The sequence below is a fragment of the Gastrolobium bilobum genome, unplaced genomic scaffold (genome assembly GCF_033153095.1).
Source record: "Gastrolobium bilobum isolate Gb01-03AN ecotype WA unplaced genomic scaffold, APGP_CSIRO_Gbil_v1 utg10104, whole genome shotgun sequence".
Lineage (NCBI taxonomy): Eukaryota > Viridiplantae > Streptophyta > Magnoliopsida > Fabales > Fabaceae > Gastrolobium > Gastrolobium bilobum.
Window position 1 is genome coordinate 167,211 of NW_026897721.1, and position 119,869 is coordinate 287,079.

General features: G+C 32.6%; 12 protein-coding genes and 1 pseudogene across 20 annotated transcripts; 10 read left to right on the forward strand and 3 right to left on the reverse strand.

Moving 5' to 3' along the window:
* The first annotated feature begins 3,043 nt into the window (after positions 1-3,043).
* Positions 3,044-7,431, forward strand: LOC133309604 (protein neprosin-like). 2 transcript variants are annotated; one of them, XM_061510405.1, is made up of 7 exons: positions 3,044-3,174; positions 3,350-3,436; positions 3,635-3,892; positions 4,949-5,119; positions 6,035-6,088; positions 6,670-6,816; positions 6,936-7,431. In XM_061510405.1, the coding sequence occupies exons 1-7, from the start codon at positions 3,052-3,054 to the stop codon at positions 7,311-7,313; spliced, it is 1,218 nt and encodes a 405-aa protein (XP_061366389.1). In that variant the 5' UTR covers positions 3,044-3,051; the 3' UTR covers positions 7,314-7,431. The 2 variants fall into 2 exon arrangements, with proteins under 2 accessions (XP_061366389.1, XP_061366390.1); XM_061510406.1 differs by having other exon boundaries at positions 3,638-3,892.
* A 2,600-nt stretch (positions 7,432-10,031) lies between these two features.
* On the reverse strand, positions 10,032-13,572 carry LOC133309602 (single-stranded DNA-binding protein WHY2, mitochondrial). The gene is made up of 8 exons (XM_061510402.1): positions 13,470-13,572; positions 13,020-13,141; positions 12,825-12,922; positions 12,636-12,728; positions 12,254-12,348; positions 12,009-12,076; positions 11,825-11,913; positions 10,032-10,501 (listed from the first exon to the last, which is right to left on the reverse strand). The coding sequence occupies exons 1-8, from the start codon at positions 13,505-13,507 to the stop codon at positions 10,373-10,375; spliced, it is 732 nt and encodes a 243-aa protein (XP_061366386.1). The 5' UTR covers positions 13,508-13,572; the 3' UTR covers positions 10,032-10,372.
* Positions 13,573-20,598: 7,026 nt separating this feature from the next.
* On the forward strand, positions 20,599-30,965 carry LOC133309607 (vacuolar protein sorting-associated protein 52 A-like). Its single transcript, XM_061510409.1, has 20 exons — positions 20,599-20,625; positions 20,716-20,810; positions 20,967-21,024; positions 21,115-21,210; positions 21,382-21,483; positions 21,983-22,066; positions 22,403-22,483; positions 23,752-23,895; positions 24,008-24,099; positions 24,910-24,991; positions 25,643-25,825; positions 26,264-26,379; positions 26,490-26,548; positions 27,657-27,757; positions 28,445-28,495; positions 29,309-29,488; positions 29,567-29,701; positions 29,935-30,009; positions 30,478-30,535; positions 30,625-30,965. Exons 1-20 carry the CDS (start codon positions 20,599-20,601, stop codon positions 30,927-30,929), a joined length of 2,124 nt encoding a protein of 707 aa, XP_061366393.1. The 3' UTR covers positions 30,930-30,965.
* A 2,092-nt stretch (positions 30,966-33,057) lies between these two features.
* On the forward strand, positions 33,058-36,641 carry LOC133309605 (uncharacterized). Of its 2 annotated transcripts, XR_009751349.1 has the most exons (6): positions 33,058-33,157; positions 33,246-33,318; positions 33,399-33,447; positions 33,531-33,654; positions 34,801-34,945; positions 36,295-36,641. XR_009751349.1 is itself a non-coding variant. In XM_061510407.1 (5 exons), exons 1-5 carry the CDS (start codon positions 33,137-33,139, stop codon positions 34,885-34,887), a joined length of 354 nt encoding a protein of 117 aa, XP_061366391.1. In that variant the 5' UTR covers positions 33,058-33,136; the 3' UTR covers positions 34,888-35,308. The 2 variants fall into 2 exon arrangements, 1 of the variants encoding a protein (XP_061366391.1); XM_061510407.1 differs by lacking the exon at positions 36,295-36,641 and having other exon boundaries at positions 34,801-35,308.
* Positions 36,642-38,464: 1,823 nt separating this feature from the next.
* On the forward strand, positions 38,465-43,826 carry LOC133309592 (AT-hook motif nuclear-localized protein 14). The gene is made up of 6 exons (XM_061510386.1): positions 38,465-38,952; positions 40,226-40,278; positions 41,294-41,425; positions 42,328-42,480; positions 42,992-43,283; positions 43,374-43,826. Exons 1-6 carry the CDS (start codon positions 38,529-38,531, stop codon positions 43,436-43,438), a joined length of 1,119 nt encoding a protein of 372 aa, XP_061366370.1. The 5' UTR covers positions 38,465-38,528; the 3' UTR covers positions 43,439-43,826.
* Positions 43,827-49,045: 5,219 nt separating this feature from the next.
* LOC133309597 (protein EIN4-like) lies at positions 49,046-53,497 on the forward strand. 2 transcript variants are annotated; one of them, XM_061510397.1, is made up of 3 exons: positions 49,046-51,318; positions 52,414-52,933; positions 53,363-53,497. In XM_061510397.1, the coding sequence occupies exons 1-3, from the start codon at positions 49,555-49,557 to the stop codon at positions 53,380-53,382; spliced, it is 2,304 nt and encodes a 767-aa protein (XP_061366381.1). In that variant the 5' UTR covers positions 49,046-49,554; the 3' UTR covers positions 53,383-53,497. The 2 variants fall into 2 exon arrangements, with proteins under 2 accessions (XP_061366381.1, XP_061366382.1); XM_061510398.1 differs by lacking the exon at positions 53,363-53,497 and having other exon boundaries at positions 52,414-53,220.
* Positions 53,498-60,139: 6,642 nt separating this feature from the next.
* Positions 60,140-60,913, reverse strand: LOC133309601 (AT-hook motif nuclear-localized protein 19-like). The gene has a single exon (XM_061510401.1). The coding sequence runs from the start codon at positions 60,911-60,913 to the stop codon at positions 60,140-60,142; it is 774 nt and encodes a 257-aa protein (XP_061366385.1).
* A 7,958-nt stretch (positions 60,914-68,871) lies between these two features.
* LOC133309611 (peptidyl-prolyl cis-trans isomerase CYP19-3-like) lies at positions 68,872-70,484 on the forward strand (annotated as a pseudogene).
* A 1,479-nt stretch (positions 70,485-71,963) lies between these two features.
* LOC133309595 (uncharacterized) lies at positions 71,964-80,025 on the forward strand. Of its 6 annotated transcripts, XM_061510393.1 has the most exons (7): positions 71,964-75,280; positions 75,730-75,884; positions 76,155-76,526; positions 77,364-77,504; positions 78,449-78,615; positions 78,694-78,968; positions 79,785-80,025. In XM_061510393.1, exon 1 carries the CDS (start codon positions 72,157-72,159, stop codon positions 75,223-75,225), a length of 3,069 nt encoding a protein of 1,022 aa, XP_061366377.1. In that variant the 5' UTR covers positions 71,964-72,156; the 3' UTR covers positions 75,226-75,280; positions 75,730-75,884; positions 76,155-76,526; positions 77,364-77,504; positions 78,449-78,615; positions 78,694-78,968; positions 79,785-80,025. The 6 variants fall into 6 exon arrangements, with proteins under 6 accessions (XP_061366377.1, XP_061366375.1, XP_061366376.1 ...); XM_061510391.1 differs by lacking the exon at positions 79,785-80,025 and having other exon boundaries at positions 75,730-75,898; positions 78,694-79,105; XM_061510392.1 differs by lacking the exon at positions 79,785-80,025 and having other exon boundaries at positions 75,730-75,898; positions 76,160-76,526; positions 78,694-79,105.
* Positions 80,026-82,136: 2,111 nt separating this feature from the next.
* LOC133309596 (uncharacterized) lies at positions 82,137-83,133 on the forward strand. Its single transcript, XM_061510395.1, has 2 exons — positions 82,137-82,170; positions 82,404-83,133. Exons 1-2 carry the CDS (start codon positions 82,156-82,158, stop codon positions 82,764-82,766), a joined length of 378 nt encoding a protein of 125 aa, XP_061366379.1. The 5' UTR covers positions 82,137-82,155; the 3' UTR covers positions 82,767-83,133.
* A 6,078-nt stretch (positions 83,134-89,211) lies between these two features.
* LOC133309608 (ethylene-response factor C3-like) lies at positions 89,212-89,790 on the forward strand. Its single transcript, XM_061510410.1, has one exon. The coding sequence runs from the start codon at positions 89,212-89,214 to the stop codon at positions 89,788-89,790; it is 579 nt and encodes a 192-aa protein (XP_061366394.1).
* Positions 89,791-95,853: 6,063 nt separating this feature from the next.
* LOC133309612 (serine/threonine-protein phosphatase PP1-like) lies at positions 95,854-100,537 on the forward strand. The gene is made up of 4 exons (XM_061510412.1): positions 95,854-96,056; positions 97,051-97,610; positions 97,952-98,173; positions 99,607-100,537. Exons 1-4 carry the CDS (start codon positions 95,882-95,884, stop codon positions 99,628-99,630), a joined length of 981 nt encoding a protein of 326 aa, XP_061366396.1. The 5' UTR covers positions 95,854-95,881; the 3' UTR covers positions 99,631-100,537.
* Positions 100,538-113,176: 12,639 nt separating this feature from the next.
* On the reverse strand, positions 113,177-114,567 carry LOC133309598 (phosphoenolpyruvate carboxylase kinase 1-like). The gene is made up of 2 exons (XM_061510399.1): positions 113,753-114,567; positions 113,177-113,485 (listed from the first exon to the last, which is right to left on the reverse strand). The coding sequence occupies exons 1-2, from the start codon at positions 114,528-114,530 to the stop codon at positions 113,439-113,441; spliced, it is 825 nt and encodes a 274-aa protein (XP_061366383.1). The 5' UTR covers positions 114,531-114,567; the 3' UTR covers positions 113,177-113,438.
* Between the last annotated feature and the right edge of the window lie 5,302 nt (positions 114,568-119,869).

Consider the following 119,869-nt stretch of genomic DNA (forward strand, 5'->3'; position numbering starts at 1 on the left):
ATTAAAAATCGAGTGATTCAGTTCATTTATGAAATGAAACTCAAAACAGTTAAAAGCAACAATCAAACTGTTAAGGATCTATCGGATGGAGGCAGAACATTTAGGGAATTGGTTTTTCAATCTGGCATGACCTGCGTATTCGTGGTTAACTTTCCTTTGCTGTGTCCAAGTATACATAATAGTAATGTATTAAGAAAGACTATGCCAGAGTTGGCCTTCCGAAAGGAGAAATATATAACCTTTCTACATTTTCTTGCGTACTATCGTCCTAAACGCGTTTAGTTAGGTGCTGATGTTCTCAATTCTCACCAAGAATTAATTCACCAGCCGCCACTATTCCTGCAATCCAATATCCTTGCCTTCAAAGTGAGCTCACTTCATAATGACTTGAATACCCTCGCTCCATGTTGACATTAGTGCTCGTATGTTTGATATAAGTTGACTGGAAAATCGTATCAAATACTTACTACATTAATTAAATGAAATGGTATCACTATTTTCTTTCTTACTTTTTTAAAATAAAGAAAAAGTCAAGTATCGATCCAAAGATGTTTTACAGTTAAAGCTCATTTAACCGACATTATTCCATAATCATAGTGCTTCATTGAATTTATTCTTGTTTCATTGCATAAAGGATGAAATTGTTTACTGCTGATTGAAAACCGTGTTTTATTTTAGGTTGAGAGCACACGGCTTGAAAATAATTAGGAAAAGCCTAGTCTAGAAATATTTTTCCATGTGTAGTAGACGAGGAATATCAAGAGTCGTCTGAGACCCTTACGATCCAGAAAATTGACTTTATAAATGTATTTGTCTTTTACCATAACCAATTCGTTTTCTTTTCTTTTTTGATATTCCAATATTCAATAGACATAACATAAGTGTGTAGAAGTCTCGCCGTTATATATATAGAGTTAATGGTTCCTAAATTTAATCACTGTTATTTGATTGATACGCAACTACATAAATAAATATATATGGGATTGTCAAACTATAAATAAATAACTGCTACTGCTGCTGCTGCACATGCGATATTTCGTATATAATCCATAGCTCTGACAACTAAAATTTTGTCTTTCCTTTGTAGAAGAATTCGAGATTCGAGATTGGAAGCTTACCCAATTTAATTATACTTTATTTCTCATATTTATAATTTCCATGTCACATGGATGGCCGTGCGTTTGTAGAACACACCTTCAAAGGGACAACTGGCATAGAAATTACCTCCCCAATACGTTGACTAAATAATTTCTTACTTTGATTTCGATGTCTTAAAGTCCTAACACTAGTTAGATTCTCGTGGAGAGTTTCATTTTTTATATTTTAAATCACCTTTTTTTATACTTTATTAAGTTAGCTAATCCTTCAAAAAATCCAAGTTATCAATTGCAATCAGCTCCACTGAAGAGCAAGTTGGATGGTTCATGAGCCACTTAGAATATTTCCTTTCCCTTGATAAAACGTTCGTTTTTCATTTCCCTTCTTCCATCCATGTCCTGTTTTCCTTAACGAACATTTCTTGGACATCATTCTAGTACTTGGGTTTCTCCTATATATATGTATATCCAAACCCTAATAAGATGCTTGCAAGTTCTCACTAGAAAATTTAATATCGTTTGATGGAACAACCATTTCCTATTTTCTTTCTTCCCACTTGTTTTAGGCATTACTCTGTTGGGATTTTCCTAAATAATAATAATTGCAAAAAAAAAAGGGAGAAAAAATAATTAAACTTTGATTAGTACACGCGTAAATGAGAACCTTGAAAGACGAACAAGCCAGAGAATTTTTTGTAGTCCCATGATTTGGCTATTTCTTTTGCTCACAAAAATAACGACAGAAAAATAATTCTTTAAAAAAAAATGAAACATTATTGTTCTACATATACTACTCTTACAAAAGTAAAATCAAAGTTTTTCTTAACTTATTTTAATTTTTGATACGACGATCCTCAGAAAAAAGAAACAAAGTGAAGATTAATACTTTAATTAATATTAAATTACGATATATACGGATTAATTTATATTTCGGTTAAATAAAAAATAAAAAGGTGAATACGGTTAATACTAGTTCGTTCATTAGAGTCATGATCACATAATTTGGATAACATTTAGGCGATAATATTGAAAAGTCGGTGGAACGTAGCCTGCACCAATTGATCGAGTGCCCACTTTAATTTGTCATTTTTTTTTTTCTTTCAAAAATGAATAAGAAAAAGGACATTGTATTATACTGTGAAGGAAAGGAAGATATAAAGTAAAAAAAAAAAAAAAAAAAAAGAGAGAGAGAAGAAGGTATGGGGTTTGGACTTTGGAGGGAAATATTAATGGCAAAGTGTATAGTGGCAGATACACATTGAAGAAGTGCAATAAAAGGGGTATTGTTTTTCAGTTGGGTAGGTTTGTGTTTTTATAATGCTTTGAATTACTTTCAACTTTTGAAGCCAGCCAGCTAGGTAGCCAGGCCACACAACTCTCTCTTTTTCTCTTCCTCTTAAATTTTCTCTACTTGCTTCAACGTTTGTGCAATCTTTTAACAGCACCAAAAATCTTTGAAATGAATGTGTAGAGCTTCATCATGTACCATTAATATACATGAATCAAATGCAAAGCAATCATGATCTTGATGCTGAAGGTCCAAGAGGGTCTCTGAGCAGCAGCTTAATTAACCTCAACTACCATTCCTTCCTCACCATTAATACTATTAAGACAGGAGAGAAGAAAGAGAGAGAGATAGAAAGAGAGAGAGAGAGAGAGAGAGGTTTACCTTCCTACGTTGTCCTTACTACAAGTCATTTTCCAACTTTCTTTTCTTTGTTAGTGATAGTGTCTGGGTATGGTAAATGGAAATGCCCATGAAAGTCAGATTTACTTTGTGCTATTTGCTTTCCTAGTAATGGTTTTCTAGCTCTCTCTTTTTTTACCCATTTTCTTTGTTGGCACTGAAAGAGAAATGGGTATTGTTGAGAGGAAGAGAAGGTGTTCCTGTTCTGCTCCTCCTCATCATTATCTTCTCCTTCTTGGTTTCTTTTTCACCACCCTCCTTCTACAAATGGTTGCAGTTGAATCAACAACCCTAAATTACACAAGTTATAGGCAAGTCAGTAGCTTGAGACTCCAAAGGATTCAGAGGCATTTGGACAAGATTAACAAGCCCCCTCTCCTCACAATAGAGGTAATTATATAATATTACTAGCTAGTACTACATTTGTGTATGTGTGATTAGAGGTTGAGATTTTTATGACCATACATATAAATATATTGTTTTTTCTTTCTTTCTTTCTTTCTTTATTTTGTATAATCATTATAATTCATGAGTACTTGCTGTTGGATCTTATATATTTCTTCAGAGTCCAGATGGTGATCTCATTGATTGTGTTCACAAAAGAAAGCAACCAGCTTTAGATCACCCTCTTTTAAAGAATCACAAGATCCAGGTACAAATTAACCTCCTTCATTCATTGAGATCGTATGTATAATATATATAGATATGAATCTAATAACTTCACTACTTTTGTCTTTCCCTTTTTGAAGTTGCATCTTCTCCGTGTGATTTTCATATATATTCTACATCAATTTGATTAATTTTATTAGGGTTATAATTTTTTGTATGGTTTGGTTAACATATATAACAGAAGGTGCCACCAAAGATGCCAAGGGGGATGAATGTGAAGAGAGATGAGAAGATGAGTGAGGGTGGTGGTGGTGGTGCATGGCAAATGTGGCACCAAAATGGAACAAGGTGTCCAAAGGGAACCATTCCCATACGGCGGAGCACGGTGCATGACGTGTTAAGATCAAAGTCTTTATATGACTTTGGCAAGAAACAGCGACGGATACCTCTCTCTCGCCGCAGTGATGCCCCCGATGTAGTCAGTGGCAATGGTCATGAGGTGCGTGCCTTCTCTGTCCCTATCATCATCATTTCATATTGTTTTGCAACTCAACTTGCTTTCAAAGTTTCGTTTCAACCAAACAAATTAATGCTCCTTTCTTTGCTCTACATTACTCCAAGCTTTTTTAAGGGAACATCTCTATTTATGGTCACTAGTTAGCTAGCTACTATAATTCAAATTACATGTGACTGTCCATATCACATTTATAGTCTGATTTATTTTCTTTTGAGTATATCTTAATTTTGACAAGATTTTTAATCTGTAAATATCATTTTGGTTTAAGGAATCAAATCTTTCAGTCTTTATATAATTTGAAACATGCATGGATTATGTACTTATAATACTTGATTTAAAAGGATGGTAAATATAATACCCAGAAAATGTGAAATTCAACGATTCTAAATGTGAAAGTGGTACTCCAAGCAGGAAAAATAATTGATAGTTTATTTTTAATGTCCCGCAAGTTACATATATGAAATCATGAGTAGACAATGTAACACGTGCGTAACATGATTTTGACCAGGGCCCGCTAGAATTTATTTAATTTAGATATTATATAAATATTCCGTTTTTATTTTAATTATACAAGTAAATGAGTGACGCGTACGGTACTTGTGCATATTAATTGCTAAATAATTAACATATCAGATGATCCCATCCCATCTTACCTCCCTCGGGCTGCAGCAGCTCTACATATTCTGTACCAATTAATGAGCCATATTACTTTAACATTTTTTTTAATAATATCTTGTTATATAGCAATTTATTATCTGAAACAGGATTCACAGATAGTAAATTTGTGGTCCAAGAATAATAATAATACATTAACTTTGAATACATAATACTAAAAAAAAGTTTATGTATATGATCTAGAAAAAGTTTTTGATAGTTTAATTTCACATAATTTGAATTTGTTCCTCTCTTACTCTTAATAAAAAAAAAATACTATCTACGTGGTTAAAATATTATATTTTGTAATTTTTATTTTGATTCTTAAAAAATGTTTTGATTGAGTGGAAATTTTGCATTATTAATTATTTTCTGTGTGTGTAGCATGCAATTGCATATACAGGGTCATCACAGGAGGTTTATGGGGCAAAGGCAACAATAAATGTGTGGGATCCATCCATCCAAGTAATCAACGAATTTAGTCTCTCTCAAATTTGGATTCTTTCTGGATCATTTGATGGCTCAGATCTCAACAGCATAGAAGCTGGATGGCAGGTATTCTTTCTAAATTCTAATAATCTCCAACTCTACTCTCTCTATTCAAAATTTCATAAAAAAATATATCTTTTTGATGAATTTTTTTTAATAATTTAATCAGTTGGAAAAACAAAACCTTATCGAAATAATGATATATATTTTTTTTTGCTATATGAAATAATGATATTTATACATATATACTTCTTTAAACAACATTGTAATTTTCTTTTTTCTGAATGATCCCAAAAACAAATTTTTGGTACAAGCACATTGATTTAAATTTTTGTGTAGTGTCATATTTTGTTTTATTACATTAAATGAAATGATAGTAGTTCAGTTGGCTTCAGAGAATTGAACAGATGAGGATGAGAATATGTGTTCGATCCTCTCAATTACCATGAAGTTTAAAGTCTTAATCTCGGGATCCGTTCCGAATCGGATTGGCCGCGAAGCGATGAACCGATTGGAATATCTCAACAAAAAAAAAATTTGCTTTATTACATAATTGACATTACAATCATAATCGCTCGTACTTGTTGTTTGCTGTTTCCTTTGAATATTATCCAATCAAAATTGCTACTTTATCTCTTTTTCGTATCCAAACTCCCTCCAGCAAAATGGATGTATCTCTATACTCCCTGCACCTGAATGGATGTGGTTTTTGCTCCATTATTTGGTTCTGTGTTACTTTCTTTCGTAGTTCTAGTGTAGTTATCTGGTTGGTGGTTCTTTCTTTTGTAGTATTCTAGACTTCTAGTGTAGTGGGGCTTTGTCTCTCTTTCAAATACCTTATATTGTAAGTTTGTAATCATTAATTATTTTTTTGTTAGTTGCTTGAAGCAAAGGAACATTAGTTAATTGCATTCAATGTGGAGAAATAGGAAACTAACTTTACCAAATAGTCTCTGAAGCTTTGATTGTTCTACTAGTCAGGTCAGTCCGGAGCTTTATGGTGACAGCAGGCCCAGATTATTCACTTACTGGACGGTCAGCATTCATATATCTCTTTTCTTCATTCTCCTCTCATACATATATCATCTCTCTCACATAAATTATTAAAGTGGAATTTGATAAATTTATATACTTGAACTATATAATATTGGCAAGTGTTGTATAAGGGTCTATAATAATGGTGCTATTATATGTGTTTATAGTCAGGGCACAAATTTAAACTAAGCAATCCAGGTATGCATCACATTATATCACAAGAATTAGTTAAGGCCTAATTAATTTAAACTTACCTGTTATATATGTGTTGTGACCTTTAGAGTGATTCATGACTAAATAAAACAAAGATACATATATAGTTAAAATTAAATGAACCTGCCTACTGTGAGTTGGTACCCTACGTACATTTTATATATGCAGGGAGGATTTGTCATCATAATAATCCCATAACTAATTCTATGGACTAGCAAATCAAGTTAGGAGGTTGGCACTTTCCCATAGAAATAACTTATCAGCTTCAATGTATTTAATTTATTATCCAGAAAACAATTGTCGGAATGTAATTAACTTGTATTGGAGTGCTGCTTTATAAATTTTGCTTAATTTTTTGGGTGATGCAGAGTGACTCATATCAAGCAACCGGATGCTACAACCTTCTTTGTGCTGGTTTTGTGCAAACTAATAACAGGATAGCCATTGGAGCTGCCATTTCTCCTATCTCATCTTATGAAGCCAACCAATATGACATTACCATACTCATTTGGAAGGTTAATATTTTTTCCACGTACAAATTTATTAATACGCATTTGGTTTCTCCAAATGTATGATCCAATATCAATTATATAAAAAAATTTAATTACCTAATTATCTTTTGAATATTAATTAGGATCCAAAAATTGGAAATTGGTGGATGAGTTTTGGTGACAGCACATTGGTAGGATACTGGCCAGCAGAGTTATTCACACACTTAGTGGACCATGCCACCATGGTGGAATGGGGTGGTGAGGTGGTGAATACACGGGCCAACGGCGAACACACCTCCACCCAGATGGGTTCCGGTCACTTCGCCGATGATGGCTTTGGAAAAGCAAGCTACTTCAGGAACCTTGAGATCGTAGACACAGATAATAGTCTAGCTTCGGTGCATAATATATTAACCCTAGCTGAGAACACAAACTGTTATGACATCAAGAGCTCCTACAGCAATGAATGGGGCACATACTTCTACTATGGTGGGCCTGGAAACAATCCAAAGTGTCCATGATGATCACATTTATTTTTCTCCATCATCACGTACACTTATATTTGGAATTAGTTCACGTGGAAGTAATATCTTCTCTTACTGTTACATTCTTTACTTGTACGTAAATATATAATTATTATTCAGCCATTTCATTTTTGTTCATGTCACTTCCTCCTTTTTGTTTGTTTTCATTGAATGGCTTTATGTCACTTTCTCATGTAAAATTTATGCTGAACGACCTTGATCTATGAAATGTCATGCTTAATTTTGCTTTTCCTTTACTTTTAATTTTTCTTAAATGTATTACTGTCATAAGATTTTATCCAGAGATTGTAGGCTAAATATAAAATTATGATTGAAGATTTCTCAATTTTAATCATCAATAATAGAATATTCAACCAATAATTTGCATTGGAATCATAACAATATTTTATGTGGTATCAATTCCTAAATAGAATATACACGTGCAGATGCACAATTTTAAAATTAACAATGAGTGCATCACTTATAAATATGGGTTCGCTTTTTCTACAATTACTGCAGATAAGTTATCTGCAGTAAGCCAAATATGACGTCGTTTTGGGACAAAAATCATGGTGTTTTGGTAATTTTAATTTATTTCAGTGTTATCATAGTCTTTATAATTCTAAATTTTTAATATTTCAATCCCAAAACGACGTCGTTTTGGGAGTAAATGTAAATAACTTATCTGCAGTAACTGCAGAAATATTTTTTTGTATAAATATATAGTCAAATATACGCGCTGAGGTTCATTGGAGTTTTCATCAACCAATCCAAATTGCGGTGACCGAACCAAAAAATCGATAACCGAATTAATTGAAAATCAAAAAAAACCCACATATTTTAATTGAATTGGATCGATTTTCAGTTTGATTGATGAAAACAGATCCAATTCAAATTGATCTAATGTATTATGTATTTATCATTTTTAAAAGATGGTGACTTGAAATATTGTTGTTTTGTAGACTTGGAATTTTGGATGTTATTGATAGCAAGCTATCTTATTTTAGTTTTTTACTTCAATTAATTTATTTTAACTCTTCAAGAGTTCTAAGACTTGTTTTAGTTTGAAGACTTGATTTTTCGTGATTTGTAACTTTGAATGACTTTATTTTGATACAGCTAGTGATTTGTATCGCTGAAATTTTAGACTTTTCAAAAAACCAAAAAACTATCTAATCCAAACCGAATAAAAATAAATTGGATTGGATCAGATTTTAAAAAAATTTAAACCAAATGAGTGATTAAATGATCAAACCGAAGGAATTGGATCAGATAATTTTTGCTTCAAAACCGATATAATCCAGACCGCGAAGACCCGGAGAGGTTCATTATTATTATTTTATTCATTTATTTAGGTAATAAGAGTTTAACCAAGTCTTACAAAGAAGGTAAAAGTAAAACAGTAGAACCTGATGAAGGTAGGAGAAGAATACAATTAGATGTGGCAAAGTGGCCCACCTCGTCTCGCCCCACCCCGCCAAAAAATGAGCCAGCTCGCCCTGCTTTTGAATTTGGGCTGAAAAACTCTGCCCACCCCGCTCTGTTTGACGAGTTGGCCCGCCAGCCCGATCCTATTTTACACTAACCAACCTCGGCCCGCCTATGCCCGCCATCAACCCGCCAAAAAACGAGCCCACCCCGCCCCGTTTAGCTGGTAGGACGAGTTGGCCAACCGAGCCGAGCCCGTTTTGCCGACTCTAAATACAAGGGGTCGATGTTGAAACACTCTTATGAAGTGCTATCAAATATTTATCAATGATTTTTTTATAATAAATTAAGGGAAAAGTGTGTATCCTTTTAAATGACACAAATTTATGTCATTTTAAAAGAGAAATAGACACAGAGATGTGGGTCCAACTAAAAAATATAAAGACAAAAAAATAAAGGTGTAAGTCTCACCTCTATATATCCCTCTCTCTTAAAATGACCTAAATTTGTACCCTTTAAAAAGACATACACTTTTCCCTAAAATTTAAAAAATAAAATATGAAATACAACTCACAAGTAATAAATATTTAACAATATTGAAAAAAAAAATGATATCAGAATAATATGTTGGATAATAAATTTGATTTGGGTCAATCGGACTTTATAGTTATTTGATTTAAAAATATTTAAGTGTTGCTTAACCCATTCTAGAGTAGACTACTCTAGACTATTCTACGAAAATTTTAAACGAAAAAATATAGTCAGAAATTTTTTAAAAACTCGAGATTATAATATTGACCCACTTATTTGAGATTTTTTATTTTATTTTTATACATCACTTATTTGAGAATTAAACAATGGGGTTTTAGTTTGTCATTTAACATGACCAGAAAAACTTTCCTACACACACAACATTTTGTGGGGCCCACACTTTTTAAAGCAAAAAAAAAAACTATGACACGCAAAACGAATCTCTATAACATTACACAATCATTTTTCCTACAACATAACTCTTGTAAAACCCTTATACAATATGATACTAGTAGTATAGTTGTTAATATAATTATATTATCAGATAGTTACTGAGTTTATCTGCATAAATAAACCATACTGAGTGTACTTCATAATTTTTTTACGGTAACAAATAATTTGAAACAATTATTTTAAAATAAATAAAATATTAAGTTCAGGGTCGACTTAATGGAGAGAAAAGCAAATGACGAAGATGTAATCTTCTGGATGCCCTTTATATCCATAGGGAGACAGACAAGAACAAAGACTGCACATAATCACTAATAACAGTTAAACTGCCCTTTTACAGAATAAACTTGCCAGCATATAACCACTGATGTTCTTTATATGTTGCCATGAACATATGACTGATAACGTTTTAACAGCCAATAGTTGACAAATCCAGCAGATGACCAGACCTGCAGACATCAACACAATACAATAACATGACTAATTTGGAAATGGCATTGACATCGAATCAATCATCATCCTTCTCAAATCTCTTGCTTAAAGATTACAAGTTATCTTCCTCAAGCAATCCTTGTCATCGAATTGATAATATACAAAAAGGCATTGCAGCATAAACAAGGATCCATTTCATATTTCTCTGCTGCAATTCACTTTTCCCATTCCAAGTCTAAAACTTGTGGATCCACCTTTGATTGAAAGCCAACTGTGCCTCCAACTGTGCCTCTGGATTGCTGATTTGTCAGACGGTCCCAACCCATAATGTGCGGCAATGCAAACTGCATCAATAAGCAAATTGGCAAGTGACAAAACTCTTAACCAGCAGCAAAAATATATTAAAAGCATGGGGAAAAAAGAAGATTTGCATATATATGACTGGATCCAAATCCACTCAAAACAAAAGCAGGGGCTAGGAACTGGATTCTAAACCAACAACTAACAGCAATTTTGAGCATTGGTAAAAAAATGAAAAACTGGACAGCACCGGCTGGTTTGACCAGAAAAACCATGAAGGTGTCTTGCAGCCCACAGAACTGGCTAAATTAGTTCATACCTTTATTTTATTTTAATTCAACCAAAAAAAATTTTTAAGTCAGATGAAGGCCTAATGCCAAGTTGTAAAGGCCCATGTATAAGCAATGCATGAGATGACTTACCCCTCTCTTAGCTTTTATATATGTTGTATGGATTTTCTATTCACTATCTTATGTGAAACTTGCAAATATAGCCTCCTCTTAGCCTTTATATATGTTGTATGTTTGGATGCTTTACTCATTGATCAATGAAGGACTTTGAAAAACTAAACAACATAATGGTTATCCTTCCTTTGTTTTACTCATTGCAATATTTACTGAATGATTATTATTTAGCCTCTCATTATTGGTTTTTTATATGGTCTAATTTATTACTTAACATATTACACAATATTAAAAAATATATATCTAATTGTCACTGGTTCAACCATGGTTCAACTACGATTGAACTTGTGAGTGACTTTTAAACCAGTGCCTTAACCGGTTCAATAATTGATCTAGATTTAAAAATATTGATTTTGAGTTCTACCTATCTCCAGTATATTATGCATGAAGTCAATGTTATAGGTATGACAGTTTTTTTACAGTAAACAAAATAACATACATTCAACTATATTTCCACCATCACCTGAAAACAAAAACAGTGATTTGCCGACATGACCAAATGTGCAATACCAGTTCAACAATGCTAATAAAAAATGTAAACAGAAAGCTATCTGGCACTCTAAAATTCTAAATTCTGGATCAGAAAGCTGCTAAACATAATGGACCACGAATGCTGAATTAAGATTCAAGGCATTTTTCTATTGTATTAACCAAGGTTTCGAGACAAGAACTGTGTTTCTTAATGGAATAATAGCCACACAAAACGACAGGATAATTATTTTCTTTATCCCCTTTAGGCTAGAAAGAAAATTGTTGATAAAAGGATAATAGATAACCTCTTATTCTTATTTCTTACTTACATATTGCAAGCAGAAACTCAGCAGCCCATAACTTGTGAAAGATATAATGTAATTGGCATAAATGACATAATCTTAAGAGAAACTAAGCGGAAAAAAGGCATACACTGCAAGCTGTTTTCATCACAGCAAATTCAGCAGTTGTGACTGGAACATTAAAGTATTCTTTGGTATTTAACAGGTTGTTGACAACAGCTGCCAAAGAAGGTGACACAATTGGTAAGAATACGGAATACATTATGCAACCTAGAGTAAGTGGCAAAGGAGAAAAATTAACAACAAAATCTTACTCAAAGACACGAAATAGCCATTGTTGTTCGCTTTAATTGATAAGCTCTTCCTTACTTGACCAGCATTACTGCAGCATAAGGTGCTTACTAAACCATCACTAATCAACTTTAAAATGGTATAAACATAAAATAAATTATCATCAATAGTTTATTGCTACATGTATTTATAATTCAATCCCATTACAGTTCTCTCATAAGATAATTAATTGACCATCAAAAATTAATCCAAAAGTCATTAAACCAACCTTGATAACATTGCAGGGTCATGAAAGAATTCACAGGAATCTTGGGGGCCCATGGTTATCAAAGAACCAACTTCAGTTGCCGAGAGAGCAAATCTCTACAAAAATGTAATTACTATAAGAGAGAGAGAGAGAGAGAGAGAGAGAGATAATGGAATGTCAAAGGATTCTATGTTTGTTTCCTCCTACAAGTATCAAACAGAACATCAGAAACAAGATATTAGGGCAACTTGACAACTTGTTGCTCTCTATCGCCCCAAAAAAAAAAAATCTTAAAAACATGTCACAACCTATATATTTCCAAACCATGCAAATGACCTTGCTAGCTGGGCTGATCCCCGGTCAAGAGAGTAAACATAGACAGCGCAGAAGCAAAAATAATTACCTGTTTCTTCTCCCGGTCATATTTGCGCTCCCCAACAGCATGCATGAAAATCATCATCATTGAACCGCGCCGTTCAACTACGACAACCCCAGACTATGACAAGTGGAATTAATTAAATATAAAGTATTGGTTAACACCACAAAAAAGAGTTGTATTCAATAAATCATGAAAAGGAAACAAAAAGCTTACATCCAACTTGGTGAAAGTCGGAAGACAAGGACTCAATGAGAATGCAGCTTTTCCCTTGTAAACACAATAAGGAGCAAATATCCGATCCGAAGTGTATCCTGCAAGTTCATAATTGAACAACAGAATCAAAGCCCGGTTAAACATCAGCCTGAATAAGAAGTAGCAAAATTATAAAACTTATGTATAAAGCAATGCCTTTAGCAGCATAGTTATTTGTAGCAGTAGAAAACCCAGCTGAATAGGTATCATGCCGATGCCGTAGACAGTCTCTAACTTCAACTTTCCTAGACGACAACACTTCCAATAGCTGATGCCTGCTTCACAATAGTAATTTGTGTGTGATGAGTAAGAAAGTGAAAACATCTAATTTTAAGAAATTGCAAAACTTAAATGTACCTTATAATGTTACTAGGTAGATTTTTACATTATTAAAAGCATATGTTGTTTTGCATAAGTATAGTCCACTGAGTGAGATTCTCATTCTATGTGTCATTTATGTTTATGTAACATGGCAACAGTTATATTTTCAATAGAAAATTATTGGGGTGTCTAGAAAGTAAAAAAACCCAGTTGATAATTGAAACGGAACGAAAGGGAAAAAGTAAGTAATGGATGAGTGAGCAAGGTTTGCTTTGTAGTGAGTACCTGCAACTTGAAGGCAGCACGCGAGATAGCTTAAACATTTTGGAACACTCTCTCTTCTCTCTCTCTCTCTCTCTCTCTCACACACACACACACACTTGATGCGTAGGAAACAGCAGAGCGAAAGAAAAGGGTTTTGTTTATATTTGCTGTCTGACCGATGCTCTGTTCAAATCAAAATCAATAGAAATTCAAAATGCTCTTCATTCTATTACTTGCTATACACCACCACCACCACGCCTTTTTTCAAAACGACGCCATGACCTAAATAATATTGTCGTCTATTTGAAAGGACAAAAAACAATCATAACTTGGTCAACTGGCCCAGTCCGAGCCCAAGCCTCAGCCAGAATATGACTTTGGATGGACTTAGTCTTTATTCAAAAAGTGGCCCAACTCAAACCATTTAGGAAGAGTTTGATATGGGAGAAATTTTTTATTATCGAACAAAAAAATATTTCCCGAAATATGGTGGAAAATATTTTTTCTCAAGTAAGTTAGGAAAATGTGTTTGGTAGGTAAAAATATTTTCGAAAAAGTTGAGTTATTTTGATTGTGAAATATTGATGGGAAAGTGTACTTAAATTATGAAATTACTCATTATTCAATTATTTTAAAATATTGAATCACATCATTAAACGTAAGTTTTTTTTTTTTTTTGATAACACATTAAACGTAAGTTTTAGCACTTCATAACCATGTTTAACATTCTCAAAAAAAAAAAATTCACTCTTTCTTCTTCATAAATGGCATTCCTTCCTCAACCTCAAGAAGGTGCCGAAGAAGACACCAACGTCGACGTTCACACAACCCGTGGCACACCCATTCGGTACCTCCAGCTCGATCACCTCTACTCTGCCACCACACCCATTCGCTTTTTGCTCTCTTTGTGGAATATGGAAAATTCATTGACCTGCTTTAATTTTTGTGAGTTTTTTCTGAAGTGTTATTTGTTTGGACTCAAGAAACATAAACTTCGTGAAGTTGAACATTGCTTAAATGTTTAGCTCCGTGATTTTTTTATTTTATTTTTTTGGGTTTATGATTTCTGTGTGGTTGGAAGGAGAAAATCTTATGTGAATGTTAAATGTCACTTATAATTTCTGAAGAGAAAATCTCACTTGTGGAAATGGAAAATTCTGTGTATCTACCTTTATTTTTTGTGGGTTTTCCAACATGTATTGTTTGTTTAGATTATACTGAAGAAACGAAGACGAAGAACAAAATGCATATCGATGTAGTGTTTTTATCTTTATGTGTTGTAAGATTTTTTTATAAATGGGTCTTAGATATGATTGTACGAGGACAATTGTGTCTCGAAATTTGGTTATTGGAATCTGAGTATGTGGGGAAAAAAACCTATGGGATGGGTTGATAAAGTCTTTAGCGATTGTGTAGTTAAAAAAAAAAAGATGGGGAAAAAAATTTGCTGAAAATATTTTCCCTTTACCCGTACTAAACACGGGGAAAATATTTTCCCCCACCCATTTTCCTAGCTAACCCATACCAAACACCCCTGTAGCTTTATGTGTTTTATTGAGGGGAGAGGTTATATTTGTCACTCACTAAGTTTATCATCTTTTACTATTTCTTTTGTAATCGTGGGATGAAATCAAATGAATGAATATCATTTGATGCAAAAAAAAATTATCTCTTTTGACTTCCTCCACTTTTCGTCTCTACTTACTCTTTCCATCATGTTTTGTTGATCACTATACAACAATTATTAATAAGGTAATAAGAGATGATAAATTTAGTTACTGATAAGTATAATCATTCCCAATAAAAAATGTTAAAATTTTGAAAGCCCCACAGTTTTACCCTAGCCCCTATAATTGTGAGATTTTTTATCCATGCAAATTTTTTATTTTTGTGGATTTTTTTTCCCTAACCTACATGGGTTAAGACCTTATAATAAAATGGACTAATCTATTTTGACAGTTCTAGTTGTGCAAGTTACTAAATAACATATTGTTGTCATTGTATTTTTTTTCTTAAGATTGGGTGTATCTTCCTTAGAGATTGTGACTGGTTTATAAAAACCATACTTATGTAGATATAACTAGATAGAAAAATTATAAAATTTATACATAGCTAAATTAAAAATGAAGGGTTATACTTGTAATTTGTTTTATTTACAACTCTCATAACATCAATTATGTATTTTGAGGAGTACAAATACCTTCCTAGAATACATAGTTAAAGTTATAAGAATAGTAAAAAAAAATTGTAAGTATAATCTACCTCAAATCAAAATAATGTTCTAATTTTTGATTGGATCATTTTTATTTTAATATTTGTCGTTATTTTCTTCAATTTTTGTCTCTTGCTTATGCAAGTTCTACGTATCTTTGTGTCTTCACTGAATTTGGGAAAAAGAAAAGGAAAACGAGCTACAAAGTTTTGGTAATGACAACATTATACAGTCATACCATTGAGAGAATTAAATTTAAAATTGTAACAATTTGATTGAGAGGAATCAAGCTACGCCACGTGGATAAAAAAAACCCGGACATCAGCTAAGTTTTGTTGTTTAGCGACATTTTTATCCAATGCTGTTAAAAAAGTGCATTAATTTAAGGGGTCTATTTTTTTTTTAGATATTACAGATAATCGAATCGCACACTTAATACACACTAAACATAAGGGGTCTATTTATCTTGTATGAGATAATTATTTATGCAAAATAGATATAAAATAATGAGGTCGATCATTAAAAAAAAATAATACGAAATATTTCCCATGATTTATTTATTTTTTAATACGAAATATAACTAAGATGCATTTTCCTCTCAGATGAAAACAAATTAATACGGCTAAGCTATTTTAAACTTAAATAAATTCTTACCGCAAAATACAGTTATTATACTCATTGAAACATGACATAGTGAATTCATTCATATAGTTAATATTTCGGTGCAAATAGAATAACTTGATCCAGTGATGAGAGGGTTGGGATAATTTGTATTAAGTCGTGTGTTTAATTTTTACTATTGTGTCAAAAAAACAAATGACGAGATTTAGTATGACATGTAAGTTAATGATAAATGTTTTCTATATATGCAGCTTTTTTTAATAGAACAAAATGAATGATTTTCAAGGATGGATTCATTTCACGGTTGAAACTCCAAGTTTGTAATATTGTGTTTCTTTATCTTGTAATATAAAGGAACTAAAGAAATTTGCTTTTTATATACATAAAAAAAGGGGATGTTATATATTGCGATGCTTCAAGACTCAATCTCACAAGAAACACTTGTGGACTTTTATTTCAAACAACACATAACCATAACATGGCACAACATAAATACATATCAAATATATATAATATAGATATCCAAGACAGGACATAACAAAGCAGCTAGGGTGTGATCAACCCATGAAATTTATTTAGCTATTTGGTATCACTTTAACACAAAGTTATATCTATAACACATAGGCTTTGTCACTGATTATGGAATATTTGGGCCATTACTTGGACTTTAAACTTTTGGACTACCATTGTAAGTTTGGGTGGTTTTGTGATCTTTGCGCCCCCAACAAAGCCCAGGAAATAACAAACAAAAACCCGGAGGAGTATTACTTGGCGGGGTAGGAGAAATTGGCGGGGGGAAAAATGGCAAAGGTGGGAACGTAAAAGTTTGGGGTTTGTACACGTGACCTTCTTTCTCTGGGAGACCTCTCCCTGCAGCCTCAGTACCATTCAAAATTGCCATAACTATGAGAACTAAAAGCAACGAAGTAGTTTTTGTTTTCTCCATAGTAAATGAGTTACTCTTAACTTGTTTTTCTTTGTTTTGTATGAAAAGAATTGGCTCCAATTTATAGAACAAGAAGTCATAGGGATTGTAACATTTAATTATTGAAACGGGAATTGAATTAATTGCCCTTTCCGTGACGAAATTGATTTTAGGAAAATTAAGGTTTTAAATGTTAAGGGGCACGTTTCCTTATGATGTTGTTGTTTAAGGTTTTAAATCGAAATTAAGTTCATTGATTGCATAACTGGCAAATGAATTAATTTGTTCATGATCTGTTTTATTTGTGAATTAGTGAGATATTGTTAAGGTGTCGTTTTCTGAATATAGAGTCAATGGGCTATTCAACCAAACTTCGAAATTTTTGACTTCTGGCGGTGGATGAAAGACCTAATCTTTATTGAGAAGAAAATAGTTGGAAAGTATAAAAGACGGGGGAAGCTATATTTATTGAGGAGAAGATGTACTTATCATAAAAAATATTTATCATATTCACCATTCATCTAATCATTGTTAATTTTCGTCAATTTAACGGTTATAATTTATTAAAAATTAATTAATTAGTACAACCTAATAATTTCCAATAAAATATAATCGTTAGATTGACGGAAATCAATGTGATTAAGTTGGTTGGAAGGGTGACAAATATTGTTGGTAGTAAGTATATCCTTCTCCTATTTATTATCCTTTTTTCTTATTATCAACTTTGTTATAGTTTGATCAAAATCAAATCAACAGTCTTTACTTATGTTGTTTTGTAATCGTTGATTTAATTTTAATTTAATAATAATAAAGTTAATAATAAGAGATAGTAACTTAGTAAGTATAACATATCCCTTTATTGAGATGACCATAAATAAGTTTATTTTCTCTTTGATAGAATATTATGCTTACTTTTTTTCATATTTATTTTACCTACTCATTTTCAACATCGTAAGATCATAATCTCAAGAGGAGAAAGAAACAGTGAATGTTAGTTGATATTTTAATCCAATAATATTGAAAATGAGTAAATAGGATAGACATAAAAAAGTAGACATAATATTTTATCTCGTCTTTTATATACTTATTCTGAAACTTGTATATTTTATTTATGTATTATAAATTTCAATTCTACTATAAATATAATTTTTTATATCTTTTATCTCCTATGTTTTAAAAATTATTCATTTTCACCTCTATTATTTTTTATACATTCCAACGTCATGTCGGAATCAAATTAAAAATTATATTTGACTCTTTTTTTTTTTCAAGATAGGTTCAGTTCAAACTTGACCCTTTATAGGTTGAAGATAAAATTGAGTTTGAACGTGGGAAGGAGGCAAATTTTAAAAATATCTTAAAACAACTCGTGAATTGATAAGAAATTAAGAATTCAAGATAAAATTTTGTTTATTGATAAGTAAATTAGATTTAAATTTTGACATGTTTAACTTATTTATTCGTGAGTTAGTTAATTAATCAATATATATATATATAAATGGTCATATTTTAACAACAATAATAATATGATGTAATTTAACATTTGTTTTCAATTTTTGTATATAAATTATGGGTTCACTTTTCTATAGTCAATGTAGATAATATATCTACATTGAGTCCAAAATGACGTCGTTTTGAGGCAAAAATTAAGGTATTTTTGTAATTATAATTTATTTTAGAGTTATAATAATATTTTTATTATAATATTTTGATTTTTCAACCCAAAACGATGTCGTTTTAAAAGCGAATGTAGATAACTTATCTACATTCACTGTAGAAACATTAAACTCATAAATTATTTTTTACTAAATAAATGTAAGCAAATATACCTAAATGATCAATTTACACATCTGTAATAATTACAAGTCTTACATCATTTATTAGTTATTGATTTATCTAATGGTTCTAATTTATCAGTCATATAAAAATGAGAATAATAATTAAAAATAGGGTTTAATGTTTACCAAAAAAAAAAGTTTAATATGTCTCCAACACACATGTGAGTGAGTGAGACCTTATGAACAGGACGGAGCCCGAAAATAAACTCAGCTAGTGCAAAAAATTCAATCTGTGCTAAGGGTATATCATTTTTTAAAACTCAACCAGTGTTAAGCTACTGTCAAGGCACCAGCTGGTTACCAAATGGCTCCGCCATTGCTTATGAAAAAGAGAGAAAAATAAAAAAAATAAAATTCATTCACTTTTATAAGTCGGCAGTAGGCAAAATTATTTTCTACTTACTTAAGAAACATTAATCTCTTAAAATCAAATAAACTTTTTTTTACATTAATATAAGCTAAATTTCTCTCATAAGTTTTTAAAAAATAAATAAAAAATCTCTCATAAGCTATAAATTTGAATTAACTCGCTAAACTTTAAAACTTATAAACTTGATTACCCCTCATTAAAATTGACAATTTGCAAAGTAAAAACAAACTATAAATGTTTTGTTTGGAGGGGGGACAAATTATTTTTTTAGGAAATAATTAAAGAAAAATAGAGCTATGATATGAATTTGTTGAAATAGTAAACATATTTACGGATCACAACATTGTCACAAGAATATAATTTTTTCCCCATTATGTTGCATTGATTTGTTATAAGGAAGAAGTAATTTCTACTCCTTGAGTGTCACGCTATGATATTATCTTGCACATATAAATGGCGGATTGCTCATTTTCGTGAATGGATGAGAAATACTATGAGTATGAATTTCATGAGAGACCATTATTATTTGATAATGCTTCTGCTGTGTCACCAATGCAACAACATCATACACGTAATGATGAAGTTGGCAAAATTCGGGGATGCCTCCCTCAAATGACATTTCGATTTGTGTCATATCCTGAACTTAAAATAAGCTGAACCCGGATGTCCATTTTAGTCCCTAGCAAATAAAAAGGTCTATCGTAATCCTTAAGAAATTCAAAATGTATTTATTTAGTTGAAATCGTGATACCTCACAAATTCAAAAAAGACTCATATTAGTCTCTTAAAGGATTAAATTGGGTTCATTTTGAATTTTTTAAGGACCACGGACTTTTTTATTTATTAGGGACTAAAACGGGTAGCGTGAACTTTGATGAGGACCAAAAATGATATTTAAATCATTCCATGGAGGGAAATAAAATAAAATTTCATTAATTATTATTACTATTATTATTCAAATTATTATTTAGAATATGACAGAATAAAATGAATAAAAATAGAATTACATTAGTTACTCTTGGTTGCTAATCCGGATCTCATCTCGGCAAAGAGTAACTGTGATGCGTCTCTCAAATTTTAGTGTGCATTTGATGTTGATGATCCTGAAGCTGCGATTATTCTAATCACAGTAATTGGTTGAGACTTATTACATATACTTCACATTCTCTTCAAACAAAGCGACGATGGCTGATGTTGCCGGAACCACAGTGGTACGATCCATCACTGTCTCTTACTTTCTTTCTTTTTTTAAATTATTATCTGCATTTTTTTTTTCTTTTGGTAATTTCGCTGTTGCGCAGAGCCCCTCTATTGGCGAAACCAATGACGCGCAAAAGAATGTGTTCGATTTGGGAGCATTTGTTGAGCACCTAACGTTGGAAGAGGATCCAAGCAGGTCTTCACTTTCTTTCTACTACTCTGCCTTTCAAATTTAAGATTTATTTTATGTTTATTACCTTTCGATTTGGTTTGTCCACTTTTGAGCTTGCACTTTAGATAAAAAATGGTGTTACTACTAGTTTCATATGTTTCGTTTAGCTTAATTTTGCAGTGATGAAATATCGCTGGAAGGACTACAACAGGAACTGGAAGAATGTAAGAACAACGAAGTAAGTTATTTTGCCATTATTGTGTTGAAAACTCTGTTATTGAAATGGATCACCATATATTATGTTGTTGTGTTGCTTTGTTTTGTTTAGGTAGTTGCAAATATACTATCTAAAGGTACTAAACTTAGGGATTATACAAAGGGAGTTGAGAACGATTTGCGCAAAGTTGAATTGGATTCAATTCAGGTTTGTGGTCAATTTTCTGAAATTTTTATTGGCCATTCCGTTTTATTTTGATTTTCTTGGTATGGTGATTAGTATGAATATCTAATCAAAGTGTGGTTGTGGTGGTAATCATCTTTTGCTTTTGCTTTTCTTTGTTTGTTGATTAGTTTTCTAGTGTTCCTATTATTGCAGGATTATATTAAAGAAAGTGATAATCTGGTGTCTCTTCATGACCAAATTCATGATTGTGATTGTATCTTGTCAGAGATGGAAACTCTTCTAAGTGGATTTCAGGTATTTTGGCGCTTTGAGGCATATGCTTTGTTTTGAGATAAGCTATTTTTGTAATTCATTAATTGAAATCTTGATTATTTATATAATTACAAAAATACATATATAAAGCAGAGATGATATTTTAGAAATATTCTAGGAAAATATGCAACTAGCAAGCGGAAACCTTGGTGTTGTAGCACTAGTGCCACACTGGAAGTTTTTAAAGTAAATTTTATCGTAAAGCTTGAATTTGACTCGTCAATTTTTTTTATTTTTTATTTTTGTGTTTTTTATGAAAACTTCTCCCTATGAAAATTATTATATTGACTCTGTAATGCTGAAGTAATTACTTACCTGCTGTCGAGATCTTTAATAGTCATATATCAAAAGAGATGTTACAATTATAGTAATATATTAAATAATATTAAGGACTTACTCAAAATTTTCGAGTACAGTTTTTCTTGTTTTAAAGTCAATATTGAATATTAAATCATGAAATCTTTCTTATATATTTTATCAGGCTGAAATTGGTTCCATTAGTTCAGACATAAAGATTCTCCAGGAGAAGTCTATGGATATGGGTTCGAGACTTAAGAATCGCAAGGTATGAAAGTTTATTTAAACTAAAAAAATTTTCAAAGGTGTTTACAAATTGTAGCACCCTTTGGCCTTAGCTTAATAGTAATACAACAAAAGCAAAATGACCAGTATTATAGAACATACTGTCATTTTTGTTCTGGTAAGCAAACTTCACCTACAGGCTGTTTACACTTTAACAATTGTTTTTTTATTTTTTATTTTTAATGAGCAAAAACTTTGGTTCAATATCACATACTCATTCTGCATGCTTCTCTCTCCTCCTGCCACCTCAAATAAGTTAGGTTTTTCTTTCGTTTCCCATTTCTACTTGTATTATGATTGGTCTTGTTTCATCCAACAGGTGGCTGAATCCAAATTGGCTAAGTTTGTAGAAGACATAATAGTCTCTCCAAGGATGGTGGACATTCTTGTGGATGGAGAGGTATTTAGGCTTTTTCTGTGATCTTCTTCTCCAGTAATATTGCATAAGTTACTTTTGGTGGTATGCAAAATACATTTATTCTTTTCCAATTGTAAACTATTATTGCATTTATCTCTTACATCTCTTTCAGTTTTCATGACTTCAAAGACAACAGTCTGATTGAGGATGTCTTAAATGTTTCATTAGTGGCTTTGGTTCTTCTCATCATTGGTCACTTCTTGTCTATGATGTTATAGTCTCAAGATCTTTATTAGTTTTGATTATTCTATTGATCTTTTCGGGAAAGTGGGTGAGCCTGGAGTATTGGTAAAGCTATTCTTTTGTGACTGAAAAGTCACAGGTTCAAATCCGGGAAACAATCTCTTTGCAATTATGCAAGAGTAAGGTTGTGTACAAGGATTGCCCTCATCCCACCCTCACTGGTCGGGATTTAATGGGGAGTTTTATTGATCTTTTTGGGAAACTTGTAGCTTGATTGGCTTTATTAGTTTTGACATATCTAGACATTGGTAGCTATGTTAACATATAAAAAATGTATAATGATTCGTTTGGATTTGAGAATAGGGCCTAGATTGACAGTTCATTACTTCCGATCAGATGCATCTTCTAGGTCTTTTTTGACATTTTGGCCTAAAGTCAATTTGTTTTAATCATCTAGGTCTATGTTTTGAATTTCATTTAGGTCATCCAGTACTTAATGTGTATGCTGCTCGGTATATATTACATGTTACTATTATATTCTGGTGAGGCTTTAAGGAAGGTTTATGGCAGAAAGAGGAGGAAGCATGGGGCTGGACCGAATGGGCCAAGTCAGGTGGAGCCAGAAGCAGGCCTAGTCGGAAAGGACTCATCCAAGCAGTCCAAAGCAGGCCCAGATGCAGGAGATTCAGCTAAGCTTGGAAGCATAGCAGAATTGCTCGGTACAATAGAAGTGGGGGGAGCGGAGTTAGTTACAGGAGAGAGAGAGAGAGGGGGGACATAATGAATTGGAAAAGAATAATGGTTACAGGAAGGGAAAGGGGACGGGGGGAATGATCATGCCTGTATTAACTTGTTTAGGGAATTGGTGGGAAGGAGGTACTGTGGGAGTCCTCTGGTTATCTTTTTCATTGTAATTCCAAGGTTATATCAGCCAAAGTAGTAGTGTTTTCGTTGATTAGTACCTGTAAGGAGCTTGTCTCCATCTTGACTTTCTTCAATTCCAGTTCAATCTATAGAGGTTCCATCATTTTCCCTTTTAATTAGACTTGTACTCTTTGGATTTTCAGGTCAATGAGGAATATATGAAAACTCTTGAGGTTCTCAGTAAGAAACTTAAGTTTGTAGAAGTGGATCCAATGGTTAAATTTTCAAAAGCTCTAAAAGATGTTCAACCTGAGCTCGAGAAGCTCCGGCAGAAAGTAGTTTCAAAGGTTAGTAACACCTAAAATAATAATTATATTAATTTTCTTGTAGATTTTTCTTTTTATTTGGAAGACCATTTAATAGGTTAAAAATATGTTTATCATGGCTATCCATCTGCAGGTGTTTGACTTTATTGTTCAGAAACTCTATGCACTGAGAAAACCCAAAACTAATATCCAAATACTTCAACAAAGTGTCCTTTTAAAGTACAAGTGAGTTTTTCTTATTGTTTTTTGGAGGATTGCAATTCGCTATGTTGGTCACTTGTGATAAGTGATAATATAATTTTCCATTCTGAAACTCATGTGCTGGGATTCTGTATTTTATGGGTTTTATTGCCATTTGAATGGAATGCTTTTATTCTTTGTATTAGCTTTTAATATCCTGAATTTATTATTTGATAAGTGAACATTTCTTTTGCTCCAAAATCTATAGACAACATTTGCTCATGTCTTTTATTTGGATGAAATGAAACTCGTTGTTAGTTTTTTCATTTCGCTGAATGGCTATTGCATTTTATGCTATGAAGCTGCTTTGCCTTCATTAGCTACTCTTTCTTAGTGCTGTTTTGAAATTCCAATTTATAATTTCTACTAGCTAAAATTGTATCTACTTGATAACATGTGCAAACTTTGATTTAAAATGTCTCTCTCTTGAGCATTATATTGTGTTCTAACAAATCTCTTTATTCTTATGTTGTCGACTGATTATTTTGGTTAAATTTGTTTGTGTTTCAGTCTTGCATGCTCGGTGGTAGCTAAATTATTAGAACTTGTGATTATAAACAGAACTGTTGATCTAGCAGAATATAATTACTAGTTACTAAATATTCAATTAAATATTTTGGTTGCCATCATTTGCATATTTTTATTTAGCCTGCCAACAAGAGCAGGAAATGAAATATACCAATCTCAATCTATGCTTCCCTGCTTTGGCCACCTTTAAATTATGGAATCATTGTGGTCGTTGTTGTGAGCTTTTGGTTCTGTATAAATATAACAAATGGAAGTGTAAAAGTGTAGGTATGTTGTTACCTTCCTCAAGGAGCATAGCAAGGAAATATATAATGAAGTTCGTGCAGCGTACATTGATACAATAAACAAGGTGACTGTTATAATTAGAATCTTGAATCAATATTGCTATTTGGATTAGAAAAGGTTTGGTTTATCGTAATGTAAATTATATTTGTTTATATTCTTGCTTGTAAGCATCTTTTTCAAAGTATAATGAACTTTACATCAACATTGTGGTTCGTATGTCATTTGGAGAATCTTTTTTGTTTGACAAGTTTACTATTCTAAAACCTAGGCCGCCTATAAACTGGGAACCTGTTGACATAAAGCTTGTTTTGTACGATTAATGATGGTACCTAAACATAGGTTCAATATTGAAGGAAGCCCGCACCAAAAATACATAATATATATTTTTTAAATGGAATTTAAAGTGAGATATGAATATGATAGCATTGGAGACTTTAGGTATTTCTGTTTTGGCCTGACACACATATAACTGCTGCATGGAAGGTGCCACTGGTTCTATGTTGATCATCAAGTGTCTCTGATGCTATGCCTGGTTAGTCTATTGCTAACCTTCATAAATTCATAGTTCTAAATCGTCAATACACATAAAAGACTTTGTTTTGGGTTGTTCTATGAGCTGAAATTTGCATGCATGTAGATTAGGATATTTTTAGATAGAAACAGTGAATTTGAAGATATTTTCAAGAAGTACTCTAATACTGCTGTATTTTTGCAGGTTCTTAGTGCTCATTTCCGTGCTTATATACAAGCATTGGAGAAACTACAGATGGATATAGCAACATCTAATGATTTAATTGGTGTAGAGACAAGAAGCAGTGGTCTATTTATAAGAGCCAGGGAACCACTGAAGAATCGATCTGCAGTATTTGCTCTTGGGGATAGGATTAATATATTGAAGGTATAACTCTGTCTAGAAAAGGGGAAATCCATGCAAATGATTCTCTATCTGACTACTAATTAATTGGCCTAGAAACCAATCATTTGTTTATTTAATTAAATCATATTATAATTTATGTCAATAGTTTTCTTCAAGAAGTGAAGGTCAGTTAAAACAAGGATAACGATTGTTCGAAGAGATAGAAACATGTTTTTGTGGCAGGTTATGTTTCAGGCTTTAGGGACCTGTTACTGATTTTATAAAATGATGATGATTAATTATATTTACTTTGATTCAATGAATAAATAAAGTCATTCTAGATATCATGTGTTATTCCTTTGTTGTAATGTCATATTTTTAACTGGAATTGAACTATCATTAGTTGATTCTGCACAGATTTTACATTTTTGGATAACTGCGTTAGATTTGAAAGTAAATTAAATGTTACACTGGTAACAGGGAATTGATGAGCCTGCATTGATTCCTCATATAGCTGAAGCCAACTCCATTAAATATCCATATGAGGTCCTGTTCAGGAGCTTGCACAAGCTGCTTATGGATACTGCTACTTCAGAGTACTCTACAGTTCATGATGCCTCTTCATATTGTCATATAAAATGCTAATGTGCATAAATTCCCTATTGATATTCGTTTTGATTTTAACATTATTTTCTTTCATCTACAGATATAATTTCTGTGAAGATTTCTTTGGAGAAGCATCAATGTTCTATGAACTTTTTTCAGGTATCTGTGATGGAGTTTCATGATTATTTTGAGGAGTCTTTTCACTTAAAATTTAAACAGATAACAAACAGGAGGGGGGCTTCTAGCATTGAAAACATGGAAATGGTAGCCAAATTACGTGTTGGGGCTTTTATTAAAACTGAACAATTTAGCATTGAAAATTTTAGCTGAGTTTTTTTATGGATGAAAAATTAAGCACTGAATTCGTCATGTTTGATAAAAAATTAATTGAGTGCTGAAAATGAATTAAAGGACACTGTTAGAATTTAATAAAATAAGGCTATGCTAACAAAAATATTTGTCATTTAATTATTTAGAGATCATACCATACCACAAGTCACACTGTTTAAGTATCTCGGATCTTCGAACAAAGTGATGGAGAAATAAAGAGAGGTGTAAATCATAGGATTCAAGCTGAGTGGATGATATGGAGAAATGCTTCAGGTAAAATTTGTGATAGAAAGTTGCCTTTTAAGCTAAAAGGAAAATATTACCTCACAACCACAAAACCAATGATTCTTTATGGTACTGAAAGTTGGGTGATAAAGGGCCAACAAAAGCATAAGATAAGGGTTACAAAGATGAGAATGTTGTGTTGCATAAGTGGTCATATGAGAAAAATAAGATCGGGAATGAATGTATTAGAACAAAGTTTGAGCAGCATCTAATGAGGGAAAATGGTAGAATTGTGCCTAAGATGGTTAGGACATATGAGACCAAGACCAATAGGAGCCCTAATTAGAAGAATTGATTAGACAGAGGATAGCCTAATAATTAGAGTTAGATGTAGAAGTAGACCTAGCACGAACTTTAAGTGCAACCATTAAAAATGATTTAGAATTAAATGACCTGTCGGAACAACTGTTTATGGACAGAACACGGTGGTGTTATTTGATTCATGTGGCTAACCCCACCCAATTGGAAAAGTTTTAGCTTCTTGTTGTAATTGTAATGATTTGAATAACAAAAGGATTGCTTTTAAATTCAATTTGGTATGTATTAACTAACACCACCAGATTACATAATTGTTGAATATTTTCATTTTTTTATCTCGGATTTGAGTTTTCAAACAGGCCCCCCCTTAGTATTTACTCTTTTTTATTGTCAGGTCCATTTGGTGTCATTGATGAGCACTTTAATTCAATACTTCCAAATTGTTATGATGCTATAAGCCTCATGCTTATGATTCTCATAATACACCAGCATCAGGTAATGTTCCAATTTGTAAGGCTCTAATTTCGATCTTCAGAAAAGAAGGGCAACATATCAAAGCAAACACCATAGTGATGCTAATTACACAATTCTAGCCTAAGTAGGTGTAATCTCAAGGGCTGATTCTTAACAATTATAACATTTTTGGTACGGATAAGAGTTGTAATTCATGGGGTAAAAGGGTCTGGAAAGTATATTCTGTAGAAAGAAAAATCAGAGTTCGTTAGAAGTCAAGTATCGTTTATTCTGAATACTCATTTTCATATCCTCCAACAGACCAATCCCTATATATACAACCTAACACCCAAAATAACTACTCTGACCAAACGATACTGACTTCTAACTAACTATGTTTTTTCTTTCCACGCGAATATACTTTCCAGACCCTTTTACCCCCTGAATTACAATTCTTCTCCGTAACATTTTTTTTTTTTCAATTTTTTTTCCCAAGGATCTGAATGATCCATGCAACATCGTGAAAATATTGATGAATCTCTGGTCTTATACTTTTGCAATACATAATGCATATGTATATTGAGCAAACAGCAGAATAAATTGCAATTATAATTTAAAGAATTTTCATTTGTATATCTCTGCTGCATCTCTCAGCTAGTGTACCTAGTGCATTTAGAGATGGTTCACTTTTAAAATTAACTTGTAACAGACGTACTTTTTTCATTTCAGATCATCATATCTCGGAGGCGGATTCCATGCTTGGATTCTTATTTTGACAAGGTTAGTTTACTATGCTATCTATATATACTCATTTAGACGAAATAATTCCTTTCTTGAGTGTGCTTATACTGGGAAACCATATAGTTAGCTGATTGGACTTGGATGTTCAGAGTAGATTTAGTACATGCATTGGGTGATGTGTCTAGCTCCATTTTTACTCAGTTGAAAAATTCTCGTTAAAATAATAACATAGGGAAAAGAGGAAAAGGGAAAAGTGATTGACGTTGGGTGATGACAGGAAAACTCAAGTCTGACCAGATTTTCCCCTTGTTATCAGTGAGATCATGTACATTGACACTTTTCATATAATATATAGAATGTCTCCTAACCCTTTCTTTGCACATTTGAAAGAATGACTGAATTTGGTTGATGACAGGAAATCTAGAGTCTGACAAGTTTCTCCAACTTCATTTTCTGATGTATAATGCTGATCACAATTTATATAATATATAGCTAATTTATGTGATTTTTTATTTGGCAAATGTTGTGAAGCAGAGTATCGAGCATGCTCATTTTACGCTTGTCTGAGTCTATGCATCCCCCCCCCCCCCCCCCCCCCCCCCCTCCTTCCTCTCCTTCACCTTCCTTCATAGTCTGTGGTCTTTATTACCTCTTTTATTTATGTACACATTCTTGGTTCTCTTATAACCCTCTCACTTGCTACTTGCTCATAGTTGAAATTCATCTTTGGATTTATATGGACCTGCTATATTGATGGCTTTTAGGGATAATGCCAGTAAGATAATGTACTTGTATATCATATATAGTTTACTACTGTTGATCCTTGATGAGGCTAATTCTTAATTTGGGCAGGTCAATATTTCCCTATGGCCTCGGTTTAAAATGGTATTTGACATGCACCTCAACAGCCTGTTAAACGCAAATGTGAAGACATTATGGGAGGATGATGTTCATCCTCACTATGTCATAAGGCGTTATGCAGAGTTTACTGCTTCGCTTATCCACTTAAACGTTGAGTGTGGAGATGGCCAGGTCAGTATGATAAAAATGAGAGTCATCCAGTTTTCTTTCGTAAATTTCTAATATAATCTATCTTGTGATTAATTGCAGCTTGATTTGAATTTAGAACGACTTAGAATGGCTGTTGATGACGTACTTATCAAGCTTGCGAAGAACTTCCTGAAACCAAAATTACAAACAATGTTTCTTATAAACAATTACGATATGACAATTACTGTTCTGAAGGTAGGAATCTGTAAAATAACTCTAAATTTCAAGTACAGCTATATCTGCATCAATTGAAATGTCAAGGGTGAGACAAGAAAATAACTTTGGACCATGGACAAGACAGCTTTAAATTTGAATGGGGAAACATAATAGGATTTCCCTTAATTAAACGGCAATGTAATTTCCATAAACAGATAGGTTGCTCCCTTTGACTTTTGGCCACTGAAATTTTCCCACTTGCTTGATTCCAGGAAGCAGGTCCTGAAGGTGGGAAAATTATTATGCACTTCGAGGAACTGCTGAAGAGAAATACAACATTATTTGTGGTAACTGCAATCATTTCTTGTATATCTAGTTTCAATGTAAGGATAAGTTTGTGTTTGATAGTTTCAGGAAGGAATTAGTGCATCAATTTTTTTCTGTTGCTCTCTTCACATTCATGTTTCTTTTGCCATGTGATGTTCACATCTAAGACCCACCTTCTTTTAGAAATTGTAGTGTTTTAAGTCCTAATCTAAAGATAATGACTTTCAAATAAGACAAGCTAGCTGAGTGGCTCCTCCGTCCAATACATGCGGACAACTCAATATATTACTTGTGAGAAAAAGTAAGAACCATTTACGCAGGTAAAACTTTAGAAATCATGACTCTGATCTCCTCCGACTTGGGGAAAGATCATTGAGTTTCATATGGGAGAAACGGGGGTATCTATAGATTAAACAAGGCAATTAAATATAACTTTCCCTCTTGTTCTCATTTATGGTTGTCCTTACGGTTCTCTTCTTTCCTTGCAGGAAGAACTGCTTCAAGAGCATTTCAATGATTTAATCATGTTTGTAAGGGCCAAAGCCTGTAAGTATCATAAAAATGAGACTATGGTAAAATATTGTCTGTGTTCTATATTCTGAAAAATATGGGCTTGATTGCATGTAATTTATCAGCCGAGGACCCAACATCGAGTCCGGATAAGCCTATAACTGTGGCCGAAGTTGAGCCACTAGTAAAGGATTTTGCGAGTAGGTGGAAGGCTGCAATAGAGCTGATGCACAAAGATGTCATCACTTCTTTCAGCAACTTCTTGTGTGGCATGGAGATCTTAAGGGCTGCGTTGACTCAATTGTTACTTTATTATACGAGACTCTCGGATTGCATTAAGAGGATCCCTGGTGGGTCTGCATTGAACAAGGATCTTGTTTCCATATCTTCAATCATGTATGAAATTAGGAAATACTCGAGGACTTTCTAATTTATTGAGGATGCCACTGTTATATACTGGATCTGATTCACAATCAATGATATTCGATTTATATTATTGTTAAAAAAACATGTCCTCATTTGGATCCCGAAAATGAAAGATAGTTTTGCTTCTTTCGGGACTCCCTAATAGGTGCTCTCTTTGGTGCAACCTATTTCAGAATTACAAAAATATAGAAGTAAAAAAGACCCTAGGCATAGATGGTAGTGTGTTTCGTGAATGCTGCTTTCATACACCATTGTCGAAGAATGGCGAACTCTTCAGTTGTAGCAGGTGGGTGCAATAATAATAAGGGATATATTTTTCTTATGTTGTAGGAAAAGAATTACCTCATGTTGTAGAAATAAAAGTATAAGTGGGACCCACATGTAAGAGGAGAGAGAAAAAAAAAGTGGTGGGACCCAAACCCTTTTTGTGTGTGTAGGAAAGATGTTTATCTCATGTAAAATGAGATAAACATAACCCTAATAATAAATAGTGAAATCCATGAATTCAGAGAATGTGTATCAATGTGTGACAATATTACTCTGCCTTTCTCACACTTAAAAAACTCTCATTCTGGTATTTTTTTTTCTTTCTTTCTTAGCATTCCAGTGGTCAAAATAGTAATGCAAAAGCATTTGCTTGATTTTGATATGTTGTAAACTTGTAATCCTATTGCAATTAGCCATCTTATAATTTTTGAGAAAAGAACACCGTAAATAAAGTATAAATTTTCTTTTGGCATATTAGATGGAAGAAATAAAGAGGAAAAAATAAACAACAAACTAGTGGCGTGGTAAGGAGAATGATAATATGAAAGTTGTTTATATATTAAAGGGTTATCTTGATGGCCTGATGGGTCACAATTTGAATTTATAATACGAGAAAAATGTTTATTCTTTTAAATGATATAATTTATATCCTTTCACTCTCACAAAGAGGTGGGACCTACACATTTATATTTTTTTGTCCACTCTCTCTTTATCTATCTCTTTCTCTCACTTAAAATGACACATACACACTTTTCCCTTATAATATTCACCTAAATTATTATTATTACTATTTTTCAGCCTAAATTTTTTTAAAAATTTGGGGTGGAAGTGAATCCTTATTTGGTTGACAGAAAATCATTTTCTTTTGCCGCTGATGTTTTGGTTCTTCCTGGTGTTTTGGGGAAATGTTATTCTCTGCATTATTTTATTCTATTTTTAAACTTTGTTATTCTTGAATTTTAAGTGTTAGTATGTATTTGGAGTGATTTATTTTAGGAAAAAGTATAAGGATAAAATATTATGTGCATTTTATGGTGAGAAAAACTTATCCCACTATGAAGATTTGGTGGGAGAATTGGAGGTTATTAATGAAAAAAATTTAATTTAAACATTAAGTAAAACACTATCATAAAATAACATATTTTTTTCTTTATTTTATAGAAACCTAGTATTAGATACCTATTTTTTTTTATATTTACTTTACCTACTTCTCTTTATATTATTAGATTACAATATTAATTTTTTTGTCTTTTTCTCTTTGTTGGTTGAGACTCTAATCTAATGACATGGAGAGAACTAGGTTCATATACATGAAAAAAATAGACATAATATCATATTTTTATTTTATATATAAAATAAAGGAAAATAATTATTTCATGTTGTATGAGATAATTATCTCATGCAACAGAGACAAAATAGTGGAGTTCACTATTTTTTTTTCTTTTTTTTTGAAAAAATAGTGGACCCCACTATCTTGTCTCTGTTGCATAAAATAATTATCTCATGCAACATGAGATTAATAGATCCCTAAAATAAATTAGTTAAAATTTTATTAAAATTAAAAAAATTCCTCTTAATGAATCAAAATCAAACATGCACTTAAATATTATTCTTCTTAGTTCTTTTTTTCTTCTTTTAGTCAAGTAGAAGGGGATAGAGCTAACGGAATAGAAAAGTGGTGTGGGACTAAATATTAAAAAACACTAAATGAAAAAAATATAAAGCTTTAGTAGCAAAAACAACCTAAAGCTAAAATAAAAAACAGGTGTTTACCAAAAAAAAAAAAAAAAACGGTAAATAAAGGCAATCAAGGAAGGTAGATATATGATAGAATAAAATAAAAAATTAAAAGATTAGTTGCCTTGCAGAGACAGATCACCAGACAGACACATATCGGAAACAAAGCAAAGCAAAGAACAGAAACAGAGGTGCGAAGAAGAACAGATGATGATGCGATACAAAGAGGTTATAACTTCTAGTCTCTCTTTCTTTAGTTCATGAATCTGATTGTCCCTCACATATTACAATTTATTTATTTTATTTGAATGTGTAGGAAAAAGAAGCCAAAAAGGAAGCTTTTAGAAAATATCTGGAATCAAGTGGAGCTGTGGACGCTCTCACCAAAGGTATCGCATTTGCTTTATCCTTCTATGCTATTAATTCCTTAATTAATGAATGAATCAAAGTTTGTTTGTTGGTGTTGTAGTTTTTGTTGCTTTATACGAGCAAAACGACAAGCCTTCTTCTGCACTTGAGTATGTTCTGTTCAATTCATATTATTTTACTTGTGATGCGACCATGTGTAACGTGTCACAGACAAGCTTCTTTCTTTTCGCAGGTTCATTCAACAGAAATTAAGCTGTCCCTCCATCTCAGAATATGAAAAATTGCAAGCTGAATTCTCTGATCTACAAATTAAATATAATGAGCTTTTCACAGCGCACCAGAATACCTGCAAAGAGGTTCTTTATTATTATTTGTTGTTGAAATTGAAATTCTTCGGAGTTTATAAAAATAATATTTATCATGATGAAATTATTATGGGTGTTGTATCTGCTAACTATAAGTTAATTCTGATCATATTTTGCTGGGGTTGTAAAAGCTGGGATATTGGGATTCAAGATGGAAGGGACTGTGATAAAAGTGGGATCTTTGATTACCAACAAGAATATGGACTTGTAATGTTGGCTGTGATGGCTTAATGTCTTGTGTGGTTAGGGAACTCGGCTATGTTTAAGGGCATTAGAAGTTAATGAGGGAAAGAAAGATAGGGGGAAATGGGATTAAGAAAGATCTATGAACCGTGAAGTTGAGCTTCGCAGTTAACTTTACTTGCATAGAAAGGAAAGAGATTGGGGACTTAACAGTTCTGTGATCACAAAACCTTTCCACTTTTCATGAAACCTTGACTTGTAAGGGTAGAGATGAGGGAAATTCTTATACGCACTTTTACCTTTCTATTTTTGCCACGAGGCCTTGATTTTCTATATATAAAATTTATTATTCATGGAAGTCTTTAGATACAAGTGGATCAACTACTATGATGGAGAGTATAGCTTGCACTAGTATTAGATGATCCTCCCGGTATAATATATATGGGGTCAGGATTATTTTACATTGGTTTAAGTTTCACTCTCAGTCTTGATCGTTGATGTTATTTATATCCAACTGTTCTGATTTATTAGATATTTGAACTGTTGGATGCAAGCAAATCAATGACTAAGATTTAGTGTAAGATTTTTTATTCTTATACCAATATAAAAATAAGCTGCCTCATATATATATATATATATATATATATATATATATATATATATTACATGCTGGAAAGTTGACATTTATAAGGATTTGAGAAATATGGTAGGTTAATCATTGTGGGTTCCCATATATACCACTGAAATGAATGCAAATGATTCTCCAAAATCTTGCCTGTCTTTGGATATATTCTTAAAATATGTGAACTTTCTAATTGGTTATTTGGTAATTCTGGTCCGTGGTATCTGCAATTCAAATGTTCATTGATTCTGTTGAGTTAGTCGTTTTTTTATTTTTCCTGGTTGACTGATCTTAGGGTTTATCAAATCACTATTTCCTATACTGCTTGACAGTTAGAAGAAATGAAAAGCTCACATGCCTTGGCAATGGCATCTACCAATGAAGCAATTGACAGTGAATCTCCTAAAGATGGTCTCTAAAGCTTCTGCGTCAAAACATACAATTCTTGGGATTCTGGGGTTCCATGCAGCCATGCAGGTGTATTTAACCTGGTTTGCAATTTTTCTGATGCTTTCCTTTTCTTGTTTCTTCTTTTTGGGCGATGACTCTTAATTGATTTTGGTTTATTCATTTTCTTGTCTGTGCTGGGTTATGTTGTAACTTGTAATTTCACAACAAACCAAATTCCACTTTTTTATTAATTAAATGGGGACGGTGATAATCGAACCTGAGACATGAGGCTTTGATATCATGTAAAGAACCATTTTAACCTAAAATTTAAGCTGTTAGGTGAAGGTTAATTAATGATTTATATATTTCTCTAACATTTTTCAACTAGAAAAAAAAAGGTGAAATCAATTGATATTTTAGCTAATTGAAAGCAAGGTTGGGTAGTCCCACAGGCCACAGTCCTCATCTAAATATCTGTTAGTTTTATTATTTATAAAGTTTATTATATTAATTGATTTTCACTCGTTAACCACTTATTCTAAATTTTTTTTTTTTAATTTTATGTGAACTGATAGATTAATTTCAAATAAAATTAATTTAGATCCACACCAAAAAAAAAAAAATTAATTTAGATATCCTTACATCAATGTTAAAAGAGTTGCTACTGCCTCCGTTCTTGCGATTATCGATAATTGTTGCTATTTAGGCGATACCATTCCATTCAAAAGGTCCTTTTTATATAAACTAAGGGGAAGAATTAGTTTACAAATTTCTACAAATTACACTATCTTTTTTCGGGTGTTCTGGGAGAAGATAATATAGTTTGTAAAAAAAAAAATTGTAAATATAATCTGTTCCATAAACTAATATTATTAATATTTAATATTGGCGTTTTCAAATTATGAAGTTAATATTTGTGTGACGGTTAGCTTCAAAGCATGGACACGGCGTTTGAAAAAAAATTTGCATGTCGGACATGTGTCCGACACGGACACACTCTGACACGTTCGGACACGCGGTCAACTTTTTCAGAAACGCGGACAACGTTCAGATACGTTTTTTTTTTTTAATCTTAATTTTATTTTGTTAACTAAATATAAAAGAAAATTTATAAATTAATTTTTGCCTGTTATGAAATTTGATATGAAAATTTAACAAAGTACGAAAAATTATTTATATTTATATTTATGTTATGAAATTTAAATATTTGATTGGTTATATGACTTATTATGGATTCTTATATGTATTACATATAAATTATAGGCTAAAATACAACTTACCCCCTTAAACTTTGGTCATATTTCAAATTATCACCTTATACTTTTAATTGTTTCAATTAACCCCTCATAGTTTATGATGATAACAAATTAACATTTCTGTTAAAATTTTGTCTAACGATGTTATTTTTATTATTTTATTTTTTAACAATTGAACAGATTCTCAAGGAAGCACCCCTTCTCGGGAACAAAATCTCAGGGAATGACAATTGCTGAATTTTCATCATGATCCAATATCCCGCTCCCAATCAAGGGGTGGTCCTCCTCTCCCTCCAGCAAGAAGGCAATGGAATAGAAAACCATACAATAAAGGATGCCAAGTAATTTAGACAATTAAAACAATCATACCAGAGAATAATCTAGAAGAGTTTCTTATCAGATCCACTGCTGGATTCGAGTTTATAACATCAATACACCCCTTCAATTAAGTCTTGTTGCTTGTGCAGCTAACGTTGTCGAACACAGATGCAGAGGTTTCAGTGACAGAGAGCATAAGGAAGCCAAGTAGGAATGCCACAAGCCACTTTTGGGCACTGTCAATCATGATTGTGTTATGCTGCAACATTTTTGCATTACACAAAGAAAATAAATGGTAGCCAAGCATGCAAATATGATTAAAAAAGGGGCAATTAGATATGGTGGAGAATATGAATACGATTAACGTTTATGATTATGAATCAATAAAACAAAACTTGCTTGAGAGCGGGATATTGGACCATAATGAAAAATTTGAATGTAGAAGAGTGGAAGAAAAACTCTACACAAGAGTATGGAATGCAAATAAGGAAAGAGAATAAAATTAAGGATTTAAGATTAACACTCTTAGTCAAATTTTAACAGATATGTTAATTTGTTAATGTAACAAAGTACAAGGTGGTTAATTGAAACAATTGAAAGTTTAAAGTAGTAATTTAAAACATGACCAAAGTTCAAGGGGGTATTTTGCATTTTAACCTAAATTATATATTAAAATTTTTATTTAATATCAAAACGTGTCCTAATGTGTCGAAATATGACATTTTTTAGAATTAATGTGTCGGCGTGTCGTGTTCCGTGTCCGTGTCCGTGCATCATTGACGATTAGTCTCATGTTTCATTTTCCTGAAATGAAAACAAATAATATCCTGGCACTCATTAGGAGTTAATTAATTGGGAAAAATACAAACGAAAAAATGAAATTGAATTTTTGTTTAAAGAGTAAATACTTTTTTTTTTTTACAAAAAAACACGATCTTCACTTTAATCCTTTACAAAAAAAAATTAGTTGGTTGATTCCTAAGAAATTCAAAGTGGATCTATTTTAGTCCTTTTGAGGGATTAATGTGGCTTATTTTTGAATTTGTGAGGGACCATGATTTCAATTAAATGTGTCTACTTTGAATTTTTTAGAGACTTTCAGACTAATTATAACCCTGTTCAAAAACAAAAAGCGGAACGCATCAGCTATCCGCTCTCAGATTGGACAGTAAGGGTCGGAGAAGGGCAATCACTCATTCTTAAGACCAAAGAATCGGGCGGAAAGGGAGGGGGGGGAAGATCCCTGTTCCCGTTTCTCCTGTTTTTTTGTAAAGGACTAAAATGGGAGACCGTGTTTTTTTGTTAATGACAAAAGGGTATTTACTCTTGTTTAAATTTGTAGTAATGTTTTAGAAATAATTTAAACGATTAAAATTTATAGTTAATCCGTAATTGAGCTTCTACGTAGCCCTGTTTGATTTTTTGGAAATATTTTAATCGATTCATCGCTTCGCGACTAGTTTGAGTCGGGGCGAATTCAGGGTTAAGGCTTTAAACCCTTTTAAAGGTGGTACTGGAGAAGATCGAACACATACTCTCACATTTACCTGCTCAGTTCCCATGCGCCAATTGAGCTATCAGTATTTGGTCGTAGCTCTATTGGATAAGATAGAATTTCGGAAATTACTTAGAAAGTTATTTCTTAAAAAGGAAAAAAAGGTATGGAAAATGGAAAAAGCGAAATGCGTGTAAATTGGGCATTGGATATCTATATGGAATCTGAGCCCAACCCAATAAAAACAAAAAGGTAGGCCAAGCGACCATGAAGCGAAGCCCTTATCGGTTTATATCTTTGGCTGTCATTATGTCAATGTCAAAGCGCGTGAATCACCGAGTCAATTTTCACTAATTGCTTGTCACCCATACAAATATCCACGTCTGATAAAGAGAGAAAAAAAAGAAAAAGAAAATTAGAGACTAACTAAAACACTAAATAAAAAAAAAAATTGTTGCAAGATAATACCGATAAAGTCTATTTTGTTGATTAGAAAACAATTTAAAAATAAAATAAAAAATAAAAAATAAAAATAAAAAATAAAAAAAATTGCAGTGCCTGCCCTGGCAGCACACATCTTTCTTCTCCTTTCTACTCAAAAATGGAACCTAACGACAACCAATTCAACTCCTACTTCCACCATCACCATCACCAACACCAACACCAACACCAGCAGCTCCACCAGCAACAGCAGAGCACAGCCACGACCACCAACGTTACTGGCCCGACAACAACCGCGTTGCCAACGAATGGTTTGTTGTCGAACACGGATGGGTCCCACATACTGTACCCTCATTCGGTTGCATCTGCGGTGTCGTCGCAGCTGGAACCGGCGAAGAGGAAGAGAGGGAGACCGAGGAAGTACGGCACACCGGAACAAGCTCTCGCTGCGAAGAAAGCTGCTACGTCGTCGTCTCAGTCGTTCTCCGCTAGCCCCAGGGACAAGAAGCCGCCACAATCTTCCTTCTCTTCCTCTCCTTACAGCACCACCACCACTTCCAAGAAATCTCATTCCTTTGCTATAGGTTTGTTTTCTTCTCCACCCTCTTTTTTTTCTTCCCTATTTCGAGGGTTTCTATTCTCATTTTTTATTTTATTTTTATGCCACTTCTCAACCACTTGGGTCGCTTGCCTTTCTTCTAAATTTTCAATTTTTAGCCCCTTTTTGCTGTCTGTTCAATATTTTATGTACATCTCCAAAAACATTGTTTTCAAGTTTAGAACTTTCTCTTTTTTTCTGTTTATTAATTTAATTGGCGTTGGTCCTTGTTTATCTCTTTGTGCATTTCGTGCTGTGCTATGAATTTTGTTGCTGAAGGTCCCTCTTCTTCTCTGAATACTATCCAATAATTTTTTTTTTTGTTATTACTCTCCAATAAGTTTTAAGTTCTGCTTAAGACTAGTTGGACACTCCACAACGGGCAGAACACACTCTCCAATGGTTTTATGTTTGAGCCACTAGCATAAAATAATATATTCAGTAAAGTAGTGAGAAATGAATAAAAATAATAAATCCTATGTTGGCTTCATCCTTAAGCCGACTCTTTATGATTCATTTTGGTTCTGGGGTGTGTGTTTACTTGCACATAAGTGGTTCATTAACAGGAGTTAATATGCCCGCTAAATAGTGCTAGCTTCAAATTAGGGAAGGAAAACATGAATAGGAGTTGATGAAAGTTGAATGCCGTGTGACTTTTAATTAAGAACATAATGTCATGTCTTACACAGGATCTGTTCGCTGGTTTAATGCTTACTGATGGAATGGAATATAGTGGAATCCATATGTTAGAAAGCTTCTTTGTTTGCAGTGGCATTTATTAGAATTCAGTTCATCATATGTGTTGAGTCTTAGTTTTTCATTTTCATTTGCACAGTCAGATTGTGCCTTTTTCCATTGGCACGGTGGTTTATTAGACTGAATTGATGAACCTATGTTTTTTATCACTTGTGGGAAATTCCAGTTATTTAGTTTCAAGATTTGCTGCTTCTTACTACTTTTATCAACAAAGTACACATGCCATCAATGGTGCAAAATTGATGAAAATTCCAAAACAATTGACATTCACTTGTTTCCCTTAGATATTTTCCCCGAGAATTAGAGGGTGCAAGTATAACATTTCTTAGAAGTCTGAAATTGTTTCTTAGTTATATAAACTATCATGCTTACTTAACCGTTTCTGTTAGCTTGAGTTTATGTTTCTGACGCCATGTTAGAAATTAACAAAACGAAAGGTTTTAAGTGCGTGATAGATTCCTGAATTTTATTTTGATGCTTCTGCTGCCAATGGGGTGATGCAGGCAATGCAGGACAAGGCTTCACTCCACATGTCATTGCTGTTGCTGCTGGTGAGGTATGCATTATTCAGTCCTTGAATATTGTTTGTTGATTTTAAATTTCTGCCTCTGCTTGCAGCAACTGGTGAGTATGGTGACCTGTGTTCACATGCAGACACAATCACAGTCCCAAATGTTTAGCTTATATATATATATATATATATATATATATATATATATATATATCTAGCCATATCTACTAAACCTACTAAACAGCCGGACAGTCCATACTGCAAATAGATACCTACCAAGTCGTGCATATAATTTTCTACTATCCTACAAATATAAATTTGCTGGCCTTCTTTAGAATTGGAAAATTCAACTATTGACTCCTATATGCTCTCCCCCCCCCCCCCCCCCCCCCCCCCCCAAAAAAAAAAAAAATTGTCATATCAGCACTCGTTAGTCCTATATGGGGGTGTAAGGTTTGGAGACTGATTACTCATATGCTCAGCCATGACTCATGAGACAATTGACTTTTTTCATATTGTTTTCAATAGATTTGATAAATAATGTGACAAATTCTCTTGTAATTGAGATGGTGTCTTTGGTTGTTGTGTGTGTTGTTTGTGTTATTTGTTTTGTGGGGGGGGTTGTGGAGGTAGCACTCTACTACAATTCAGGAATAATGTCTTTTAGGGGACACTAGTCACACCTGGTTTCTTGGTGAAGTTCACCAGGCTGCACCTACCTAAGGGTGCCTATAATGGATCGAGATGAGGCATGATGGGTGTGCATAACAAATAGTTATAGCTAACCTGTGAGAGAATGATATGTGAACTGTTAGGGTCGAAGTAATTTCTCTTGATTTATTTTCTGCATCTCCACACATAACATAATTTATTTCAATGAAATATGCTTTTATGTATTTTTCTGAATGGTTTAGGATCTTTATTCTCTTCTTTATCTAATTTGAATTTTCCTCCATCCATGATGTTTGAATATATTATGTTTGTCATTTGCCCAGTTTTATTTTCAGCTTTCTTCAGTGTATGTGTTGCTTCTATAATTATTTTAGCATGCATTCAATAGGATGTTGGCCAGAAAATTATGTTATTTATGCAACAAAGTAGGCGTGAGATGTGCATTTTGTCTGCATCTGGTTCCATCTCTAATGCCTCTCTTCGTCAGCCAGCAACCTCAGGAGGCAACATTACGTATGAGGTAAATATTAATTACTGTTTTTTATCATGTCTTTTATGTTATATTCTGATCCCTGTTCTTCAAACGATCTTCAAAAGGAAATGGAACTGTTGAAAATTGCAACTTTGGATCAAAATCTACTCTATATAAGTACTAAGATAACCAAGGCTCAAAATCTTGTTTATATTATTTTTGATTTTATCATTTTATTTAAGATTTTCTCTTGTCATCAAATAAGGTAATTAAAATTATCAAATTGGAATTTATCTCTACTAGTAATTAAGAGACCAAGGTTTTATCTTTCCCCATAAAGGTCTAAAATAGTCCCTTCTGCATCCACATGTTGCTCAAATATTCTAAGCAAAAAACATTTGATTAGAAATATTAATATCAAAAATATTATTTAATAACAAAAACTAATTTTCTCACTCCATATTTTTTATTTTTCTCTCATCCTATATTCTCTCCATCTCTTTAATTTTATGCATACATGTGTGTGCGTACCTATGTCTAGTTTTTGTAAACTCAACAGTTCGGGACAAATTTATCTGATGGTCAACGTTGGACATATAAGTTGGAGGCTTAAACAAAATAATTTCATTTTCTGTAGATATGTCTTGCACCCACTTATAAGAAAATTGATCTTCACTTTTCCGTCAGAGCACAGATAGTAAGAGGAACCTTTATGAAAACTGTGTCTATATTATATTATGACTGCTCAATTAAAGTTAGTCCCAAGCAGACGTAATGTTATTTTCCTGTTTTATCACTGAATTAATGAAAACGTGGCAAATTAAATTATAAACTTCTATTATTTTTTTTCCTTTAGAGCGAGTCCTACGAATTTGCATTTTCATATTTGACGTAGTCTTGTGCTCATATTGCAGTTGTCACAGATTAACTTTTTCTTGCTTTGGTGTCAGGGTCGATTTGAGATTATTTCACTAACTGGTTCCTATGTCCGTAACGAACTTGGAGGCCGAACTGGTGGTCTCAGTGTATGCCTATCTAATACTGATGGTCAAATCATAGGTGGTGGAGTTGGTGGGCCCCTTAAAGCGGCTGGTCCAGTTCAGGTAATTTCAGAAAGAACTGTGGATGAACTTGTAGGTGGGAGATATCAACCACGTCCTACATCATATTTTTTTTTGTCTTGATCAGTACGAACATTATCAGTGTTGTGAGTTAGCAAACAGATGCTCCAGAACAAAAGGGGTTGGGGAGAAAGTTTTAGATTAAGAACTTACCTTGATGAGCATTAAACGATCCTGTGATTCTATTTTGGCCTTGTCATAGCAGAACAAAAATGTGATTCTACATTTACTACATAAATATTTTCCTATAAAGAAAGAGGGGAGTGGAGGTGGGCATCTAGAGTTGTTCTCGGTAAGAGTAAAATTAAGAGGTGTAAATGGCTGAATGAAAATCAGACATTCATGTAGACTTACTTTATATTCATATGTATGGTTAAATTTCACTATTTTATTTTTATCCTTCCCGAAATCACTCTTACCAAGCGCCCTACCAAGCACAGCCTGATATGAATTACAGCATGAAGTCACTTTGATTAATAGTTAATCCACACAGGTCATCGTTGGTACATTTTTTATTGACACCAAGAAGGATAGTGGTGCTGGTGTAAAAGGTGATGCCTCTGCCAGCAAGTTGCCATCGCCAGTTGGCGAATCACCATCGAGTTTAGGTTTCCGCCAAACAGTTGACTCTTCCAGCGGGAATCCAATCCGGGGCAATGATGAGCATCAAGATATAGGGGGAAGTCATTTCATGATTCAGCAACTTGGTTTGCATGTGACGCCTCCCCGGTCCACAGACTGGGGGAGTCATCAGGATTCAAGAAATGCTGGCTTTGAGCTAACAGGTATGAATATGAACTCCAGTGCTTTTTGGTGAAACCTCTTCTTATCTTATGGTGTAAGAGAGTGACTGAAGTGAGGTTTCCTTTGTGCAGGAAGAACAGGTCATGGGGCACACCATTCTCCTGAGAATGGGGGCTATGAGCAAATTCCTGATTGAGAATTTGAGAGATGGCTTTTGGGTTTGATAGCAACAATGTGTGGTAGACAGATGTATGATATCTCTACATACCAGCAGTTTTTGTTACGTGATCCCGTTTATAGTATGCATCATCCATTAAGGGTCGTGGCTTCTGAAAATTATTACTCATTGTTGTCCTTGAAATATTGTTCTGCCTCATTTACTCATGATGTATTTAAAAATCAGAATTGCTGGCTATTACCTCTTCATTTTTGTTGGTTTTCCTATGCCAGGATAAATAAGGTAGATTATGCTTCTTAGATTAGCTTCTGGGCTATGTTTTCCTTCCATTTTCGAGGTGCAGTCTTAATATTGTTTAAAGTTCTGTCGAGCATAGATTATTATTGTTCTTCATTTAATAAGCCTTTTTGGAAAATAGTAAGTCTTTTTTATAACCTCCTGGTAGCCAAGTGGTTGATATAGACGGTTAAGGCGATTGTGTTTATGAAAGTAAGAGGGCATGTAACTTAAACAATGCTCGCGTGGAGACTTCATATCTTATTTCACATAGGGGTAAACTTAGATAAAGTTATTTACATCAAGTTTTTTTAGGTTTTGGGGTACATTTTGTCTATGACAACATAATGTGTGGATTATGAAGACTTTAATAAAGGAAGATGTGTTACTTAATTTTGTATTTAGTAGCGTAAGTTATATATTATGCCTACTAATCTTATATGCTCAGAAATTGCATAATTTATTTTTATTAACTTTTTCATTAGTGTAATTTATCTCATTATTAAATTTTGTTATCAGTTTTGATGGGGAATTTATTTAAAAGGATACCTATGGTATAGTTTTTCATAAGTTTTTAAGGTTATTATACAAAAAATTAAAACGATATTAAATCTGAAAATAATTAAATTAAGTTACTTAGTTCTTTATTATTTTTATTTCATTTAATGAACATATTTAAAGATAAATTAAACTTTAAAAATAAGATATAGAGTAGTTAATAAATTACTCGTTTTTTGAATCTACACATAAATTGAAATGTATATTGAATTTGACTGCGTATGTACAATATATACGAAATAGCTAAATTTGCAAAAAGAAGTTACATTAGATGGCGTCTTCTTTTTTTCTTTTTTCAAAAAGAAGTTACACTCCATCTATTGCTTTTAAAAATTACATAGCGCCATTCGAAATAAATTTAATTTATTATCTGGTCACTGTATGTCCTCTTTTATAAAATTTTGCCATTTTTTTATAATATTGGAGTTAGCATTGGAAAAAGAATGGAAACAACAATGTCTTCTCATATGTTTATATTTTCACCAATTTAATTGTCTCTACTAAAATAAAAAGCGTCAGTTGAAACCTTATTTCATATTTATAGTTTTTCTGTTACGTTTTTATTTGGGCAATATATAAATCTGATTAATAATATCTGATAAATCACAAAGATTTATAGCTTACGTTAGTTTTCAAGTTAAGCTCAACTAAATAACAAAATTAATTTTGTTAATATATATTTTTTATAACTTTATATATACTATATAAGAAACCCTTGGCTATTTGACCATTTTGTCCTTTTTAATTTAAAAATTACCACTTTGCTCTCGTCCCAAAACTATACATCAATTTGTCCAAATTTGATCGTTGACCGAGTCATATATTGGAGTATATAACTTTATACTCGAGTAAATCAAGTGTCATGAGTTTATACTCGAGTATATGACCTAAATACTCGAGTATTTGATGTTCCACGCAATATACTCGAGTATATGATGGGTACTCAAGTATGTTGCGCGAAAATTTTCTACTAGAATTTTCCAACGCGTAGCTCTCTAAAAGTTATATGGAATAAAAAAATCACTTGATTCAGACACTTGAGTCAAAAGTTATGGTATTCCGAAATTTTACTCTCAAGTTTTCAAAATTTTGTAATGCCAATAGGTTTTGTAATACCCGCAAAACTCCTTCTCACGTTACTCAAGTCAAGTTCAATATTTTGAGTAAATAACTTTAAAAACTTGCTTGATCCAAAAAATCTCGTGAACAAAAATTTAACCATAATTTTTTACTTTTCAACACTAACAAATGAGTTAAAAAAATTGATCAAACAAGTTTTTATAGTCGTATACTCGTAATATTGGATTTGACTTGGATAATCTAATAAGGAGTTTTGTGGATATCACAAAACATATTTGACATTACAAAATTTTGAAAATTGTTGAGTAAAATTTTTGAAGGCCATAACTTTTGGTTTGATTGTCTGAGTAAGGTGTTTTATTTTATTCCATATAACTTTTTGAGAGCTACACACTGAAAATTCTGAAAGAAATTTTTTGCGTAATATCTTCGAGTACATGCCCATATACTTGAGTAAATATTAAAAAAAAAAATCAGATATTGAATATTTATTTAATAAAGACTCGTGTCCTCAAGTATTTATTGTTATACTAGAATATTTGAATATGTACTCAAATATATTTCGTGATCAATAGTCAAATAGGGACAAGTAAATAAAATATTTTGAAACATAAACAAAATGATATTTATTTTGATAAAAAAGGACACAATAGTTAAAAGAGTTTGATTTTCTCATGTTGGATGAGAATTCAATTATTATGGTGTGACTTAACTAATGATAAGCTCCACATTTATTAAAATGAAAAAAAAAATTATAGATAAATTGAAGAATCACAATATAAAATTTGAATTTTCATAAAATATGAAAAATTGTTTTTGCAATAGTCAAATACCCGAAACTCCACATTTATGTTTTTTCATCGATAGAAGAGCTGGTGGTGGTAATGTCACCTGTAATTATGGCATTTATACGTGGACGGTGGTGTTGAATGTGGTCGCCGCAATAATTCACTTTTTGAACGAGATATTTAGATGGAATGTGTCACCATTTTCTTCTTTGTTTTTTTTCTTCATTTTTTTAAATAAAATATAAGGGGAAATTCTATGTTTTAGCATATTAGGTGATAAATATCTTTATTTAAATGCTACATAATGATTTTCTCCAGTATCAGTATATTATTCATCTATACTAATAATAATATTCAAGCAATTTAATTATTTGGTTTTAGTAGCAATTTAAAATATGTTGGAATATTTAAATAAAAGTTTAATATAATATTCTTGTGTTTTTCTGATTAATACAAAATACTGTCATAAAAAAAGTTACTTTTCTGCAAAGGTTTTCTTTTACATCACATGAATAATAATCATTTAAAATCATGAATGTTAATACTAATTTTATAGATCAACGTATGTTTGAATACTAATGTCAATACTAATATTCCCACAGACGACGGTCATATTAGCGCGTTAGGTGACTGATATTTCCATAGCGTTACATTATACAAAATATAAATAACAAAAAACATCTCAAGAAATATATATGTAAGCATAAGTTTCTTTAATTAGATTGAATATGATTTTAAAAGGTCAACTAATATAATTTTATTAATTTTTTTATAATATTATCCCATTGATTTTAATATTCACATCAATATCAACGCACGAGACTTTCATTTCAAATTAATTGGGATATAGGGTGGATGAATCTAAAAAAAATTATTTGACCAATTTTACAGTAAAAATAAATATAATTCAATGTAACCAAAAGTAATTCAAATCATATTAGTTAGATTAATTGTTAAGGTTTTTTTATAGCTTTTTTAATTTAAGGAAGGATTCACTGTTAAGATGAAGTTTAAAAAAAGTCTACAAAGAACTTCACGGGGAATGAGAAATGGGTAGAATGCATAGTGGGTTTGAATACTTATGTTCATATTGAAACTTTTTTTTTTTTTTTTTGTGTAAACATAATGGGAAAAGCCCCGGGACCGACTCAAGTTAAAATAACTTTATGAAAATTATAGACTAAAGAAAAATATGTCAAATACAGTAGCAAAATATTAGGGGGAGGGAAGTTAAAAATATACAGATTATTCTCTATTACATGGTTCAGTGGATACTTAGATAGTCAATCTGCATAGCTATTACTTTCTCTATAGTTATGAATAAGCTGAACATCCCAAATCTTTCTGTAACAATGCTTGAATGCGAGTCATCAATCTGAACTCTCAAGCTGCTCTTCTATTTTTGGTGAGCAAAGTGATAACTGAATTAGAATCACTTTCTAAAATGTAATGTCTCCAACCCCCAATCCAAGCAGCTAGAAGACTCTTGAGAACATATTATAATTCAGCCACAAAAGTTGAACACTGGCCAACATAACATGCCAAACCATGAAGCTAGTAACCAGATTCATCTCTTAAAATAGCCCCACAAGCAGCCCCATCATTACTTTTAGTCGCCTCATCAGTATTTATTTTTATCTAACTAGACTTCGGAGGTTCCCATCTAAGAGGAATAATTTCCATGGATTTTGTAGAATTTATAAAACATATTGCATGTTTTATAAGTATACTAACCGAGTACTTTTTAAGAGAATGTGGAATTTTTTATACAAAATCTCATCAAAATATATCAAATTCAAGTCTTAAATAATCAATCAAAAAATATAACAAATTTAATTTTTCATAAAATCTTGAACTAATTGTGAATTGAATAATATATGTCTAAATATAACAAAAGAAATTAAGTTTGGTTCAAAATATAATAAAAAAATCGCTAAACGAATATAAGTAATACGAGAACTTTGCAGATAAAATAATCTTTTAAAATTACATAAAATTTTGGATTTTCTTTTAGGTTTATATTTAAAAAATTTAAATCAATTATTTTTTTATTTTCTACTTTAATTTTAAATTGGTTGAATAAAAATACTTATGTTCAAGTGGGAGTGAAAGGCAGGACTCTATTCATTTTTATTTTTTTGTTAATTATATTACACTACTACTTTTAAATAATTGATTCTTATATATTACACTACTATTAAAACTTACTCTTTGAGAATAATAAAAATTTTAATATATTTTCTAAGTGATATGTGTAATTTTCAATCTTGAAATTGAAATTTTATATTCTTCTGAATTAATTATTTACAGTTTTTATCATTTTAATTAAGTTATTTATAAATTATATTTTACTAAAATTTAAAATATTTATATAGCACGGAATATACCTGCAAGAAAATAATAAAAGAGATTTTTCGAGTTTTGCAAGCAATTTGATAGTCAGTATTTTTTAAGATTTTCAGCAAATTAAATCTTTCTAAATTTTTAATTTTGAATATTATCGTAAAACTGAATTTTTTTTATCATATTTCTTACGATCAAGATTTCTAGATAATAAATTTTTTTTCTCTCTATCAAATACTCTTAAAATATCATGAATAAACTCATTTAAAGGAAAGAAACTAAAATTGGAGAGTAATATAATATTATAATTATAATGCTATCATAACTTGTAAAAATTTAATTATTATAGAATAGTTGATTGATGGGTTGGGTAGTGAAATTTATTAATTTATTACATGTAAAGGTGTGACAAGTGAGAGAAAGAGAAAGGGGAAGTCCAGGTTCGGTTAATGTGAAGAAGTATGGGTCCCACACCTCTTTCCCTGCTTTGAAGTTTGAAGGCAAAAACCAAACAAAACAAAACGCTTTTCTTCCCACTTTCTTCAAACTTTTTATGCCAAATTGATTTTTTCTATTCAAAATAAAAAAAAAAAAAAATTTTGAATTCTTCTTCTTCTTCTTCTTCTTAGATTGAATCATTCGCCGTTGGGCTTTCGGGTGAGTTCATTCACCAACACCAAGAGCATCAAATCGAAGAAACAAAGCCGTGACTGCAAAGGAAGAAGATTATTGATTGAAACATGGGTTACACTGCATCACTCTCTATCTGATTTCTTCTGCTTTTTCTTATTATTACTACCCTTGAGCTTCCCTTCTTCTTCTTCTTATTGTATTGGATAATAACTGTAACTGCAAATTAGGGAGATTATTTATTTGTTTATTTATTTATTTAAATTTAATTGGGATTAGAAAGGCCAAACTTGAAAGAACAGACTAGTGTAGTAGTTGTGAAGTTTAGTTAGTTTAGATCTAGAGTGTTCAGTTCACCGTGCATAGCTACAGCAGATAGTGTGATGTGAGGTTGAGCTTCTGGGGATTTAAAAGATGATAACTTGGATGGATGGTTTGGGAAACTAGTAACTTTTTGTTATGGAATTGGAAAGAGGTTTCTGGCATCCTCTGTTGTTCTTGCTTTTGATTTATTCTCTGTCGCGCTGTGTTTCTGGCATCGATGCTGAATATGCACAGTGCAACTGTGATGAGGAAGGGCTTTGGAGTATACAGAGCATCCTCGTTTGTCAAAAAGTCAGCGACTTTTTCATTGCCATTGCATATTTTTCCATACCCATTGAACTACTTTACTTCGTTAGCTGCTCCAATGTTCCATTCAAATTGGTCTTCCTCCAGTTTATTGCCTTCATAGTCCTCTGCGGAATGACCCATTTGCTCAATGCCTATACTTACTACGGGCCTCACTCCTTCCACTTGTTGCTCTCCCTCACCGTTGCTAAGTTCTTTACTGCTCTTGTTTCCTGTGCCACTGCAATTACCTTTCCCACCCTGATTCCTCTTCTTCTGAAAATCAAAGTGAGGGAGCTCTACTTGAGGCAGAATGTCTTGGAATTGGGCCAAGAGGTTGGGATCATGAAGAAACAAAAGGAAGCAAGCTGGCATGTTAGGATGCTCACCCGCGAGATTAGAAAGTATCTGGACAAGCACACCATATTGTATACCACCCTTGTTGAGCTTTCCAAGGCTTTGGACTTGCATAATTGTGCGGTTTGGATGCCTGATGAGGACAGGCGAGAAATGCATTTAACTCATGAGTTGAAACAAAGATCAGCAAAGAATTTTCACAGCTCTATTCCTATAAATGATCCGGATGTACTAGAGATAAGAAAGAGCAAGGGGGTGCGGCTTTTGAGGCCTGATTCTGCACTAGGAGCTGCAAGTAGTGGTGGATCTGGGGACTCGGGTGCTGTAGCGGCCATTCGCATGCCGATACTTCATGTTTCGAATTTCAAAGGAGGGACACCAGAGTTGGTTGAAACATCTTATGCTATACTGGTTTTGGTTCTTCCAAATTCAAACTCCAGGGTTTGGACCTCCCATGAGATGGAGATAGTGGAAGTAGTTGCTGACCAGGTGGCTGTAGCCTTGTCTCATGCGTCCGTTCTCGAAGAGTCTCAGCTAATGAGCCAGAAACTCGCAGAGCAAAACCGGGCATTGCAACAGGCTCAAAAGAATGCAATGATGGCCAGCCAGGCAAGGATCTCATTTCAGAAAGTGATGAGTCATGGAATGCGGAGACCTATGCATTCAATCCTCGGTTTACTTTCAATGTTTCAAGAGGACAATTTAAGATCTGAACAGAAGATTGTTATTGACACAATGTTGAAAGTTAGCAATGCACTCTCAAGTTTGATTAATGATGTAATGGAGATTTCTGCAAATGACAAAGGAAACTTCCGGTTAGAGATGAAACCTTTCCATCTACATTCCATGATCAGGGAAGCTTCTTGCATAGCCAAGTGTTTGTGTGTATACAAAGGCTTTGGTCTTGAAATTGATGTCCACAAGTCTTTGCCTGATCTGGTCTTGGGTGATGAGGCAAGGTCTTTTCAAGTAATTCTGCATATGATTGGCTATTTATTGAACATATATGACAGAGGGACTCTCATTTTTCGAGTTTTTCTTGAAAGTGATAATGGAGATAAGGATGATAAAAATTTTGGAATATGGAGATCAAGAATGCAAAATGATTATGTGTATGTAAAATTTAATTTTCAGATAACTGGTATTAGTTCCTACTCAGATGAATCAATTTCAACAAAAAATCAGGTTGGTAGGAGGCACTACAACTATGAAACTAAGGAGGGCCTGAGCTTCAGCATGTGCAAAACGCTGGTGCAGGTACATGCATTGTTATCTTTCTCAAATTTATGGATCATTTTGTCTTAGTCATAGTAGTTATGTAGATAATTCTTATGTTTAGGTTTTAAGTGTTTATTAATAACACCCCCCCCCCCCCCCCCCCCTCTCTTTCTTTTGAGAAATTTTGTGCTACTGCATTAATTTTATAAATTGTTGACAAATTTGGCTGTAAACTTTAGAATTACATTCTATGCTTAGAGGACGGTTCTTGTTTTGACAAAGTTACTGTTACCCTCGATTATTTGAATAAGTGAATGTTCCGATAGGGAATTGTTTATGATGGTGGAAATGTGAGATGAAACTGTCATAAAAAATTAGATTTTAGTGGTATTATTGTCAGATTAGATTTAAGAATAAGAAATAAATGAGAGAAGTGGCCTTCGCTTAGAAAGCCATATTTAATCTATGCTGCAACTAATCCCGTGCGGAGTGTTGTTGAGACCAATATCCATTGTAATATAGTTGCTTGAATGCTACAACTTGCTTACTGTTGAATTCCTTGTTTAGCTTTAGTGGGTAAGGATTCTGGTTCTGTAATGGTTAAAGACATCAACAGTTACAGTCCTATGTATTTTGGTGTCCATGCATTACAAGTCAGTAAATGATTGTCTGCAATATTGGTAGATTTACATAAATGTCTTGTTAAACTTTTTGGTCATCTCCTTGACATTAGGAAGCCATCTTCTTGTTAAACTTTTTATTAATGACATAGACATGTTGTCGTTTTGGTCTAACAAAATTTTACAGTTGCTTCTTTTCCCCTATAATAGAAGGGTCCTATCGTGTTTATCCAACACTTATGATACATTATATACCCTTTTGAGAGCTAAACATAGGTAGTTGGAATTATGGATTCAAACATCATAGGCGTCAGGGAAATAAATAAAGATTGAAATAGGTTCATGCATTTTGTTCTGTATACTTGAATGTTTTGCCTAAAACCAAATTTTGTTCTGCCATTGTCTAATAGCTGATCGTGGTTTGGATGAGATAAACATACTGTAATATGTTTAGTTCTTCATGGTGTGGTTGGCTTTTTGCTATTCTGACCGTACAGTACGGAATAATATGCAGATGATGCAAGGTAATATCTGGATATCACCAAACTCTCTAGGTTTGGCACAAGGGATGACACTTCTTCTCAAGTTTCAGATAGGACCATCACTTGGAAGATTCATTCTTGCTCCTAAAGATTTTTCGAACTCACAGTCACAGTTTAGAGGGCTTAAGGTTGTAGTAGCTGACGACGATGATGTAAACAGGACTGTGACCAAGAAGCTGCTTGAGAAGCTGGGTTGTCAAGTAACTGCTGTTTCATCAGGGTTTGAGTGCCTGGGTGCTATAAGTGCCTCTGGCAACTCATTTAAAATTATCCTGTTGGATCTTCACATGCCTGAAATGGATGGTTTTGAAGTTGCAAGAAGGATTCGGAAATTCCACAGCCGTAATTGGCCCTTGATTATAGCTCTTACAGCAAGTGCAGAAGAAAACTTGAAGGAGAAATGCATACAGGTGGGAATGCATGGATTGATTCAAAAACCTATCCTCCTTCATGAGATAGAAGATGAACTTGGAACGGTCCTGCGACGTACAGGTGAAAAATTGTGAAAACAATTTTAAGTATCTCAAATTTCTTTGGTTCCTCAAAATTCATTACTTCGACATTTTGACAGAGAACCTGGAATTTCTAACATACTAAATATACTAGGTTCATTTTGCTAACCATTTTCCTGTTTAATCCTTTTGCCATATGATGGATGAATTATGGCTTTCTACAAGGTGTATTGTGCCACCATTGAACAGGGAAAGATGAAAATATAAATTTCCGAAAAATGCATATAATTTCTTGCAGATATTTATGTGATAAATGGATCTTTAGAATGTGACAAAACTATGAATTAAAAGTGTTTTTTGAGCATATGTTACACAATTGTGAATGTAGAGTTTTGAAAGTAGTTATTTTTATTGTGTAAAAGTAAAGTCAATAAAGTTGTAGAATTGATACGATGTTTCAATTTTGCAGGCATGTTATCCATGGCATAATGCTATGCATATATCACTTAATATCTGAATAGCTTTTACTATTTGATTACAATTGTTCTTACTTTGCTAAATGCATACTGATTTTCTGATATAGCCACACCACTCTAGTATGAGGTGATGTTTTCTAAGATGTGCAGCAAACATTATTTCACAAGGAAGCGAGAATGCGTGTAAATGTGGAAACCCGTGAGTTTTTTTTTTTTAAAGTTAAATATGAGAATGTGAGCTTCAAAAGGGTGAGGCAGACTTGTCAGCAGATGACCTCTTTCTTAAAGACATAAGCTTGTAAATTTACCAAAAAAAAGAGAGGCGACATAAGCTTGTAGAGTTATGATTTTTGTATGTGTTTCTCTTTCTTTCACATACTTCTTTCAACTCTTTTTGACTTACTTTTTTGGGACACGTCTAATGTGCTACGTTAGTAGATCTCTGTTTTTTGGGAGAAGATTCTGAATAAAATTCCATACCTCTAATCCTTCCGCAAGCTATCTTATGTAAGAACAAATTTTTGGCGCAGGATTTAGGTGCATTCTATCAAAAATAAAATAAAACGTGGAACTTAAATGGAAATATATAAATTAAAAGCTGAATTGAAATGGAAAAAAACTTTCCAAACTGGAAAAGATTTGTTCACTATGGGTTTGTTACAACAGAGTCCCAATTTAACAAATGGGTTGCTACTATGTAGATGTACCCGCTAATGGGTTGCTACTTTGATATACACATATAAACTCAAAAATGGGTTATGTAGATTTTGGATTTACTGCCCTTTAATCAACTAATGGTTGGACGACTTTCGCATCCTAAGATTATGTAAATTACAAGTGGAAGCTTATTAAAAATATTATTACTCAAACTCATTGAATTTTTCAGAATGTTCAGGTTTTAAAGTGGCAAAATATGCAGAAGTCTACCCTGAGTTAGTTGTCATTTGTCAATAATCTCTGCTGATGTGTTATTTGAATTCGGAAGAAATTCTAGGCTTGTTCTTTAGTCGTTGGTTTCAGCTATATAATGAAGATTATTTAGAAAAAAACAGAGGGGCCGGAAAACACCACAAACTATATTTTGTTAACATGAAGGTTACAGTCATATTCGTGCAAAGTGACCCCGTAGATAGGCACTCGCACTCCACTCGTTAAATTAAGAATAAGAGTAAACAGTCGCTAACAAAAAATGCGGTTCTCACTTTAGTCCCTTACAAAAATAAATTAGTCAGTTAGTCCATAACAAATTGACCTATTTTGGTCCTTTTGAGGGACTTTTTTTTTTGAATTTGTGAGGGACTACAATTTCAACTAAATGGGCCTACTTTAAATTTGTTAGGGACTAACTGACTAATTTATTTTTGTAAGAGACTAAAGTGAAGACCGTGTTTTTTTTGTTAGGGACCAAAAAAGATACGAGATTCAAGCATAACTTTGTTAAATGTTGGGTGGATTGAGTGAGGGACGTTATGTAAACGCCTTTTGAGAAGTTGTAACGTTGAATGGGATGAGGGTATTATTCACACTCACTGACTACCAACGTGGGTGAGGTGAGGCACTAACGTGTTCTCATCATCCAACGTCCACATTTTGACTCCCAATCCAGTTTTTGGCTATTGAATAATTTGATATTATATAAATTAATATGTTTGAATACTTTTAAATTTTGAAAATTAATTATAACATCATGTACAAAATAATGTGAAAAAAAATACTTAAAGAAATATATGTATATATATATATATATATATATATATATATATATATATGACTTTTTGACCAAAATAACAAAAATAATAAAAAGTATCCACTAAAAAAAATAAAATTATCCAAACGTAGAGGGGCACCCATTTACTGTAATACATCACACTATTAGGGGCCAGTTTAACTAAATTATCACGTGACAGTATCATTGTCCTCCTTTCACATTTTTTCATTGTCTAATTTATTTTCTCACATCACAAAAATATTAATTAACATCATTAATAATATTTAATATCTCATAATTAGGAATGCAAATAATACAATTATTATTATTCTACAAATTGATATTAAATTTGTTGAATCAAATAACAATTAATATCATCAATAAAATGCCATATTAAAAAAAATTGACATCATTTTCATCATTCGATGATTGATTTTTTTTTTTATAGAAAAAATTCAAATATTTAATACCATTTCAGTTATATAATGCGTAATTAATAATTGTTTAAATTACATAGTTATTTACGAAACACTACAATTTTTTGCTGTTTTAATATATTTGAAGTGAGAAAAACATGAGAAGCTCATATTATGTTTGAAGTGAGAAAAAGGGACTATGTAGGAGTAGTTTGGTCTAGGAGGTGTTCCTAGTTTCTTTTTTTGTTTTTATGTTTCCTGTTTGCTTTTCAAAAAAAAAAAAGAGAAAAAAAATTACCCAAGTGCGGGGGCTTAGTTGGTAGCATGGGAACTGAGTGGTGGGAGAGGTTCGAATCCCACCAACACATAAGTACCGTAATCCTTGAACTCGTACCCAAACTCTGGATTAGTCCCCTAAGTAGCTCAAGTAGTCCAACAAATAGATAAATAATTTTCACTCCACTTTCATGGAGTGATTAAGTCACAAAAATACCCTTTATCCCCAACTCATCTTCATTGTCATTTGCCACCGCTGGCCATCTTCTGTACTTGAACAAGTGCAGGTTCTACTGTAGAATTAATAAGCAAACGACACCGTAGATGCTCTGAAAAGCGGCACATTGTTAATTTAGTTGCTCAAATCGTTGCCTCTAAAAGTAACTTGGGTACACCAAATGGCGGTAACTTAGTGCATGGGAGGTGAGTGAAAAGAAAAAGATTTTGATTTGATGATCTCCACACGTTATGTTTGGAAAAGGGTTTAAAATTTTTATTTTTGACTCATCTCGTAATCAACATTAGTCACATTAAAAAATGAAGTTTACCAAGATATGGAAAAAAATTTACTCGTCTCAAAGAGATAATTGAAATATGTTTAAAAAAATAACTCGCATACTTTTTATAGTTCTTATAATCTCATTCTAGTTAATCAAGGGCTTTTTTAAAGAAAAAAAATTAGCTAAAAATAATAATAAAATATGTTAGTATTTTTTAAGATAAACATTAACTTTTTAATATATATATATATATATATATATATATGCGTGAAAATTATATTTTAAAAATTTTAAAAAACATATTTAAAAGTAGGGATGAATCAAAAGAGGGACGGACGGGCATTGATGGCCGCTCCTCTTTGAAATATTTTTTTTTTGTTTTATATATAAAAAATATTAATTTTAATAGTTATTGGCGATTAATATTAATAGTTTTTTCCTCTCTCAAATTTTCTTATATAATTAATATTTTTATTAGTCTTAATAATACTAAATATAAAGAATCATTTTAACCTAACATCTTAAGGTGTCGGGTGAGTATCTTTTTAACGATTTATATTATTCTCTAATGCACTCTCTCATGAAGAGCTTTTGGGTTTGAAACGTAGATATTATACAGGTCCACTTTTTGTTTACTTTGTGCTTATTTTAATTTCACTAGAAAGTTAGGGACGAGGATCGTGATTGTGATATTGTGGTCATTGAAACTTTAATATCATATAAAAAATTATTTCAACTCAAAATCTTAAATATTGGGTGATAATCTTTTTAAGAATTTATATTATTATCTAATCTTAAAATTTTAAATTTTATTTTCAGTTTCTAGTATAAAGAATTCAGGTTCGCCACGCGACCACTTCAAGGAGTGAATCTTCGGTGGTAAGCTGTGAGTATACATCATTATCTAAAATAGAAAACGATCGGGATATGCAAGAAAATAAACCAAAAAATAAGGATTTAAATGATATGAAAAATTTCTGGTTTTTGAAAAAAAGACCGATATGTAGCATTTAAAATTTTTCCCTGTTCAATTCAAGGACTCTAAAGTTTGGAAGTATATTGAATTTGGACATTGATACGACAGATTGGCAGCTTGACTTGACCCGAACCAAATAAAGCCAAATCAGTAGAGTTGCTACAAAAATGACTCTGATTTTGGACAATTTTACTCCATATGAAGAATGCATCTGTCATTGGCAACTGAACTGAATTACAACTTTTTAGGTGCTCTAGCAAAAGAATATCGCTCTTTTAAAAGCTGCATACCCAGCTGCTTGAGCCGTCTAATCCACGGCAAGTTCATGCGGTTATTAAAAGTATTTTAAGCATAGAGCACTTTGACAATCAAAACGGATGAAAAAGCTCTCATATGCTATTCTTATTTTATGGGTTATCAACTTAAGGAAGGTTATACTTACAACTTTTATTTTATAATCTCTTATAACTATATCTTAATACCGTTGATTTCCGCCAATCAACAGTTATCATTTATTGTGAATTAATAATTAATTAATGAGTTTAATTTGCGAAAATGATAATCGTTGATTGGCGGAAATCAACGATGTAAAGATATGGTTGTAAGAGGTTGTAAAAAAAAGTTGTAAGTATAACATTCCTCTATCAACTTTATATTAAATAACACTCGTCACGCTTGTACTCTATCAAGTATTAGTAATCAATAGTTGTGCTATGCTATGGATTGATTAAAGTATTATCAATTAATAGTTGGGTTATTCGACTTTTAATTAAAGATAAAGGTCACTAGGCCTTGTGACTGTAGGCAAAACTCCACAAATAAAAAAAAAAAGTACTAATAAATAAATTAAATAGGATAAAGGATTCGTTGGTAAGTCAATAAATAAAGTCTTATTTTAATTAAAGCATATATAACTACTTTACGATTGGAATGTTGTATGGGAGTCAGCAGCTGAATAATTAGTGTTTCCAAACATTGACATGTGAATCCCATGTGAATTGGGTCCTCCATGTTCGATTGAATTACTCTTGGATCCTTTGAGTGTCAAGAAAACAATACTTTTATATAAATCAAGTTCACCGATCCTGACCCTAAAGTAATTTTGCGTTCGCACACACACACACACAGTAAGAATGTTTAATGAATTGTACAAAATGCTTCAAAAGTTACTGAACTCAAGTTTGTTTTGAAGAGTTTGCTAGTCATAATACTTGTGACTTATACCAATCACCGTTTAGGGACTAGAAAAATCATGTATAGCGAGGGAATTGCTATGCAAATTCCGTCGCTAATTCCATCCTCGCTACTACTTTTCCTCGCAAATTCCCTCGCAAACGATTTTGCAAGGGAATTTGCGAGGAAAAGTAGTGACGATGACGAAATTAGCGACGAAATTTGTATAGCAATTCCCTCGCTATACAGGATTTTTCTAGTATAGGTCTGGAAAAATCTAGTAATTGACTGTGTTTCACTTTCACCATGCATGAAGAGGAAGTACCACATTGTAATTACCTTAGTGAGAATGTTATAAAACTATGACTTTGCTGATAATAGATTATAGAAAGAAGCAAAAGATTATAGAAAGAAGCGGATACAGTATCAACACAGACAACCTATGCTGTCTTCATTATTTTGATGACATTTGAGGTTCTCTCGAAATCGCTATACAATATGATGTAGTATTGAGACTACACCTAGTTTTACATCATAATCATATATAAACGTAGAAGAGATTGTATTCAGGCTAGTGATTCACATGTTAACATTATTTATATGAGTGTAAAATATCTAAAAATTATAATATGTTTTTGCAGTACTTATCGTTTACTTTTCTATATAAATTTAATTAAAATTATTATTGTTGGTAGTATAAAAAATCTGTGTTATTGGTTTGAGTGATATCAGTGAAAACTCAAAATTATATGTAATCACACAAAATCAGATTGCAACATGTAGGGCATAAAAAATTGAAGAAAATTAAATACGAGTCCAGTATTAGATATTGTGTTCTTAAGAAAATTTTGCTCCCTTAACGGTGTCTAAGATTCGTGGACAAATGTCTCCCAATATATAACGTGTCACTTCTTAAGAAACAATATTGGTATACACAACAAACGAACGTTGACCAATTGCAAACAAAAACAATATGTGGGGATTATTTTTGGCAGAGTTTTGGGAAAGGATTAAGAAAACTTGGTTATTTGGATTTATTGGACATATGTATATATAGAAGATGAACGGTCACAAGGTGAAGAGTCATGATTATTCAGAAACGAAGAGGCACGACTATTTGAGAGTGAACGTGACTGTTCACAAGCGAAGAGATATGACTATTCAAGGCGAGGAGACATGACTCTTCCAATTTCTTATTCGTAATCCATTTATATAACAAAAATCAACATGACATAATCATTTTCAGCTCGTTTACCAGGGAAAATAATACAGCTCCAACAGATACGAAATAAATATATAAATGTACATGGGATATGCTTAAAGCCTTTGTTTTGTAGATAATGTGATACACTTTAACCAGTTAATTTATGAGAACGAGTTAAAATACTCATACAATTAGGTCAAAATTCAGAGATTAAACAAAAACCCAGCTTCTTGACATCACTAACATGATAGTATAGAAAGAAGCAAGAGATTAGCTAGATCACAGTCACATGTATTGCTATAAGTATATTAATGTGAAGATTAGATGATATAAGTTATTGCTCTAGCTGAAATATACAGATCGACGAGTCTATATATGATTAATTAACTTACTGAAAAAACTTTTGAGAAAGGATAAGAGAAAGTTCGAATTGAACTACCACGTACATGGATCAACAACTATAGTAGGAAGGATTGATCAGTGAATTATTATTAGCTCAAGTTGATGTATTGAAAATTCAATAAGGTGGCCTGCCATGACCATGAGACCAAGGAGAAAAAGCTTCGTGGTTCAACTGTTGCCCATTATAGACCGAAGACGAACCCTCTCGACCTGGCCCATGGGCTTCTTCTTGATCTTCATCCTCAATGGGTAATCTCTCGTATACAGCATTCGAAAACGTAGCCGCCATTATCATAACCATTCCTGATGCCACCAGCGGACCCACCACCCCACCGCCCACAACTTGTCCCTGAGCTCCGCCGATGTAAACGGTTAGCCCGGTCGAGCCCGGTGGGGACGGTCCAGGAAGAAACGAACCGGTCAATGATATTATGTCAAACCGGCCGTGAAGTGCCATGACGGCGCCGGGGGACGTCGGCTGTCGGAGAGTGACGTTGGTGACTGTGCCGGTGGCGCTGAGAACGCAGACACCTCTTTGTCGCCTTCTTGCGAATTGAATCAAGCTATCAGCGATGTCAGTTCCGTTAGCTATCTCCATGACATGGCTTCGGAGTGCGTTAGGGCTGTCTCTGGTCACAATCACCGGCGGTTTGGGCTTGTTCTTGGAGCCCGCGGGGCGACCCCTGGGCCTGCGCGTGGTGGCCACCTCTTTGGGATCGTCGCTGTTTTCTTTCTCCTCTCCTTCTTCATCTTTACCTTCACTACCGTGGTTCACAGTTGCTAAAGATGCAGTATCGTTCATGGAGAAACCCAGATCCGGTTTTTTGACGGGGGAAGAGTAGTCAACCCCGGCCAGACCCACCGAGTCGGTCCACCACCGGTTCGCCATGATTGTTGAAGATGATCGAGTAGACTCGAACACTTGCAATATATTGAAAAAGATAATGAATTAATATAAAATAGAAAAACAACTATATATATGTAGATCAATTAGTAAGCCAATAATAGAGTGTTGGTGTTGGTTTATGAGGTACTTGTGGGGAAGGTAATTAAGGGTTCTTCTAAGTTGAATACAACAAAAAAGAAAAGAGAAAAAAGTGGAAGAAAGGAGGTGGTATTGGGAATTAGCTAATTAGGGTTTTGTTTATGGGTGGGATTGTGTGCGGCAGAATAGTTGGGGTGCGCGTCATTGCTCGCGTCTCGAGTCTCGACAATTATGATATGCGAGAGAGAGAGAGAGAGAGAGGATATGACTACTTACCGGTTCTACCTTGACTGCTTATTATAACATAATATATGCACTATATACAACTTGAGTCTGCAACTTGAGTTTGATGTTTGAACTTTGAACCTTTTTTTTTTTTTGCCTTTTTTTCTTCTTTCTTTTGGCTTTCACTGTGCATCCATTCATATAAAACTGTATGGAAATTCTCCTTAACAATTATTATTATTTTAAAATTTCAACTCTGGTCTTGTGTAAAAAAAATAAAAGCGACTCGCATGCCAAGTGTTTTTGTAGGTAATATTTGATCATTTTGATGTCATGATATATATATATATATATATATAGGCAGGATCCTTTGACACTGGTGTCAAATTTGAAATTTGACACTCCATCTGATAGCCATTAGATCAAAAAAGATCAATGGCTCTGATTTGTAAGCATGTGACACCGTTGATCTTTTATGATCTAATGGTTCTCATATGAGGTGTCAAACTTCAAATTTGACACATGTGTCAAAGGATCCTATCAGATGGAGTGTCAAAGGATCATGCATCTATCTATATATATATATATATATATATATCCTACCTAATTCAAATTATAGTATTTAATTTGCAAGAGCCGCAAGCCTTTCACTTCGTGTATATGCTTAATAACCTACTGACCAATATTTTTTATTTTATTTTTTGGAAATCAGGCTATTTAATTCATGTTTTACGCAACAACAAACACACTTGATCATCAACTAAAGGATATAAATACATCGAGTAAAAGTAATGATGGCATGGATTGAGAATATAACTAATAATGAATGATGTTTATTTATTCTTTTAAATTTACGAAATTATATATATACTGACGTCAGTATATAAAAAAATTATATCTATGTTTATATAAAAATTAATTTATATTTTTTTAATTATTTTGTTTATGTTGACAATTATTTCTAGGGGAAACTTCAAAAAAATCTTGTAACTTTTTCATAATCATTTACCTCCTCCCTAAAATTTTGAATCATTTATCCTGACTTAATTTTTTTTTATCATTTACCATATCGGGTAAGTGATAAAGAAACTTTAAGTCAGGAGGTAAGTGATAAAAAAATCTAAATAAAGATGTAAATGATTCAAAAAATTTGTGAGGGGATAAGTGATAATTGACAAAACTCATAGGAAATTTTTTGAAGTTTTCCCTTATTTCTATAATTGAACTTAATTCTTAATTAAATTTATATTTATGTTAACTGATTGAATTATGTCCGGTTTGATTTTTTAATTTCAACACACTTCCAATCGATCAAAGATTCAAAGATCCAAAAGAAGGATGAAGAACTACAACAAGTAGCAAAAATTTCTCCTCCTCAATTAATATTCTCAAATTAACGGCTAATTAAAAAACGGTTCTGGTAACGGTCAATCTCTATTATTTATTTATTTATTTTGATGAATTTTAACCTTATTATAAAAAAAATCTGGAGGGAAGAAATTTGCTGCTCGCTGGGTCAGTGGCATGGATTATTAAATAATTAATTAACTCACCATCTTTTTTATTCGGCAACGTTTATTTATACACTTTTTTTATATTATTTTTATTGTAGTTAATAAAATAAGAAAAGTCCACATTGAATACAAACTTTATTCATTCTTTTTAGATAAGAAAAATGTAAAACAAATGTGGGTATTTTAACATACAAATATAACTTTTTTAATGAAACGGACCAGTCGAAGTTGTGGGCGAATTATTGCCGGAGCTTCCTTCTCCAGGTTCTGTCCTGTATAATGGGCTTTACCCTTGTTTTGTTTTGTTGTGTGTGTGTGTGTTTGGGGTGGGGGACGGGGGGAGAGCCTGGGAGTTTGGTTAACCCTAATACATGAGGCGATTTTCTGCTACCCCCAGTACTAGATTCTATGTACGTACGTGGTGTGTGTCTCTTTTCTTCCTTTGGGAGAGAGCATAAATCAGAACTATTACGTTAATGTTAATATAAAGAGCACTGTTCATTAACCGATCCAAACCGATTCAAATTGCGGTAACCGAACCGAAAAATTGATAACTAAATAAACCAAAAACTGAAAAATTAAAAACCGAAAAAAAACCGCAAATTTTAATTGGATTGGATCGGTTTTCGGATGGATTGAAGAAAACCGATCCAATCTAAACCGATCCAATATATTAATTTTCTTCTATCTACTTGGACTTTTCCTCAATCATAGCTTAAAACTTTCTAAACTCAAGACCTATTAACCCATCAACTACACCCAAGAAAAAATCTAATCACATTTCATCAACAAAATTTCATCTGTGTAGAGCTTCATATCTCATTGCAAAAAAAAAACTATATTATCGTTTAGTGATGTTTTTTTATTTCAAAAAAAAATGTACAAAGGCAATATATACAAAAGATGTTATTTGCACAATAATCATGAAACAAATTTTAGGATTTTAAAAAAACCAAAAATCGATCCAATCCAAACCGAAAAAATTGGATTGGATCGGATCGGATTTGAAAAAAAATACAAATCGAATGGATAATTAAATGATCAAACCGCAGATATTGGATCGAATGATTTTTGCTTCCAAAACCGATCCAATCCATACCGCGAACACCTCTAATAAAAAGGCCAATCAGGTGGAATAGAACCCGGTGTTGATGTTGATTAAATTGCTTGCCATTCAATTAATTAGTAGACCGCATCTTAATTTGCACTTGACAAAAAAACAATGAATAAATTAATGTATATAGATAACCTTTTTTCATAAAAGGACACTACTACATGAACGCGGTGGGCATGGGAATTGCCTTGTCGTGTATTTAGTAAGGTATTTTGTTGGGCTACTCGCGGTGAGTGCACCAATCGTACAAGTAATATAATGATTAAGTAAGAGATCGTTCCCACGAGGATTATGGTTCAAGCACCAATTCACTATCGTAACTTAAGTTGGACAATCAAAAGTGTATTTGGAAACAAGATTTGAATTGCAAAATTAAAATATTAAATATTAAAGCTAATTACTTGCAAGAATTAAAGACCTGGAATTAAAGATGTGATTTAAGAATGTAAAAGAACGTAGCTAGGGGTTCGATTTCATTTAATCTCCTTATTACGTTTGAATTCCTTCTTAATGTTAATTGTCCTTAGTATCAATCTAATCAATTCTTTCGCATGTTATTAGAGCTCAATCCCTTGTTACTCTAAAACCTTTACAATATTGGAAGAACCCTAATTCCCCGGTTATTCCCCAAGCATGCAAGCATTAAGTTCAAGAATCTTAAAGATTACGCAAACCCTATGTCTATCCCTAGAATCATAGCGTTTACGATGAAGTTATCAGATATGGATCACACACCAACATTCCTATTGTCATGCATTCACCGATGATCGATCAGTATATAAGATTCAAGCCTATATAAAGCATTAAAAACAGATAACTTCATTCATGATATAAAAGAAAATTAACACAGCGAATTGTTCAAAACATAATAAATCGACTAAAATCCATCTAACCCTAACTACTTAAAGAATTAGCCAGACATAGCAAAGTTAAGAAAAAAAGAAACTATAAAAGCTCCCCCAAACTCCATAGGTAATTGGTGGATCTTCAATATCTCCAGTGAACACTTGACGTTGATCCGTCTCCGCCGCTCACGAACATGAATTTGATGTTTCTCCACGTTCCTTCAGCCTCCAAGCGTCCAGAATTGTTTTGTGATGTGAAAGTTATGTATTTCTGGTCCCCAATGGCCCTTTTATTGGCCAAGAGTTCGTATCCTAGTAGAAAACTCGAATGGGCCTAAGTTGGATCTTTTCGGGGCGCTTAAGCGCGCTGTAGCGCGCTTAAGCGCCCTAGAACGGTGATTTTAGATTCGCGTTGCGCGCTTAAGCGCGATGGAGGGCGCTTAAGCGCGCTCCTCGCGACAAACCTTTCTTCTTGTGGCGCGCTTAAGCCCTTAGTTGGAGGCTTAAGCGCCCAGAGGCAGGCAGTAGCTATTTGCGTTTTTAGGGAGTTTAAGCTTCTGAATGGGGGCTTAAGCTCCCTCTTCTAACAACTTGGGAATCTTGATAAGATCTTCAAATCTTTTTGTTTTGCTTTCCATCTATCCATATATTTTCTGATTTGATCTCCCTTTATCTAAATCTTCATATTTGAATCCATTTGTTATCAAATCCCTTCAAAAATAGCAAATATGTTATTTAGTTCCAACAATCAGATAATGTTCATGATTATCATTTTAAAACCCTAATTTTTGACTTGTTCAACTAGATAATTCATATTATTTTAGTCCATTAAACAAGATAAACTAAAGGTTTATCAGATTTGATTTTCTCATGTTAAATGAGAATTCAATTCTCATGTTGTAGAGATAAAAAGCATGTGGAACCCATGTGTTAGAAAAAATTATATGTAGGACCCATGTCAGCACGGAAATCGAAGGGTGTGTAGGAAAATTTGAATTCTCATATTAAATGAGAATTATAAAACCCATTTAGTAAAATAATTTCGTTTATGTATGAAACTTCAAGAGTTCAAGGTCATCATAATTAGTTAAGAGTAAACACTCTTTTTGGTCCCTGGCAATATCTACGAAATCTTTTTTAGTCCCTGGCAATAAAAAAGGACCAAATTGGTCCCTAACAGTATGTAAAAAGGGCCACGTTAGTGACAGAGGAGTTGACATAAGGACTAATGTGGCCCTTTTTTCATAATTTTAGGGATTAATTTGGTCCTTTTTTATTGCCAGGGACTAAAAAAAAATTCGTAGATATTGCCAGGTACGAAAAAGAGTGTTTACTGATTAGTTAATTACTCTGCAGCTAAATCAATAAATTTAATCTCCCATGCCCGTGTTCAGTGTACGGAATAAAAAATAGCTGGATTTCATTTCTGAGCCTTAGATTAGGAGTAAAATGGGCCAGGTTATGTAGTATTATTTAAATATTTACATGTGCTCAATATTAGAAAAAACTTTTTTTGGACGAAATTTTTTGTTCCATCGAAAATGAATTTTTTTACAGAATTATCAATCGTCTAATAAGACCAAAATACTTAAGCAGATAGGTATATGTATCTCTTACGTGTAATTATTTTATATTTTTCATGTACGCATGATTCATTCACATGAGGAATTATGCAGCATCACACCATTGTGGGTCTATAAGACCGAAAAACAGTTATGGCATTACATTTTTCACTTTAGGAGAATTTTCTCTACTCTATAAATACTCCATTATCCGTAAAAAAGAGGATTTTGATCTCCGTTGCTCACCTTACTTAAACTCTGTCAAATTCATCCCTCACCAATCATAACTGAGCTTATTCACCTCCCTCTTTATTTTCAGCTTGTCTAAGGATTCGTATAAAACCCATGAATCCCTCGCTACATTAAAGTCTTTAAATACATCAGCAAGCTAGCAAACCAATAAATTATGTATTTTAAATAAATTAATAAAGTTACTTCTACATATATTAATTAGGCTAAGCCTCTTAGTAGGTCAAACAGCGAATGGTATGAATATCAATATATATATATATATATATATATATGGAAAAAATATTTCTGCAGTCACTTTAGATAAGTTTATCTACATCTACCCATTTATAATGTTCTCCCTGGAGAACATAGTCATAACATTAAACTTGCTTTTTTTTCTCTCTCTCCACATCAGCAGACAAGTTCTGAAAAGTAAATGAAGAGAGAAAAAAAAAATTAACTTTTAATGTTATAACATAGTTATTAATGATAGCTGTAGATAAGTTTATTTAAAGTGGCTACAGAAATATTTACCCCAGTATATATATATATATATATATATATATATATATAACGAGTTAGACCAAGTAAAAGTTTAGACAAGGTAGCTGAGATCACATCAAGTAATGTAGACAAATAGCCAGTTGAACCTCTTGTTTATCACTTTATTGTTTTTGTTTGTTTGTTTCTTTTTTTTGTTTATTTTTAAATCAACCGTTTGAAACTTTTTATCTCTCCCTTCTTTTTAAGGAGAGAGAGAGAACTGAAGGTTGTGGAATCTTTGCTGACGAGGCCTATGGGGCTTTCTTTTCTTACTTGCCCTTCTTGAATGTATATCCAATTTGTATTTATAATCGCTGGCTGAACAACTTGCAAGATAAACAAAGAATAGGGAAGGCCAGGTGCATCGAATCCGATACATAAAAGGAGATGCACTTGGTTTAATATTCATTGTCGGATAAACAGTTAGTGGCTTCCTAGAGACCTAGACTAAATATGCAGGCATGTCATTACATGACACTTCTTTTAGGTACTGTGTGTTACAAAAGAACAGAACGATTGTGTGTCTAACCAACCAAAAATGGATCGTGATATCCCCCACCCCCCCCAAAAAAAAAAGATCATGATCATTTATATTATTCAAAAATAAAATAAAATTGTGTATGGTAGTGAGTATGATAATAAACAAACGGTACTTAAAGAAGGATTAAATTGAATTTAAATCTTAAAAGATTAGTCAGATAATGTCTTGTTTTTTTTTTTTAAAATGAATCCTAATTAATACCGAAAATGAGTACCCAAACATTTATTTACCACTAATTATTAGTAATAAATTTAAATATTTATTATAAAATTAACAATCAATAAGCATTTGACATATTGACTTTAATGCAGTTCCCCTAACAGTAACATTATAATTCTCTTAATTTTTTTTATTAAATATGTTTTTGGTAGTGAGCCAAAGTGATTAAAAAAGGGAACAGTGACCAAAGTGTCATTATTGGCCAAAAAAATTACCAGACTGTCACGCTAACAGTAAATTTTGTCAAAATGACACGTGGCATATTTCGCTACACTGTGTGTAGCGAAATATGCCTGCAAATGATTCGCTACATAGTATAGCGAAATATGCCACGTCAGACTGCTCAGAACCAAAAATTCCATGTGTCAAAATTGAAGAAATTCACTACATAGGGTAGCGAATTTCTACAATTTTGACACGTGGCATTTTTGGTTCTGACGTGGCATATTTCGCTACACTGTGTAGCGAATTATTTGCACACATATTTTGCTATACAGTGTAGCGAAATATGCCACATAGCATTTTGACAAAATTTACTGTCGGCGTGGCAGTCTTGTAATTTTTTTGACGAACAGTGACAAAATGATCACTGTTCCTTAAAAAAGGCCATCTAATTGGGCCGAAGAAGATAGTAATTTAAGTTTTAAAGAGTGGATCCATTTACTAAGATAGCCCAGCCCAACCCACAAAATATGCAAAACCCTAAACCCCTCTTGCTAGGGTATATTTATGCCATTAGCGAGCCTCTTTCATTTCCATCGCCTGCTTCAACCTCAAGATCACGCCAAGGTACTCATTTTTCAATCTCTCCTCCATTTTTAGCTGTTGTAATTTTCTGACCCTGCACATTTCGAAGACTCGTATGCGCTCTATTGTAGCCTACGAGTTCAAAGCGTGTGCGAAATCGTGTATCATCCTATCTTACAATCATATCCTCTTGATTTGCATATCTTGAGGATTTTATGCAGAATGATGAACATTCTCTAATTAAACCTGTTATTGCATTGTTGTTATGACATGCTTGGCATTGTTTAGGGTTTAATATCTTTTAATTTGGATTCTTTTTTTGCCTTCGTAAAGGGAACACTGTTTGCAAGTGAAACTTGTTTCCGTGATAATTTTATTTAATACTTGTTGTGCTTATGGACGGTCTTGTGCTGACTAGTTATTCCGTCAGCACATAACATAAACCTAAGCTACATCTAATGTTGCCACCTTGAATTTCTTTTTGTGTCTTCCAATGGTTTATATGGGAAGAACACTTCTTCATTGTGGCAAATATTGTAATTCCTTCTCATATTTTTAGTACAGAAACTTTTTAGAACTCCATGTTAGGCATTTTGAATTTGAAGCATTTTTGTATTTTCTAATCTAGTGTTTTTTTTTTTTTATGAAGATATGGCTGTGCCGCCTGCTTTTCAGAAATAATCAAGTAGTTCTATGGTTGCTGTCATACTTGTTTTATTATTAATACTTCATCGTGATATTTTGCAATGTTTCCTGTTTAGGAACTAGGTGATTTAGTTGTAGCGAGACAAAGTGGTGATCAAGATGTCAAATCCAAAAGTTTTCTTTGATATTTTAATTGGAAAGATGAAAGCTGGGCGAGTAGTAATGGAGTTGTTTGCTGATGTCACTCCAAAAATGGCTGAAAAATTGAGGGCTCTCTTCACTGGAGAAAAGGGGATTGGAAAATCTGGGAAACCTTTACAATACAAGGGATCCTCATTTCATCGTATCATTCCAGAGTTTATGTGTCAGGCAGGTGATTTTACGGGAGGAAGAACATATCTACACCAAATTTCGCAATGACATTGATGCGATCCATAGGAAAATTGAAAGTGTTGATTTTGAATTAAATCAAAATAGTACTAGGATCAAATTGTGCGTGAGGACTTTAATGATTGGCTTACCTCTACTGAGAATATGATGAATGGATTCTCGCCTCCGATTTGAACACCAATTTTGATTTAGTTGAGCAACAATTTAAGGAACTTGCAAAAATAAAATAAAAAATGAACCAGATGTGGGTGAGGAAGTCAAAAATAAAAAAGTATGGATAGCATCAATGTTATTGTGAAATTTGGTGTAGATATGTTCTTCCTCTTGTGCCACCGTGTGACACATTGACGAGAGAACTGGAGGATAGTCAATTTAAGGGTCCATGTTTTCAGATGAGAATTTCAAGCTGAAGCATACTTGCCCTGGTATTCTTTCAATGGCAAATGCTGGACCTGATACAAATGGTTCTCAGTTCTTCATATTTACTGCGATGGCTTGATGGAAAACATGTTGTGTTTGGAAAAGTTGTTGATGGATACAGTGTAGTGAAGGAGATGGAGAAGGAAGGGTGGGTTCAGGAAGACATTACGGGTAGTGATAGAAGATTGGGGGCAGATAGCAGAGAACTGAAAATTATTGTTGGCAGACCGAAGTGAACTGAATTGGAGCAAGGATTGTTCGTGTGATGTTTTAATCTATATTACTGTTCAATGTAAATTATTACTTAAAAAATTATAATCAGTGATTTATGTATTAGAAGTCAATTTTTGGTATCCGATATTAATGTAATTCCCAATTCTTCACTCCTTTGTAATAAGGAATGCGATCCTGAGTTCCTGAAGCCTTTACCCTCATATGCCCTTTGGGTTGGGAAAATGTTGATGTTGTTCGAACTTCTAAGACTGGTGTGTTCTTTTGTTAATAAATTGCTACCTGCTTTTTTCCCTGCAAATATCTTGTAATATCAACTGGTGAAGACTTTGTTTTCACAGGCGGTAGGTATGTATGGTGCGGATAAAAGTTTGTCCTTTGTGATATTTGTTCAGACAAAGGTTTGAAATTTTGAACAGAAAATCAAACACTAGAAATAGTGGTATATGGATATATAATATCTTGGATTCTTGACCACCTAACAGGTAGCAGACATGTTCATAATATTTTAGTTGATTTACATAACTTATGAATAAACATTTAAGTGGAGGATGAAGCACTAACTTGAAGTGGTAAAGGGTGAAAGGAGAGTACACAGCTCAGAAGCCTCATATCACCGTAACTTACAGACATCCATGAAAAGAAGAAAAAAAGTCACAGGATTTATAGTCGTAATGCTAAAATTTCGGTCTTGTGATTTAATTTTTCATCAAAGCTACAGTTCTGCGTGCATCCCTTGATCAAGATATAATTTTTGTTGGTAAAGACTAAAGATAAATTTTGTTTAACGAGACAAAAAACACAATGAAGGTCAAGGGAAAAATTTTTTATTTTTATTTTTGAAGTTAATTCAATCCTAATTATCTCTTTAAAACGAATTGATTCCCTCAGCATGTCCGTATAAGTTTCAATTCTTTGAGTTGGTTACGAGAATAATCTGAAGTGCCGGACGAAATTGGCCAAAAATGATATGCGGGAATGGAACCAATACCATTTTTTTTGACTTACTGAGCTCTGTTACTAGCAACAGCTATACCATTTGATCTTCAAGGGAAAACTTGACTAATGTGTTTGAGCGAGAATGGCAGTGATACTTGTGAAAAAAACATTTGCAAGATTTGTGAATCCAACGGTGTCGTAGTTGTGCTTGCAAGACTGGATTGAGTTTTTGCTTTTTTTGAAAGAAAAAAATATCACACATACATATAGCCAAGCTTAAAAGATCAACATCATTCAATTACCCTATATACCACCGATACTGACACGGGACACATGACACGACACTTCGACATATTAATTCTAAAAAATGTTAGATTTCGACACGTTAGGACACGTTTTGATATTAAATAATTTTTTTAATTTATGTAGTGTATATTATATTTAATATTCAATAATTTAACAAAAAAATGAAACTAAACTTATAATATTCATCAATTTTGCAAAGAAACATAAGATATCCCAAATATTTATATTAAACTCAATAAAATGGTAATCGTAATACAACGAATCTAATAATTGAAACTAAAGACTCAACGCAACATATCCTTTGAACATTTTTTTGAATTTCTATAACGCGTGTTGAAGTATCGACATGGAACGTCAAAGGAAGTGTGGTGCGCAGCAATTACCAATAATAACTAGGAAATGGGCCCAAGGCCTTCTGGTGCATTCTGACCCGATTAATCAAGCTGGTAGTTTGCCCTCTCTCCTATTGGGAAACCCCTACTCCTTCTGCTTGCTTCGTCTCTCTCACTCTTTCATCAACGAGTCCACTCGCCCAGCCAGCCTCGACAGACAGTTAACTAGGATAGGAATAACACACACTACTTTGGAGTTTGGAGCCCCCCCATCTATTTTCTTCTCTTCAGAATACTCTCAATTTCACTTCCACCACAATTCAACAAAAAAATAAAAATAAAAATGGTGGACGAAAGTTCTGACAGCGACACCCGGAAAATTCGGAACATATGCATACTTGCACACGTGGACCACGGCAAGACGACGCTGGCGGACCACCTGATCGCGGCGGGGGGTGGCGGTTTTGTCCACCCGAAGCTTGCGGGTCGGGTTAGGTTCATGGACTACTTAGACGAAGAACAACGAAGGGCCATCACGATGAAGAGTTCTTCGATTTCCCTTTCCTATAAGGACTACTCTATCAACCTTATTGACTCACCAGGCCACATGGACTTCTGCAGTGAGGTCTCCACCGCCGCCCGCCTCAGCGACGGCGCCCTCGTCCTCGTCGACGCCGTCGAAGGCGTCCACATCCAGACCCACGCCGTGCTCCGTCAATGCTGGATCGAGCGTCTCTCACCTTGCTTGGTCCTCAACAAGATCGACCGTTTGATCACCGAATTGAAATTGAGCCCCTCCGAAGCCTATACTCGCTTGTTGAGGATCGTCCATGAGGTTAACGGCATTGTTAGCGCGTACAAGTCGGAGAAATACTTGTCCGACGTGGATTCTCTCCTCGCTGGTGCTGCCGCCGGCACCGGCGAGGTTCCGGAGGATTATTATGATGATGATAATGAGGATGTGTTTCAGCCTCAGAGAGGGAATGTGGTTTTTGCTTGTGCATTGGATGGTTGGGGTTTTGGGATTCATGAGTTTGCTGAAATATATGCTTCTAAGATTGGTGCGAGTGTTAATTCCTTGCAGAAAGCTTTGTGGGGTTCTAGGTATTTCAATCCCAAGACCAAGATGATTGTTGGGAAGAAAGAGAATGGAGCTGGTGGTGGTGGTGGTAAGAAGCCTATGTTTGTTCAGTTTGTGTTAGAGCCGCTTTGGCAGGTTTATAAGGGAGCTCTAGAAGGGGATAAAGTGTTGCTTGACAAAGTTATTAGGTCCTTTAGTTTGTCAATTCCGGCGCGAGAATTGCAAGATAAGGATGCTAAACGAGTGCTTCAGGCAGTTATGAGCCGTTGGCTTCCTCTTTCGGATACTATCTTGTCCATGGTGGTTAAGTGTATGCCGGATCCTGTTGTGGCACAGTCGTATCGCATCTCGCGGCTGCTTCCTAAGTGTGAGGTTGTTGTTGAGGATGGGGTTGATAGGAGAGTGGCGGAAGAGGCTGAGTTTGTGAGGAAATCGGTGGAGGGGTGTGATGGGAGGAATGAAGCTCCTTGTGTTGCTTTTGTGTCAAAAATGTTTGCTGTCCCAGTTAAAATGCTTCCTCATCCTATCAGCGATGAAGGAGAGGGTGAGTCGGATGAATGTTTTTTGGCATTTGCTAGGATCTTTAGTGGGGTTTTGTCTGTGGGGCAGAGAGTTTTTGTGCTTTCTGCGTTGTATGATCCGCTGAAAGGCGGGGAATCAATGCAAAAACATGTTCAGGAAGCTGAATTACAATCCATGTATCTAATGATGGGTCAAGGATTGAAAGTAGTGGCATCTGCCAAAGCAGGAAATGTTGTTGCTATCCGAGGCCTTGGCCAGCATATATTGAAAAGTGCTACTCTTTCTTCTACTAGGAACTGTTGGCCTTTTTCAAGTATGGCATTCCAAGTTGCCCCAACTTTGAGGGTTGCAATTGAGCCATCTGACCCTGCAGATGTGGGTGCACTACTGAAGGGTTTGAGGCTTCTGAATCGCGCCGATCCCTTTGTTGAGGTCACGGTTTCTGCAAGAGGAGAGCATGTACTTGCTGCAGCAGGCGAAGTTCATCTTGAAAGATGCATAAAGGATTTAAAGGAGAGGTTTGCAAAAGTAAGCTTGGAAGTCTCTCCGCCTCTTGTGTCCTACAAAGAGACCATTGAGGGAGAGGTGTCTAACATCCTGGAAAATTTGAAAGTTCTTAGTAGGAGCTCAGATTATGTTGAAAAATCAACACCCAATGGAAGATGTGTTGTCCGTGTGCAGGTGATAAAACTTCTACCTTCTATTACAAAGGTGCTCGATGAAAGCTCTGATTTACTTGGAGATATCATCGGAGTAAAATCGGGGCAGACTGTTAAAAGTTTGGAGACCCAAAGTCCAAATATTCTTAAAAATGATAATCCAGCTGAAGTGCTGAAGAAACGCATAATGGATGCAGTGGAGAGTGATATTTTGAGCAATGAGAATGACAAGGACCATGCTGAAAACTGCAAACTCAAGTGGCTAAAGCTTTTGAGGAGTATATGGGCACTTGGACCAAGGCAAATTGGTCCTAACGTTCTTTGTACTCCTGATATTAAAGCAGAAAGTACTGATAGCTCTGTTCTAATACGTGGTTGTTCTAATGTATCTGAAAGGTTGGGCTTTGTGACTGATTCTAATAACAGTAACTCAGTTGCTGAGACATCTTCAAACGCTAGCCAAGAGTTGTACATGGATGCTGAGCATCTTGAGAGTAGTGTTATATCGGGTTTCCAACTGGCCACTTCGGCTGGACCCTTGTGTGATGAACCTATGTGGGGTTTAGCGTTTGTTGTTGAGGCACATATATCTCCAATTACAGGGTCCTATGATGAATCTGAAACACACCAACACTCTGAGCAATATGGCATCATTGCAGGGCAGGTAATTGCAACTGTCAAAGATGCTTGTAGAGCAGCTGTGCTTCAGAATAAGCCACGACTTGTGGAAGCAATGTACTTTTGTGAATTGAATACCCCTACTGAATATTTGGGTCCGATGTATGCTGTACTTGCCCGAAGACGGGCCCGAGTTTTGAAGGAAGAGATGCAGGAAGGTTCCCCTTTCTTCACTGTGCATGCATATGTTCCTGTTTCTGAGAGCTTTGGTTTTGCAGATGAGCTTAGAAGGTGGACTTCTGGTGCTGCAAATGCACTACTTGTCCTTAGCCACTGGGAAGCACTTCCTGAGGATCCTTTCTTTGTACCTAAAACAGAAGAGGAAATTGAAGAGTTTGGAGATGGTTCTAGTGTTCTTCCAAATACAGCAAGAAAGTTAATTGATGCAGTCAGACGGCGTAAGGGCCTTCCTGTGGAGGAAAAGGTAGTACAGCATGGAACCAAGCAGAGGACACGGGCTCGTAAAGTGTGAAAATCATCATTTCTGTTGTGTCCTTGGCTGTGAAGAGAACATGTAATTGTTGAATGTGAGTGTAGCCTATAATTTATACACTGTATCATTAAGAACAAATTTTTCAGCATGAGTTTATTATATAGCATCACTAAAGTTTTGTCACATACAATCAAGTTCATTGATTTTTTAGTTACCTGCTATTGTTTAGACAATTTGTACAAAATAATTTGTCCTGGATAGTAGAGTAGTCTATCAAACAAACAACTTATAATTGGATGGCATAACTGACATCTAGCAATTCCAACACCCTAAAAATTTTAATGCTAAAGTAAAATCTTTCTCATTGGCTACTATAGTGAACACAGGAATAAGAAGTTTGTGATAGCTTCTGTCTACTAGTGAGATATTCTATCTATACTGATTTGTCCTTGTGTTCGTATTTGGGTCAATGATTTAATTATAATGTACACAAGTAAGAAAACTCTGGACACATGCTCAATAGTGGTGATCAACTTGCAATAGGTATGGAAACAGAAACGCGTCTAGGGATGAGCACTATCATGTATCCTTCTTCATCGCTGCTTTGTGAAAGTAAAGATGAACTGGCTGCTGTCTCCATTGATGAGCTCATTGAGAATGCTGATGGTTGTGAAATTCTAGTAGTTAAATGTAAAGTGGTAGGCATGGACTGGTAATTGTTAATGTACTTTTCTTGTTGATCTGAGAGTTGTTGATACAAAAATTCATTTATAATCTGAAAATGCTTTAATCTCATTTTGATTTTCTTCTGCTTTTACCACAGTTTACGTTGTTTTCTCTGTTAGCAGCTTGCTCTCAACGACTTTCATTCTCTTTTATGTCATTAGTTAATTTTGTTATTATTTTGCAGTTACCTTGTTGTGAACTTTTCTGTTTAAGTACATATGAGTTTCTATTCTTCTTTACAGAGCAGAAGGATCCAGGGGTAAATCATCAGATGATGGTGAACAACATATAGATGAGCTTTCTTTCACAGAATTAAGAGATAAGCTAATTGCCCTAGATCCTCTGAATACAAAGCACATCATCAAAGTCAATCAAGCTGAGGCTGAGTTCTGGCAGAAGTCAGAAGGGTATAGGGTTGGATGGAGTGATGAAATATTGGGCTTCGATTGTGGAGGTCAACAGTGGGTATCCGAGACATACTTCCCTGCTGGAAAACTGGCTAAGCCAAGCATGAAAGACCTTGAATATATTGAAGAGCTGAAGCAACTTATAGAGAAAGAAGAGATACCTGCACCTGCTCCAATTGAGCAGCGATGGATGATATTTTTTCTTGGGTAATATAATCCTGTCTTGGATTATTGAACATAATAGATCTAATAATAAATTCTTAATCTATATCAGGATGAACTGGTATTACGTGGGCGCATGAGCTTAGCACTGTCTTATTTGTTCTCTATTACTGCATTTGATGTCATATTCACACATTAATTTTAGTCATTGCATGTTAAAGTTTACATATTAATAATTTTATGTTTTCACTGTTTTAGTTGACAAAAATTGAAATGCATGAGCTTGTCATTTCTCTTATAATTGTTCAAAAAGTGTATTTAATTTCTTAGACATGGGGTGTTGGAATGGTTGAGTCTAAGTGCATGTTTCAATGAGCTTCTTCTTTTTCTTTTTCTTTTTTCTTTTTTTGCGTTTTGTATAAAGAAACTTTTGGGGGTGCAGGTGGGATTTAAAAATATCGGCAGCTTTTGGAAAAAGATGAAATGCCTTTTTGTTAAAAGCTAAAACTTCAGCTTCTCCAGACATGCATTTTTTTGTTGTTGTGTGTGTGTGGAGAAATATAACTTATTTGCTGGGAAAAATAAATATATACCCAATAGGCATTAAACCCCTTACTAGGCTTTACTTTTAGGCAACTGCTTATAGTATTTTTGTGTGTGTGGAGAAATATAACTTAATTGCTGGAAAAAAAAATACCCAATAGGCATTAAACCCCTTACTTGGCTTTACTTTTAGTCAACTGCTTATAGTATTGTCTTTCTTGACCTTTAATTTCAAGTTTGGAATCAATAAAAATATAACCCTTGCCTTCTATGAATTTTAACATTATAATGCTGTTCGGAAGATTTTGGTAGATAATTATACTTTTGATGGTGTTTTAGGTCGGTATAATCAAGTACCTCCCTACCATGGATGCTCGCCAGAGGAAGGATATAACGGAAGAATTCTTTCATTACAGGCATCTGACTTGGGCAAAATTATGGGATCCTTACTCTGCTTATGAACATTGGGCTAAGATTGAGGTAATTATGTAGGCATCATGAATAATAAATAATCCAACAGGGTATTTGGATATGATATACTAATTATTCTCATAATCTAAATCATATGATGTTTAGCCAAATTTCCTCATATATAATTACCAATATGATTTGTCCTACATAATATATTGGATCTGTTCCTACATAGGAAATGTTACGACTCATGTTATACCTTAGACACCTGGCAGTTAGTCAATTAGTAGTTGTGGGTAATTAATTTTATTGAGGGCTCTAACTACAGCTAAAGTGAACAGACAGAACACTCAAAGTTTTCATACGCTTAACTAGTTCAATGTTAATTCTAAAAGCTATGCTCCCTGATGACTTTGGACTGATTCTTCAACAGCACCTGCTCAACAGAGGGTTCATGGACTCCACTTTAGTTCATTCTTAATTGCCTTGTAGCTTGTGATGATAATGTTGGCAAGAAAAACCTGTTTGGTTAGTGAGAAAAGAATAGGAAAAGAGAAAGAAAAGTTTCTAAGTTTAATGTCAACAATGTGCACATTCAGAATAGTTAGAAAAGGAGGAAATTAGAAAGAGAGAGTGAGGTTTTGACTTTAATTACAAGGGTAAATAAGTAATTTAAAATCTTTTACCTCTTAAAACTCCCCAAATTGGGGAAACTTTAATTTTAAGAACAAGAAGGGTTTTGGAGGGTTTTATGAAAATCCTCAATTCCTTCCTCTCACTTTTTTAAACTCACAAACAAGAGAAGAGATTAATAAAATCCTTCTCTTCCTTTCATTTACCTCCTAAAACTAACTCCCAAACAAATCCTTAGGGTCCAACCCTAACACTTATCCTTGAAAACTAAGTACCATCTCAGGTGTTAAAAGGCTGATATCACCAAAGATTTCAATTGCAAAATGAAAGGAATGTATCTGAAGTACATTTAATTTCTGTGCATATTATCTGATATGTAGGTTCCAAAGGACAAGGAGGAGCTTGTGGAACTCCAAGCAAGGATAAGAAAGCGGTTTCCTATGGATGCATAAAACAAGGCAAGAATGGAACTGGATCCCAATAGGATCCTTTCAAATAACATGCTGGAAAAGCTGTTCCCACAATTAGATGCCATATAAAATTCAGGGTTGGTGGTTATTTGTCTGAACTTGTCTTTTTTCTTTTTATGTTGAGCATATCTTCAACCCTAAGTTCTTTAGTGCAGCTGCCACACATTTGGAACTTCGGGATGCAAAATATCTGGTGCACAATCAGGATTATTATACATAAATACATTCTTTTTGTTTCTTGCCTGCATGGGAGGATGTCTTGAACTCAAAGAAGCTTTAAGGATTGTGATGTAAACGTATTAAAGGAGCTCGATTGATCTTTCCATTCTGTTGTTACTCATCCCACCGGAAAGCGGAAGCATAAAGAAGGGGGAAAATCAAAGGAGAAATTCTGTTGCTGACATATTTGTATGAATTGCTCTCCCTTTAGGTATGAACTGTGTCCATCATCATGTTTGGTATTTTATGCATTCAATTTGGCAGGGCATTCCGCACTTCCAACCTGCTTTCCTAAGGGCTGGTTATGCTAGAGTTTACATTTTGAGGTTTTAATATTTATTGGATTAATGGATCGTAGTCTTGAAATATTCTTTTTGTCCTGAAAAAATTTGTTGCTAAATCCTTCAAAGGAAAGGAAAGTCAACGTCTCGATATTAGGACTAGTTCTGAATCTTCTGATCAACGGAAGGGGAAAAAAGGGGGGAAAATAAAAACATAAAAAAACGGCAGCAGTGTTCGCTAGAAAATTGCAGTTTCACTGCCTGTAAATATTATACAATTAAGACCAAACCGACTTCCAAATTTAATCATGAACATAAAAGAACAATGTAACTTGACCTGAACTTGAGGAAATAAAAATATTGGGACGACATGTTGCATAGATGGTGATATGCTCAAGACTCGGGGATAATACTTAAAAGCTAGACTTTCACTTTCACTAATTCATGGATGGTGATAGGATGGCAAAGACCAGGGATTGGTTGGCCATGATAGATGAATGTGGACAAGGCTAACCCACCAACAACCAACAACCAACAACGTTACGAAACTGAGGGAAAAAAGACAACTAAATGCATATAGTTATAATGTCGTCATGCCTCAATCATCACACTTCAAATTTCAGTCATGGCCCCATAAACATAACTTCATTGTCGAAAGCCACTATATGGTTTCATTGAACTATATCTATTTATAGAATTTTTAAGGATGATTATGTAAATTAGTATTGTTACTTTTACTGCTCCAGGAAGCCCGTTTGTCCCAAAGGAATAAAATTATAAAAATTAAAGTTGAATCTGGATGATGACTTCCTTCAGAAATTAATCAGTCAGTAGAAAATCAATCAGTCAGTCAGCAAGTCCAACCCTAATGTCCACAACAGCGCTCCACTGCAGAACATTGCCCTAATGTCGAAGCTTGTTTGTGTCTGTTGACTCAGAGTTCACACCATAGCCTCACCGTGCGGGAGACATGCATGCCAACTGAAGAAAGGAGAGACAGAGACAGAGATTTGGAAAATATTGACGTTGGGAGAAGACGTGTTACGACAGACAGACTTAATATAAGCAATGGTTGTTTTTAAAAAAATTTAAAGGGTTATTTTTGTCATTTCAACCTTTTTTTTCATTAATATTTTACCTTTAATCAAACATACATTCTGAAAATTTAAATAAATTTGCCTAATAATATTTCGGTCAACCAAATAACTTTTTAAAAAAAATTTATCTAACTTACCTTCCTATCATATTCCTAGTAATTGAGTTTCTCCGATAAAAAAAAATTTCATTCACCAAACACCATAAGGAAAATTTGTATATATATATATATATATATAGGGATAGGATCAACTTACACCGGTGTAAGAATAATAAATCTTACACCAAATCTTAACCGTTGATTTCCGTGCATCCAACGATTGAGATTTATTGAGAATTAAAAATTAATTAATGAGTAAGATCTAATAAATCTTAACCGTTAGATGAAGAAAATCAATTGTTAAGATTTGGTGTAAGACTTATTATTCTTACACCGGTGTAAAATGATCTTGCCCCATATATATATATATATATATATATATATATATATATATATATATATATATATATTGCTGTGGTAATTTCGATCTGGGTGTGGTAAAGTCTAAAGCCTTTTCAAAAATATTTCTCCAATAATTAAACTTTCGAATTAAGAGTTTAAATAGTCACTTTTTTAATCAGTGCGATTGGGATACTTTTATTATAGGGTTTTATAAGAGTTATGTTGTAGGAAAAGTGATTGTATAATGTTATAGAGATTCGTTTTGCGTGCCGTAATTTTCTTTTTTTTTTCTTTTTTCTTCTAAAAGTGTGAGCCCCATAAAATGTTGTATGTGTAAGAAAGTTTGTTGTGTCATGTTAAATGACAAATGAAAATCCCTTTATTATATTGTAAGTGTAACATACTCAATCTAACAAATTTAAAACATAAGTAGTATAAACATATATATGTTTTTAAATTAAGTTTAAAATAGTAATAATGAAATTTAGTTACTAATGAAAAATGAAATCTAAATTAAATTTAATCATTTTAAGTTATAATAATAATAAAATTTCTCTATAGTGTGAGATGGGTGTGGAAATGGGTCCCTCTTGATGAAAATATAGGACGCGGAAAGCGATTCCGATCAATGATCATCTTTCTTTGTGGAAATGGTATTTCCCAGATGAGCAAATTCTATCAATGTGGGCCGCGTAGAGTGATGGGCCTTGTCTGGACGGCTATGATGTTGGTTACGCGGGTCCCACAGTAGGCACCGCCCTAGGTCCCTGTCTCCCTAACCCTTGTTGCCTCTCGCTCGTCTCTTATACCCAAACATCACTTTCAAATCGTGCTTAGCAAAAGTAACTCTGAAACCTTAAAAATTGGTAAAGACCATGACCTTAACAGTAAAAAAGCACATGATTTTTCGACTAATTACGGGCAGTTCAATAATTATGTCCGCTACTGCTAATAAACTGCTTTGTTAAATAATTTGATTTCGTGAAATTACTAATAACTTTCGGAAAAGAACTTTAAACAGCATTAGTCTCATTAAATCATGAGAAAAGTTGTTTGCCCAGCAAAATTTACTTCACAGAACTCACAAGCATAATTCTCTTTTGTTTTACGTTATGTTCTTTAATTGAGAGAAGGTTTTCTTACGCGTAAAAAGCATAAAATTTAGTGATGGACTCATCCTCCTCCATTTGTATTTGTAAACATTTCATTAATGCGTAAACTACAACTTTAGAAAGATCTCATCTAAATATTCTTTCGCTATTGCATAAAGGGAAGAATAAACAAAGGGGAAACATTGACAACTGGACATGGGGTGTCATGGATATAACGTAAAGTGTCGGTGTCATGGATATAACTTTAGAAAGATCTCATCTAAATATTCTTTCGCTACCCGAGTAATTAAAAGACACCCCGTGTCTTTTAATTTCTGTCAGTGACATGGGGTGTCTGCCAATGAAGAGAATCTTGTAAAGTGATCACTCTCTCTCAACTCAAGTATTCAAGACTCTTGCACCACTATATATACCTGTCACCTTGATCAGCTCCTCGCCTCACTCACAATTACTCTTTGCATTGTCCAAATGGCCAGTGTTGAGGTAACTCAAAGATACACTTTCTCGAATTTGTTCTAAACTCTGGTTTCGTACATTACACTATTAGTCTGTGTAGTTTGTTCCTTCATTCATATGGTGGGATTGAACATCTTTGTGACCGAATATCATAAATATTTTTACTTTTCTTTTTTTTGTTTGTTGGGATGTTCATTCAACATCTTTAGAGCTATAATTAGAATATATATTTATATCTAAATTGAAATTGGATCTTGCAGGTTGCACAAGAAACAAGCACATTGAACGACAATGAAGCAACCAAAACAATCCCAGAAGAACAACCAGCCACTGAGGTTCCAGCCTCAGAACCAATAGCAACCGAACAACCAAAAGAAGCAACAATAACAACAACCGAAGTCCCGGTTACAGTGGAGACCAAGGAAGTGGTGACAGAGGAGCCAGCACCTGAGAAAACAGAGGAAAAGTCCGAAGAAGTTATTGAAAATCCAACAACTGAAGAGACAAAAACTATTGAAAAAGAATCAGAATCAGAAGCAGAAGCAGCAGTGGAGGATGAGGAGCCATATGAGGAGAACAAAGCAGCAAAGGAAGTCACCACTGTCGAAAACACTGAAGCTTAATTAGTCATGTGGTGAACTAAGTGAAAGCAACAAGTTTCTATGCCTTTGATTGATTGCATTATGTCTCCATCTCCAAGCATGTCAATGTTGAAAAGCTTCTCTCTCTGTTTCTGTTGTTTGTCAGTTTATTAATTACTACTATTATTATATACCTACGTGGAAGCACTTTGGTTCCACATCAATACCCATGGCAACTAGTTGTAGTTGATACGATACGAGAGATTTCTTGGTTTATTAGCTGGGAAGGCATGGGCAATACAGATGTCAGCATCTTTCATTTGTGATCACTAAAAGAATAATATCCTAAAGTATATTGTGTTTGCCTACAGTAGTCAAAAATGCCTCTTTTATGTACAAACACGATTAACTTTTCACGGTTTCCACATTTCCTAAGAATATTATTGGCTTATTTTCCACCAATAATGTTAACAAATTTCTTCCACATAAATCAGAGTCTTAAATTCCATGTATGATGTAAATACTTACAAAGCTACTACAGTTTGTTAAAAATCATTACTTTACCTTACCAAAAATTAGATTTTTCTCTTATTTATTTTTTTTTCCCTCAATTTTTTTAATATTTAAGTTTCCAACTAGTTTGGAATAAAGTGATGTTAGTCTTCACCTTGCCCGGACAAACCAGCTTGCAATTATCTAATATAATACTATTACATGGTGCCGCATTAAAGCTAGTAAATGATACATTTTGGTGGTTTAACAAATAACAGAGCAGGTAGGATAAACAAACTGACTTGGGTATGAAACAGATGATTACTCGTCAATGGAAGGAATATTGAAGATTAAAACAGGATTCTAACTGAGAAAATAAGCTGATTCATTTTTCATCCTTCAAGTTAAGGGGTTTTTGTACGAGGGAGAGTGTTAAAAGTATATAATATAAAATATAAAAGTATTCATTCATCTTCATTTATTGAGTTGACTTAAATTGTTACGTTGCATTGATTCTTTACATATAATTTGTTTTTTCTGGAAATTAAATAAGTAATAGGTGTTGTTGTTCTTTACACTATTACGACGGGGAGATCATGATTCAATATTTGGAGCATGTTAAGAAAGAATAAGAGGGTCAGAGTTACCCTATATTGAAGTTCTTTCTTGGAGGCTTAATTTGGGGGCCCAAACCCTTTATGTTCTTTTAACATAGTTCTAGTATTCTATTAATCCAAGTTCAGGTATTAAGATGTATCAACAAAGTGATTTTATGGTTTTGTTTTGGTACTGCAGCTTGTCTTATCCAAGAACAAATTTAAGAGCGGGAAGCACTGCATCTTATCAAACCCCGTAAGCCCGAGAATATTATTGGCCTGCTTCTTCTTGACTCATCCTCAACCATTTATGGAACCCATAAAATAGTTGTTATCGGATGACAATTTCCCTTGTTGCAAGGAAACATTAAAGAGCGACTATGTTGTGTTGCTCAAGTAGTAGGGTGACAACTTTTAACATGATTTGCTCACACGACCACGAATATGATATGAAAAAAATCATGTTTAAATCAATGTATTTTCAAATTCGTATTAACAAAAATTGATACTAAAAAATTTGTGTTGTGTTATGTAAATAGAAAATTGACCTGCATTAATACTTTTACAAGTTATTTGTGTCATGTCGTGTCATATTTTGTCTCATATAATAAATGAAATATTTTAAGGTTAGCAGGTTATTCATGTCATATTGATCCGCCTAATAAGCGATATATTTTGAGTTTACAGATTATTCATGTTGTATCATATCAACTTATAAAATAAGCGAACGATATTTATATCGAAGGTTTTAATCTGTTTTCAAATCATATCGTATGCTATTGAGTATATTTATATTCATATAAATTTGTATTGTTAGCCCAAATTGTCACCTGGTAGAGGGTTGTTTCAAAATGCTTTGATTGTCTTTGTCAAAGGTTGATAATTTGTTTGTCAAAACCTATTCCATGATTCCACCAATGAGCAATAATTCAATTCTTTCTACCTATTATCCTGTTCCGGATCCACACCTCAGGTCCACCAGTTGGGTCCAATCTCTTAAGCCCATATCTAGAACCTTCTAGAGGGCACCCATGGCAAGCTATAGAGACTCATCACTGGAACATTCCCCTTCCTGCATAGCTTCTTCTGTACACTGACATGAGTAGCTTGTCTTGTCCACAAGACATGGCTTAGGACAACAGAGGGAGGACCAACGGTCTTCCCCAAAAGATGACTCTCCTTTCTAAATACCCCCCTCACACATGTAGGGGGGATCATCTTCTTCCCCACTCTCATATGTTGTCACTCTGCCTCTATGCAGAGCCCTCACACACACTCCCCCTTTGAGAACATACATGGGAAGCTTCACTAGTGGCTTGGTCTCTACCAAGACCACTATGGACACCCCTTATATCAAGATACTTCACCCTCCATGGGACACATCTATGTACACTATCAGTACATATCCTAATAAAATAAATTCAGCCCAAGTATTCAGTGTATTTTTCATCAACTTCTGTTTGTTTTGTTCTTGCCAATTGAACACATGTATACAATTTGATGGGGTTCAATGAGTTACTTGTTGGAATTTTTTTAATAATTATGGGTTTCAATCAATTATAATTTATTTTTTTATAAGAACGAGCTAAGTCATGATCCATATGGAGGAGCAGTATAAAGCCAACTTAATTGAGTGATCCTTTTATTTAGGCTTGTATATCTATAAATTGATTAGTGTGCGTAACAGTATAGACATAACTCATAGGCTCATGATGGGAAGGGGATTAGGGTTAATAAATTTGGCTAGGTCCTCTCTCTGCATTCACAGTATGTTGGACAACCGTCACTCCACAACTTGTCCCATTGATAATTGTGATTAGGAAGTGATGTGAACTGTAAAAGAAGATCTGGTCTTTTCAACCTTACAAGAGCGTCAGAGAAGCAAGAAAGCCTTCAAGAAGCAATAAAGCCTTCAAAAAATCAAAAATCATGTCTTCAAGTAAGTCTAACTCTTTTGATGTTCTAAATTCATATAATCATATTTTGAAATATCTTACATTACTTTCATATGTCTGTCAAATGAAGCTTATGCTTGACTACGAGCAATAGTTTACATAAATAATGCTTATTTTAAAGGGAAATATTTTTCTCATTTCGTTGGAGATAACTCTCTCATGTTATACACTCATTGAATTTTGTGCCAGCTTTTTTCTTTTGTTTTAAAGTGTGGATTCTACATATTTATCTCACACATATGAAAGAACTATCTCAAACAACATGAGATTAATAACTCCTATTTTAAATTTATTTTGCGTTTTCAATACGTGGTGTTTGGTTGTCATGTTTTGAAGAAGACTACAAATTTGTCCACTTTATTAAAGAATATAGTATTAAATTCTAAGAAATGACTTAAATAGTAAATAAAAGTTAAGTAGTTGGTGAGATTTTACAAAATACATATTAAGCGGAAGTGTATTAGTATTTCGATCAATATATATAATTAAATAATACTAAGGCTAGCTTATAGGATTAAAACCTTAATGCTCCACCATCACCATATTCCTCGCATCTTTTGACCATAAAGACAGTGCAAAGTTCGAACTTCTGGAAGCCTCCGGTGGTGGTTTGACCAACTCTCTCTTAATCGGGACCCGACGGCATATCATATTTATTTTTTTGGGATACAATTAGCATTACATCTTATGCCCTATCCATTGATTTGACTATAACAAGGAAAGGTTGACCAACTTTTTCGAGAAGCTGAAGCGAGCAACGCTATCTCAAGGAATTATGAACCTTTAATTTTAATGGAAAAAATAAATAGAGAGAGAATGAATGAAAGAAATACTAATGATTGGTATTATTTATTTGGAGAAAATTAATGTAAAACTAACCCAAATCTTCAGCAACAGTGAGAAATAAGATTTTAAAAGACCGGAAATATTAGATTAAAAAATTATTTATTAAGAGATAAGATTAATATTAATTTATGCCGGTCTAAAAGCAGAAATTTTATACTAAATTTTAGTTACTTATATCTAATAGCTTACATATATAATAAATTAGAGTTATTAAATATAAATAAAATTAATAACTTACTTTGAAAGTATAACTTATACTGGTGTAAAATGGTCATAATTTATTTGTTATTGTTAAAGAAAATATTTTATTAATTTTAATCAAATAAAAATATAATAACTTATTTTAATTCATCATTTTAATTAAAAATTTGTTTTTCTAAGCACTTAATAACAATAACATTAAGTAAACTTTTTTTATAACTTGATTGATCTTATTATTTTGACGAATTTGAATAATATTCAACCATAAATTTCAAGATGATTTATACCCATGTACGTTTGCTTGTGTTTTTTTAAATAAGATATATATAATTTAAAAACATATTTAAAAAAATTTATAATTAATAATTTGGTAAAAAAATTTGAAATATTTAAGAAAACAGTTTAACGCTTTTTCTAAAAGTTAAAATTAAATACTAATTTTTATAAAAAAAAAAAAACTCTAAAAAATTATATCATACAAATATTTTATTTTATTTTCAAAATTTATCCAAATATACTCACAATTCTTATATGATCTAAATCTATAATATTTAATTATTCACTTCTAAATTAGTTGATCATTTTACGTTAAGTGCATTACACTTGTCATCTTCAACACATTTAGGAGTATTAAAAAAAAAAAAATCTCAACGAATTCCTTTGGTCTGAATGTAGTGCCGTCGTATCTCGACGGGTTTCACTTTCAAGTTTCAACGTAACTTTCTTTTCTTGCTATCCAAAAAAAAAAACTTTCAACGTAACTAGGAAATGTTTGAAAACTCCACTTACTCTTGCATTAGCCTCTGGATTTTAATTATTATTGTTTACAGAAGAACCGATATACTAGAATTAATTATGTTTTCTCTTTATTTCTCATGCACGTGTGGTTGCAAACACAGGAAGACATAAAAGTACAAAAAAGAATATAACAAATTATTTCTCACTGATCAGCTTGCGTATAACTGTATTATAATATGTATTAAAAGTAGTATATAGTTATAATATTAATATTAAAATACAACTTTAATATTATAACTATGTATTATCTTTAATACATGATTATAAATTGTTAAAAGTACATAAATTACGTCCTTTAAAAGGACAGATCATTTTCCCTATTGGTATATCCAATTCTTTCTTATTTCATATTGATTAACCATAATTTAATTATTAATATATTAGCAAGATGTACGTATAAATTAGCTAACAAGTTAATAATCTATTATTGGTAAGCTAATAATAGATTATAATTAGTAGAACCGATGGAAAATAATATAACATTTTGGTGAGTGGAAAACATTTTTTAATTATAAAAGTAAATATTACTTATAAAAGCTTTCTCACCAAATGAAAAGACAATTGTGGGATCAAAGGTGAGATTTAAAAGGTAGTCACGCAATAATGTGATACAGATTAGAAGCAAATCATTTATTAGTGATAGGTGGGGAGCGTCCCAGCACCTATATTACCAATTAATTCTCAACATGACATACTAGAGAAAAAAGTAAGGAAAAAGAACTATTAAACCCTTATTTAAAGATATACATAAACAATTAAAAATGACTAGGTACTTCCTCCTTGCTGTGTTCTTTTTCTGGGTCTGGGGCTTTGGCTCCTCGTTTTAATTATTGTTTTAGGGTTCGCTTTTTTCTACGGTCATTGTAGATAAGTTATTTGCAGTAAACTCAATACGACGTCGTTTTGGGCAGAAATATTTTTTGATTGTTTTATATATGAAATGAGTATACCTTCTTTTCTCTTTTGAAATGTTCCGTAGTCTACAATTTTATTATTATACTAAAAACATTTTAAAAAGTTAGTTATTCAAACTCTGGTCACCCTGACTCTAACTTGGCCATGCAGCGGTAATCTGAATGGAAAAAAGACAACCAACATCGTACCACTCTCAATCTATATTACCACTCCAAAAAGTAAAGACAACGAGTCTCATGAGCCAATTGGAAAGCAGCCATCAGCTTAAAAGCTTCCAAAATGAGGTAGCACACAAGTTTGATGTCAAGCAACGTTGAATGAACCCCACCTGACCCTGAACCTGGCCTCCAAGCCCTCAAGTTCTTTGACTCACGTGCATTACTCACCTCATATATTTATTTAATTTGGGTCCCATTAACCACCACATCCTTCAAATTTTAGTGCACTTACAAGTGGCAAAGCATTCATGAAATCTTACCTTCCTATTCCTACCCTTCTCTTCAGTCTTCACTAGCTATATAGTGTTAACAACTTTGAATCATTGTTTTCCCTGCCCTCCTTAGCCTCAACCTCAGCCTCGGCTATATAATAAGCACACCTACCAGAGCTCTAGGCATTCCAACAATTTCCAAACCCTCACAATTTCCACTACTGTTGTTAATTGATTAGTACCCTGGACTAGGAATGGATCATTCCACATTCTTTGTTCCAAACTTTGAATGCCATTCTGAGTGTTGTTCACACACAGTATCTCATAACCAATCCCTTCCCTTCAATGAAAATGACTCGCAGGAAATGCTTCTTTACGAAGTTCTGGCAGAGGCTGGTGAAGCAACAGCAGCAACCAATTCAAGAGTTGAAGCAGAGGTAGTTTCTTCTTACAGAGGGGTTCGAAGGAGGCCATGGGGGAAGTACGCTGCAGAGATAAGAGACTCTACGAGGAACGGTGTGAGGGTTTGGTTAGGAACCTTTGACACTGCTGAGGCTGCTGCTTTGGCTTACGACCAGGCTGCATTAGCAATGCGTGGCTCAATGGCTGTTTTGAATTTCCCTGCTGAGATGGTTCATCAATCTCTTCAAAACATGGACTATGATTTCCAACAAGGGTGCTCTCCGGTTTTGGAATTAAAGAAGAGACACTCCATGAAGAGGAAATCGGAGAGTAAGAAGATGAAAAAGAATCATGAAGAAAATATGGTCGTGTTGGAGGATTTAGGGGCAGAGTATTTGGAAGAGCTTCTTACTTTGTCCCAAGATGCTTGATAGTTGATAGTTTCTTTCTTTTTTGGTCAACTCTTGCTTTTACTCCTTTTTACTTCATTCCACCGCTTTCTTCTTTTTCTCTTTTTTTTTTTTTTTTTTTTTTCGTTTTTAGGGATAAGGTGGGCTAACGCAGTTGGTATGCTCCACGTCTTCAACTGGTGTTTGTGTAAAAGAACTTCTTCAGTCTTTTCCAACTTAGAGGATTTGGTTATTTGTAATATTAAAAATATAAAGTAAGTAATAATAATAAATCGAGATAAGTAATGTAGTACAAATTCAATTATCTATAGCAAGAGATTTTTCTTGCCGTGCATAAGAATTTCTAATTATGTAATTAGGTTTATTTTTTATCTATTTTTTTTTTTTGGTAAGCTATTAACATGAGATAAAGTTGTCCCTGTTAACTTTAAAATTACGTTGTTTTGGAGTTAATGAAATTAATGAAAAGTATTTTAGAAATTTTGATTTGCTTCTTGTTATATGAATTTTAACAGAATATTCTCCATTAATTCGCTAATTTTATTTCAAAATGACATAGTTTTATAGTTAATGGAGAAAGGATTAAACCCTGTCTAATTAATATTATAAATGGTAAGTGGGTTACTACAACAGTTACAGTTTTTTTTTTCCGTTTTTATTGGATGTATATGGTACATAAAAGAAGAGGTAAGATATTTATATTATTATTTTTCTCTATTATCAATTCATTATTATTCTAATTATCGTTGGATCAAATTTTTCAGAATTTTTTTTTTCTTTCTGTTCATCCCACTTTTTGTTAAGTTTGATCCAATGATTAGAGTAGTAATAGATTGATAGTAAAAAAATTAATAGTATGAATATTTTACCTCATAAAAAAAAATTGTTTTAAGCCACTAGATTTGGGCTAGTGATAAAAAACTTTGATAATTTATATTAAATTATATGTTAAATTTTCATTAATATAAAAAAAAAAAAGAATTTGTTTCGTTTGATTTAGATAGCGGTTCAGATGTATTTAAGAATCTCTGGTTTACGAGAAACTTACTGATCATTTTCAACAAAATAAGACAAAAGATTGTTCTGCGAAGTCTTGTTGGCAATTTATTGATCAATTAAATTATATTCAATCAAGAAAAACTTTAGGCTCTTTGTACCATATATATATATATATATATAGGCGTTAGATCAAAAAATATCAATGACTCTGATTTGTAAGCATGTGATACCATTGATATTTTTTAATCTAACGGCTCTCAGACGAGGTGTCAAACTTTAAATTTGACACCCGTGTCAAAGGATCCTACCTCATATATATATGGGTTTTCGTTTTATCCTTTAACATAACACAACAAACTTTCCTACTCTCACAATATTTTGTGGGGCCCACACTTTTTAAAACAAAAAAATAAATAAAAAATTAAGGCACGCAAAACGAATCTCTATAACATTATACAATCACTTTTCCTACAACATAACTCTTATAAAACCCTATATATATATATATGTGTGTCATGAGACCCACGCGTGGGTCGCGGTATAGTACAAATTTTAACTGTTCCATACAAATAAATTTTTAATATTATCATCATACTAAATTTTCGGTACAATGATAATTCAAAATAAAATTATAAATTATGTATTTTAAAAAATATATAATTTCTACGGAAGCCCTTTGTTTAAGCTTTAAAATTCAGTATAAATACTATTGACGCACAAAAGTTCTCTTAACTAGAATGCTGGTTCAAATTGGGGTGTGTATTGAGTCCCTTTAGCCATGAATTAAATAAAAATCAGAGATTGTACCAAAAATAAAAAATCAAATAAAATCAGAGATTGTCCCTTTAGCCATGTATTTAGTCCCTTTATATAACAGTGCCTTTTTTGTGAAAAGATGGAGTTCTCACACTATAAAATGAGATTAATTTCTCTGTGGCTTGGAGAGTAATGGTTTTCACCACTAATCTCAAAATATTTCTTGGATGAATTGAATTCATGACTTCGTTAGTCCCAGGACCTAATCCTTAAGCTACATTTTGCTTACCAACTGAAATGCAACTTGCGGTTCACAACAATTCCTTTTAAATAGACATTTTGCTATAATATTTGTCTTCAGCCAGAATTTCGGGTCAAACAATTCCCAGTCTTCGTGTATGTCAAGAAAACAAACTGGCCTATTTACGCAATTGCAAGTTACAACCGGACTTGCCATTCTGCATATTTCAAAACTATAGGAGATTTGTGTATTCTCATTTCTCAGTATGCAGCAGGAGGCCTGTGAATGTGATAGCTTTTCGATTACACTAGCCTGTTTCAGGTTTTGACTCAAAACAACTGATATTATAAGTCTATTCTCATACTTTTCATTTTTCATTCATTTCATCTATTCTTAAATATCCAAATATAGCCTTACTAAAATTTCTATCTTAAATACCACTTTAATGATGGATACCCGAGATCCTAATAATTCTGGTAAAATAAAATAAAAATTAAATAGGGTAAACTAATGAAAGGGCAAAGAAGTATGATTTGACAGATAAAAATAAAATTAAAAGAAAATAAAACACTGAAGGAAAAGACAAGAAGTAAGAACTAAAAGAGAAACTTCCACCACATATTTTGATGCAAAGCTTTGTCTGGAAGGAGAGGTTTGCATTCAATTATTTCACTGATAATTCTAAAACAGTTGCTAGATATTTTTGTTGAAACTTTAAGTGGACCCTCTACTCCATAAATACACATAGTTTTATCATTTTTTTTAAGTACATGATAACAAATATATATATATATATATATATATATATATATATATATATATAGGGCTTATCATTTCTCAAGCTGCCAGAGATAAAATTATCTCCGGTTACTAAATTATAATCGTACAAAGTTAGATCAATGGTGATAAAGGAAGAGAAAAAAAAGAATGATAATCATTCAAAGATGAATCAATTAATATAAGGAAATAAATAAACAAAACGACGTAGTTTTTGGGTAGCCGGAGATAAACTTATCTCAAGTTCCCGGAGAAATATTTTTCCCATATATATATATATATATATAGGGATATTATATGTTATTTTACCTATCTTTTTTCATACATATCTTATATATCATTCTCTAACATCTTTAAATCAGAATCGTGAGAGGAGAGATAAATGATAAAGATTAATTGAGATTCTGATCTAATAATATTAGAGAATGGTATGTAAGGCAGGCATGGAAAAAAGATGAGTAGAATAACTCATTCCACATATATATATATATATATATATATATATATATATATATATATGAGAAAAATATTTCTCAAGCTGCTTGAGATATATTTATTTAATGTCACTCGAAAACTACGTCGTTTTGTTTATTTATTTTCTTATATTAATTAATTCACCTTTGAATGGTTATGATTCCTTTTTTTTCTCTCTTCCTTTATGACCATTGATCCATCTTTATACGGTTATGATTTAGTTGCCGGATATAAAATTATTTCCGGCAGCTTGAGAAATGATAAGCCCTATATATATATATATAGGACAGGTTATATTTACAAACTTTTTTGTTTACAAACTCTTACAAACTACACTTTCTTCTCCCGGGAGAACACTAGTCACACTATCTTTTTCCCGAAAAACATAGTGCAATTTGCAAAAATTTATAAAAAAAATTTGTAAACGGATCCTTCCCCTATTTATATATATAAGAAATTAATAAAAATAGTATAAAAAATTATATAGTAATGTCGAACTGGGCTCAAGTAAGTAGACTAAAAAAATTCATAATTGAAGCAAACTTATCAAAATTGAATTTTAAGAACATTACAAAACAAATAAAATCAATTATTTCTGGTTTTGTTTAGTTGAATTTGAGTTTCCCAAACTACTTATACAGTGATTCATTTCTTTTAGCTTTCAGCTCAAGCTCGATTTTGTTTAATAAAAGTTGATTAATTCAGGTAGATTTTGATTATCATTCATGAAATCAAACCAATTCAACTAAAATAAACGCACACAATTGCATATGTATTTTTTTTATGATTTTTAAAGTAATTAATGATTATGTTTTAATTTGTTCTTGTTTTATACAATTTTTTAGACTAGTTCGCTGTTGCTCTAGCCTTTAGTCATGGAAAAAATATAGTAAAATTGTTTATGATTTGTTTAAGTTAGGCTAAAAAACTGATTGACTTGTACCAAATTAAACTACTTGAGATCAGTTTGGCTCCACCTCAATTCTCTAATTAAAACTAATTTAACTAATTCAGTTAGGGTTTTAAAAAAAATTGAATGATTTCGAACCATAAACATTCCCGATATTAACGAAACTAATTGAGATTAGTTTGGTTCACGTCAATTCTTCAATCAAAACAAATTTAACTAATTTGGTTAGCTTTTTGTTTTTTAATTGAATGAATTTGAACCATAAACATTCCTGATATAACTGCATGACTAGTCTAGTTTAGGTTTAGGTTTAGTAAATGTATAAACAGCAATATTAAAAGTTTAAAATGATAGTAAAATTTTGATTTGTATATATAGGCAACTTATTTAACTTTTCAATTTTTTAATTTTCAATAATAAACACTATTTATTTATCCTTTTATATTTAAAAAATGAGGTATCAAGCAGCTTAGCCTTTGTTAATTACTGTTCATCGAATTTCTGAGATGAATTAATATAAACATATGATTAATGCTATAAAATTTTCTCAGTTAGATGTAAATTTAAAATATAATAAAAAATTATCATTTTTATCGTTTAGCACAATGTTATAAAAACCAGACCGACTCGACAAAGTCGACCCAATACCCGGTGAACCGGTTATGTAACCGGTTCGATTTTCATATTGAACCGGCCATGTTACAGAATCGGTGTGACCCGGTATGACCCGGCCGGTTTTCCTAAAGATCGGTAACGCGGTCGATTCAACCGGTGACCCGGCCCGGTCTATAAAAAAAAAACTAATTTATTTTCATAAATTAATGTCTTCTTTTTTTTTTACTCTCAAACACAAATGATTTGTTTTCTTTTGAAATATTTGAGTGATTTGTAGCTTATTAACTTATATAGATTATGTACCTACAACACTAATATTATCTTGATTATGCAATATGCAGGGAATTTTGATTTGATTTATAGTTAGAGATATCGTTTACTGAACCTGAAACACTAGTATCACAAATATTATATGTTTGATTGATCTTTTGTTGGACAATGATGTGTAATTTATTATTTTCATATTAAAATATTTGAAATTTTGGTATATTTTTTTTACAAGTATTTAAGTATATATATAGTTTTTTTAATATAAATTATAGATTTACTTATAGTTACCGTGTCATGCGATTGAACCAGTGATCCATTAATTGAACCAGTAACCCAATACCTCAACTAGATCAATAATCGAACTGAATTTAATAACATTGATTGGTTAAATTACTCAATACATTATCTCTATTCAATTTAAGTCTTCATACGATTTATTGAATTATGAAAAAAATAAAAATAAAAACCAATGCCTTTTCAAAAGGTTCATCTTTTTTTAAAGGGTAAAATGTGTGTCATTTTAAAGGATATAAAGTTGTGTCATTTTAAAAGAGAGAAAAAGATAGATAAAGAAGGAGAGAGAGTTGACAAAAAAAATAAAGGTGTGAGTCCCACTTCTTTGTGAGAGTGAAATGATATAAGTTGTGTCATTTAAAAAGATAAATACTTTTTCCTTTTTTAAAATATAATAAAAAAAGAAGAAGAAAGAAACGATATCTGTCTGGCTGTCAGCTAAGTAAGCCATCCTTTGGCCTAGTCGGTTTTGTGAAGAAAGGAAGTGTCATCACTCATCTCATCATCACAATCAATTATATAACTTTTCCTCTGTCCATAATAAAAGAAACGAACAAACCATTTCTCGAAAGGAATGCGTAAAACTAAACCTGATCCTGAAACGACACCCCTCTGCGACCGAAACGACAGTTACTGGGAACATTTCATCTTATTCTTATGGTGAGTTTCAGCGAGGCATGAAATTTGCTCACTCCTCCTCCTCCTACAGTTTGAGCCTTTGCATCTTCATCTGAGAGAGAGAGAGAGAGACGTTGATTTGGGGAGAAGAAGAAGAAATGGAGCAATCAGTTGTGGATGACATAATCAATCGTCTGCTTGAAGTTCGCATCCGTCCAGGGAAGCAGGTTCAGCTATCGGAGTCAGAGATCCGCCAACTCTGCGTAGTTTCTAGAGAGATTTTCTTACAACAACCTAATTTATTGGACCTCGAAGCACCCATCAAGATTTGTGGTATTCTTTTTTTTCCTTTGCTTTTAACCTATGTTAAGATCTGTAGCATCTTATTTGCTCAAAATCAAACCTAGACCGCTTTTATTACTTCTAAGGTTTCGCTTTAGACATGATCTGAGTTCTTTTTGTCGCTTTTATATATATATATGATCCCGTGTTCTCTTCCCTCCTAGAATACTACAAGATTGGCTTAAGCGTTATACTGTAATCTCCTTCCAAATTTGCAGCCAAAATTGTACTCTTCATCATGTTTGAATGATTATCTGGTTTCCTTTTGTATGTTTACTGATGAGTGTGTTCTGGACTGGATTCGGAGTGAAGTGTTTCTCTTTGTGGAATATAATTTTTTTTGTTGAAGTTTGTCTTTTGTCTTTCCTTGCCCTCGACGAATATATGTATAGCAGTGAGTAATCATATTATGTGAGCTTTGAGGATTTGCATTATTTGTTTTCCGGATTTGATGTTGTGTGATTGTATTGGGTAAAAAGAAATACATGAAGAGTGCCCGGAAAGTAGCTCTCAATTAACATCACTCGTCTTGTAGTAACAATTTATATCATGTTGGTTTAGTTAACTTAAAAGTGAAATATCAAGCCTCGTAAGATAAACTGTTTTGTTAATTAATTTTTGTTATTCCCTCTCTTCTAATGCTTGCAAATTTAATTCCTGTGCATTAATGTGTTTTTTTTTTTGGTGTTCTGGATTCATGGTGGAAAGCCTGAAAAGGTTTAGGGACTAAGATCTTGGCGTCTCTGATTACTAGCGGTATAATTGTTTTTAACATAAAGTCCGATGCATCTCTGTCAAATCTGGCATATGATCCATATAGAGGGCTCCACATAGTGGGATATGACTTTGTTTTTGTTATGTAATCCATGTACTGTATTCCCTCATATTGTTTGTAGTTGTACTGTATAATACTCTATATTGTACAGAGAAGAAAAATATCTTGTTTGTTGAATGATTTCTAGATATCCTTATATTGATGTTTCAGGTGACGTACATGGTCAATATTCTGATCTTTTAAGGCTTTTTGAGTATGGTGGATTACCTCCTGAGGCCAACTACTTGTTTTTGGGGGATTATGTGGATCGAGGGAAGCAGAGTTTAGAAACAATTTGCCTTCTCCTTGCTTATAAAATAAAATATCCCGAGAACTTTTTCCTGTTAAGGGGAAACCATGAGTGCGCTTCTATAAACCGGATATATGGATTTTATGATGAGTGCAAGAGAAGGTTTAATGTAAGGTTATGGAAGACATTTACAGAATGCTTCAATTGCCTGCCAGTAGCAGCCCTTGTTGATGAAAAGATTCTGTGTATGCATGGGGGACTTTCTCCTGACTTGCATAATTTGGATCAGATTAGAAATTTACAGCGACCCTCTGATGTTCCCGACACAGGTTTGCTTTGTGATCTCCTTTGGTCTGACCCAAGCAAAGATGTTCAAGGATGGGGAATGAATGACAGGGGAGTTTCATATACATTTGGTGCTGATAAGGTCTCAGAGTTTCTTCAGAAACATGATCTTGATCTTATTTGTCGTGCTCATCAGGTTAAATTCCTTCCTTAATGTCTTACCAGGTCTTCAGGATTGAGTTTGTATACCCATTTCTATGACTAAAATGAGTTTGAAATATATTTCCAGCAATCCTAATGTATCTGTATGCATAATTTCAATTACTTTATTCTATTTGAACTGGGGATTACTTTTTCACCAGTAAATGTGACGCAATGTTATGCATGGAGCCCAAACATCTTCAAATCCCATGCATTGTCTTTGGCATCGATGCTTCATTCTGTACATTGTTTTGTTATTGGACTGGAGGATAGTAGGTTTCGATCAACTATACTATTAAATGTAAATTGTTTTTGTTTTTAATATGTTTTGACCAGGTTGTGGAGGATGGATACGAGTTCTTTGCTAACCGACAGCTCGTAACAATATTTTCAGCACCTAATTATTGTGGGGAGTTTGACAATGCTGGTGCTATGATGAGTGTTGATGAGACATTAATGTGCTCTTTCCAAATATTAAAGCCAGCTGATAAAAAAACAAAGCACAATTTCGGAAGTACAGCCACTGCTAAGCCTGGAAACTCTCCAGCAGGTGTAAAGGTAGGGAGATAATTTAATATTTGCTGGCAAGACATGCACAACATCAGTAGTAATACTTGCTGTTGCAATTCATACACAACATCAGTAGGTACATATCTTTTGATGCATGTGACTTGTGAGAGATATGTCTTTTGATATAAGATCCATCACATAAATGTAAATATTTGTGAATGTCAATATTCATTGTGAATTGGCATTTTCATGCACACTGCCTGGTTTTTGCAACTGGCTGAGAATTGATCTATGACTGTGTTATGGAGGAATTAAATTACAATAAGTGTATGTCATGCATCCTAAAATATGATTTATTGCTTGCTTATTCCTTCAAAAAGTAATACTTGAAATAGGCACTCGATATGATTTCATAAAACTAGGAGAGGAGCTGGTTGTGCTTGAGATTAGATGACTAGCTGGTTGGTGAAGACATTCACAATTTTCTAAGTTATCTCGTAATAATTTTTTTTTCTCATATTCGATTTGGTAGTTTTGTGGGATTTCCATAGGTTCAGCGATTTGTGACATTATTAGGATAATTGGAATGATCTTTGGGGACGTTTGGTAGAAGAGAAATTTTTTTTACTTGGAATCACGATTTCCAGGAATATGGTGGAAAAATGAGTTTCCCGGATATATTATCAAAAAGTTATTTGATAGGTCAAAATATTTCTGGTAAAATTGTTTTGACTTTTGATGCAGAGAGATTACGAGGGTTATTTTTGTCAATTTTTTGTGTTAAATTTTCCCTTGCCATTGGAATCCTAGAATACCACCCCGGTATTTTCAGAAAATTTTACACAAAAAAAACCCTGGAAAAATTAGATTTCCGAAAAAAAATTTAGAAATCTCGTATCAAATGTGGATAAATAGGATTATCACCCTGAATCCTAAAAAACCCTTCTACCAAAGTATCTTATTTCATGTGCTAATCATGGTAGGAAACATTTGAGGAATTGAACTTAGCAGTGTAAAAGATACACAGTAACGAAGCTTTTCAACCAAAGCATGCATCAATGCAACCAAAGCCATCAGATGTATAAATTGTTTCATGTGGTTCCCACCACAATCAGTTACATAATGGTTGCTGTTGCATTCATGTTGCTTTGGGTGTGAAAATTTTATGCTAAATCGCTGAACCATACCATGTACACAGATTATACCCGCAGTGCAGGGATTCGAATCTCACTGGATGCACTCATGACCTGGGAACGCTATAAGATGTGTTAGTGGGGATTAGTCCTACTCACCAAGGGTTTGGAGACACCTCGTGGTAGACCAAAAAAGTAGCTAAACTATAGCAATGTCCTATTATATCACTGCGATTACACCACATCACTTGGCATTACTAGTATCCATGTTTTCTATTTTTCATCGTTCACACTTAATGCATTTAGCAATATATTCTAAGTTTTTCTCCCTCTCCCTGTGCCTTGCAGTCCTTCCTGGGTGCGAAAGTATGAAATTAATATTGGGGAAAAGGTTGCTGCGACTATTGGCTGTCTTGAACTCCTACTGGTTGCAAGAAAAGGAAAGCGTAGTTCCATTTCGTCTACTGTGATATTTCGGAATTGTAAAATCAAAGGGAAACACCATCATGAACTATGTAAACCATTGTTTTTTATTGGTACAAATTTGCATTTCAAGATGGAGAGCCATAAATCTCCTTGTCTTCGTTGTACACGAACAGTTTGTATATTTTCTGAATTGTAAGCTTCTCAAGAGTAGATGGATACATCCGGACCTGTTGCTGGGAACCATTTAAAAATGGTTACGATTGGCATATGGATGGCGGATGAGGTGGTAAAACAGAATATGGTTGAATCTCTTATTTTCTCGTTTTGGTTATCATTTTTTCTTTTAGTGAGGAATCTTGCTTTAATTTGGGATCTCCTACGATTTTACTTGATTTCCTCCGGAAACTTGATTCGAGGCATTGGACGGAAACAAGAAAGCTTCCCACCTGGCAGTAGTTTTGTCATTTGTGATATTGCTTTGTAATAGGATCGCTTGATTTGTCGTTCTCAAGATGTTCTCGCTGTAGAACTGAGGGGCTGAAGGAGTAATTAGACCACACAGTAACTGAAGAAAAATGGGCTTTGACGCTGACTAAAGTTTATTGTTCCCGTGGCTTAGACGCAGTTTTTATCCAGCTTCTGCGTACCTTAAGTTAAGCTTTGTTACCACTAGCAGGGGTTCTTGCATGTTAACATTCGGTAATGCTGCCCGCTGGTTATTCCACTATATATGATTAACTATGTGTTTGTCATTTTTAACTTGGGTGGTTCCACTGTGAAGCATATGAAGACACTGTCCATTTTTTCTTTCTCTTTTCCTGTGCAATGGAATTTATGTAAAATTGTGAGTATAACATGAGATATCATATTTTTTGTTGCATAAGAAAATATAATCCCTTTTAACTATTAAACAAAAGAACGGCGGAGTAATAGTTTCTGGAAATCATTTCGTGTTAAGTAACATCTTTAAATATAATCGGTCACAATTCAGAAGAGAAGAAAATAGGGAACTGGTTTACGTGTTGTCACTCGATGGGGCAACCTGTCTCATCAGTTAAATGGACGGGCAGGTTGAATTTTTCAATTCATCTTAAAAGTGGGGTGGAGCGGACTCATTTTCTGCCAGGCATAGACGGACTGAAGCGAGTCAGTGTAAAATAGGTTCGGACTGACGGGCTAACTCGCCAAACGAGACAGGGCGGACCGAATTTTTCAGTCCACTTTCAAAAGCAGAATAAATTAACTCATTTTTTTATAGGTAAAACGAGCCAAGCTAGGCCGCCCACTTTATCACCTCTACGTGCGTTGGTTAAACGAAAATTACATATACGGATATGCATCAAGCCCAGTCCTATAAACTGACTTTAGATAGCGCATAAATGATAATAAAATACTTAAAAGATTTCTAGCATGCCAAACAATGATTGTTACAATGAGAATTTATAATCTGTCTATTAACTTCTGTCAACTTCAACTAAATTATATCCAAGTGATATCCCACTACGTCAGCAGACTTAAACTTCTCTGAAAGGTTATCATTACTTGCTTTAAAGAAAAAACTTGTGGCCACCTAAGAGACAACTGGCAAACGGATCTTAATTGTAAACGTAGTTATCTGCCGACCCTCTAAACGAAATCATTGCAATAGCACACAAAACAGTCTGAGTAGTACTGGTAATTAACATAATCAATTAGTGATGATCAAAAGCCTGAGATAAGTGTCCTTCATTGCATCGTCCACGATAGCACATTGACAACGAGACTAACTTCAGGGGCACACATTAGGCCACGTTCAGAGCCAAAACTCTCATGAAAGTGACCCTCATTAGTCTTAATCTTATTTTCCAAACTACTTATACTCTTTGATGTTTATTATCTGATAATTCTCCATAATTGAATTCTGAGGGACCCTCCCTAGCGGACCATTCAAGATGGAGCTGATTTTGTGTGCTCCAGACCAAACAAAAAAAATTGATGGGGCAGAGGTGAGAGAAAAAAAAAAAAGTTAAAAAGAGAGAAAAAAAAATTAATTCACATGTTAATTTCTTAATAAAAAAATTATGATAGTCCTGAATCATATTAAATTTTTTTTTTCAAAATGGTCTAAGATCAGTTTTAATTATCTACTCACCTCGGTTGAATAACCGATTAGAAAAATATTATGTGTAGTTGTTTACTGAAAAGATCACTCTGGAAGCTATTGTAGAGGTAATGTCACGTGGATAGGACCGCGCTTAGCAGTTGGGATATTAGTGGGCTTATCATTCGATATACTTTTGTACATTTATTTTTATAAAGTCATTCCATTTGCTAATAGTAAATTAAACTAACTAGAAGTTGGAATCTTTCTCAGCAACCCAAAATAAAAAATTGTAATCTTTCTGGGACATCAGGAAAGTTAGATAATTTGTTCACAGAGATTATGATATTATTATTATTATTATTATTTTTATATTACATCTCGAATACTAACGATGAATAGTTAAGATGTTTTGTTAGGCTTTTTGGGAGTTTAGAGGGGGTAAAGGAAATCCAAGGAGGAGAAGAAAGAGAAAAAAAATGAAGAACTCTCTTATTTAAGAGTTAAAAAATACGGTAAGGAAGAAAAATGATAGGTTAAGAAAATATTTTTATCATTTTATCATTTTTTAAAAAATTAATATAAATATTATATTTTACAAATGAAATTAAATTTAAAATTTTTAAAAAAATTAATTATGTACTTTTCACGATACTAAAAAATATTATATTTTAAACAAAAAAAATTCGTTACAAATGACAAAAATTTTGTTAAAAAATACTTTTTGAACATAATTTTTCCATCGAAAAACACTTGGCCGAAAGGTAAAAAAAATTTATCCGTCAAAATTCTTACTTTTCCATAGAAAAATAAAGCATTAACATAATATTTATTTAATTAATTCCGTCTCAAATTTTCACGCGGATTGATCACATTATTTTTTTAAAAAAATTTATGAAAAAAATACGTTGAAAATTTTTGATTGAAAAATAAATTTCGTAGAAAATTTTCACTCAGATGGTAATATGGGGTAAGGTTTCACGCAAATTGATGGCATATTCTTTTTTTAAAATTTTGGTAGGACATTTTCAACGGAAAAAAAATTCCGTTTAAAATTTTTGATGGAAAAAGATTTCGTTAAAAATTTTCACGCAGATTGATTGTGGATTGGTTTTGCCTTTTTTTTTTCAAAATTTTCGACGGAAAAATATTCTCTCTATTTTTTATAAAATATCACCTTCATAAAAAAATTCTATTACTATTTTTGGCAAAATAAATTTTATCCGTATTTGAGACTTTTCTATTAATATCTCATTTAAAAATAATTCACAATTATATAATTTTCTCATTTTTAATGCTTATGGCAGATAAATAATTTCTAATATTTTGTCTCTCAAATTTCCCAAATTAGGGGAAGTTTAATTTTAAGGATGAGAAGAATTTTGGAAATACAAAAATGTCCAATTCTCTTTCTCTATTTTTTTAAGCTCACAAAATAAAGAAAAGATATAAGTAAAATATTCTTCTTCCTTTCCTTCTCCTCTAAATAATGGCTCCCAAACAAAGCGTTAAGTGTTGCTTTTTGTTGAGTCTCTTAGGGTGCGTTTGATATAGGAGATATTTTTTCTTATCGGAAAAAAAGATTTGGGGAAATAAGGTGAGAAATATTTTTTCCCGGATAAGTTTAAAAAAAATGTTTGGTAAGTCAAAATTTTACTAAAAAAATTAGGTTAATTTTATTGATGTTATATTTGATTGGTAGTAAAATATTGATGGAAATCTGAACCAAAATTACTCATTATTTTGACACATATTATTGTCTAGGACATTTATCAAATGAAAACATGTTTTCCGGTGTGGCAAAAAAATAATCCCATGGATAATGTGGAATTTTTTTTTTGCCAATATATAATTCAAAACCAGATTGATGGAAACAAATTATACCAGAATTTTTCTTTTCTTTTTAATCGTATCAAATATGATAAACAAATTTTTTTCACCCCACTTTCTCATGACTTCACCAAAATCTATATACCAAACAGTCCCTTAAGCAACAATTATCATGCTTATCTCAAAGATTGAAGTCAGAATTTTATTAGAAAATAAAATGTAAAACCTCATTTCTAATAACACTGCAGTGCAGAATAAGAAATGGATCATTTTATAAATTTTAAGCGCACACTAAAAGTCACAGTAATTGTAGGGTTCACTAAAAGTCACAGAATTTTATTATAAAAAAACAAAAAAACACGAGGTTAAAAAAAAAGTAGTCAAACTCTGATTCTGCCGTGGCCTCCATTTTCTATTACAGTTAGGTTTGGGTCATTGTGGAGTAGGGACTACGGACGGGTTCCTTTAAATTTGAAATTAGAACGCTTTCCCAATAGCGGGGCAGCACTGCCACTGAGCAATCCACGTGATAAGCCTCAAAACTCAAGATAGCTTATTACACACACACCCTTCCTTTTTCTTTTTCTTTTTTTAGTACTCATTTTAAGTTCTGTTTTGGATGAATTTTTTTCTTTAAAAACTATTTTTTTCAAAAAAAAAAAAAAAAAAACTTTTTACTTTAAGTTTATTTGGATGTTGTTTTTATAAAAAACAGAAATAATATAAAAAGTCAAAAATCTATCTTTTTTTAGAAGCTACAAATTTTAACTTCTACGAAAAACAGAAATCAAAAGTCAAATATTTTTATAAAAATATAAATAACTTTAACTTTTGTTAAAAATACTTTTAAATTAAGAAAGAAATAAAAATCACTTTTTTCTAAATCACGAAACAAACTGGTCAACATAAATACAAAAACACTTCAACTCCTGCACAATAGTTGTAGAGAACCTTGGGATATACCATCTCAAATGCTAACTCAAAGGGTGAGAGTGCCCAAGACTTTATAAAAGCCACATTAGTTGCTCACACAATCAATGTGAGACTATATATCTCAACAATAATATTTGTTAACTGGTCAAGAACTTGAATCCAAACACAACTCGTTGCATTTCATGGGTTAACATGACATAACATCAAAAAATTAGAATTTAAAAATAAATAAGTAAATAAAATGAAAACAGAAACGAAAATGAAAGACCAAGATAAAGAAGACTCCAAAGCAGTGTTTTAAAACCCGGCTCGGATCGGCCGGGTCGACCCGGGACTCGGTGATCCGGTGGGTTCCCCGGTCCGAGCGGGTAGTTGGACCGGTTATGCAGTCAGCCCGGATTGGACCGGTTGACCCGGCCGAAACCCGGCGACCCGGTTGACTCGGGTTAAACCGGTTTTTCCTTTTTTTTTTTTTTTTTTTTGGTAATTTTTTTTTTTTTGTTGATAAGAACTCTTGAATTAAATCATATTCATATTTTATGATGAATATGATTAAAAGTAAGATGAAAATAATAAGGTAGTTTAGATTAGTGTAGTATCGTTTATGTAATTTAGTTGCATCTTATAATGATCTCATGAAGTTAAGTGGTGATAAACACTGATGGTCTCATAATCTCATCTGAACGGTGGACACTTTTTTCTTATAGTGTATATTTCATGCATACTATTTGTTATCATGATTTAATTTATCTGTATCATGTCAAGCACAAAAAGTGCATTTAACTTATATTGCATGGTTTAATCCAATATTAGGATACGGTCTAGAGCTAGAAGCTTAGAAGTATATAATATTTGCTATCATTGAAAACCAATTTATTTCTTGAAGCGCATTGATAGTTTTCTTATATGAATTTTTATTAATATAAGTAATATTTTTATATTTTTAATATGTGAACAGTAAACCGGTTGAACCAGTGACCCAGCGTCCCAGTACCTCGACCGGTTCGATGACCGGTCCGAGTTTTAAAACACTGCTCCAAAGACCACGATAAGAAAAACACAGAAACATTTTGAATTAAACATAACAAAGAAATTCATTAGAAAGCAGAAGACAAGTAATTTTCAGAAATGCCTGCATTATGAGAAGAGAGGGTGCAGAAGCAATTTATGGGAATGATAGTTGACAGGAAAAAAGATGTGAAGAAATGCAAACTAGGAACAACAAAATTAGAGGACAAAACTTTATTTTTTGTTAGAGAAATAATCACCACTTACTCAAAAATCAAAATAACCAACAAAATGACAAGGAATCGGTTTAAAAGTGGGAAGAAAAAAGAGCATTCTGCATTCTCTGTTGAATGAGAAAATCCAGGGAAACATTGCTGCATATTCACTAAGAAAAGGTGAAAGAGCTGCCAAAGAAGATTCAATAATAGAGGCAGAATCTTCTTATGCCTGTACAAGTATAATAAATTTTACAAAACATTTTAATCGTTTATTTTTGTATATATTATGTTGGTAATATATAGTTTAAAAATATGAGGTAGGTTATATTTATAAACTTTTTTGTTTACAAACTCTTACAAACTACACTATCTTTTTTCGGGAGAACACTCGTTACACTATGTTCTCCCGGGAGAACATAGTGTAATTTGTAAAAATGTTTAAAAAAAATTTGTAAACGAATCCTTTCCCTAAAAACATTAATATAAATAATTAAATATTTTAATAAAAGTAAAACTAAACTAATAGGATTAAGTACTATTATTATAAAAATCTTAAGTTTTATTCTTATTTATGAAACTTTACGAATAAATTTTATTTTATTTTTGGTAAGCACGAATAAAAATTTTTAAAGTATCGAAGAATGTAGTATTTTTAAAAATAAAAATGAAAATTTGTTTTGATTATTCAACCAAATAAAGCGTTCTTTGCATTTCATTTTCTTCGCCGCCCCTGTTCCACGCAAAGTGGAAAACCTCACTTCTAAACATTTCTAATTTGTTGAAAATTGAGGATGATGATAAGCACAGAGCATATGGTCCCGCTCCCGCCCCGCCCCGCCCACCACGGTCAAAAACCAAACAGCTCCCATTTTCAAAATTTTCACCCCATAAAAGGGTTATATTATTTATGGGAAAATATTTTATTTTTTTAAAGGATATAAATTGTGTTATTTTAGGGGCTTATAAATATGTATTTCAAAGAGTATAATTATAATATTAAAATTATATTTTTTTGCTTTTCATATCAGTTGATAGGTTTTGAAGAGAAAAAATAAATTACAACTTTAATATTGTAACTATGTATTCCCCGAAATACATAGTTATGAGCAGCTAAAATGACACAAATTATATTCCTTAAAAGGACAAATGATTTTCCCATTATTTAATGCGTGACTTACATTTAAATTATGAAAATAATTAATACAAACCTTATGAACTTAATATACATAAAGAATGGGGTTCAATTTTCTTATGTTATTGGAGATAAGTATCTCCTACTATAGACACATGATATAACGGGGCCACCACCCATTAAAAAAAGAAAAAAGAAAAAAATGGTGGCACTATTTTTTATGTGAGAGTGGCATAAGATAACTCTCTGATGTAAAATGAGAGAATAATTTTCGATAAAGAATTGTTTGTCAAATGCCAAAAGTTAACCCAAGTCAGCACTAAGAGTGTGCATGACAACCATTCTGTTCTCTGACATTGTAACTGTAAAGAAACAATTTTTTTCTATTTTTGTGTCTTGTAACAATTTCTTAGGAAAAAAAAATGTGTTTGATAACATGTTCTATTTTTATTTTGAGAATGAGAATTGCGATCGATAACAAAACAAATAATATAATAAAAAGTAATTCCTATTAAGCATAATTTTTTTTTTGAATCATCATTTTCCTTTTCATACGGTGTGGTGGTGGTGGTGGTAATGGTGGCGGCGGCGGTGATAGTGGTGGTGTGGTAATGGCATGGTGGTGGTGACGGCAATGGTTGCTACGATGGTGGCGATAGTGGTGACGATAGTGGCTGCGGTGATTGTGGTGGTAGTAGTGGCGATTGTTGTGGCGTGGTGACGGTGGCGATGGGGGTGGCGATGTCATAGTGACAGTAGTGGCTACGGAGGTGGTGGTGGTGGCAGTGACCAATGGCGGATCCAGAAAATTAATGAAGGGTGGATATTGTTCAAGTACATATAGATTTTGGTTTGATCTAGAATGCGACTTGCGAGCAGATGCCGGCTGGCTGGGTCTTGTTTAGATCTAGATTTGGACAGATTGCGACTCAACTTGACCGATGATGGAGAAAGAAACAAATGTTTCAAATTCTAATGACGAAGATTGTGGTTTGAAAGGAGATGAATCAATATGTAGATGCAAACGAGCTCTCTATTGTTAGGTTTGGATAATGAAAGTGGAGGAGAGAGAAAAAAACTCACGAGAAAATAAAATAGAAGGAAAAAAATTAAAGGGACAGGATATCGTAACAATCAACTAGAACTAGGGTTATCACCAATATTACTACCAATCAATTTCAGCGTTAGATCGATTATGTTGATCCAACGATTATATTTATTTTCATCTTGTATGGTTATTATCCCCATTAAATATGGAAAATCATAATCATACAAAGGTGAAAATAAATATAAAGTATTAAATATCGAAAATCATAACCATACAAAGATGGAAATAAATATAATCGTTGGATCAACATAATCAATCTAACGTTGAAATTGATTGGTAGTAATATTGGTAGTAATCCTATTTGGTTGTTACAATATTCTACCCAAAATTAAATTGGGAAAATTTGAACTTTAAGAGAAAAATATTTTTATATTTTTTGCATCATAATTTAAGGGTGGGCACTTGCCCCCCTTCTCTAACACTTCCATCCGCCTCTGGCAGTGACAGTGACATCGTGATGGTAGTGGCAGCGGTGACGACACTAGTGGTACAAGGACGGCGGAGACGATGGTGACAATGGTCGTGTCGGGATGATAATGGTAGTGATGGAAAGTGATTGAGAGAAAAAACATAATTTTTTTAATTCTTTTTTATGTTTCCCTGCACAAAAATTCAACTCGTTCATCGTAAAAACAAAAAAATAAACCGATTTTACCAAACTAATTTTCTATCTATTTTTATTCACGAAAAAAAAAACTGCTTCCGAATAGACTCTTAAAAATATATATTTTTGGGTAAACAAATTATTTTATTATGAAAGTAAGCAATTATACTATATTTATTATTTATTTAATTTAAACCACAGTGTGATCTTAACCGACTAAAATTCAGGAAAAATATAATATAATCTGTTCAGTTTAAAGATAAATGTTATTTAAAAAAAAATCAAATGCTTCATTAAAATAGCATAAATGCCAAGTTTATTATATTATTCTGGTTTTAAATCAATTTCCTGAGATTATTTTTTCTATTTCCGAAACTTGAATCAATAATTATTAATGTTTTTTATTAATTAGCTTTTAGAGATACATAAAAAATCTATCATTTATTTGAATTGTTTCAACCAATTGAATTACAACTGGCACTGCTTATCTTATTCTTGAATCAACACCTCTTAATTTTAACTGGTTCATTTGTTCATGTGATATTATTGAATACCACCTATGTTGCACCGACACCGACACGCGACATGTGATACGATATGACACGACACTCCGATACTTTAATTCTAAAAAATGTTAAATTTTGACACGTTAAGACACATTTTGATATTATATAATATTTTTAATTTATGTAGTATATGTTATATTTAGTATTCAATAATTTAACAAAAAAACAAAGTTAAACTTATAATAATCATCAATTTTGCAAAGAAAAATAAGATATCTCAAATGTTTATATTAAATTCAATAAAATGGTAATTATAATCTAAATAATCTAATAGTTAGAATTCAAAATGCAATGCAACGTAAACTTTAAACCTTTTTTTGAGTTTTTACAACGAGTATTGGAGTGTTGGAATGTTGGAGTGTCGAAAAATATCGAACACGATACATCAGAATTTTTACGGTGTCAGTAATTCGTAACTGCGTATGCCCTCTTTTAAAAGCAGGTCAATCCAAAAAAAACATACTGGTCAATGTGATAGTTGTTACTTTGCTTGTTGGAGGACAACACCATACTGGTCCTAGTTCGAATGCTGGTAGAATCCGAAAAAAAAAACAAAAAAAAACAGATCAATCCCTTTCACATGTTTACTACACTATATACTAACTAGAAGTTGCATTCAATTACATTGCTTACTGGCGACGATATTTTCAACATTAAAATGTTTTTTGCTCATGGTATTTTTCTTACGCCTTGTGTTTTCTATTTTTGAAAAAAAATAAATTATCAAGAACAAAATCGCAAAACAAACTTATTCGATTATCTTTTTTTTATTTAATTATTCTGAAAACTTATTTTCATAAGTTGTTTTTATAATAGAAAAATAAGAGTATATTTGAGTTATTTTTCTTCATTTTATTTTCATGAATATTTTATTCTCACTTTAAATCACCGTTACCGCTATTACCACCACTATTATTATTAAAACATAATCAAGTTTTCAAAATAAAATTTATCAAACAAGTTTTATAATATATTCTGCAAAATAGTTCTTGGAAACAATTATAAAAAAATAGAATTAAACAGACCCATACTTTCTAATACGCTTATTTTATTTTATTTTTCAAACAAAAACATGTAAATAGATAATGTATAAGAATACAATTATTCAGTACAAAAAACCTCCTTTTTATGTTTTTAGTGTATTGTAATATTTTATAGTTATATATATTCGAATCAGGATGGTTATATTAACAAGTTTTTTTTTTTTATAAACTTTCAAATTACATTATATCTTACTGATAAGATATATTATCTTACTAGTAAAACATAATATAGTTTGTAAGAATTTATAAACAAAAAATTAATAAATATAATATTCACCTATTCGAATAGCATAGTTGTTTCTATAAGTCAGCAATTACTCAACGTGCTCCTCTTTCTTTTTTCTTTTCTTGTTTTTATAGTTATATGGAGTGAAAGTACATGCCCGAGTTTTCAGCATAATTTTATAATGGAATCAATTACATCTAATTTTAAGCTTGTAAGTGACGTCTATATTAATAGTTTTAGGGGTTTACTTTCATCATTTAATATGATCACAAAAAATTTTCTACACACACAATACTTTATGAGACCCACATGTTTTGAAGAAAAAAAAACTACGGCACGCGAAACGAATCTCTATAACATAACACAATCATTTTTCCTACAACATAACTCTTATAAAACCCATAGTTTTATAATAGAATTTTTGAATATACCCTTTAAATAATTTTATATTATATTTTTCTAACACATATTTACAAACTCACTTACTAAAATTTGTTACAATTAAGTAGTTAATAAAAGAGTGGAGGAAATGAAGATCACCACTTGGATTAATAATTTACATTAACAATTTTATATTAAATTTCTCTAATAAATTTAAAGAAAAATATCAGTGCAAGAAAAAGAATTTTCATATATTTTTTTGGATTTTATATTCATTATTAATTTTTTATTTTAATGTAAGAGTTTGTTTGAACTTTAATTCTCAATGATTAATAGTAAGTTTAAGAGTTCTCATTGTTATACTAATACTAATGTAAATTAATTATACTAATACCCCAACTCGAAATCCATACACATAAGTAGTAATTAATTTTTCTCTTTGATTTATAAGTTCTTTTACATTTAGTTTATTTCAGTGGAATATAAAGTATATTGGGACAATTCAGAAAATTGTTTAAGTCTGAAATCAGAAAGTCAGAATTTAATGGTAATAAGACGAAGACCATATTGCCCAAGAAAAGAGAAAAAGAAAAAGAAAAAAGAAATCAACGAAGAACAGGCTGAACAACTACTATTCATTTTCACATGGCGCGGAATGAAGAATCAGAAGAAGAAAAAAAGCCATTGAGACAATGTGGTAGGTAGTAGAATAGAAAGAATATTAATGAAAAGAAATGACCAGTTGCGTATCACATGATATTGATATGACTAAACCTAACCATCATAAGTACGTGTGCTTCTCCGTCACTCGTACGTTGGCGTTCCCAATTATTTATCATTTATTTATTTATTGAACTATAATTTCTGTTTCTAGAAGCGAAAAAAATTAAATAAAAAAATTAAAAAACAAACAGGGTTACATCACAAGCATCAAGCATGCATGTTGGATGACCCTTTTGTTTCAAAATTTCCAAGGTATGATGAGGCCTTCATGGCTTCATGTTCATTTTTTTCTTTCTGTTTGCCCTGTTTTTCTTAAGGGCAGAATTGCGTTGGTGCGAGGGAGACACACATGTCATATGTGCATCCATGGAAAAAATTCATTGTTTTGAAAGATTTATAATAAGATAATTATAATATTACCAAATATTACATTATTTGCACCCTCGTAAACATAATTGCTCTAGATTTAAAGTGGTTATGTTTGATTGTTTTTTTTAATGTCTATTAAATTGTATAATCTAATCTTTTTTTTATTGGCGTTCTTGCATAATTAGAATTTGATGATTTTTTTTTTTTAGAAAATAATTTGGTGCAAGTTAGTGACTTCCCATATTAACACCGAACTTAATTACATCTATGTCATCTTCGCATGATATGAACATTTATTATTGAAAATGGAAATTGTTTCAATCTATCTTATAATTTTTTAGTAATTTAAAGTTGAATTCTTAAAATTCAATTAAATAATAAATTCTAATTCCCCTTGCGTCACACGCACGATCCTATATTCAACTATACTGTCAATGTCAAAATTGAGGTAAAATATATAAACAAATATATCATAATGCCGTGATCTTCGGTAATGGAAGGGTTCCTTTCCTTCAAATAATATCATGATGAAAGGGGTGGTGTGGCATCAATTTATAATAATAATTTTTTTTTTACTTGTATTCAATAGTTTAAATAATTTATAATTTATAATTATTTAATATAAATAATTAAGAATATAACTGGCATAAAATAATTATGCCCCAATTTGAAAAATAAATAAATAATCAAAATATTATAATCATAAAAGCAATTTTTTCTAGATGTTAACTTTTTTAATAAGATAGGTCAAAATTAATTAAATATTTATATTACTTTCAATTGACACTGTTAACTAATTAAATATTTTGTGCATTAATTATGCGAATATTTTAAATTGTAAAAAATATGAAAAATTAATTTAAATAAAGAATGAAAATAACATATATAATTTTTAAGAAAAAAATATATTAAAAAATTTATTCACTTTTAAAAGAATGAATTTTATTCCGAGAAAGGTTATATTACAATCTCTTTTGTCTTACAGTCTTATAAAATGGCAACAAATAATAGCTCTTAATTGAATTTTAAATAATTATAAGAGATTTTCAAGAAAAAGAAAATAAAGACAAGAAAGTTATGAGAGTTTCTAAGTATAATTTATTTCATAAATATCTAATTATCCTTTTTATTCAAATACTTATTTTTTACAAATAATTAAAAAAAATCCGAATAAAATTCGAAATTTTAGTTACGTTTTTATACTGTTTTGCATGCGTGCAGGGGTCTTAATTTAGTTCCGCATAGAGATTGAAGGAAAACAAAATCATGATATTCCTATTTCATAAACCTTGCATATACAATCTAAAATTCAACAAGGCTCTGTACATCAGTGATTATAAAGGCTCCCTTTAGAAAAAGAAACAAAAATTACTCGTCTAGTCTACTCTACTCAAATCATAAACTCCTCCTAGATCTACAAGGAGGAAAAAGAGTTTCTCGAACCATCTAAGGGAATTTATATACTGATATACATCTATATATCAACAAAATTGGATCCTTCCAGCAGCAATTGCTTGAATCACTCTTGCATCTTCAAGTTTGATCACCAGTCACGCCTCCACTTATGATCCATGGGTGTCCTGCAAGTAGACACAGCAGAAACATACATTAATATATATATTTTTTTTAAAAAATCCCAAAGTAAAGTAAAAAATGATGTACCAAAATAAAGTCAGATTAAAAACAGAAAACCCCATAACAAAAAGTTTGACATAAAAACTCAGAGACACCCAAAACAAAAAATCTCTTTTACAACAAAGACAGTAATCACTGAATTTTCAAGCTACCAAAACAAAAAGAGAGAGAGATAAGGCCAAACAAAGAACAAAGAAAAAAGAAAAACTTACTCAAGGCTTGTTCTGCAGATATTCTCCTCGAGACATCTCTACAAAGCATCTTCCTGAGAAGATCCTTAGCAGTGGAAGACACAGACCTGAAAACCCTTGTTGGAAACCTGAGATTGGCTCTCACAACAGCCTCAAAAATCTCAGCAGCAGAGTCTCCATAAAAGGGTGGAATCCCACCCAACATTATATACAAAATCACACCGCTGCTCCAAACATCAACTTTCTCATTGTACTCTCTCCCCATCAGAACCTCCGGCGCCACGTAATACGGGGTGCCCACCACCCCGCTCATGCTCCTTCCGTCACCGAACCACTCCGCCGAACCAAAGTCCGCGACTTTAAGGTTGTTCCTCGAATCAAACAATAGATTGTCGGGCTTTATGTCTCTGTGCGCTATCCCAACCCTGTGGCAATGCGCAACAGCTTCGAGAAGCTGCTTCATGAAAAAAGCAGCTTGGGGCTCCGGCAAGGGCCCATCGGCGATTCGGTCAAAAAGAGTGAGGGGTTCGCAGAGGTCGATGACGATGGATAAGAAATCGGTGTCTTCAAAGGCGTCGAAAACTTGAACAATATTAGGGTGCGGAGAGAGGAAAGACATGAATTTGGACTCAATTTCAAGGCAGTGTTGGTCGGTGGAATCGGTGAGGAGACGCTTGTCGATGAGTTTGCAGGCATAGAATTGGTTAGAACTAAGATGAAAGCAGCGAAACACGGTGCCGAACCTGCCACGCCCTATCTCCTCCAAAAGTTGATATTGATTCTTCAGAGCTTCGCACATTATTATTCTCTTTCTGTTTCTGTTTGTGGGGTTTGTGTTTAAGTTTACTACTTTTAAGGTAAGTTTATTTTTATATTTATATATAAAAGAAAAGATGTGTATCATATCAAAGTGATCTAAAGTTGTGTCATCTTAAGTGAGTGAGAGAAAGAGATAGATATAGATATAAGAAGAAAGAGAACAAAAAAATATAAAAATGTGAGTCTCGCTCCTTTACGGGAGTGACAAGATATAAATTATGTCATTTAAAAAGATAAATATTTTTTCCAAATATAAAAAATGTATGACAATGACAATGAGTCTATGACTATGTAGTTTCCGAAGAAAAGAGGGACGAATGAATGGTAATGGGATTTGGGAATGATAATGGGAATATTCGGTTCGTGGGTAGTACGACCATTCGCGATTCACCACGTTTTCAAACCAAACAGAGGACTCGGAGAGGAGGCTCTGTTTCTTTTACCACTTTTTTCAAACATCACAAAATTGACCCTTTCCGTTTACTTTACTTCCATGATTTTGAATTTGATTATGCGAATAATTTTATATCATTATCTTTAGTAAATTATTGAAATCTTCATTTTTTTCATTTTTTATTTTTTTTTTGGTGAGAACTTAAAGGTTAGTTTGAAAAATATTGTTACAGTAATTTTATAGGTTCTAAACGTTTTTATGGATAAAGCGAGTTATATCACTATATGTATTTACAGATAGATCCTTTTACCTTTTAAATTTAAAATACGATTAGAAACTAATAAATGGAATAAATTAGTTAAGATTAAGGATGGCGAATGGATGAGATAAAGTGATTGAGACTTACCAATCAAATAAACTCACTTGTCCATCCTAAAGGCGATATTCCTGTTTTAACTTTTTCACAGTTTTTTGAATATCGCAAAACTGACCTTTTCTTTGAGGATTTGATTTTAATAATGGAAAGAAAGAGAATATTATTTTCAAAATAATATAATTGAAATTTAATGAAAATAAAATATTATAGTCATTTCAATTCAACGATGTGAAGTTTTTTTATGTAGTACGTAAAACTATCTTTTGCATATTAAAATTTTCGTTTTTTTTTTTTGGTAAACAAATTTTCGTTTTTTAAAAATAGTTAAAGAATATTGACACACTTAGTTGATGATGTTTATTAACTTCTTAATCGATAACTTTATTTACGTCACACTTGTTTGATATATAGACTTTCACCATTTTATCCTACTCAATTATCACTTCGAGACTTAATTATGACTAATTCATCGTGATTATCACAATATAAATTAACCATTTCAAATAATGTAAAATTCTTTTGGGGATGAGTGGTTGAGATAAATTTGCCAAAACTTTAATTTAAAGGTGATGACTAAATAAGATTTTTTTTTTGAATTAACCCAACTCTAAGTACCTCATAACTTGTAATACCCTATATTTTCTTTTAATAAAATAATAATAATAATAAATATTTTTTGGATAATAATGATATTTAGTATTTTTGTAATTAATAATATTGGTATTTAATATCTTTAATTAATGAGTTAATAATAGTTAAAATAATAAGAGGTAAGATAATAATAGTAATATTATTTGATTTATGTGATATATATATATATATATATATATATATATATATATATATATATATTAGATGATAAATTATGATTAATTGATTTATTAATTGATTGATGATTTATGTATTTATGTTTGATTAGTAATGATTGATTAGTAAATTGTTTAGATATGATGAGTCAACAAACATAAATTGTTTAGATATGATGAGTCAACAAACATATATTGTTTAGATATGATGAGTCAATAAACATAAATTGTTTAGATATAATGAGTCAACAAACATATATTGTTTAGATATGATGAGTCAACATTGAGTCAGTAATGTATAAGCCCTAAACTTCAACTATAAATAGAGACCTAGCTTAACCAAACCAATTCACTCTCCTCTACTACTCTCTCTCTTCTCACTCCAAAAAGCTTATTTTAATTATTTTCAATCTTTATATTTTTTTATCAACCGGTTCTCTGCCCCAAATTACTCTTTTCTTCTAAAAGTTAGCGAAAACGGAGACCAGGTAATCCTAATCCCTAGGTATTTTTAGATTATATTTATTTTATGTGAAATTTGATATGCGTAATCCTAATCCTTAGAAGTCTTAGGTTAATTTTATATGAATTTTGATAGGATAATTATGATCCTAAACATATATCATAGTTACACTTCGTTGCAAATTTCTTTTGATTTCTGTGCAATTCTTTAATTGAATTCGAATTATACTTATCGTTGCTTTTATACATGATATAGTTCACAAAACAAAAACAAACAAACAAATCTCCTTTCTCGATTTTTGTGCGTCACTTTCAATTGAATTAGATGTATGTTCACCATCTACCATCTGAATCGTTTCTTTCAAGTTACATATATTGCAATTCTGCTTTTCGATTTACGTGATGAACATATTTCAAATACATTAGTTATATGAATTTAGTTTCAATTGTTTTTTTTATATTCTGTGCTTTACTTTATAAATTGAGGCACTAATATATATACATATATATATATGTTTTGGTAAATTGGAAATTAATTGTTTGCTGCAGAAAATAGATATTACATATATTTAAAATAAATTGGGAAATTTTGTTATGTCTATATAAAAAAATAATAATAATAATAATAGTGGGAGGATAGCTTTGGGATGGTACCTCCCAAAGTGATGAACACAATTTTTGGGCTTTATGCCTCCGATGTGAAACTGATGTGAAAAAGATTATATCCGTTCTTCCCAAAGTGGTGTCTGGCAGGGTTTCCCGGGATACTAGTAGCAACTTTGGGAAGAGGTGTGCACACTAGGAAGATGTGAATTGATTATGGCCAAAGTGATTTGTTTGTGACTGGCAGGGTTTCCCGGGTCACAGGGTAGACTGGCAGGGTTCCCCGGGTCTACCATGGTTCTCTTCCCACTAAATAGACTAAATGGATTAAATAAATATTAATATAATTAATAACAAGTTGACATTTGATTCGAATTTTTGAGTTATATTATTTTATTGGATTATCATGAGTTACATCCTTTTTGTTTATTTATTTATTTTTGTATATCGGATTTGGATTACCAGCTTTGCTGACTTTTGTGTTTGTTTAACTGCAATGATCCTTCACGGGGAGCAGATTTTCAGTGAAGCATGTTGCAAAGGATGGGGCTAGCTGTGGACAGTGAGGATCACGACTCGAGTATTTCAAGCTAGTTTCTAAGTTTAGAAATTTATGAGATTTAAATAAATGCATAAGACATATTTCCTTTATTTAAACTTTAGTCTTTGGTTTTATTTTAATGTAATAAATTTAGCCTTGCACCTGTTCATTGTACAGGTGCGGCGGTAACATTCCCCAAATTAGATTTTGATTAGCTTCCGCAATATTTCTATTATTATAATTGTGAAAAAAAAATGAATTTTGACAATTTATTTATTATAAGATTGTTTCATAAATTGTTAGAAATTTGGGGTGTTACAAAATGGTATCAGAGCCCCTGGTTGCGGCTGGGGTTTGCTTTTGATATTGACTCGAGGGATCAAAGATCCCTGAGTTAAATAAAAAAAAAAATTAGGAAATAAAATAATAGGACATAATGTAAATAAATAAATCGAGAGATGGGTAGTGAAGGGTTATTTTTCTTGTCCTTTAAATATGATTTATTTCTATGAAATTTCGATGATTATATGTTTGGAATTATTTTGTGATTTAAAATTATTATTGATAATATTCTTTAACATTTTTTTTATATACGCTATCTTTTGTAACTCGTTCTTATTTTAATAAAAGTAATTAGCTTTCTTTTAGAGTTGTTCTTGAAATAATTAAAGTTTTTCTAGCAAATGAAAGATAATATATGTAATAAAAATTTCTATTTGTTTAAACAAGATATTCAGTTTCGAAACTTTTTTTCTAGCTTTTTTTTGGAGTTACCCAACCCTAATTATCTCTTTTTGAGACGAGTTGGCTCCCTCCGGTATCCCCACGAGCTTCGACTCTTTGAGCCGGCTATGGGACTAATCCGGAGTGCGGGGGAACAGTGATGACTAAAGGTTCAGCCCCCTCCCCAAGAATGCATTCAGCGGGAATCGAACACGTATCCAACCCTACTAACTCAGCGCCAAACTTTTTTTCTAGCTTGGTTAAAGTTAACAAGTCATTAATTTGCAGTGCTTTAAATTTATTGTATTCTATGTTGTCTTGTTTGCCGGGTTATGTATGACTCTTTGATGATTGCTTACATTTTTTTAAAGGGGTTTCAAAAAAAAAAATTAATTAATTAAGTTTCGAGGACAAAACTTCTTTTAAGGAAGGTAGAATGTAATACCCCCATATTTTTATTAACTTTAACCTTATGCCTTTAAGTTAATTTGAGGAGCTCAAACTTCTAAGTTTCGAGGACGAAACTTCTTTTAAGAAGGGTAGAATGTAATACCCTATATTTTCTTTTAATAAAATAATAATAATAATAAATATTTTTTGGATAATAATGATATTTAGTATTTTTGTAATTAATAATATTGGTATTTAATATCTTTAATTAATGAGTTAATAATAGTTAAAATAATAAGAGGTAAGATAATAATAGTAATATTATTTGATTTATGTGATAATATATATATATATATATATATATATATATATATATATATATATTAGATGATAAATTATGATTAATTGATTTATTAATTGATTGATGATTTATGTATTTATGTTTGATTAGTAATGATTGATTAGTAAATTGTTTAGATATGATGAGTCAACAAACATAAATTGTTTAGATATGATGAGTCAACAAACATATATTGTTTAGATATGATGAGTCAATAAACATAAATTGTTTAGATATAATGAGTCAACAAACATATATTGTTTAGATATGATGAGTCAACATTGAGTCAGTAATGTATAAGCCCTAAACTTCAACTATAAATAGAGACCTAGCTTAACCAAACCAATTCACTCTCCTCTACTACTCTCTCTCTTCTCACTCCAAAAAGCTTATTTTAATTATTTTCAATCTTTATATTTTTTTATCAACCGGTTCTCTGCCCCAAATTACTCTTTTCTTCTAAAAGTTAGCGAAAACGGAGACCAGGTAATCCTAATCCCTAGGTATTTTTAGATTATATTTATTTTATGTGAAATTTGATATGCGTAATCCTAATCCTTAGAAGTCTTAGGTTAATTTTATATGAATTTTGATAGGATAATTATGATCCTAAACATATATCATAGTTACACTTCGTTGCAAATTTCTTTTGATTTCTGTGCAATTCTTTAATTGAATTCGAAT

Excerpts from the sequence above, each read along its gene's own strand:
- LOC133309602 (XM_061510402.1), bottom strand. The coding sequence starts at position 13,507 with ATGTTTAAGCTATCTCGCGTGCTGCCTTCAAGTTGCAG. Across the intron at positions 13,142-13,469 it reads GTGCTGCCTTCAAGTTGCAG|CAGGCATCAGCTATTGGAAG; the intron begins GTACTCACTACA and ends ACTATTGTGAAG. Across the intron at positions 12,729-12,824 it reads CGACTTTCACCAAGTTGGAT|TCTGGGGTTGTCGTAGTTGA; the intron begins GTAAGCTTTTTG and ends CACTTGTCATAG.
- LOC133309612 (XM_061510412.1), top strand. The coding sequence starts at position 95,882 with ATGGAGCAATCAGTTGTGGATGACATAATCAATCGTCTGCTTGAAGTT. Across the intron at positions 97,611-97,951 it reads TTATTTGTCGTGCTCATCAG|GTTGTGGAGGATGGATACGA; the intron begins GTTAAATTCCTT and ends TGTTTTGACCAG. Across the intron at positions 98,174-99,606 it reads ACTCTCCAGCAGGTGTAAAG|TCCTTCCTGGGTGCGAAAGT; the intron begins GTAGGGAGATAA and ends TGTGCCTTGCAG.
- LOC133309601 (XM_061510401.1), bottom strand. The coding sequence starts at position 60,913 with ATGGCGAACCGGTGGTGGACCGACTCGGTGGGTCTGGCCGGGGTTGAC.
- LOC133309605 (XM_061510407.1), top strand. The coding sequence starts at position 33,137 with ATGATGATGCGATACAAAGAG. Across the intron at positions 33,158-33,245 it reads TGATGATGCGATACAAAGAG|GAAAAAGAAGCCAAAAAGGA; the intron begins GTTATAACTTCT and ends TTGAATGTGTAG. Across the intron at positions 33,319-33,398 it reads TGTGGACGCTCTCACCAAAG|TTTTTGTTGCTTTATACGAG; the intron begins GTATCGCATTTG and ends TTGGTGTTGTAG.
- LOC133309608 (XM_061510410.1), top strand. The coding sequence starts at position 89,212 with ATGGATCATTCCACATTCTTTGTTCCAAACTTTGAATGCCATTCTGAG.
- LOC133309607 (XM_061510409.1), top strand. The coding sequence starts at position 20,599 with ATGGCTGATGTTGCCGGAACCACAGTG. Across the intron at positions 22,067-22,402 it reads CGAGACTTAAGAATCGCAAG|GTGGCTGAATCCAAATTGGC; the intron begins GTATGAAAGTTT and ends TTCATCCAACAG. Across the intron at positions 24,100-24,909 it reads AGTGTCCTTTTAAAGTACAA|GTATGTTGTTACCTTCCTCA; the intron begins GTGAGTTTTTCT and ends GTAAAAGTGTAG.
- LOC133309595 (XM_061510393.1), top strand. The coding sequence starts at position 72,157 with ATGGTGGACGAAAGTTCTGACAGCGACACCCGGAAAATTCGGAACATA.
- LOC133309592 (XM_061510386.1), top strand. The coding sequence starts at position 38,529 with ATGGAACCTAACGACAACCAATTCAACTCCTACTTCCACCATCACCAT. Across the intron at positions 38,953-40,225 it reads ATCTCATTCCTTTGCTATAG|GCAATGCAGGACAAGGCTTC; the intron begins GTTTGTTTTCTT and ends GGGGTGATGCAG. Across the intron at positions 42,481-42,991 it reads AAGCGGCTGGTCCAGTTCAG|GTCATCGTTGGTACATTTTT; the intron begins GTAATTTCAGAA and ends TAATCCACACAG.
- LOC133309604 (XM_061510405.1), top strand. The coding sequence starts at position 3,052 with ATGGTTGCAGTTGAATCAACAACCCTAAATTACACAAGTTATAGGCAA. Across the intron at positions 3,893-4,948 it reads TCAGTGGCAATGGTCATGAG|CATGCAATTGCATATACAGG; the intron begins GTGCGTGCCTTC and ends CTGTGTGTGTAG. Across the intron at positions 6,817-6,935 it reads TTACCATACTCATTTGGAAG|GATCCAAAAATTGGAAATTG; the intron begins GTTAATATTTTT and ends AATATTAATTAG.
- LOC133309598 (XM_061510399.1), bottom strand. The coding sequence starts at position 114,530 with ATGTGCGAAGCTCTGAAGAATCAATATCAACTTTTGGAGGAGATAGGG. Across the intron at positions 113,486-113,752 it reads ATCTGCAGAACAAGCCTTGA|GACACCCATGGATCATAAGT; the intron begins GTAAGTTTTTCT and ends GTCTACTTGCAG.
- LOC133309597 (XM_061510397.1), top strand. The coding sequence starts at position 49,555 with ATGGAATTGGAAAGAGGTTTCTGGCATCCTCTGTTGTTCTTGCTTTTG. Across the intron at positions 51,319-52,413 it reads TGTGCAAAACGCTGGTGCAG|ATGATGCAAGGTAATATCTG; the intron begins GTACATGCATTG and ends AATAATATGCAG. Across the intron at positions 52,934-53,362 it reads AACGGTCCTGCGACGTACAG|GCATGTTATCCATGGCATAA; the intron begins GTGAAAAATTGT and ends TCAATTTTGCAG.